Below are 133,831 nucleotides of genomic sequence, written 5' to 3' on the forward strand. Positions count from 1 at the left end.
TGAAGGAAGAACTCAGACAGAGGCTGATGGGCTGAGTTGGGCTGGTGAGACACCAGGACCGGTTGAAAGTCTGGAGCTACTTCAAGTCCCAGTGACTGTGAGAAGACAAATAGGAGAAGACTGTAAAAGAAAAACTGTGCATTTACAAAGGAACATATAAGAACACAGAAGTGGAGAGCTGAGAAAGAGAGAGGCAGAATTTAAAACTTACCCAATCTAAAGCAGAGGACATACATGGCAATTTTGTACATTAGAAAGGTTTTTGTTAGAATCATACCTGCAGGGGGATCTGGGTCATCTGTAAATCATCCATATTTGGGTTTAAGTTGTACATGTACAGCGATGGAGTTGCAGAGTCTACACAAATCAGCACCCCCTGACCAATCACTGCACAGCTGGCCACTATGTTGGACAGCCACGGAGCTTCAACTGAGATCTGAAAACATTACAAACAAGAAACTCACAAAAATCATTCTATATACTGACCACTGGTTCAGTGTTTAAGTTAGTTTGTTCTTTAACAAATTACCTATTTTATATACATTAAATTTACAGAGCATAGGCTGATTTTTTTAATACTATCATTAATAAACAGGATTACCTGCTTGATTATTTCTCCATCATCAGTGCTGTAAGCAATAATAACAATGTGGGAATGGGGAACAATTCCCAAAGCATAAACTTCACCATTTCCTCCAGAATAAACAGTCTGGTAATCCACAGTCTCACTGTGGAGAGAAACAGAAGGTGACAAATGTTTCATAATAAAACTACTGTTTTTGCAACACTGTGTAGTATTTTCTACAAAAAAAAAGCCTTTAAGGTGGTAAATGAATTCCTGTGTAGATTTATGTTCATTGAAACAGAGAACATCAGTACACAAAATTAACATTAATATAAAAACATACCTATCTGGTAGATTTTCTATCCATTTTTGATGGCCATTAGAAAGGTAATGGAGAGAGATAATGTTTTTTTCCAAAACAGCCACATGTTTCACTGTGCCTTGCTGTCCCACTAGACATGCTTTCTGGAAACTTGAACATATAAAAAGCAACGAGGTAAGATTTAATCAAATAAATGAATAAATAAAGACCATTCTTAACCTCAAGGTAATAATCACCTTCCAGAGTCGAGCACAATTTCCCAGTTCAAACCACCAACATTGACATCCCAGGATCGCAGCAGGCGGCCATTGCCAACCACTAGGATCGCATCTAGGACACAAACACAGTTTCATCAACTGGAGGAACTTTAAAAAAATCTTTAAACTTTACTGCAATTCAAATACATGATTAGAATCATTACAAAAAAATAAATCACCTTGTCCATGGTGCAAAAGAGCATCAATGTTTCCTTCGGGTCCAGACTTATCAACATGTCGCCAGACTGTAACAGACATTGATAACAAAGTGACAATAAAAGACTATACCTAATATATGAGAACTTCGTCTTTCAAAGGAACAACATACTCACAGAGTTCCCCGGTCCTTGTATTGAGTGCGGCAAAAACATTATTCTCTGTTGCTACAAGAACCTTTTTGGATGACTGTACATGTGTGTCAAAATGAGAAAAACGAACCTTGCCTACATACTGCTGCCTCCTGTGAAACATGAAGAGAAAGCACAAGCACTCAGACTGTCATCCAGCTCACCCATGATCATAGTGACACCATTGTTTTAATGACCACATGGATCCAATCCCGGTGCAAAGACATATTTCTCAAACTGAAAAGCCGAAACTACATGACACTGGTTTATTGATTATTATCAGATTGGCTACAACGTTTTCCTATTACCTTTAAATCACTTTCTATCGCGTTTCACTTGCTGAATTTAGTGGGACCAATGATTTACTTAATATATAAACCATGGAGATATGTACACCTCCTGAAATTAACTACCAAATTTACATTTGTTTGTTTGTATTCATTCTGATGTGTTTTGACCTGTTCTCTCATTCAAAGTCCACCGATTCGCAGTTAGCTGCTTTGACAGGTGCTAACATTAGCATTTCCACATTAAAACATAATCGGCACACATTTGATCGTTCGCTTGACTCCTCTTACCAATCAAATTTTCCTACTTGGTCCTCAAACACAGCATCGACAGCATTGTATAATATGATACACTTAAGCCAAAGCAAAATTAGCTTTGCCATTGCTGCAGCAGCTCTGACTTGCTCTTCAACGGAAGGAGGAAGTCGGAAGCCGAACGACTTCCTTTTTGTTCTGCGATGGAGAAGTGCTGCCCCCTAAAGGTTGTAAAGGTTACAGCGTCGGTCCTGGTAGTGACCTTTCAGATTAACAAATATTCATGGATTGAACCAAATCCTAAACTGAAAGAAAAAAAAGAAAGCAGATCACTATTGAAAAAAATAGTGTAAGACCGAGATTAATTCATGTGTGGGAAAATGTGTGATGGGATCAAGTGACAGAAACACAAATGATAAAATTTAAAAAATAATGGTACCACAGGGGATAATAACAGGATTCAGGTGGAAGACAGAGGCTGCACCCCGACACGTTAAAAAAGCGAAAAATAAAAACCAATTAAATAAAGAAAAACGAAGAAGATTTGTGTATTTAATATATTTTATCTATTTAGCAGTGCATTCTAGGCCTTGTGTGGTGCAGTCAGAAATTAGACAATAAAATATTTATTTTATTTTATTTATTATATGAATTAATATTTACTCTTTTTTTTTTACTTACTTGATGATCTTGGATAAAGTCCTGTTGGCTTTTTTGGAATCAAAAGGTGTCGTATTACTATATCTATCTATCGTTATACAAGAATATTAACATATGTGGATGAAAGTCACATAAAGTCAAAAACTTGATTATTGGTTTGTTGATGAAGTTAATATTAAAACAATAAAAAGATAAGTTAAACGCGGTAAAACAAAACAAAACAAAACAACCAATATGTAAGTTTTACTACTTGTATATGTAATTATATCACAAATGAATGAAGGGGAAAACATCGCTTTATTCGTTCCTGTAAAATGGGAACTATATTATTATACATAATTTAAAATGGGTTTAGAAACAGTAAACCAGTAAACATTTCGAGTGAAATGTTGGCAGGGCTGGTATCAGAGTGAGAGCGCCCCCAAGATTTACTTACACCACAGTTTCTTCTTCCAGTAACTAGTTTTTTCTGTTAGGATTTCAAGATGGCGTCGAGCGGAGGAGATGGGGAACACGAATGGACAGCGGCAGTTCGGCCGCTTTTATCAGCTTCGTACACTGCTTTTGAGACGAAGGAGCTACCTCAGCTTATTGGGTCTATAATCAACAGGTAACCGGTTAATTGTCAATAAATTGCAGGTTCATATTTGCTTGAATACTGCCTGTGTCCACCTAGGCGTAGGCTAGCTAGCTAAATTGCTAACCCTAGCTTGGTTAGTATAGTTGGATGGGAAACGATACCCATTTTGCTAACGTTAGCGGCTAGCAAGCTATTTAAGCTTAACTTGCACTGGCATGGAGTCAGCTCCAGACGTTAGCTGATATGCTAATGACAGCTAACTTACTCAAAATGCTATTTAGCGTTTCCTTTCTGCTGACTACAGAGTTTGAAACAACGCACGTCTTATGACTGATGGACATTTATCTTTAACGTAATGTCAGCAGCGCTGTGCAAACGTTAAACGGTGTCGCAGTGTAAGCTTTAACAAAATTGCTTCATCATTAGCTAGCTAACACAAACATTAGCCGACAGGCTAACTCGGGGGGCCTTCCAACTGGACTGGCTAACCCTCAAACGCCCCAGCCAGAGTAATATTTGACTACGTCAGCTGACTTAATTGGGCTAAATTCAGCAACACTTGCATTATGAGGCGTAATCTGGGCATGTCATTAGCCAAATCACGCATTATATGGGTGGCAAAAATAGCCAGTCTGCCTAACGTCATCTGCTTGTGGTTAGGCTGGAAGTAGGCGGGGGACCTTATCTCTCCACTCATTTTTGATCAGGTGATGGTGGGTTACCGTCAACTTGTTGTTAGTAAAATTGTTATTTAGGGTTATTGCTTCTAAGACTTGTACTTTAGGTAATGCTGAATGGTTCTGCTTAACCACAAAGATGCTGGTGCAGAATGAACTTGTTATCTCGTTACAACATTCCCACCTATTTATGTTCTCATAAAAGTAGGAATATGTGATATTAGTGCTTTGCAAGTATTGTTGAATGATTTATTTGATTCCGTAGTTTTCCCTTGATTCTCTGTTTGTGGCGTAACATAAGCTAGTACACTGAAATAAAAAGCTTCCTAGTATGTCTGTTGGTTTCGTTTTCCAGTGCAACAGGCTGTATGCAAACATAACTATTACGAGGATTGAAAGTAGTGTTGTGTAGTTGAATTATCCTATTGTGCAGTTTACTATAATAAAAAAAATTAAAATAAAATAAGACTCCATTATCTATGTAAGTATTGGATAAAATGTTTCTTTCTTTCAGTTATGTAATTGTAACAAGCCTGCTTATTAGAGGCCCCAGGTGCTTATGGAAAAGTACTTAAAAAATTCCAACCACACCAAAAGCCAGTTCCAATACCAACAGCATAAACACACCTTGTTTCCTTACATCTCAAGTCCTAAAGAACTATTTCATTCTGTGAAGACAACATTGAAGAAGTAGGCTTGAATTGCTAAAGCTTAAATGGCATACCACGAGTTTGACCACACTGAGTTTGGTAAAGCTGGGTGATAGGTTTATAAATTTTGTGTTCTCACTGTAGCACACTCTAGCACAGATACCAGAATGGCCATGCTATTGCAACTTGTCAATAGCATGTTAGCAATAGCATTCATTTTACTATTTTAATGCTTTTTTGTGAAGGTCATGATTGTTTTTTGTGAAGGTTCAATTAATTATTGATAATATTGACTATTTGTTGCATATATATTGCAATTGATTGTGGTTTGATATATGAAATTTATCTTCTTTTTTTTTTTTTTTTTTTTTTTAACTGAGACAAACTAATGCTCCTGGGAGATGTATCAGAAATGTTAATTAGTTAAGTCACTGAGGTGGTGTATACTGAAGAACAGTAATTATTTTGATGCTAACTTTTAACCAGATTATAAACCATTTAATAACCATTAAACCATTTTATTCTTTTATTTTATTAAAGGGTTGTGTTGACAAAATGTGTAAGAAATGTTAATGGATGGATGATAATAAATTATAATTATAAGAAGTCTGTTTTAAAAAGTTGAATTAATTTTTAAGACTGAATTCTTGCACAAACACATTGGACAAACTGTAGGTAAGCAAAGTTTACATAATTGCAGTGCCTCAGAGGAATCAATTTCACAATTCACAATGTAATGTCACCATAGCAACAGATGGAGCTGATTCTGTCTATATTTTAAAAGTAAGGCTGCAGTCAGCAGCTGTTTTCTTTATTGTTACTTGGACATTTAGTATGGCAGTTGATTTGATGTACATCATGAGAGGTTGCCATCTGTTTAATGTGACACAGCAGAACATGAGATTGTCCCGTGAACACTTTAACTCCCATCTTTGCACCTCTTACTCTTATTTGCGTGGAAGAATTAAGACACTAGTTGAGGAAAGGAGGAGGAGTTAGATCAAATCCACTCTGTGTCACTGTCCTATCTGTATTCTCTACCCCCTCCCCCCAAACAAACTAAAACAACCCACTATAAATGTTGTGTAAAAAGTCATATTTCCTTTGTTTGCAGTGAATCAGACATTCTTCACCACGACAAGCAGTATGAACCTTTCTACTCATCATTCGTGGCACTCTCAGCACATTACATCACCACAGTATGTGGACAAAGTATGTGTATTTCATTTTCTCCTAAGAGTAATAGACAAATTACTGCCACTCACTGACAATGAGCCAGAATCTTTCAGTGAAAACTGTTTTGTTGCTAGATGTTATTTTTGTTCTTTTCTTTGTTTCCCCAGTACCAAGAAATCAATTGCTGTCAGTTGCTGCAGCGTGCAAAGTATTGATCGAATTCTCATTGCTGCGCTTGGAGAACCCTGATGAGGCATGTGCAGTTTCACAGGTAAGTGAGACAGTCAGCAGGGTGGGTGTAGTCAATTGTAATACATTAGTGTAGTCATTTCTAGTTATCACTGATTTGCATTTTCTGGTGGTTTTCTGCTTTCTATTTGTATGGAATTATGTATTGAAATAAAAAAAAATTGTTTTTCTTTAGAAACACCTGATCCTTTTAATAAAGGGACTGTGCACTGGCTGCAGCAGACTAGATCGCACAGAAATCATTACTTTCACTGCTATGATGAAATCTGCCAAGTTGCCTCAAACCGTCAAGACACTTTCAGATGGTAAGACTCCATAAAGGACAAAACTGAAAAATGCTTCACTGTCCTGGTAGACAACATGAATAAGTTATATGGCCAAAACTGGAAATTCACTGCATTCACTGGAAGGATTTGGACATTTTTGGTCTATTAGTTTTCTATATACTATAATTATTCAATGAAGCTGTGAGTATTTATCTGCCTGGGCTGTCACAGAGGCCCTTTTGATTAACAGCCTTGACATGTGGTGAAACTCTTGTGCCATTTTTTTTTCATTTAATAGTGGAAGATCAGAAGGAGTTACCCAGTGCTGTGAACCCAGAGCTTCGACAAAAAGAAGTACAAATGAACTTCTTTAATCAGCTGACATCAGTTTTTAACCCTGACCTTACCACCATCTTGGCCTCTCCATCAGCAGCACACATGCAGGCAAGTATTAATGACCCAGCTACTCTCGATTGCTATTAGCAGAAGTTACGCAGCTTCTGCTTTTGTTCCCCTTTCCTTTTAAATTAATTTTGTTAGCTGCATTTAAAATAATATTCTGTCACTGTATTGTTGAAAATTATCTTTTGTAATCATTGCATCTCTTGTTAATTACAGGCTGAAAGTGATTGCGATGAACAAAATACAGATCAAGCTGTTCAGACCAAAATGAAAAATGCCTTTGTGTCCCAGAATGTGTCAAGCTTACAGGAACTAGGTAAGTAGTTGTTCCAAGAGACTGGACCTTTGACACTACTATATACAGGTCAGGGTTTAAAAGTTTTATCGCAGCTGTTGAAAGATGGGAGACTAGAAATCTTGGGTTGTTTTTTTTTTTTTTTTTTTTTGGAAAAATATCTGTTTAGTAAATGTCACCATTAAGTCACACTATGATGAATATACTTCAATAATTGATTTTCCATACAGGAGTGTATATATACACTGTGAGTGGCTGTAATCCAGAATTGAGTTTGTTTTTTCCCCCACACATCCATGTGGAAAATGTACATTTTTTCCCCCCTATTGATTCAAAATGTCAGATGGTCCCTTGTTTACTTTTCACTCTTGAAAGCACGCTTGAGCTCTAAATTATACGTAACCTTGTAAAAGCACTTTTTCCTTTACAAATTGCAATGAAAATTTAGTTTCTTTAGTAATCCTGCCATTAATTAATTTAAAATGAAACTTAATGAGTTATTATTTGATTAAATTTTTGATTTAATGTAATTTTTCCAGGTGGGTCTGAGAAGTTGTTACGAGTGTGCCTCAACCTGCCCTACTTTCTACGCTACATCAACCGCTTCCAGGATGCTGTATCAGCCAACTCATTCTTTATCATGCCAGCCACAGTGGCTGATGCCACTGCTGTTCGCAACGGGTATTCTTTTTTTTTTTCTTCTTTAAATCTACTGGGCTAATAAGAAATTGTGTTTAATTTTGGCATCTGGCCATTTCACCACTGGCCCCAACATTAAGTTGTTATCCTGTACTTAAAATACATAGATTTCACTCACTGGTGATAGATGTGACCATGGCTTTGGACACACTTTCCTTGCCTGTACTGGAGCCCTTGACACCAGGACGACTACTGGATATGACTGTGCTGGCTCTAAGCTGTCTCTATGCTGGTAGGTGGTTACATTTTTGGTTAAAATAAAACATACCATGTGATTCAGGCTGCTATAACATTCAAAAACCAAACTAAGGAAAAAAACAAAACATCTACAATGCGTTTTTACTTGTTTAGGTGTAAGTGTGGCCACTTGCATGGCCATTCTACAGGTGGGTAGTGGCTTGCAACTTCGCTCTGCCTCCACTGGTACCAAAGAAGAGGACTATGAAAATGATGCAGCCACAATTGTCCAGAAATGTGTAAGTATTATAACTAATCACTTTTAAAAAGTCTTTAATTACTGTCTTACTAACATGTATATTTTAACAAGATTTAAAAAGATGACATATATTTGTCTTCACAACAGCTGGAGATTTATGAAATGATCGGACAAGCCATCAGCAACTCTCGCAGAGCTGGAGGAGAGGTGAGTACCAATTTTGATTGATATATTGCGCAAATAGAAGAATAAATATATATTTATAATTGACAGTCCTAGACTGTCAGTTATAAGTTAAGTATTATGACTGATATTTTTAAAATTCTCTCTTCTCTGTTCTGCAGCATTATCAGAACTTCCAACTGCTTGGAGCCTGGTGCCTCTTAAACAGCCTGTATCTGATTCTTAACCTGAGCCCGACAGCGTTGGCAGATAAAGGAAAAGAGAAGGATCCCCTGGCTGCTTTGCGTGTCCGTGATATTGCAAGTCGCACCAAGGATGGCGCAGGGTCACCTAAACTTGGTCCTGGCAAAGGGTATTTTTAAATCTTAATAAAGACAATTTTAGTTCAGTAGGTATGCTTATGCATAAAAGGTCATTTGTGTGCATTAATGTTTTGCCTTTTTCTGTTTTGATCTTTTTTGTTTTCCCTCTCAAGACACCAAGGCTTTGGGGTTTTGTCTGTTATCCTGGCCAACCATGCAATCAAACTTTTGACTTCACTTTTCCAGGATCTGCAGGTTGAAGCTCTGCACAGAGTAAGTGAAGCAACAAAAAAACGTGGCTGCATTAAAACAAAACTGCCATTGTAGCCATACTGTACTTGCCACCGCTATCGCTGGTTTCAGATGTCACAATCGTTTGTAGGTTTAAACCCTCTACTGTAAAATTGAATTAAATACTAATGTAGCTAGTTACATTCAAGCCTTCATCTCTTGTTTGAGGAACCAAAAGAATTTTTTTTTAAATTACTGTACCTCAGTTAAATCTTCATGGCTTCATATTTAGTATAAGTTCCTTGTTGTTTTACAAGATTGCATGTTTATTTAAAATTAGACGCACAGATTTGAAAGTTGTTGTATTTTTTGTTTGTTTGTTTGGGTTTGTTTTGGTTTTTTTTTTTGGTTTTTTTGGTTTTTTTTAGCATTTTCATTCTTTGTTACCCTTTCAGGGTAGGAAATGAATTCAATTAATAAAAAATTCAAAAGCATCCAAGTATGCTTCAGTAATTACTGAAAGTATTTTGTGTTCCTTAAAAGCCGTTTCCCCCCTTCTGCCAAATCTAAAGGGTTGGGCAAGTGATGGACCACCGGCTGAGCTCAACATCATGGCACAGAGCACTTCCAGCCAGAGGGTTCAAAGACTCATTGACTCTGTTCCCTTGACAAATCTGCTCTTCACACTTCTCTCCACCTCCTACAAAAAGGTGCTGTCAGTTGTATTTGTAATTTGCATTTGCAGTTATGCTGTTTTATTGATTTGAACATTAATTGTGATATTGTGATACAAAAGAAACAAGCAACAGATTTTGTCTGGTTCATTTTTATCTTTGTAGTTTATCCTTTTTTATCCCTTACAAAATTAGTGGATGTCTAGATGATTATTTATTGAAACCAGCCATTTTAAAATGTAGGTATACTGCAGCTGACTTCTCGGGTGAATCCTGGAAACTTTCTGTGTCCCAACCAAACTTTTAAACGTTGACTTTTATTTCATTTATCTGCTGTTAGGCTTGTGTTCTCCAGCGTCAGAGAAAGGGCTCAGTCAGCAGTGATGCCAGTGCTTCTACAGATTCAAACACCTACTATGAGGATGATTTCAGCAGTACAGAGGAGGACAGCAGCCAGGGTATTTATTTTCTTTGGATTCAAACAATTGTTTGTTACATAAAGTATGCATTTACATCGCAGCTCAGTTATGCAAATAAAGAGACATACTGCTCCCTGTGTGCTGCAGACAGTTTTTTCTTAAATCCTGGGTTTAGGAATGCAGATGATACTCTCAACAATTCAGACATTGTTATGCTACTCCTGGATTGATTAATAAAAAAGCAACAACTTAAAAAATACAGACAATCCACTGAAAAACAGGGGATTACATTAGCATGACCATATGTATCTATATTGTAATTATGAAGCACTCTACTTTTGCAATTAATATATACAAAAATGCAATTTATTAAAATATATTGATAATTTAGGGTCAAACTTTCTTGCATTTATGGACAATTAAAAACAAAGATGTTGTCATCTAGCTTTAAAGGTAAAGGGGAGACACACGAACTCACCATTTAAGGACTCAATTCTGTTTTAACATAGTGACCAAGAAGTGTTGTTTCATTCCTACAAGGTATGCTTCAGGTTTCTCTGCATCACAGTGGGGATTCAATTGGTGAAAGTAAAGTCACATATATTTTTACACATTTCCATTTGATCTGAGTTTCTGTCAGTGCTGAGCTGGATAAGATAACAAATGGAGTATTTTCAGTATTTGGGAACATTTTTAAATTGGTTTAATTGAAGGAGTGAAACAAGTGTGCTGTCAGTGGTTAAGTCAGTGAGGTAATGACAGCAGTGCGAAGGGTAAACTCATACATACGCTCACAGTGATGTGATTTAAAAAAATTTTGTCCATCACAATAATACCAGTGTAGTTGACAGTGTCTACTATTTCAGCAGAGAGAAGACAGGAGAAGACAAGTGCAGCTTGTGTCTCAGGTTAGCAGTTTTCTGTCCTCAGGTCAAAGACTTGGTGTCCGCTGTCCTAAATTCATTTTTGTTATTGTATGTCTCACAATTTAGACTCTGAGCCTTGATCCTAACGGCCTAGAAAATGATAAAGCCACAGATGAAGTCTTTGACAAAATACTCCCTGTTATCAGAGTTGCTCTGCCTTATAATTCATATGAACTAAATTAAACTTGTTTTATCAAAGAGGTTCATCTGTGGCTTGTTGTTTTAAAGAATAATACCAGTGGTGTTGATATGTGGGATATTATTTAAACTATTAACTACTGAAGCTTTCATTAAAACTAGTTAATTATCTGAATAATTACACTAACAGTTACTGACAGAAGTCATAAAACATTTCTCAGTGATTTATTTTAAGAGCTTTACCTCTATTACTTTATCATCCTTTTGTCTTCCAGTTTCTGCCTCTTTCCTTTTTCAACAGCGACTCCAAAGAAAGAAGTTTGTTATAAGATAGCTGCTAATAGTAATGCTTTAAAAGTATAACATTTATTGCTGGCCTAATGACTTTTCAGGTCGTGGTTGAAATTAAAATTAAACAATTTTCAGTATGGTAGAAAATTATTTTTGAAATTGGCTGTGATACTACAAAATGATAAAATCCATTTTACCCCCGACTCTTGAATCTATTTTAACACAAATGAGGATAAAATTGTTAGAAAACTTATTTAAAAAAAAAAAAAAGTGAAAAACTCTTGATGCAAAAATAATCAAGACCCACATCAAAGCAGTGGTATCATTCTTAAATACAATAAATTCAAGTTGTGCTTAATGAGCTTAAACACGCAATGCTACATCTTGCTGTCACCTGAAAAGTTCATTTTTGTATGTTGCATGCAGATGTGAATATCAAATTATTGTGATATTCTTTTGAAACACTAAAGTTGTCTTGTTTTTGTATTTGAAAACTTTCAGTGTAGTTGAGTGATATCACCTTTTTAAAGAATATGAATGTTTTGTGCATGGTAAGTGCACAGAGCACAATGAATCAATGAAATTTGTGGCTATAAATTTAAAAACATTATGGGGAAGGATCCAGAGCTAATATAGATGGTACACCCATGTAAACTAAACCAGGCAGTACCATCTCTCTAGATTGGTGCTATTAATTTGTCTCCTAGCTAGAGCTGGTTGGTGTCAGACACCTATTAGTGTTCACTGAAACCAGCCAGGTCAATGCTGCTCTGTTAGGAATTTTTTTTTTTTTTTCCTCCATAGCTAAGCAGAAGAGTTTTACAAAGATGAATGCGTCTTATTCTATTCATGAACTAATTTTTTCCTCCAAGGCAGGGTCTAGGAGAGACTGGTCAAATTTGTAATTTGTTTTGTTAACTTAAACGCACATTCTCCAAAAAGTTGATTCTGTTCATCTGGACCTAGCGTTTTGTGGGAGAAACGTTTCGTCACTCATCCAAGTGACTTCTTCAGTCTCAGCTGACTGCAGGTTTCCCCAATCTTATAAACAGTGCATTTGCATAATGACTGAAACCAGCCCACTGAAGGAACAATGGGCTGGGAGGTCAGTTCCTTAATCTTAATTATGCAAATTCTCATAACCATTGATCAACAACCACTGACCAAAACCCACTGATCAAAGACCACTGATTAATGGCCATGAGTACCATTCACAGACAGTTGGGGAATGGCTGCAATCACAGCATTGTAAGATATACCCTTAGGCCCCCTCCTCGATTCAGAGATGGTCTTTCCCTTTTCACGTAAATGGCCTCCTTGACTCCACTCTCAAACCAGCGTTCCTCCCTGTCCAGGATGTGTACATCCTCATCATTGAAAGAGTGTCCACTGGCCTATAGGTGTAAATAGACTGCAGAGTCCTGGCCTGACGAGGTAGCTCTTCTGTGTTGTGCCATCCGCTTCGCCAGAGGTTGTGTAGGTTTACGGTAAACGTCAGCTTTTAGATGTCCCCCATTCCTGATGGAAATCTCACAGTCTATGAAGGCTAACCTGCCACTCTTCATATCCTCCCTGGTGAATTTGATGTGTCGGTCCACCGAGTTAATGTGATCCGTGAAATGTGGTACGTCTTGAGATTTGATTTTCACCCAGTTGTCATCCACATATCTGAACCAATGGCTTGGTGATGTTCCAGGGTAGGATAGCAAAGCCCTCTTTTCCACTTCTTCCATGTACAAATTGGCCACGATGGGTGAAACTGGGGAGCCCATGGCACTCCCATGTTTCTGCCTGTAGAATTGACCCTTGTATGTTAAGTAGGTGGAATGAAGACACAGTTCCAAAAGCAAACACACTTGGTCGATGCTGAGATCCTGGCCCTGAGGTTGGAGTCATCCAGTAATCTCTTACGGACTACCTCCAATGCTTCCGTGACTGGGATGCAAGTGAAGAGAGATGTAACGTCGCAGGGCGTGGCTCAAGAGTTGGGAGTTCGCCTTGTAATCGGAAGGTTGCCGGTTCGAGCCCCGGCTTGGACAGTCTCGGCCGTTGTGTCCTTGGGCAAGACACTCCACCCTGCCTACTGGTGGTGGTCAGAGGGCCCGGTGGCGCCAGTGTCCGGCAGCCTCGCCTCTGTCAGTGCGCCCCAGGGCGCACTGACAGAGGCGAGGGTGGCTGAGGCGAGGGTGGCTGAGGCGAGGGTGGCTGAGGCGAGGGTGGCTGTGGCTGTGGCTACAGTGTAGCTTACCATCACCAGTGTGTGAATGGGTGGATGACTGGATGTGTAAAGCGCTTTGGGGTCCTTAGGGACTAGTAAAGCGCTATACAAATACAGGCCATTTACCATGGTTTCATCTGCCTCCATAATGACATCTCTCACCTTCTCAACAAAATCCAGGGTGATGTGGTGTTCAGAACTGCCCACCAGCGGGTTGAGGATCGAAGCCAGAAACTTGGAGATGTTATAGGTGACCGAGTTGATCATGCAGACAATCGGTCTTAAAGGTGCACCCTGTTTATTTATTCTGAAGAAGTCACTTGGATGAGTGACGAAACGTTTCTCCCACAAAACGCTACGTCCAGATGAACAGAATCAACTTTTTGGAGATTTACTTCCCTGGATGATTGAGAATGCATCAAGACATTAAACGCACATTGACAAAGTGGAATGAAAACCCAGTGGGGACTATTATGAGCAATGCCGTGCCTATTCTGAACCTTAGTGGAACCTTGTGACATCTGTTAGTTGTGGTTTGTCCTTGACAAGCATGCTGTATCAATAAATAAGAGCCACGAACTTGACAGCAGTGCACTTAAAAAAAGAAGATTGATTGCATTTGTCATCAACAGATCACATCTGTTTACATATCCTACAAGGAATAACATAGCTGTCACCTGAGTTAAATCAGATGGCGAGTAAGGAAGCCATAGACACTCTAACTTTCTTTGTGGTTAAGCTGAAAGCGTTGGACTGAAACTATTATCAATAGGTCTTAAAAACCTGCTTTCAAAGAAATTACTCCTGTATCGTACTGCAGGCTGAGCACACAGAATCAAAATGCCTGTGAAACAATTTTTCAGTGTAGAAAATGTCATGGCTCAGCAGGTGAGGGAAGCAGTTGAGCTTGAGTTGGCGACCTATTAGAAACACAAGATTTAAATGAGTTTTTTCCCCTCATATTTAAATTCAATGTTTGTTATATAGGTGCTTTTTTTTTTCTAAATTCTTACTGTGAATTTTTATTTGGTAGAATATGAATTTTTCAAGCTATCACTGTAAATTAATGTACAGTATTATGTAGTTCTAGGCTGTGTGACAGTCAGTCTTATATTTTTGCACCAAAACATTTAAAGAGAAGTGTGCACATTTTATATTTTATCATATTTTTGACCGACTGACATGTTGATTGTAGCAGTGTTTTCTGCAGAAGGTGTAATAATGCATCCTCACGCTCTGTTCAGCACATTCAGATTCTAAGCAATCTGAGAATAACGTGTGCTTTATGTTCAGCTAATTCTAGCATTGTTTCTTATTTTTGCTAGAAACACACAAGAACGTATAAAATGTGTAAAAATTCTAATGCAGCACAACTTGGAGCTCATAATAATATAAATTAATTTAAAGGAATGATTGTGGCTTTCCTCTCCACCATCTATGGTAGCTGACAAACTGCAGCATGTCTTTTGTTACTAGCAGATTTACTTCCACTTTGGATTGCACTTGTCTTATACAAAGATAAAAATATAAATCAATACAAATTAATATGTTCATGTATTCTCAGTGACAGCAATGAAAAGTGCATGTCTTTGAAGATAAATTGTGTAACATCCTTATGTAGATATTCATCAAGAGGGAACTGGTTATTGTTTGCTTCTTACTGCAGTCTTTGGATCTTGTTCACCACCTTCACTGTGTTGTACACTCACTGGCCACTTTATTAGTTACGTCTTGCTAGTAATAAGTTGAAAATTTCCTCATTGTTTGTGACATGGAAACAGCAACTTGCTAAAAATTTTAGTCCATATTGACATGGCATCATATAATTCCACATAACTTTTTCATGCCTGGCTACACGTTTTACTGCTTCTTTGCAGGGTAGTAATGTTTTGTTTGTTTGTTTTAAAGCAACTGGCAAACAACATGACATTGTTGTCAGGCAGCATATTTTTAAGATCATGACAATTCCAAGTACACAGGGGCTCATAGTGTGGTTAAAAGAAGGCCATTATACCACCACAAAAGGACCAAATGGTCAATAAATACACTGCGAGCACACTAGCAAATTGGCCATGGGGAGAGGATGGTGTTACTCAAGTTAACCTAAAGCAGTCAACCTCGGGGTAATACTGAAATGCGTTTTAAGTTCTACCGTGTGAGCGGTTGAAGTTTGTTTAAACAAATGGTAACTGATGGCCAGTGTCCAGTGAGTGTAGTTGCCATGAACTATTGTGAAGCTTTGTTTTCCTTTTATTGGTGACACCACTGCTACATCACAAATACTTTCATGAATGTGTGAGCATTTTACCTCAAGATGTTTATGTAAATAATTAACTATTCTTTACAGATGATGACAGTGAACCTATCCTGGGGCTTTGGTTTGAAGAGACAATTTCACCAAGCAAGGACAAAGTGGCTCCTCCACCCCCTCCCCCTCCACCACCTTTGGAGACTTCTCCCAGACTGAAGAGCCCCAGCAAGCAAAATCCAAGCGAGAACGGCAACATTTTAGCTGGCCGTAAAGATCCCGAACTGGTGAAGACAACATATAGATTGTTGCTGTTACAATGCATACAATACTTCTTCTTTTTTTTCTTTTTTAATAGGGCTTATGACATTGTATCATCTCAAATCTTTGTTTCTGCAGTTCCTCAGCTTAGCATCCAGTATTCTGAATTTCATCACCACCTCGATGCTAAAATCCAGAAACAACTTTATCCGTAACTACCTGAGTGTGTCTCTCACAGAACAACACATGGCTACGCTTGCCAGTATCATCAAAGATGTGGACAAGGATATCAAAGGTATGCTTAACAAAAAACCCCCAAAACAAACAAAAAAAATTGCAGTTATTCAAATATAAGAATATTTACCTAAATTCATAATAATTTGCTTTGCAGCCCTGCAGACTTGAGTATTTTGACAACAGTGAACATCTATAGTTATGCGTTGTTGTTTCTTTTATCCCACAGGGTCTTCAGATGAAGTCTTTTCTTTAGCACTGTATCACTTCAACCACACCCTAGTGACCTCAGATCTTCCCTCCCCAGCATTGCAGGTAAGAGGTTTTGCTTTGCTTTCGTTTCTTTGCCACTATATGAAAAAATCTTTTAACAACTACTTTCTACAACAAACTTAAAATTGATTTTTTTTTTATTATCTCAATTCTCATATTGTTTCTCTTAACTATTTGCAGAGCACCCTTTTACAGCAATTAGGTGTTGCACCCTTTTCGGAGGGTCCATGGCCTCTGTACATTCACCCTCAATCATTATCAGTGCTCTCCAGACTTCTCCTCATATGGCAGCACAAAGCTACTCTGCAGGGAGAACCGGATGTTCCTGAGTGTATGAAAGTTTGGGAAAGGTAGAAAAATTCAGTTTTTCTTATCTGAATATTTATTATTATGATCAAATTGTTTAAATGCCTTGACGCTGCAATCGAACTTAGATAGTATGGTTGTTGGCATTTATGAAAAAAAATGGTGGTGGCTTGATGGGGGCGACTTGTATAAATATCCAATATTGTAGTCAATAACAATGGAATTATTGTTTGCAAAAACATCACAGTTGTAGTCTAGCTTAGTCTTCCATACATTTCTCTTTAATCTGGATTTTTTTTCCCTTTTGCTGCCTGTACTTTCTCAGATTTTTGGGAACCTTAAAGCAACACGCCATCCAGGGTTCTATTCATGGCGAAGATGACCTTAATGTGGAACACCTCCAGCTGCTGCTGCTCCTTTTCCACAATCTGTCAGAGCGTGGTCGTCGATCAGTCCTCACCTTAGTCACACAGGCTATTACAGAGGTGGCACAGAGCAGAGACTCCCAGCTGAAAGCTGTGCCCCTCAATTTGGCCCGCCTGTTGCTGGTTTTTGACTACCTGCTGCGCCACTACTCCAAGGCTCCTTTATATCTTTTTGAACAGGTTAATGCTTTCTTTCAAATTGTTATTTATATGGTAAATTGAACAATAAAGCTTTTTCTTTTTTCTTTTCTTTGTTATTTGATTTCCATTCATTAGGTAAAATATCGTCCTGCAAGTGCATTAATCTGGGTTCAGAGTAACATAAAGATGTCATTATGATTGTAATATAAGGCTAGTTTAGTATAAAACATACCAAGTCCTATACCTAGTAAATTTTTGCTAAACATTCTAATAACACAGTATTGTGTTTGGGACTCAATAACAGTGTTTACTCTGTGTGCTATAAATAGGTGCAGTACAACCTTCTTACCCCACCATCTACTGGGGCAAGTTCTGTTCAGGAAGGTGGAAAACGCAGCAACATCCCACTTTACTATGGATTCAAAGAGGTGGAGGAGAACTGGGCTAAACACTGTTCGACAGGTAAACCCAAATATTTTTTTAACTAAATTTCAGTTTAATCTGTTTGTAGTATATGAAAATTGAATTTTATCTTTGATTAAATGCAACTGTTTTAGATTCCAATGTCCAGCCCAAGTTCTACTGCGTTCTGTCTCCTGAGGTGTCTGAAGATGATATCAGCAGACTAGATAGCAAGGTGAGGCATGGACTCTGTTTTATGTGGTCTTAAATGAATTTTTGACAATACAGTTTAAATGTGTCTTAAAACATGCTTTTTATTTTATTTTTTTGTATATAAATACTAGGGGTGCAACAATACTCGTATCGGTATTGAACCGTTCGATACAGTGCTTTCGGTTCAGTACGCATATGTATCGAACAATACAAAATTTTTTATTTATTTTATCAACTTTTCTTCTGACGATGCTGTCTGTGTTGAGAACTCAGTGAATCTGCGTTCGACTACTCCTCCTAGGCTGCACTGTCGAGCGCAGATCCGCTGAGCACAGCGCAAGCTAGCAAGACAGCTAAGCTCGTTGCAACATGGCAACTGCCTCAACGCTAGCCGAATTTGAACCTCCCCCACCCTCATTCAGATCTGGCGTTTGGAACTAGTTTGGTTTTCATGTGAAGTATGACCCTGATGGTAAGCGCGTCATGGACAAAAGTAAAACAGTATGTCGGATGTGCCACGCAATGCTCAATTACATTGGTGGGAACTAGTGCGTGCGTTAGCTCGTTAACGTGTTGACGCCATCCAGCCCCACACACGGGGCGATCCGCGGTAACTCATTAATGGAGATTTGCCGCGTTATGGCGTTAATGTCATTTTAACGAGATTAACGCTGACAGCACTAGTGGGAACACAATGAATTTGACTGCACATTTGCGCCGACATCATCCTAGTGCAAAGACAAGTGGAAGCAGACAAAAACAACAAGCACGCATGCTACAAACTTTACCCGAGTCATTTAGACAGCCGTTAGCACATGATTCTCCTTATGGGGACCTGATATGTTTAATATGCTGCTGAGAATATAGCCCAGAAGAAGCGTATAGTATAGCTTTTATTTTGGAAAGAGCCATTTCTCTGTAATAAACTCTCATTTCCAAAGATGAGTGATTTCTTGATCAGATAGATTTCTTTTTTAATTATTTTGTTGATTCTGCAACAGTAAATTTAAAAACTGTACTTTTGAGTTAAAATATATATTTATAATTTTAATAAATGACAAATTAAAAAGGCATGAACATCTTTTGCATCGAAAAAACATCGAACCGTGACACCAAAGTATCGAACCGAACCGTGAATTTTGTGTATCGTTGCACCCCTAGTAAATACCAGTATTTCTGTTTTTAATCACAATATTTTATCACAATATTAAAATTATTGCCATGCCTAACTGTTAAACATGTCCTCATAGGTCTTTCCAAAGCTTTTTAATGGAGCAGTGAAATATGATGAGCTGTATATATGGCTCATCTCACTCCTGGCTGCAGGCTCTCAGTTTGACACAGCAAGAAGACAAGAGAACAAGTCCATCACTCCTATGGTGAGAGCACCAAATGAAGAAATAGAACAGCTGAAATAAGCCCACTGAGCATATGGCTTTAGTGGTTTATCTAAAAGGCATTAAACACCCACGTGCTGCAGGGCTTGTGTTTTGGTGCGTCTTTCTGGTTAACTTAGAAATTGATCTGCAAACAGAAACGTGATATAAAAACCCTTTCTATAATGATGCAGTCCTTTTTCTAATTGTTCACTGCTACTGTTGACTTCAGTGACTGGTTTAGTTGGTTCAGGTGATAGAGGAAAATGCATATTACATTTTTGAAAATAGACCAATAAGAATAAAACAAAATAAACAAGAATAAGCCACATTGGAAATGTTTATCTGCAATTCTAGAGACAAAAAAAAATGATAAACACATGCTAACAATATTGGCCAAAAACAAAGTTAATATCATCACTGCAGTAAGGCAGGACCTACAATAAATGTTATTCTAAACTGCTATATTGTTGTGTAAGTAATTTGAAGAGCTAAGCTTCAGTTTCTGAAACATTAGAGACTTGTATACATAATGATACTAGCTTAATGGCAGCAAACTGTTGGGCCCCATACAGGAGGCCTGCTCCCTTCAGTACTACTTCCTGATACTGTGGAGGATCCTTGGCGTTTTACCACCTTCCAAAGGCTTCATGGAGCAGCTAAAGACTGGCTGCAGTGACCCCAGTGAGAGCGACATCCTACACACACTGCGATGGTCATCACGTCTCCGCGTAGCTACGTATGTAAACTGGATCAAGGTCAGTTGATGCTTGAAAGTCCTACAAATGTATTATCAGTGTGATGGGTTTGTTGTTGTTGGTCAAACCTTAGAATAATGTACTTGATTAATTCATAGGGGGGGGGGGGGTCTGGAAATTGTTTGCTTTTTCAGAAAAATTTATATTTTGTATTATTTCTGCAATTTCAAGTCTTTGATGGGTGTTTTTTGTGTGTCATCACTCACAGGAACACTTGGTAAAGCAAGGAATGAAAACAGACCAAGCTGCTTCTCTGGTTGAAGTGACTGCTGCTAAATGCAGCACTGTGAAATACGATGTGGAGCTAGCAGAAGAGTACATTGCCAGACAGGTAATGGTTACGACAGATACATTAGTAACTTGTGTTGGTGGTGTTCAGAGTTTTGAAATCAATTGACACCTCCTGACAACTTTATTTTGTTGCAGATTTCCACATTCTCAAGTGTAGACCCACATGTCATCCTACCACTTCATCAGTTGCCCTCTCTACAAGCCATCTATACGCTGGATGCAGTCATCTCTAAAATTCAGGTTTCTTTAGATGAGCATTTGTCCAAGGTTGCCATTGAGGCTGACACCCACAAATCCTCTGAGATCGCAAAAAATCTGCTGCCTGCCACACTACAGCTCACTGACATTTACTCAGCTTTCACAAGGTGAGAGGGTAATGTTGTTATAAGCTCTTGTTATATCTAGTAGACTGGAATGCAATAATGTGATTGAAATGCTTGATAGATCACATGATCATGTGGCCAATCACATGGCCAGTTCTTTGGTTACAGATACTCAAAATATTGACAAAATCCAGAGGTCATAGCTTTGGTGACTTAAGTTACATTTAAATTATTACTATTATTATTATTATTATTATTTTTAATTCCACCATATTCGTCAAAGCCAACATTTTGCAAAGCACACATCTACTACATGCACGCTACATAATTCTAGTATCCATATATCTGTTACTTTATATATCTTTTACAGTTTATCAGTATTCTAACACCACTGGCATGTGGATATTTAAATGTTGAATTTATTTAGAATTGACTGTAATTGCTAATGTAAGCTGTTTTTAAAGTTTAGTTTTAGTGAAAGCTTTAGTAAAAAAAAAAAAACCCCAAAAAACAAAACCCCTCCGTTACCTTCAGAATGCATGTGTGCTTCAATTTAAGGAATACAACTTAAGGAACCTTAAATATTCCTTCTTTAATTTATATATCATAACATGTTTTTAAATATTTCTAAATCCTTTGATAGTTTTTCTAATTATTTGTTTAGATTTGGAATGTAGCCTACTTCATGTCTAAGAAATAAGACTTGTGGATGATGTTCTTTATGACAACTCATCCTGATCTAATCATTAAACGAAACTTGTCTTGAACAGATCTTACCTATTAATGAACATCCCAGAGGAAGGGGAGAACAAACTGACCGATGCCAAGCTCCAAGGTTATGCTGCAGTTCTGGCCATAGGTTCCACCCGATGCAAGGCCAACATACTTGGTATCCAAATGAAATACTGAAAAATAATATTTTACAATGCAGTGAATATGATTACTTTAATAGCTTTTATGCAGTGGTCTAACAAGACTTTAAATTTCTACAGGTCATAATATTATGCAGAACTTGCCAACAGCTGTGCAGACAGTTTGTGAGTCTTGGAATGGTGTCCACACCACTGAATTTCCCAACATTGGCTCATGGGTATGTGGTTAAAGTTGGAAATTATTAAAACATTTGTTACACATGGCATAATTTTAAAAAACATTGAAGACTTGGCTTTTGCCTGTATTTTCCCACACCATAAATAACAAAACTGGTGGTATCTTTTCAGCGCAATGCATTTGCAAATGATACCATTCCATCAGAGAGCTACATCAGTGCCATCCAAGCAGCTCACCTGGGCACACTGAGTTGTCAGTCCTTGCCTCTGGCCTCTTCTCTTAAACACATCCTTCTCTCACTGGTTCGCCTGATTGGAGACCTCATTGTGTAAGTTAAAAAAACGTCTACTGATAAACTCTTTTGCATGCATAGTTTTTACTCACGAAAAACCTGTTATTGTCTTGTGAATAATGCTGCATTATTGTCTCTTCAGTACTGAGGAGCTGAACCCCTCACAGGTTGTGAGCACCCTGCTGCCTCTGCTCTTGGAGAGCAGCACGGAGAGTGTAGCTGAGATCAGCACCACTTCACTGGAGCGCATCCTTGGCCCATCAGAGTCTGAGGCCTTTCTAGCCCGCATCTACGAGCGTTTGGTGACCGGATGTTACAACATTATTGCCAATCACTCAGATCCCAACAGGTATTTTTAATATGTATCAGATTTCATTAACCTTTAATGAACCATGTTAAATATTAAAATTCAATCAAAACATTACTTTTTATGCTTTTTTTTGTTTGTTTGTTTGTTTGTTTGTTTGTTTGTTTGTTTGTTTTGTGGGCTGCTCTTCAACATTTATCTATCCCATTTTTTTTTTTTTTTAATATTACTTAGTGGTTTGGATGAGTCCATCCTTGAGGAATGCCTTCAGTACCTTGAAAAACAACTTGAAAGCAGTCAGGTCCGAAAGGCAATGGAAGAATTCTTTTCATTCAGGTATTGTCTCTGCTGATGACACAATCTGGCTTCTCATTCATTCAGTCACCTCACATATTTTGGGTTTCTTCTTTTTCAGTGGTGAGCTTGTCCAAATTATGATGGCAACGGCCAATGAAAACCTGTCTCCAAAGTTTTGTAACAGAGTGCTGAAATTCTTCACCAAGCTTTTCCAGCTCAGTAAGTCTGTAATAATTTTAAAACTATACTGTCCAAGTTTGGTTATATTCAAGCTTTTCAAGGCAGAGCTCTTTGAGCTAAAGCTGGAGTAGATCCCTCTAAGTTTCATCATGCATTTTTCTCCAGCGGAGAAGAACCCAAACCCAAGCCTGTTAGGCCTTTGTGGCTCTTTGGCCCAGCTGGCCTGTGTGGAGCCCTCTCGTCTGCAGTCCTGGCTGACACGTATGACTGCTACCCCACCAAAGGACTCAGAACAACTGGAAATTGTGCAAGAAAACAGACAGCTTCTGCAGCTGCTAACCACTCATATTGTGCGTGACAATAGCCAGGTGGGCGAAGGAGTGTGCACTGTACTCCTCAGCACACTTATTCCCATGGCAACAGACATGCTGGCCAATGGTGATGGAACAGGTTTTCCTGAGCTCATGGTCATCATGGCCACACTTGCCAGTGCGGGACAGGGTGCAGGCCACCTCCAGCTGCACAGGGCAGCTATAGACTGGCTGACTAGATGGTAAGAAATGAATTTTACGGGCATGGAGATCTAAGTTTCAGTCGCATCACTAAAGAAATCTAAAGGGTGGAATTATATAGTTGCTACAGCCAAACTCGCTAGGAAAAAATGCTTGGTTTAAGCTCAATTTATACTTCTGCTACGAATCTATCCAGCAGCTATGACAGCAGCTACACCCTAGGGTGTGGCTTTATGTACACATCTCCACATGTCTGATTGGTTTTCCTGCTGATTGCAATGTCATCTTCTTTTTGTAACTGTATTTCTTTTTAATTATTTAAGCTTAAATCTGATGTTGTTCAATTTCCATTGGTAGGAGTATTCAAATAAATTTAGCTCAGTAGCACAGAAATCTGAGCCTCAAGTAGCATTTTGGCTGTGTTATTACATGTTATAGTGAAAGCTCTCTGTAGATTCAGTGTGGGAGTATAAATCTAGGTAGAAATTTAAATGGAGAACTTGTGACCTAAAAGCTTATTTTTTGTTTTGCAGCAAAAAGTATTTAACACAGAAGAATGTCGTGGAAAAAGTGAGCACAAACTTGTCTCATGGAAAGGTGGGTTTTTCACACACTGAAGTGAATTTTGGACATTTCCACAGAATGAGATTTTAATTATGCCACACTTGTTGTAGACCTATGATCAGCCTTGTTATTTGAGAATAATATCGTCACCTCTCTAAAGGTTAAAGACCTTACGTATTCTTTGTTTTGGGAGTGTATTGCAATCTGTGGACTTTCTCTGTGGAAAAAGAAAGGATGTCCTTCTTTGTTACATTTTATATTAAGAAAATGTAAAATCTCTTCAAGGTTAAAATCAAGTGTAAATCATACTATTCTGATTTGATTATGAATTTACTACCACATAGTTGTACATCATGTCCTCTGGTTGTCTGTGTGCTTCTCATACCCCATATTGGACAATCAGAATGAATGATAATGAAACTGGCTTTAGGCAATTAAAGGAAAACACTGTAAAAGTACCAATTTGCCAAAGTATTTTTCTGTGATATATTACATTTTGAAAAATGGCCCAAAATGTGTCCCCTGCAGTTCAGATATTAACATATCTAAATATCAACTGATATGCACTTCTTCTTTGATTTCAGCATGCCAGCATGCTGGAATGCTCATGTCACATCATCTCCTATCTAGCTGATGTGATGAACGCTTTGCGTCAAAGCAGCGGTCAAGGCAACTCAGCAGTGCTGATGGAGGGAGAGGAAAAGGCCATGGAAGTAGACTCAGACTGGGTGGAGGAACTTGTAGTAGAGGAGGATGATTCCCAGGCAGAGGACTCTGTAAGAAGTTGTTCTTTTATTCTCGTCTGTCTCTGTGTGTATGGACTTACAGACATACATCAGTGCTGTTTTTGGGCTTAGCTTTTATCTCTGTCAGTTTGCTATATGAAACAATCCTTTTTAACATGTATGTCATTGTTTGACAGGATGAAGACTCACTTTGCAACAAACTTTGCACTTTTACCATCACTCAGAAGGAATTCATGAACCAGCACTGGTAAAGAAAAGTTTGTTTATTGTGATTTTGTTCTAATCTTAAGTAGAGCTGGGCGATATGAGATTTTTTCATATCACGATATGTTTTTTTCATTTCAGGCGATAACGATATCTATCACGATATAAGCCAAATAACTATATTTGTAAGATTTAAATGTGCCGTTGCTCACAAGTAAAATGTGAAATAATCAGCAGCTTGTTTTTATTTAAATATTTATTTCCCATAATAAGTTCAACAGGGTAGATGTACTTAAGGAACATGAGACTTTTTCAGATAAATAAAGGCAAATATTGCAAACTACACAAAAGGCAGCCGCTAAAGCGTTTAAGTTTCAAAATAGAACAAACGAAACAAACTAAATTGTCAATTCCACTTAGAAACAAAATATTAATTCTAAAAATAAATCTTAGTTTGTTTTACAGAAGATCAGACAAAACTGACTAACTTTTGTCAATATCAAATAAACTGAGAACTAAAAGGAAATTCTCAATCTCTCCTTGTTGTATAGCTTAGCTTTTCAAACAGTTTTAACAGTTACTTTAGTCTGACAAAAGCCGAATGACGAATTAGCGCTTCCAGTCAGAGACTGAGGCTACGTCCACACGTACACGGGTATTTTTGAAAACGGAGATTTTCCGTTTTCGTTTTAAAAAATAATCCCGTCCACACGTAAAGGCAGAAATGAAGGAAAACGCTGCTATGAACATGCCAAAGCAGCAGGTGGCGCTAGATTCCTAACCGTGCAGAAATGTTGGCCAATCAGAAGTCTAGAAGCCTCGGTGGGAAAAAGTAAACAAAGCTGGGGCATAGAAGCAGAACCGAGTCGTATGTGTGGAGGGACAGTAACTGTGTGTATATGTAAGCATTTAAACACTGCAGAGAGTAGAATTAACAGTAACAGTATTGTAGGAATCCATTTCACCGAAACAATAACGTGGCGCACAGTGTGACGCATGCACCAGTTTATTGTATTTCCAGACTTGCTTTCGGCACAATTTACAGTGCATGCTACTCTGTTTTTTGTCAGACTTGAAATAGCCGAAATACCTTCACACTACGGAACTTCTTTGGCTCTTCCGTTCGACAATTTCTCCGGCATTGGAACCATCATCTGTTTTCTCTTCGGTCACGCTCGGTTGATTTTTCTAGTCAGCACACTCATTTCCTCCATTACCCGCTGGCTCCATTACCCGCTGGCTGCTTCCCAAACAAACACACGTGCGGCTTGGCACTTGTGCTGTACGTAACAAGTCACGCGACGTGACGCTGCGGCTGTGATTGGTTCGGCTCTGCGCTACTTAATTTGGATTGGCTGACCTTTTTTTTTTTTTTTTTTTTTTAAGAGGACAAGAGCGGCGAGGTCTATCGCGATAGCTTAATTTCTCTATCGAGTAAAAGTTATATCGCGATACATATCGTTATCGTTCTATCGCCCAGCTCTAATCTTAAGTGCAGCCTTTGGTTCCAAATACATCCGCATCCGCACCTAAAAATGGATTTGTCATACAGTACACGTTTGATTATTTCATTTGTTATTATTCATTTTTTACTAAGAATAAACAAAAAACAGAAACTCATATATTTAGTAGATTGCCTTTATGAATCAGAAAAGCTGATGGTGTTTCTCGAATCTGTGGAAACGGGAGGACTCCACACTGCTGAATTACGATGGAAGACAAAATTGCATACATTTGTAACATTTGTAATGTAATTAGTGTTATGTACCTGGAAAAAGTAACAGTGTGTTAGCAACATGTAATATTTTCTATGTGAATTTTTATTTGTTTTTTGACTTGCTGTGAATATTTAAGGATACAGAGGGCAGCTATAAAAGGTTAAAAATGCCTTAATTCATCTAGAGCCTCTGTGGTGTGTAAATCTAACCGGGCAGCAACATATTTAAAGCTTGTCTGAGCTGAGTTAATCTTCTGGAAAATAATCTCCTTGGTTAGCTCTGGAATATGAGTAATTTTTAATTAATTTATCTGGGAATATTTAGGTGGTAGCATGATCAAATAGCCTTCTCTTGTGATATATCCATTTAGACATGGAGAAATACAGTGTCATTCTTTAGTTTCTCACATGATGTGATGTGCCATGCTATATATAGTATTGCCTATACTTTTCATTCTGCAGGTACCACTGTCACACCTGTAAGATGGTGGATGGGGTAGGTGTGTGCACAGTGTGCGCCAAGGTCTGTCACAAAGACCATGAGATCTCCTATGCCAAATATGGCTCTTTCTTCTGTGACTGCGGTGCCAAAGAGGATGGCAGCTGCCAGGTGAGACCGAATACCTCAGGTCATCATGGGAAGAGAACAACAGCGGTAACTTTAGCTTGCAAGTCATTCCCCCATTGACCTCCATCCAGTCATTTCATTTGATTAGGGTTATAGCTAGCCCACACATTTGGCCAGAAAATGAGCAAAATCATGTTAGGAATGTCTTTTTGTCAACTTTTTGTGTACTGAACAGGTCAGCTTCCCTAGTTAATCTTAAAGTCCGTGTAAAGAGATAATTCAAGGTTTACTTTGTATAAATATAAAAGTCTTTGAACCATCTTTTACTGAATTTTGTAGGTGTCGTATAATATTTTTTATCTGTGTGGTTTATAAAATATTTTTTATGATGTGACAAACATGTTTGTAACCACTTTACACGGACTTTAACAAATTTTTTTTATTTTTTTATGTGCATGTGATGAGCAAGCCATCAATTACATCTTACCTTTAGTTTACGGCGTAATAAGTACGATAGGCTTTTAGCTTTTTTGTTTTGTTTTGTTAATGCGATGTTTTCCTCACTATCAGTGTTGTGATAACATTTGCTCATAACAGTTTGGTTCACTTTTTTATAAATGTTTGTTCCACTTCTGCAATTATACGTATTATCGGTTGACATTTACAATGCATAAAGGGGAGCATAAAGAATCATTTAAGTATACATTTATATTAATATCAACTTTCTCCACTTCTTACTTTGTGTGTTGCATCATTCACAGGCCCTGGTCAAACGCAGTCCCAGCAGCGGCATGGGCTCTACTCTTAAAGAGTCTTCAGCTTTCCAGAGTGAGCTGCGTATTCCTGAGAGTGCTATTCGCCACCAAAATTCCTCACCGTCTGACAAGGGCAAGGTCACCATCTGTGATGGCAAATCCAGTGATGAAGACAGACCTAAGAAGAGCAGCGTGTGCAAGAGCATTGAAGGCTGTCAAGAAGAGCTGCTAGCACAAGTGGTTAGAGAGAACATATTAATTTATTTTTATCTGTCATCTCCTAAAACCGTTAAGAGTTCTTCTTTTTTATGTGAAAAGATGTTGTGAGACTTATGTTTTTGCCCCTCTTTTATCATGCTAGATGGGGTCATCTACTGCTGCAGTCATATTGGAAATGCTCATGTTTCTCATGGAAGCTATCCAGACCAACTTCCAGCAAGCATCAGCAGTGGGAAGCAGCAGCCGGGCACAGCAAGCCCTCAATGAACTGCATACTCAGGACAAAATTGTGGAGATGACGGACCAGTTAATGGTATCATGACCCAAATAGATTGCCTGTTCCAGTAAAACACTTAATTCATTGATAAGTTATTAAAACTTAATTAAAATAGAATTCTATTATTTACCTGCTGCATTTCATTGTTAACGGCTACTTTTTCCCTTCAGGTCCCCACACTTGGCTCCCAGGAAGGAGCTTTTGAGAATGTGCGAATGAACTACAGCGGTGACCAGGGGCAAACTATACGCCAGCTCATCAGTGCACATGTCCTGCGCCGTGTTGCCATGTGTGTTCTGTCTTCCCCCCATGGACGGCGTCAGCACCTGGCAGTCAGCCATGAAAAGGGGAAGGTAAACTAAACAATTTAAGTTCCTTTGTCCAATTAGAAGGGCTTTCATTGAATTCTTATTTAAAATATATGCATTGTTATTGATTCAGACTTGCCTGTGAAACGGAGCATCATGACAAGGAAAAAAATCTACACTCAAATGAATAATAGAATAAAAAACATTCCTCTTTCTATGTTATTATGTTTTTGTGTTTTTTCTCTTTGACTTTTTTCTTTAAGTTTTCTTTAAGTTGTTTGGTATGTTATCAAGATACTTTGCAAACTATGAAATAAGAACAGATAGGGAAATCTGTGTTTTCACTGTTAAAATGTCTCAACCTGACTTTTTCTCCATTTCCTATCTGGCAGATAACAGTCCTTCAGCTGTCTACTCTCCTGAAACAAGCTGACTCAAGCAAAAGGAAGTTGACACTGACCCGTTTGGCTTCAGCCCCAGTCCCATTCACTGTCCTTAGTCTTACAGGAAATCCCTGTAATGAAGACTACCTGGCTGTGTGTGGCCTTAAGGTCAGAAACGAGCTGCTTCTTGTAAAACAACTTGTAGAGTCAAAAGAACAGTTGCTGTAGGAATTCGTTAAATTTAACTATCTTGTTTTTTTCCCTTTCATCTCTTCCCAGGACTGCCATGTACTAACTTTCAGCAGCACAGGTTCTGTGTCTGACCACCTGGTGTTGCATCCACAACTGGCCACTGGCAACTTTATCATCAAAGCTATCTGGTTACCAGGCTCACAGACTGAACTTGCCATCATCACTGCTGACTTTGTCAAGGTATATATTAAAATAATAAACATATTTTGCACTTAAAGCAACATAATTGATTTTGTTTCTGCAATTTCTTTATGAAAACAACCATAGATACTATACATATACCTTTCTGCCCTAGGAAAACAAAAGATTGCTTAATACTGCCTTTTAATGCTTGTTCCCTTTGGAAAACAGATCTATGACTTGTCAGTGGATGCCCTGAGTCCAATGTACTATTTCCTGCTCCCAAGTTCCAAGATTCGTGATGCTACATTCCTTTTCAATGAAGAGGGGAAGAACATTATTGTCATCATGTCATCAGCAGGTTACATGTACACCCAGGTCATGGATGAATCTAGCAGTGCTCAGCATGGCCCTTTTTATGTTACAAATGTATTGGAGATAACCCACGAAGACTTGAAGGTAACTAGGATTTGACATGAGTTGATGTTGTGACAAGGTTGCTGTCTTAATGGTCTCCAACAGGGGTGTCAAATGTACGACCTTCGGGCCACATTCGGCCCACAATACAATTATAATCTGGCTTGCAAGGTATTTTCATACGTCAGTTATTAATGGCTCGTCAGCATGGGGGAGCTAAATCTTCAGCCCTGCTGAGAATCCATGCAAGCAGGGGTGGGACTTTATTTTGATGGGCACACCATGCTGCTAATCACATGCAAAGACAGACTGCGATCAGACCATTATGTGAAAAAAGGAAAAGGGGGCAGAAGTTCCAAAAGCAGCAAGTTTAGTGGTGTGCCAAATCATGCCAGAGTACAAAAAATGCTTAGCTATGTCTCTAATAAAACCTCTGTAACTTTGTGAAAAGTAGAAATGTTTCTGTTTTTCACTTTCTGCTATAGAATTATCAGGGGTGGGGGCTACAGGCTAATTAAAGGCTAACTACAGGCTAATTTTGTAACTTCTTTACACTGACCAATTTCGTTGTACTCTGTACAATGACAATAAAGGCTATTCTATTCTATTCTAAAAAGGGGAGTTTCACTGGTCCGGCCTGCTTAAAGTCAAAGTGGGCTGCATGTGGCCCACGATGTAAAATGAGTTTGACACCCCTGGTCTACAGTATTTCTGTCATACTTTCCAGCTCTCATTTCTTTTGGGGGAATGTTTGGTTGATGTGTACATCATACCTTTATTCAGTGTTCAGGTGTTTTTGAAACTACATTAAAGAAAGCAGTTTTGAGGTAAATTCTTTCTTTGTAAACACAGGATAGCAATGGACAGGTAGCTGGCGGTGGTGTTTCTGTCTATTACTCCCATGTCCTTCAGATGCTTTTCTTCAGCTACAGCCAGGGGAAGTCATTCGCTGCCACAGTGAGCCGCAGCACAACTGATGTGCAGAGGCTCTTTGCCATCAATGTGAAAGGGTAACACAATAAAATAGTCTGTAAAAGCCTATCAAATATAATCGTAACTGGAAAAGAAAATTATGAACAGAAATATTTTTTTTCCCATTTTGTCTTTAAAGCTCCAATGGTGGCAGCAGTAAGATGTCTCCTGCACTGTGCCAGTGGTCTGAGGTCATGAACCATCCAGGCCTTGTGTGCTGTGTGCAACAGACAACAGGCATACCTCTGGTTATCATGGTCAAACCTGACACCTTCCTCATCCAAGAGATTAAAACCCTGCCAGCCAAAGCTAAGGTAAATACCATTTACTATTGTGACATGAAACTGGTTAGGATACCATGAAAACAGTAATTGGAGGAAAAAAAGGAAATTCCATTTTGGAGTACAGAACTGTATAAACACAAAGCTTTTCCGGTTGTCTTGTTTACTAAGCAAAGTTATTTCCCATGAGTTTACCTAATTTTACTGTTTTCTAAGGTTAACATTTATTTGTCGGTTTCTGTCAGATTCAAGATATGGTAGCTATCCGACACACTGCCAGTAATGAGCAGCAGCGCACTACCATGATTCTTCTATGTGAGGATGGCAGCTTGCGAATCTACATGGCAAATGTGGACAACACCTCCTACTGGCTCCAGCCCTCATTGCAGCCCAGCTGTGGCATAAGCATCATGAAGCCAGTCCGCAAGCGCAAGGCCGCTGCTGCCAGTAAGTTTGTGGACAAGGGTTATTTTGTAAATGCCAGTTATGTATGATGAATGAACAGCTTGTACTAACCTGTTTATTGCTTACTTAATATTTGCTGATATGTTACTGATGACACAGATTTGTAACCTTTTCCATAAATGCCCGTATGTTTTCTGATTTAAGTTTGCTTATTTTAAATTTTTCTTAAAATTCAAAGTGTAATTCATTCACATTTTCAGATCATGTTTCTTGTGTTCATTCTCCATGTAGCCAGACATACACAATAATAAAAGCAACTAATCTAAAATTTTGGGGAGCTAATTTGAATGTAATGATTTTACTTTAAGCCACCCGGACTTCCAGTCAGGTGACATTCCCAGTGGATTTCTTTGAACACAACCAGCAACTGACAGAGGTGGAGTTTGGGGGTAATGACTTGCTGCAGGTCTACAACGGACAGCAGATCAAACACAGGCTCAACTCCACAGGGATGTATGTGGCCAACACAAAGGTAGAGGCATTGTACCTTAATGTTCTGTGTTAGAAAAGGTGTAAAAACATTGCTCTGCTTCTCTCTTGTAATGCAGGTTATTGCTGCGTCAGCAGTGCTTGAGTTGATAACCATGGTGCAGCAGAGGGATCTTTGTTAATTAAATTTTATGTAAATGTAGTTTAATGTTATCTGCCATCACTTGTGTTGAGACTTTGCTGTCTTTGCCATCTACATTTGTGCAGTTTACTATACCAGAGTACATTAGTATATGTCCAGTCTAAATCCAAGTGACCCTGCTTTAAATAAAAACAGTGAAGACTAGAGCAGGGCGATATGGCCAAAAATATTTATCACGATATATATTTGAAAATTTGCGATAACGATATAACCGACGATATAATTGATGCGAGACAAAATACAACTCCACAACATTACTAGCGCAAAAAGACAACCTTCCATTTATTTTCACTTAAACAAGAAGCTGGTTTTTATGTACATTAAAGCTTTATAAAAATGTAACAGTGCAAATGCAAATTCCTTGCTGAAAGTTTAACCAAAAGGCATTTCCAGTAGAAATGGGCTGACATATCCTGAGCATAACCATGTATAATATCCACTGAAGTTAAAAAGAGGTGCTTTGCAACATTAAACTGCAGTGTGCAGTATGTATTTTTCGGACCATAAGGTGCACGGGATTATAAGGCACATTAAGCGAAACAAAGCAGTCAGATAAATCAAACTTTATTAAACTCATTCTTCTTGCTTCCTCCACTTCTGTACCATTGATTCATTAATGTTGAATTCTCTGGCAGCTGCTCTATTCCCATGTTGTTGCAGTCTATTAATGACTAACCTCATATTGTGGATGGATTATCTCAGTTGTTCTCCTGACTGAAGTTTGGTCCGTTTACAACATCCTGCCATGCGATTGCATTTGTCTCTAACCATGAAGAACCTTCACGTTAACTTTTATAAGTGGAAAAGTGTTAGTGTTCGTCCTCCAGCTTCACTGTTTATGTTATGCTAACATAGCTGTGTCGCTAGCGATCACGTAGCACATCATTATATACCAGCTAGCCCAACTTCAGTAACCCTACAAACGTCACTGCTGTTTAGTTTCCTGTCTTCATTTATGTTGGAAGTGATAGCAGAACTGTACGTTTGATTTTTTTCAGAAATCTCTCAGTCAGAACATGCTATATCATGCTTAGGTAACTAGCGAAACTAGCGAGCTAACTTCCGCTAGCTTCCTGCTAACGTCTAACTCCGTTAAATGTAATAACTTTAGTTTTCATGGATGCCTGGAAGTTAAACTTCATAGTTACACCTGGTAAAGCAGCAATGCTGATCGTTTTATTAAAGATGAAAGAATTTAGACAGTTTTTAACTCTAAGTGATGCTGCAGTGTTGTTTGACCTGAAGGATACGGAGTTTAGGACCCAGATTACTCCCAGATTTAAGAGCATCTTAGTCCGACAAATATGACAATAACAACGGCCGCTTGCATGTTCTGCAAAAAAAATGTGCTTTGTCGTGTATCTGACGGACAAACACCAAACCAGTTCCACATCACGGAAGTTGCACCATTTTTACAAACCAATTCTGGTTCATCTGTTTCACTCAACAATCGGCCATGTGCGTATGAAAACAAAGGCACTGCGCATGCGCGTTTTACTCCCATTCTATCGCGATATTTCATTTTCCTATCGTTGCCTAACATTATACCGGTATTACCGTGAACGGTATAATATGGCCCAGCCCTAGTGAAGACACCTATTCTAAACATGTTTTTCAGCTGTAGTCAAGAAAAAAAGATGTAAAATAACAAATGTCATGTTTCTTTTTGCTTTCCTTTCTCTTTTCCTTCATCCTAGCCTGGAGGGTTCACTGTAGAGGCAGTAAACAACAACAGTTCAATGGTGATGACAGGTATGCGGGTTCAGGTGGGCACCCAGGCCATTGAAAGGGCTCCTTCTTATGTGGAGGTCTTTGGACGCACCATGCAGATAAATCTGACAAGAGCTCGCTGGTTTGACTTCCCCTTCACGAGAGAGGAGGCCCTGCAGGCTGACAAGAAGCTGTCTATATTTAGTAAGATCAAGACTGTGCAGTGGTTATACGTTTTTTTTTTTTTACTACTTAATGGTTTTTCTTGTTGCCTGTATTGATATTCCAATACACGTGTTTAAATAATTTGCGCTGACCTGTTCATATTATTTGGTCATATGGTCATATGCTTCAGTCTGTTTAGATAGATCTTCTAATACACTGTCTTGCTAATTTTTAAGTTGGAGCATCTGTTGACCCAGCTGGAGTCACCATGCTTGATTCAATTAAGATCTATGGAAAAACCAAGGAGCAGTTTGGCTGGCCTGAGGATCCACCAGAAGACTTCTCATCTGCCTCAGTTAACAATGTCTGCAGTCCCAGCCTCAACCAGGGCAATGGGACCTCTGATGGAGACATAGCCACCCCAACAACAACTAGTGGCACTGTATTAGAGAGGTATGAGCTTTTCAATTTGGGCTGCGAAAAGGTCAACCCAAGTTGTTGGCATTCATTTTTTATCCCCAGGGTTGAATAAACCACTCCTAATGAACTGATGAGCAAGTTGACCATCATCTATTAAGTACCTTTTAGAGATGGCACGATACCACTTTTTTATGTCCGATACCGATATCATAAATTTGGATATCTGCCGATACCGATATGAATCCGATATAGTGTTTTTTAATCAACAAAACTGTTTTTTTAAATATCTTGCTGCATTTTGTATAAGTTCATACTCAAGTTTAAAACAACAACTACACTAAAGCTATTCTGTTATACCTGTATGCAAAAAAAAATATTTCATAGTTCAGCAATACTGATCAATCTAATAAACTCAAACCTACACCATCCTCCCTATTCTGGTATTTTAAAGAGTACTTAGCATAAATATTAAGCAACCTTACTAATAGGGTTCCAACTCCCAGCAACAAAAATAAATAAATAAAAAATAGGGAACCACCCTCCACCTCATGATGCTTAATCGACGTAATCAACCTTAATTTGATGCAGTGTGAAAAAAAAATGCACAGAAATGAATTATTTTTCAAGAAATATTAAATAGATTCAACATCTTTCTTCAACAAAATTGCAGACTGCACAGATGGTACCTTCCCAAAGGAAAAAGTACTATAGCTTACTAGGGTATATATATTAGACTTAATAGTTACTATATACAGTAATTGACTTCTATTCATTTTACATCAAATTAAAACTTTGGGTGTCAGATAATTATTTATTAAAAGCTAGACATTTTAAATGAGAATAAGAAAGAAAAGTATGTCTTTGTGCCCCCTTTTCCCTGTTAATGCCCTATCGGCCCCCCTGGCTAAACTTTGCTAGATCCGCCCCTGCACAGTTACCAGCCGTCAGCTACGTAGAAAAAGATCCTCGAGTAGAAAGTAATATTAAATAAATTCTAACAACAGCTTATCAAGCTTAAACGTGCTGCTGTTGTTCAGCCGCTGGTTTCCTCTTTCTGGTGCAAAGTGGGCCAAAAACAAACAAGAGAGACGTACTCGCGACAGAAAAGCCAACCAGCTGATCATTAAGCAGTTTCATGATTGAAGTAGCAGCAAGAAGAGGCAGTCGCTTGTTAAGCTTAATGCAGGAATGCTTTACATTCAGAGATGGACTTACACACTTGCTTTACTTCTCTCGGGGATAACTTTGTCGGAGATGAAATGCCGGGTTGCTAGCGAAGCTCCACATGCTATCCAGACCACCGACAGGTCCCGCATGTCACAGCCGCTCTATCACGTGATGCATACTGCTCCGACGTGCTAACATTCTGAGGCGAGTTACGGCGTGTTGCAAGTTTTGTGAGATGCTTTCGTGATATTTAATGGATCGGATTACATTTTTTATTTTTCTCCGATATCCGATTCAGTAATTTAGGTCAGTATCGGACTGATACCGATACGTAATATCGGATCGGTCCATCTCTAGTACCTTTATATAAAACCTCTCGGTAGATTTGTTGGGTTCAGTGTTTCATCATAACTGTTTTTTGGTCCATTCACTTGACAACGAAATGTTTTCTAAAACATTGTTTTATCTACATTTCCTCAGTTTTGTGTGAAGATGTATATTTTGTGAAAAGCGCAATACATATATTACCATAGATGTGATGTTTTTTAAAAATTATTTTAACTCGTACTACATTTTATAAGCATGTATTGAATACAGCTGTGTAGTATGGGTTGTTGGACACAATCCTGAAATTTGAGCAGTAGCAGTGAGCTCTTTAGTGTGTTTTAGTGCATGGCTCTTGTGATCATCTTTTCTTTCATGTGTCTTTTGTTCAACTGAATCATTTATTTCCACTTGTTTCTTTCCGTGATCCTCACACTTATTTTTGTTCTTTTTCTTTTGCTCCCAAAATTACAATAAAAAGTTGTGAAACTGAGTCCTTATCAACATTGGACCGGTTAGTAACTGCCTTTTCTCTGCTTGTTTGTATGGTTTTGTGCATGTGTGCCAGCTTGTTTGTCTTTGCCTGCAACCGAACATGCCATGCACCATTTCCACACCTGTGCAGCAACAGAAACATTTTTCCCCTGACATTTATTCTTGCACTCAATTTTGTTTGGCGTTTAGAGTAGCAGCAGAATAATAGTGCTTTTTCCCCCTGTATGATTGGTTATTTAAAGAATAATTCACAGGAGATGCAGAATTGATGTTCTTTCTCTATTTCAGGTTGGTGGTCAGCTCCCTTGAAGCTTTGGAAAGCTGTTTTGCAGTTGGTTCATCCAGTGAAAAGGTAAACCTGTGAAGACTTTATTTTTTTATTGACTTTTAAAAGCATAATTCTGTATAAATGAATCCCTGTTATCTACATGCTTGTGTTCAGGATGCATTTTTAATTCATGTCAACTCTATAGGAGAAAAACAAGGCTGCAGCACTGGAGTTGGCAACTTTACTTCTGTCGATGCCAACACCTGTAGGTGTGCAGCAGCAGACAAAGGGGCTTCTTGCCAGTCTGCACACAAGCCGTACTGCCTACCACAATCACAAGGTAATAAAAGAGGCCAAATTCATACAATGTTTAGCTCATTATAATCTGAAAAATGTTGTATTGATTTTCATTAACAGCCAAACACCTTAATACTCTCGCGAACCACTATCCCTCCCTCTGTTCTCCTCAGGACCAGTCCTTGCTGAGCAATGCTGTGCAGTGTCTGAATAGTTGCAGCCGGGAAGGGAAAGAGCTAGACCCTGATGTCTTCCAAAGACTTGTAATCACTGCCCGCTCCATTGCGATCATGAGACCCAACAACTTGGTGCATTTCACAGAAACAAAATCATTGCACCATGACTTGGGTAAGAAGCTTTTCTTGTTATGAAGAATGTTGGCATAGAATAGAATGTTTTATATGTATTCTTGTGTGAGCATATAACAAATAAACTTGATTTTTGTCATTTGGAGTCAAAGTCAGAAAAAGATACTTTTTACTTTTCACTTACAATGAAACAGCTTGGAAGTTAACTGACTTATAATTCTCACACTTACTGGTGTTCTTCTCTTACTAACTCAGAGGTGACAGAGGATGGACAAAAGCATGTGGATAGTGAGAACTGTAATTTTATTGCACAACTGATGAATAACTTCTGGAAACTTCATGCCCTAAAACCAAAGAATGCCTTTCTTGCTCCTGCTTGCTTGCCTGGTAAGTTCTACCCTGTGGGTCCCCAACATTTTGCAAGAACATTTATTGTTAAATGTATATGCATTTATACATATGTGTTGTGAGTAATGTTGATTCACTTAAATCTTATGTAAACAATTTACACGTATTGTAATGCCCAACAGCACGAGTACATTTGTCTTCTATTCTGAAACCCTAGTCTGGAAATGAGTTATTTATTTTAAATTTAAGGTCTAACTCATGTGGAAGCAACAGTAAATGCCTTGGTAGACATCATCCATGCATACTGCACATGTGAGCTGGATTACGTCAATGTAGCCTCCAAAATCTACATGCAGATGTTACTGTGTCCTGTAAGTATATCAGTTTTATTGATCAGTCATTTTTATTTATCTTCTTCTCCTTGAACAGCATTTTAACTACTGTAGTTTGTACCTTGTCAGTAGATTTTTTTTACATGGCTTTACAAGGGTGATAATAAGCAGCATGCCTATATTAAAGATTTTAGGCAATTAGAAGGAGCTCTTGCATGGATCACTGTCAAAGTCATGAGGTAACCAGTCTATATTTAACAATTCACAGGACACTGCTGTCAGCTTTTCTTGCAAGCAGGCTCTGATCAGAGTGCTTAGACCAAGAAACAAGCGACGCCATGTGACCCTTCCATCTCCCCCACGTTCCAACACACCTATGGGTATGTTTATTAATTAATTCAAAGTATTAATTGAATGTTACTAGATGTACATGAATATTTGATAGTTTTTTGGGGGCAATATTAAATATGATTTCTCATATTAGTTATCATTTTAACAAGGCTTTAGGGATCCTCTAAATGTTTGCGGTTGATCTCCTTTATCAGGAGACAAGGATGATGATGACGACGACGATGCAGATGACAAAATGCAGTCATCAGTGTTGACTGGTGGAGAAGAGGGTCGACAGGAGAGCCAAGAACAAAATGAAGTGGACCATGGCGACTTTGAGATGGTGGTGAGACAAAGAGCAGCAGTCTGTAGGCCAGGGGTGTCCAACTCCAGGCCTCGAGGGACAGTGTCCTGAAGGTTTTAGAAGTGTCCTTGATCCAATACAGCTGTTTTAAATGGCTAAATTACCTCCTCAACATGTCTTGAAGTTCTCTAGAGAGTAATGAACTAATCATGATTCAAGTGTGTTGACCCAGAGTGAGATCTAAAACTTGCAGAACACCGGCCCTTGAAGCCTGGAGTTGGACACCCCTGCTGTAGGCTGTTTCTGACATTGGACTAGCATTTTTTTTAGACTGTTTAGAGACACTCATCGCAAAAGTATAAATGATCTTCCTGTTCCTGAATTATTCTGGATGCAGAGTATAATGTTGTAACATCGCAAAGATATATTTAAAGTAACTAACTAGCTCTGACGATGTCAAAAAGTTTGTAATTCACTTCTGTTCATTTATATTATGACTAAATTGTTTTTCTGAGCTCACACTACATAGACAATAAATATACACTGGAGTAACATTTTTAAAAGCCACTTATATTCCTTTCTTTGGCTTGTATGACCATCTTCAAATTTAAATCTTAGTTATCTATAAATTACATATGCTTGTTAAAATTTGGTAAAACATGCCTGTTTTTGTGCTTCACAGTCCGAGTCTATGGTCCTGGAGACAGCAGAAAATGTCAACAATGGAAATCCATCTCCCCTCGAGGCTCTGCTTGCTGGAGCTGAAGGTTTCCCCCCCATGCTTGACATACCTCCTGATGCAGATGATGAAACCATGGTAGAGTTGGCAATTGCTCTAAGCCTGCAGCAGGATCAACAGGGTAAGTGACCAGAAAATCCTAAATAAAGTAATAATTTTGTGACTAGTGTGACTGTGACTTATTACTAGTCCTACTCAGCATTAGTCTTTCCTGTCTATGCTGAAACTATTCTAAATTTCTTTAAACCTTGAAATTCATAGAGCCTTACAATTTTTCTTTTACATAATTGTTTCGAAGCTTTTTTGTTGTTTGTGTGTGTGTGTATGTGTGTGTGTCTATATCAGTTGCCACCCTTCAGAGTGATTTAAACCCTCATAAGTTATTCAACAAAATACAATTTTTTTTTCTTCCACCCCCCCCAGATTACGTTATTTGAATTGTTCTGATCTGCAAAACTTAATGTTTCACCCTGACACATTTTAATGGAAGTTTGGGCACTCCTAGAAGTCCGTCCTTAAACACAATTTTTGACATTTTTAGGCAGTAGCAGCAGTGCTCTTGGGCTTCAGAGTCTAGGCCTGTCTGGCCAGGCCCCAAGCTCCTCTTCACTTGATGCTGGCACCCTGTCAGACACCACTGCATCAGGTAATAAGACCATCTTCACGCTCAACCGGAAGCTAGTTTTTAATGCTTGCAAAGTCACTGTTGCAAGTCAGTTAAACAAACCTTTTTTTTAAAGTTCCAAAAATAAAATAACTTTTTATTTTTAAATTAAATAAAAGGAAATTATTATCATTAAATAATTTTATTCTAACTTGAAGCTCATAAGCTCATCAGTGATACAGCATGTAGTTGTACTGCTCATATCTGTAAGCTGGCCAATGTCAAATTAACCCCTATAATTTAATGCCACACTGGTCACAATGGGTTCGGTAGCACTTATTTTTGATTGTACTGCATGCTCTTTGCATTGTTGGTGCACAAGTATAAACTAAGATCATGTATCCTGGCCAGATGACCGCGGTGTATTTACTGTTACAGCTATTGCTATGATTTCAGCCCCGGCATCAGATGATGAGGGCAGCACAGCTGCTACTGATGGTTCCACATTGCGGACCTCCCCAGCTGAGCACGGCGGCAGCGTGGGCTCAGAGAGTGGAGGTTCTGCTATCGACTCTGTAGCAGGGGAGCACAGTGGTGGGTGATTTAAGTAAAACAGGCCAGTTTAATATTAAAAACATTATATATGCATGCCCCGAATTAGTGGTAGTATCTCAAATATGTAGGAACTTCTATATCCAATTCTTTTCAGCCCCGTAGTAAGTATTAGACTTTAAACTTCTTTAGACATTAATTTTCTCTAATTCCCAATAACCTTCTGAGAAAGGTAGCTCTAAGTTTACAGATTATAATATAGTGTGTCACCTTTCCTATCCTTCCCTTTTCCCATGCCTCATTTTGTTGCGCTTTAAAGTCCTGAGGGGCAAACGTGACTCTTCAGTTTAAAATAAAACCTAATCCTTCCCTGTGTTACATTACCAGATTTCCATATTGCTTAGTTGCTTTCATTCATGCATTTGTATAGTGTCAGGTCGCAGCAGTGCATATGGAGACACAACAGCGGAAGGCCACCCCGCTGGTCCAGGCAGCGTGAGTTCCAGCACTGGAGCCATTAGTACCACCACAGCCCAGCAGGAATGTGAAGGCTCAGAAGGTGAAGGAGAGACTGAAGGAGACATTCATACAAGCAACAGGTCAGATTCATGAATTTGGATTATTTTAGGTTAACTTAAGGCTCCATGATAATGAACATCTGCCATGTGATGTGCTGAAGACTCATTTATACTATCTATGGATACCAACATGACCATAAGAAAGACAGATAATAATATTTACTTTTTATTACATTGTCATGAAAAGTGATTTATGCTTAATAGTTTAACCAGTAAAAAAATGTCATTATGTTTTTCATTAGGTTGCACATGGTTCGTCTTATGCTACTGGAGCGTTTGCTTCAGCACCTTTCTCAGCTCCACAATGTAGGTGGAGTCCAAGCTATCCCTTACATGCAAGTTATCCTCATGTTGACCTCTGACCTTGACGGCGAGGATGAAAAGGATAAAGGTGCTTTGGATGACCTGCTTGCACAGCTCATTGCCGAGCTTGGCATGCACAAGAAGGTAACTACTGTTTTGTCCTTTCCTCATTTTGTATCAGGCTCAGAATATTTTTGTTTTACTGAATCGTGTTATATCTCTGCAGGATGTTTCCAAGAAGAATGAGCGTAGTTCCATAAATGAAGTTCATTTGGTCATCATGAGGCTGCTTAGTGTCTTCATGTCTCGAACAAAGTCTGGATCCAAATCTTCCTCTGAGGTACAGTTGTACTATAATCACTATGTAGTGTGTAGCCAGGTTTGCACCTCTCTCAACAACTGCTCAAAATTGATTGCAGTCATTCATCACATCTCATTTTTGCTCAAGTTTCATATTATTATTAACATAACTTGTGCCATGAAGCTCACAGTTTCATGGCTATCATGCAACTTGATTATACTTTGTACATCATGAATTTTGAAGTCAGCTGTTTTCCCTCTTTTTGTCTTCTAGTCATCCTCCCTCATTTCCAATGCCACAGCAACCGCCTTGCTCAGCCTGGGTTCTATTGACTACTGCCTCCAAGTGCTCAAGTCACTCCTGGAGTTTTGGAAGAGCCAACAGGGTGAAGAAGAGCCAGTGACTGCCAGCCAGCTCCTCCGCACACACACAGCTTCCTCTCCCCCTGACATGAGTCCTTTCTTCCTTCGCCAATATGTTAAGGTAAGATAATCTCAACATAAAAAACGTAAAAGACTATTTATATCTCTCAAATTTTAACATTAACTCAATATATTGTTTTTGCAATCAGGGGCATGCTGCTGATGTGTTTGAAGCCTACTCCCAGTTGTTGACTGAAATGGTGCTTCGGCTGCCATATCAGATAAAGAAAATTGCTGACGCCAACCCACGTATCCCACCTCCTGTATTTGATCATTCCTGGTTCTACTATCTATCTGAAGTAAGCCATCATATAAATTTTTTTTTTCTTTTGTCTTTCCAAAAGAGAGAAATTGATCTCCTCATTTTCCCCCCCCCATTTTTCCCAGTATCTGATGATACAACAGACACCATTCGTCAGGAGGCAAGTCAGAAAACTGTTGTTGTTCATTTGCGGCTCAAAGGAAAAATATCGTCAGCTACGAGACCTGCACACTCTTGACTCTCATGTGCGCAGCATCAAAAAGCTTCTAGAGGAACAGGGCATCTTCCTCCGGGCTGGTGTAGTCACAGCCTCATCTGGCTCAGCCTTACAGTATGACACACTCATCAATCTGGTGAGTGTCTTGATAAGACAGTGTACCACTCCTGCATTACTCTGGATCCATTATGTATAAAACAGGTTTAGTTAGAACTTGTTTATTTGTGTTTTTATCCTTTTTTTGTGTCTTAGTAAGCTGCAGTGCTGTGTTGAATTTATTGGTTTTAGAATCTGTTTTATTTTGTGTGTGTGTGTGTGTGTGTGTGTGTGTGTACACACACACACACACACATACATATGGTTTTTTTTTTCTTTGCTATGCTTTGCTGTAAATTGCTTTATTTATTTTTGTAGATGGAACACCTGAAAGCTTGTGCTGAAATTGCCACTCAAAGGACAATCAACTGGCAGAAGTTCTGCATGAAGGATGACTGTAAGTTGTTTGTGATTACTTATTTATTTTTGAAGCAACAAATGTTTTACACAAGTACTAACTATTTATGTCTCTGTCTTTGCTTTTCTTTTTTTCCATACAGCTGTCTTGTACTTCTTGCTCCAAGTCAGTTTCTTGGTGGATGAGGGCGTTTCCCCAGTTTTGCTGCAACTCCTCTCCTGTGCTCTGTGTGGCAGCAAGGTGCTGGCCAGCTCCTCCTCTACTTCATCCTCATTCTCAGGCGGAGGGTCTGGTAGTGCTGGACAGACAGGAGCCTCTCAGTCCTCTCAGAGCAAGTCTTCTAGTAAAAAGAGCAAAAAAGAAGACAAAGAGAAAGAAAAAGATGGTGAGAAAATAAAAAATGACTAGTTGTACTTCTTCGAAAATCAACTAGCGTAGAAACACATATTGGGTACTGAACTGGGCTCCAGTGCTCCTTTGAACCTGAACAAGATGTAAAAGTGGTGTAAAATGATTGGTCGATGAGAGTATCCTGAATTTAATTGTATATTGTCAACTGACCACAGGGGATGGTGTTGGTAGCCAGGAGGATCAGCTTTGTATGGCTCTGGTCAGTCAGCTTAACAAATTTGCAGACAAGGAGACGCTCATTCAGTTCCTACGCTGTTTCTTGCTGGAGTCAAACTCATCTGCTGTGCGCTGGCAAGCCCACTGCTTGGCGCTGCATATCTACAGGTATTGTAGAAACATACACCTAGTACATTGGGTAGTTTGGTCTAAAGATTAGTCTATTTAACAAAAGCTTAGGCTTATTGCATCACTTTTTAACAATTGAATACATGTATGGACAACCTGATATTGTTTGTACTTCCGCAGGAACTCTAGTAAATCTCAGCAGGAGCTGCTGCTTGAACTGACTTGGGCCATCTGGCCAGAGCTTCCTGCATATGGCCGTAAAGCTGCCCAGTTTGTCGACCTACTTGGTTACTTCTCACTCAAAACCCCTCAAACTGAGAAAAAGGTTAGATTTTTTTCTTTTCTTTTTTTCTTTCTTTAAAATCCTTTTCTGTATTTCATGCAGTTTTTTTTTTTTTTTAATAAAATTATAGTTTGGCTATTTTCTATATCAATTCAAAGAGGAATAATTCAGTATTTACAATTAAACGTTTAGTTTTTGTTCTTAAAGTATTACACAAGGGTTCATATCCTGATGCTTGTGTTTTTATTTGTCTCCACAGACCATAGACACCACTTTCATTATGATAGAAGATGAAATTGTTTTGTTTCTCTTATTTATTTATGTATTTTTCTCCAGCTGAAGGAGTATTCCCAAAAGGCTGTGGAAATCCTGAGAGCACAGAACCATATCCTGACAAATCACCCCAACTCCAATATATACAAGTATGTTGATAGATACTGAAATCGAAACATTCAATCTTATAACAGTGAGAATGCAACTATTGGGCATCATCTACATAAAATTACATGTGTTTTTTTTCTGCAGCACACTCTCTGGATTAGTGGAGTTTGATGGCTTTTATCTGGAAAGTGACCCCTGCTTGGTGTGCAACAATCCAGAAGTTCCCTTCTCCGTGAGTGAAACACACCCTCACACAACAGGCATATTCTTTTAAAAAGTGCACAGGCAGTCAAGCTAATTAAAATAATTTTTACATACTAGTAAATTTCACAGGGGAAGGCTTAAAGAGAGATGGTATTGGTTTCAGAATTTGAAAACCCCCTGCCAAATGCAAAACTCTTAGTATTAACTGTGTAACATAGCTGGTTAGTTAAACAATGATGAAATACAGTTATGTTGATAGAAACATCCTCTAAACGTAGGTATAAACAGTTCTCAGTATTGTTTTAAGCATAGTTTTTATTTTTATTTTATTTTCATCCACCAGAATATAAAACTGTCATCCATCAAAGTAGACACCCGCTATACGACCACACAACAGGTTGTCAAGCTCATTGGTAGCCACACCATCAGCAAAGTCACAGTGAAGATTGGTGACCTCAAACGCACCAAAATGGTCCGCACCATCAATCTCTATTACAACAACAGGACAGTCCAGGCGATCGTGGAGCTGAAGAATAAGTATGTCAGCAAAGAGCTGCTGTTCTTTCTTGCTTTTAGTTTTCATATTATTATGGTAAATTTTAAGGTGCAAAGATGTAGTATCAACTTGGAAGTTTCATTTTAATTTACTTTTTTGGCATTAATTAGGAGTTCTTAACTTTACTGTCTTTTTTCTTTTCTTTTTAGGCCTGCTCGTTGGCACAAAGCCAAGAAAGTTCAGCTCACCCCGGGACAAACAGAAGTGAAGATTGACCTTCCCTTACCTATCGTCGCTTCCAACTTGATGATTGAGTTTTCCGATTTCTACGAGAACTACCAGGCTTCCACTGAGACCCTGCAGTGTCCACGCTGCAGTGCTTCCGTACCGGCCAACCCCGGTGTGTGTGGCAACTGCGGTGAGAATGTGTATCAGTGCCACAAGTGCAGGTGAGCCCTGTGTTTCCTCTGCGGTTCTTAAAGAATTGAAGACACTTTTAGATTTATTGGATTTTTACTATATGGTCGACACTTTTCAGGTCTATCAATTATGACGAAAAAGACCCCTTCCTGTGCAACGCCTGTGGTTTCTGCAAATATGCCCGATTTGACTTCATGCTGTATGCTAAACCATGCTGTGCTGTGGATCCTATTGAAAATGAGGAAGACAGGAAAAAGGTAGAAAAAAAAAAAGAAGCCTCTTCTAGGACAAGAAAAACATTTAAAGGAATTGGTTAAAAATAGGCTTACCATTCCTAAAAGTCAGACTACAAAATGTTTTGTCCCTTTTTGCATAGGCTGTGACCAACATTAACACCCTGTTGGACAAAGCTGACCGGGTCTACCACCAGCTGATGGGTCACCGGCCTCAGTTGGAGAGTCTCTTGTCTAAAGTCAATGAGGCAGCACCGGAGAAGCCCCAGGTCAGTCAAGAGGGACTGAAAGAGCACTTGACCTAAATAAGCACAGCTTGTACTAATGCAACCTGCACATGCTGCAGAGATCATTTATGTTTTTCTTCAGTCTCTATTTTAGCTCTATTTCTACAGTTTTATCTAACAGTATTTTCTCTTGTCTTTTATTTCTTTCAGGATGACACTGGAGCAGGAGCAGGACTTGGTGCATCCTCTGCTAATGTGAACAGATACATTCAGCAGCTGGCTCAGGAATACAGTGGAGATTGCAAGACCTCATTTGATGAACTCTCCAAGATTATACAGGTTAGGAAGAAAATGCAGTTAACTTTCCTGATATCTGTACCCTTGTTTTCTTCCTGCTCTCATACAATTGTGCCCCTTCCTTCTTTGTTTACAGAAAGTGCTTGCATCTCGTAAAGAGCTCTTGGAGTATGACCTACAACAGAGAGAGGCTGCCACTAAGTCATCTCGGAGCAGCAGTAGCCACCAGCCCACCTTCACCGCCAGTCAGTACCGCGCCCTCTCTGTGCTGGGCTGCGGCCATACATCCTCAACCAAGTGTTACGGCTGTGCTTCAGCTGTTACAGGTCACTGCATCACACTGCTCCGCGCACTGGCCACCAATCCAGCCCTTCGGCAGATCCTAGTCCTTCAGGGTCTCATCCGTGAGCTGTTTGAGTATAACTTGCGTCGAGGTACAGCAGCCATGAGGGAGGAGGTGCGCCAGCTGGTCTGTCTCCTCACTAGGTATGTCCTTTCCTTCACATATTTTCATGTGACAATTAATTGCCTGACTTCAGTTCCACATATAAGCAATGATAGTATTGTAAGTTGTTGGAACGATAACATTGAAATCTCAGCTTTTTGCTTTTTAACTTTCTATGTTAATACACGCTGTATATAATGGTGTTTCATTGTCATTTGGTCTCCTGTATCCTTACATGTTTGTTTTTTTTCCTTGTCTCTCTATCTTTTGCTTCAGAGATCACCCAGAAGCCACTCAGCAGATGAACGATCTGATCATTGCCAAGGTGTCAGCTGCCCTCAAAGGTCACTGGGCCAATCCTGATCTGGTAGGTCTCAGAGGTCATACTGAAAATAATTTAAACCCAACAAACATTGGTTTTTTTGTTTGTTTTTTTTGGGGGGGGGGGTGTTGTTTTTTTTCCAGAGTCGCTGTGACTATGAACTTTACTATAAAGAGCTCCGATTTTAAAATACACACACTGTTTTTTGTTTTCCCCCATCAGGTTAGTAATTTGCAGTATGAAATGCTGCTGCTAACGGACTCCATTTCAAAAGAGGGTGGATGCTGGGAATTACGGTTGCGTTGTGGTAAGCATTAATAATATACTTCAATTATGTTGTGCATTGTTTGTCTATAACAATTAATTAATAAATTAAATTAATAAAATATGCATATGATATATTCTATTGATGGATCATTTGTATGGATAAGGCAGCGGTCCCCAGCCTTTTTTGCACCACGGACCAGTTTATGTCCGACAATATTTTCACGGACTGGCGGACGGACAGGTGTCGCGGATAAATACAACAAAATATAACCAGTACCGGTACACACCCCCCCCCCCCCCCCCCCCCCCCCCCCAAAAAAAAAAAAAGATTTATTCATAACACACAGAAAAAGACCCAGGGAAACTATTTTAAAGAACTAACGCTAAAAACGGATAGAAACCCTGAAAACCATAAATTTCACACCCGAGCCTCAACTCTCGGTACCAAACGACTGGTCGATGGCCCGGGGGTTGGGGACCACTGGGCTAAGGGACTCTAAATTTATAAACAGTTCATCCAGCTCGGTCAATCCTGGCCAGGAATTTTGAGAGAACAATTTATTTATTTATTTATTTATTTATTTTGGTTATTTTTGTCTGACCAAATCAGTCTCGGTCTACATAGGGTGGTATTGATTAGACACCTGGAACTATCGCTCTTCTTCTTCTTTTTTCCTCTAATATTATTTTGAAAGAGGTTTTGTTGGATTAAAGCAGTTAAGAGTCTTCGACTAATAGTGTTGTATCTTTTGTTTTGTTTTCCCTCACTCCTTCCCCATATGTAGCCCTCAGCCTGTTCCTCATGTCTGTCAACATAAAGACACCGGTAGTGGTGGAAAACATCACACTGATGTGCCTGAGAATCCTGCAAAAGCTGATTAAGCCCCCTGCTCCCACTAGCAAGAAGAACAAGGTAAAAAAAAATTTGCTGCATGTTTAAAATAGATAAATATAAGCATATCTGTTGTGTCGGTTACCACTTGGTTGTATTATGCCACCTAACAAAGTTATGTGTGTTTTCTGTTTAAAGGATGCTGCCATTGAGTCTCTGACTACAGTCAGGCCCTACAGTAATGAAATCCACGCCCAGGCCCAACTCTGGCTCAAAAAAGATCCCAAAGCATCTTATGAGGCCTGGAAAAAGTGTCTTCCAGCAAGATGTAAGTATCGTGTCTGAACGGTTTACATTATCTGAGTATCACAGGTTTATTCATTTATTGTATTTAATGAAATAGGAGCACTCAATAAACTTCTCATTGTTGTCTATCGCAGGTCAGGAAACGATGTCAAAACCTCAGGGGAAGGCTGAGTTACGGAAACAGTATCTACTTGAGAAGTATGTGTGGAAGTGGAAACAGTTCATGAGGTCTAGAAAAGGAGAAGGCCTTTTCCCGCGCCTGCTTAAACTGAGCCACAACAACTGGCTGCGACAGGTAATAATTAAAAAATAAAAAATCAGAAAAATGTTGTTTGCTTTGTTGGTTAGTTCACAAACCGGTAAATGCAATTTCTTAAAAAATGCTAACTTTAGCTCTACTTTTGCAGGTTCTTTTCACACCTGCCACCCAGGCTGCAAGACAGGCAGCTTGCACTATTGTGGAGGCACTTACCACAATCCCTAGCCGCAAGCAACAGGTCCTGGACCTGCTCACCAGGTACGAGTCTCAACAGAAAGCTAGCAAATCATGACATGCTCTATTTTGAATTTCATATACATAAATTAGGTTGATAATTCCAATGAATTTGGATATGCTTAGCAATATAGCATAACTAGTTAAAGATGAATAGCTCTTATCATGTATTTCCATGATTTTATATTTGCTGGAAAATGAATTATCGGGCAGAAAAATATTATTTTAAATACTTTACAGATAAAGTGTTAAAGAAGAACATAATTCTGTGCTTAATAATGAAAGAAAATGCGTCTCAGGCAGCTCACTTATTGCATAGTTTCTCAAGCAAAAGGATGAAAACTGTTAAAGTGATTAAAAAACTGTCCTTTAAGTTATCTGGATGAACTGAGTGTCGCTGGAGAGTGTGCAGTGGAGTATCTGGGTCTGTACCAGAAGCTGATTAAGCCAACACACTGGAAGATTTATCTGGCTGCCCGGGGAGTCCTGCCCTACATTGGCAACCTGATCACCAAGGTATTATTTTAACGTTCAAAGAATGTAATTTTATAGTCAGATAAACACTGGTGTTTTTAAGTTAGTATCTTCATAGTCCTGTTCCTTTCCCAATTTCAAACAACTGAAGTGTCACTAGATCCATTAGAAGTGCTCCTATTTCAGTATCTTATCTTGTTTATTGCTATGATCAGGAAATAGCCAATCTGTTGGCTCTAGAGGAGGCTACACTGAGCACAGACTTGCAGCAAGGCTACGCCCTGAAGAGCTTGACTGGTATGTTAGTTTCCATCTTTAGATTTTCAGCATATATACAGATTGAGTGGTACAAATTACTTTTATATCACAAGTAAAGTTGCAGCTAATTCAGACTTTCCTGAATCTTCTTTTTTTGGTTCTGTGTGCGTTTTTTAGGTTTGCTGTCATCTTTTGTCGAAGTGGAGTCCATTAAGCGGCATTTCAAAAGTAGGTTGGTCGGCACGGTTCTTAATGGTTATCTGTGCCTGAGGAAGTTGGTGGTTCAGCGAACCAAACTCATTGATGAAACTCAGGATATGCTACTTGAGATGCTGGAAGACATGACGACAGGTGGGCATTGACAATAATTATAAATTTAATTATGTTTTTAAAAAGATAATAATATTCTTATTTGGTCAACTGAATATTGTACAAATTGTGCTTAATATTTTTTTTTATTTGTATGTCTTGTATTGTTTATAGGAACCGAGTCTGAAACCAAAGCTTTCATGGCAGTGTGCATAGAGACTGCAAAGCGGTACAACCTGGATGACTACAGAACACCTGTGTTCATTTTTGAGAGACTTTGCAGCATCATCTACCCTGTGAGTTGCCTTTACCTCGATTAGAGCTGCAACAAATAATGTCTTAAATTTTAATATAATGTTCACTAATTTTCACTAAGTCATACAAGTAATTTTCATTTGACTGAAGGCTTTCAAGTGCAACATCCTGCTGCTTTCTTGACATTTGAGATTAATGATCAAGTAATAAGAAGTAATTATATACAAATTGTTATATTATATACAAGTATTTGTATTATATACAGATATATTTAGATTGAGTGTAGTTTGTGTTTTAACGTTCATTCTTTGAGTTGTGAGTAAAGATGAAGAAGTGACGTGCTTGTGTAATTTTGGAAACAGTTTTGAAGCAGAATTTGTTTTAATCTGGAGTAGGGCTGGGCCATATCATACCGTTCAGGTAATACCAGTGTAATGTTAGGCAATGATAAGAAAATGAAATATCGCAGTAGAATACGGGTAAAACGCGCATGCGCAGTGCCTTTGTTTTCATACCCACATGGCAGAAAAAGCATGGCGGCTACGGAGAATGAGAAGGGCGAAAGCGGATCGTTGAATGACAGATGAACCAGAATTGGTTTATAGGTGCAACTTCAGTGGTGTGGAACTGGTTTGGCTTTCGTCTGTCAGATGCACACCAAAGCACTATTTTGTAGAGCATGCAAGCAGGCCGTTGTTATTAACGTGTTTTTCGGTAAATAAGTCGCTCTTAAAATCCTTTGATTTTTCTGAAAAATTGACAGTGCCCAATATAATTCTTATGTATGAATTCTGGTTGTGCTTACTGACCTCGAACTGATTTATGTGCTACACGGCGCTCGAAAACCTGTCAAAAAATGTTTTAGTACAGTTTTAGTACTAAGCTACAGAGCTGCACCGCTTGACAGATTGTCGGAGCATTACAGCTACCGTAGTCAGGAGTCTCCCGGAGTGATATGTACTGCGCTTCAACATAATATTACTGTATTGTGTGTATAACCTCTTTTTAAGTTTTGTGGATATGTCGGCCAATTTCCACTGGAAATGCCTTTTGGTTAAACTGTCAGCAAGGATTTGCATTTGCACTGTTAAATTTTTATATATAACTTTAATGCACATAAAAAAAACAGCTGCTTGTTTCAGAGCAGGGCGATATGACCAAAAATATTTATCACGATATACATTTGAAAATTTGCGATAACGATATAACTGACGATATAATTGACACTAGACAAAATACTTTACAACTCCACAACTTTATTAGTGCAAAAAAAAAAATCAATGTATTTTCACTTAAACAAACAGCTTTTTTTAAGTGCATTAAAGTTATATAAAAAATTAACAGTGCAAATGCAAATTCCTTGCTGACAGTTTAACCAAAAGGCATTTCCAGTGGAAATTGGCCGACATATCCTCAGCATAACCATGTATAATATCCACAAAACTTGAAAGAGGTTATACACACACAATACGGTAATATTATGTTGAAGCGCAGTACGTATCACTCCGCGAGGCTCCTGACTACGATAGCCGTAATGCTCCGACAATCCATCAAGTGGTGCGGCTTCGTAGCTTAGCAAAGTCGTACTGAAACATTTGACAGATTTTCGAGCGCCGTGTGCCACATAAAATCGTTTTGAGGTCAGTAAACACAACCAGAATTCATACATAAGGCACACGGGATTATAAGGGGCACTGTCGATTTTGTGCTTTGTTGTGTATCTGACGGATGAAAGCCAAACCAGTTCCACACCACTGAAGTTGCAGCATTTTTACAAACCAATTCTGGCTCATCAGTTTCATTTAACGATCCCCTTTTGCTCTTCTCATTCTGCGTTGCCGCCATGTGCGTATGTAAACAAAGGCACTGCGCATGCGCGTTTTACACGTTCTATCGCGATATTTCATTTTCCTATCGTTGCCCAACATTACACTGGTATTACCGTGAACGGTATGATATAGCCCAGCCCTCGCTTGTTTAAGTGAAAATACTTTTTTTTTTTTCTTTTTTTTTGCGCTAATAAAGTTGTGGAGTTGTAAAGTATTTTGTCTAGTGTCAATTATATCGTTATCGTTATCGCAAATTTTCAAATATATATCGTGATAAATATTTTTGGCCATATTGCCCTGCCCTAATCTGGAGCATTTGTTTCATTCACTATCTAGGAAGAGAATGAGGTGACAGAGTTCTTTGTGACGCTGGAAAAGGATCCTCAGCAAGAGGACTTCTTGCAGGGTCGCATGCCAGGAAACCCCTACAGCAGCAACGAGCCCGGCATCGGTCCTCTGATGAGGGACATCAAAAACAAGATCTGCCAAGACTGCGACCTGGTGGCTCTTCTTGAAGATGACAGTGGCATGGAGGTAAAGTAACCTTACATTTGAGTTGCTTTGAAGGTTTCCTTTTCTTGTGAAATTATAAAAGGTGACACAGTTCAAGAAAAAATTACCAGATGTGTTTTTTGTTTTGTTTTGGGTTTTTTTTGTTTTTCAGCTTCTGGTAAACAACAAAATCATTAGTTTGGATTTGTCAGTGGCAGAGGTCTATAAGAAGGTGTGGTGTCCTACAAATGAGGTGAGACTCACATTTTCTATGAATTAGTTACACTTTTACAAACATTTGGAATCATACAAATTGTCATGAAATGCTTACAGTCCTTTAAAGAATTAATGGTACTGAGAGCCCACTGACCTTGTCTCCCCACCCCCCCCAAAAAGGGTGAGCCAATGAGAATCATCTATCGTATGAGAGGACTACTTGGAGATGCTACTGAGGAGTTCATAGAGTCACTGGATTCAACTACAGGTTTGATTTGCTTTTAACTTGGTGTGTCTTCATAATTAGGGTCAAGCTTGTTCTCGTTTATGTGACATCTACCAGGTTTTGCCCTTAATATAATTATTGCTGTATGTATTCTTGGCCATCATATGTACCTGTATGCACAGAATGAGATGCAAATGTTTTAATTGACCTCGTTACAGATGAGGAGGAGGATGATGAAGAAGTGTACAAGATGGCAGGAGTGATGGCACAGTGTGGAGGACTCGAGTGTATGCTCAACCGGCTGTCTGGAATCAAAGACTTTAAACAAGGAAGACATCTGCTCACCGTAAGACAGTATTTTTGTGTCAGAAAGCGTTTTGAAATAATACCATTCTTTATTCTCCAGTCATCAATGTAAACTGTAATTTATTTGTAATTTTGAATTCTTCTTTGAATTAGTAAAAACGAATGCTGGTTATCTAGAATATATATGTCATTATTATTTAGAATTAAATTCATATAGTGCCCTAAATTAGAATTAAAACTTTTTTTTTCTCCCCCAGGTTTTGCTGAAGTTGTTCAGTTACTGTGTGAAAGTGAAGATCAATAGGCAACAGCTTGTCAAACCAGAGATGAACACACTCAATGTCATGCTGGGAACTCTAAACTTGGTGAGTCTTATGCTGATTGTTGTGATTCAGTTTCTAGATTGTATTTTTGTGTGTGTGTGTGTGTGTGTGTGTGTGTGTGTGTGTGTGTGTGTGTACACACACACTTTGGTGTCACAGTTCGATATTTTTTCGATACAAAAAATGTTCATGCCTTTTTTAATTTATAATTTTAATAAATGACAAATGTATATTTTAACTCAAAAGTACAGTTTTTAAATTTAATGTTGCCAAAACAACAAAATAATAAAAAATAAATAAATCTATCTGATTGAGAAATCACTCATCTTTGTAAAACAGTTTATTACAGAGAAATGGCTCTTTCCAAAATAAAAGCTATACTATACGCTTCTTCTGGGCTATATTCTCAGCAGCATATTAAACATATCAGGTCCCCATAAGGAGAATCATGTGCTAACGGCTGTCTAAATGACTCGGGTAAAGTTTGTAGCATGCGTGCTTGTTGTTTTTGTCTGCTTCCACTTGTCTTTGCACTAGGATGATGTCGGCGTAAATGTGCAGTCATATTCGTTGTGTTCCCACTAGTGCTGTCAGCGTTAATCTCGTTGAAATGACCTTAACGCCACAACACGGCAGATCTCCGTTAACGAGTTACCGCGGATCGCCCTGTGTGTGGGGCTGGATGGCATCAACACGTTAACAAGCTAACTGTGCTAACGCGCTAGTTCCCACCAATTGAGCATTGCGTGGCACATCCGACATACTGTTTTACTTTTGTCCATGACGCGCTTACCATCAGGGTCATACTTCACATGAAAACCAAACTAGTTCCAAACGCCAGATCTGAATGAGGGTGGGGGAGGTTCAAATTCGGCTAGCGTTGAGGCAGTTGCCATGTTGCAACGAGCTTAACTTTTGTCTTGCTAGCTTGCGCTGCGCTCAGTGGATCTGCGCTCGACAGTGCAGCCTAGGCAGAGTAGTCAAACGCAGATCCACTGAGCGCTCAACACAGACAGCATCATCAGAAGAAAAGTTGATAAAATAAATAAAAAATTTTGTATTGTTCGATACATATGCGTACTGAACCTAAAGCACTGTATCGAATGGTTCAATATCGATACAAGTATTGTTGCACCCCTAATATATAGATATAGATATATAGATATAGATGGAGAGATGGAGATGGATAGAGAGAGAGAGGGAAATATTTTTTTTATGTTATTTTTCCTTCAGGCCTTAGTGGCAGAACAAGAGAGTAAGGATAGTGGTGGAGCCTCTATAGCAGAGCAAGTCCTGAGCATCATGGAGATCATTCTGGATGAGGCCAATGCTGAGATTTCAGAGGACAAGGTAACAATCTGAAGCTAATTTTATCTTCTGCTACAATCATAAAATCATACCCTCAAAAAGACCTTTTAATTCCGTTTTTGTGTTTTGTTTAGTTTTTTTAATTAGAAACTGTCTTGTCCTTTGCAGGGTAACCTTCTCCTTACAGGAGACAAGGATCAGCTTGTCATGTTGTTAGACCAGATCAACACCCTGTTTGTGCGCTCCAACCCCAGCGTGCTCCAGGGTCTTCTGCGCATTATTCCATACCTGTCTTTTGGCGAACTAGAGAAGATGAGGATTCTGGTGGAACGCTTCAAACCGTGTTGCAACTTTGACAAGTGAGCACTCAGCTTTTACTTACTAATAAGCACATGAAGACTTTAAAGGGGCTATTATTTTACATTTTAATGGATAAATCGGGCTAATCTTTGTAGGAGAACCATGCTCCTATGGGCACTTTTATAGTTAATTTGGTGAAATTGACTCTTATTTTTGTGTTTGTGTTGTGTTTCTTTAAGGTACGACGAGGAGCATAGTGCTGATGACAAAGTGTTTTTGGACTGCTTCTGTAAAATCGCTGCTGGAATCAAAAATAACAGCAACGGCCATCAACTGAAAGATCTTATTCTGCAAATAGGAATCACACAGAGTGCACTGGACTACATGAAGAAGCATATCCCAAATGCCAAAAAGTAGGTCTCTTGTAGGTAAATATTTTGTATACAAGTACAAATGCAAGATTTTTTGTTTTTAAACCTCTTTTTTGTTTTTCTGAAATCTCTCATCAGTCTGGATGCGGATGTTTGGAAGAAATTCCTCTCTAGACCTGCTCTACCCTTTATTCTCAGACTTCTCCGTGGTTTGGCTACCCAGCATCCCCCCACACAGGTACAGAATGCTTTGAATATTAGACTAAACTGGAGTCAACTCAGACAGTTCTTTTTGTAAACACATGAACCTGTCTCCCTAATATAGCTGAGTGTCATCTTCTTTTGTCTAGGTGCTCATAGGCACAGATTCGATAACAAACTTGCACAAGCTGGAGCAGGTATCCAGTGATGAAGGCATAGGAACTCTAGCAGAGAACCTTCTAGAGGCTCTGAGGGAACACAGTGACGTCAACTTGAAGATTGAAGCAGCCCGCAGAGAAACCAGAGCTGAGAAAAAGCGTATGGCTATGGCTATGAGGCAGAAGGCTCTGGGAACTCTTGGCATGACGGTATATATTTTTTTTTTTTATTACCACAGACTTGAATTGAAATGTGGATTTTATTGTAAGCTTTATGTTTGTCTTTCAGACCAATGAAAAGGGGCAGGTGGTGACAAAGACTTCACTCTTGAAGCAAATGGAAGAGCTGATAGAGGAACCAGGCTTGACCTGCTGTATCTGTAGAGAAGGTTACAAGTTCCAGGTATAAAAGCACATACAGGATTGAGGGAAGTTTGACATTATTTAACACTGAAGACATCTGGTTTTGGAATCCTATTTAAAGTATCAGTAGCCAAATTGTAGATAATTAAAATGACACTCTTATCAGTCTGATTTGCTGGTTTTCTTGGCATGCTGAAATTTGTTGTTGTTTTCAGTTCTCATTTTCATTCTGGTTTCTCTTTCACTAGCCAACCAAAGTCCTGGGTATTTACACTTTCACAAAGCGTGTAGCCTTGGAGGAATTTGAAAACAAGCCTCGCAAGCAGCAGGGTTACAGCACTGTGTCGCACTTTAACATAGTCCACTATGACTGCCATCTGGCAGCAGTCAGGTAGCTACAAACACCAGCATTTACTCTGTGGTGATGTTTAGAGTACCCCTTACATTCTTTCTGCAGCCCCACTTTTCATTTTTTTTGTAATACATGCCTGTTATTTTTACTTATTTTAGGCTGGCTCGTGGGCGAGAGGAATGGGACAGTGCTGCTCTCCAGAATGCTAACACCAAGTGCAATGGTCTGCTTCCTGTGTGGGGGCCACATGTGCCAGAATCAGCTTTTGCTACATGCCTAGCAAGGTTAAAAGAAAAAATCAGCATAAATTAGAGAGAACATTTTCTTCATGTGGCACAATTTCTTCAACCAAACTCTTTTACTGCACAGGCACAACACATATCTTCAGGAGTGCACAGGCCAGCGAGAGCCCACATACCAACTCAACATCCACGATACCAAACTGCTGTTCCTCCGCTTTGCTACTGAGCAGTCATTCAGCGTGGACACAGGAGGTGGAGGTCGGGAGAGCAACATCCACCTCATCCCCTATATCATCCACACTGTTCTCTATGTCCTCAACACGTATGTACATTTTTGATGTGCACAGAAAACACTTGCTGACATTTACTCAATATTGATGCTGAGGTGATACATGTGTGGGACTGTTGAGGCTTAAAATAAAACACAAATCCAAAGTTTGATTTTACAGCTCATAGTTCTCATTCCCATCTCACCTTATTTCACTTTGCAAATTCTGTCACTGTAGTACAAGGGCTACGTCCCGAGAGGAGAAGAACCTGCAGAGTTTCCAGGAGCAACCATGTGAGAAATGGGTTGAAAGCTCATATGAAGTTGAAGGGCCCCACTATTACACCATCCTGGCCATGCACATCATGCCACCCGAACGGTGGAGAAGTTCTCGTCTGTACTTCCTGCGGAGACTTCTGGGCACTGCGCATGCCCGTAAAGTCTCGGCAGCCTGTGCAAACAAGTATGAGACCTTTCCTTTCCTGTCTCCATTTGTTTTACACTCAATGCAGGGCACCTTTGTCTGTGATATTAATTAAATCCTTCAAGCAGGGAGCAGGTTCAGTACCAAATTATTAATTTGTTTGCCAATAATTCCAACAGGAAACTTTTACACTAGTGTAATTTTATTTTGAATACATCTAAGACATGTGAGTATTGACCAGTGAAGCAGGTCAGAGTTATAAATTTAAAAAGAAAAAGGAATAACCATTGAATGTTGTGTCCATTATTTATCTCAGAAGGTCTTCATCCACATCTTCTCTTATCTATTCTCAGGCTCACAGATAAAACACCAAAGGAATATGCAGTGTATCGCTCACCTCTTCTTTTCTGGGGCCTGGTGGACCTGGTCTACGACATGTTCAGGGTAAAGTATTTTGCCTGTCGATACTGTAAAACGATGGTATTATGCTCTTTCAATTTTGGGGATGCTTTGTAAAAATAGGAGTCATTACCTGTAAATACAGAATTCAGAATGTTGTTTGTTTGTTTGGGGGGTGGGTGTTTAGGGACATTTTCAATCTAATGGGAACATTGACATTAGACAAATAGATAATATACTGTAATTCCCTCTTCTGCTCTTGATTTTGTTTTTACAGAAGGTACCAACCAGCAACACAGAGGGCGGCTGGTCTTTCTCACTGGCAGAATATGTCCGTCACAATGACATGCCCATCTATGAGGCCTCCGAGCGTGTGCTCAGGGCTTTCCAGGATGAACTCATGCCCGCTGAATCCCTGTCAGAGTTCTTTGATGTTGTAGGTCAGTATGCACACACACACACCTATGTTTCTGGCTGATACTATTCTGATACTACTTCTTTTTAGACAAAATAAATCATCTCAGATAGAGAAAGCCCACAAAAAAGAACATTTTGGTAGTGAAATTTCAGTGAAATCCATCTCAAATAAATGCCGTCAGTGAATAAGAGGATTTGCATTATTCAGTGCAGAAGTATAAACAAGCTTCACAGTTTATTTTCATCTTCTCTTGTGCCATTTTTCTTTTAATTTACGACACTTCTTTTCTGGTGTGAATAATAAACTGTGGTGTTGGTCGAATGTTACTATTAAACTTTGTTTTTCAGGTCTCCTCTCTGAAATTCCAGACCCGGACCTCTTCCTGCAGGATTTGTTGAACTCTTTGCCCTAATGGCCAACCTCAAACCACAACCCCTCAAACACAAAACGCCCCTGCAATTATCATCTGGACACCTACCAGCTGAACAAAAATTTACTTTTTACACACTGATATTCACACAGTGTATACACCACGCTTCCTACTTAACTCCCACTCCCATATGACATCTTCAAATGATCTTTAAGCAGAAACTATGTGTAGTTTAAAAAAAACAAAGAAAAAGAGAAAAGATCCATCTCTGTAAAGTTTAACACAGAAACACCATGCTGTCAAAGGTTGGGGAGGGCACACAAAACAGAATTTACACTTTGATTCAAACTCTTTCAGACTAGAGTTGAGATCACAACTTGTTTTGTTTCAGGAAGCTTGAGGGAAAAATGAAGCAGGGCTCTGCCGACCACCCAGCCACAACCATTCACATCTGTCACCATCAAGGCATCTGTCTCTTTATGATGCCATAGATGATCAAAAAAAGGCCAGCTGAATTTAATGATTCATGTGAAAAGAAGAAATAATAGGTTTTTTTGTTGATGGGAACAGCCTACGAATTCTGTTTTGTTGTGATCCTATCTTTTGGCTTTAAACTCCTCCCCCTCTCTTTGGGGTACAATAACTAAAATGTTTTGGGTATTTGACCCACCACCTATGAAGAGCGGCATTTGATTTTAACTCCTTTTTTTTTGTTTTTTTTTCTTTCCATTTTTGTTGTGCTTTAAGTTTTTTTTTGGTAAGGGTTTTTTAAAATGGCAGAAGGTTTCACTGTCACATGGTTGCAAGCTAACCTGTCCTTTTCTTCTGGGCTTTTGCTGTTTGATCTTCATGTAGAGTCTAACTGGAATTTGAGTGACGGACAGGGAAACAAAAAAGCAGTTTGGTTTTATTTTTTTCTTGTATCGACCTTGGAAGCAAAGAGGGGGAAAGAACAATGAAGTGTTTTATTTTCTTCCACAAAGCTATGCCTTGGTGATGAAGTAAACTTTGGATTGATGAAAACATTTCCATCTGTTGCAATGAAACACCAGACTTGTCTAAATGAATAATAAACATAGACCTACATTATATCCTTTACACTTTTTCTCTTTTGACTAATTATTTTTATTTTTTTCCCTCTTGAGCCTCTCTGCACTCTTTAATTTAGGTTTTGGTTTTCCTCAGAATTTCTGGAAACACACACGTCAGTTTCCAGAACAGATTTCTGGAAAGCAAAGTCTCACTTTTACCCTCAACAGTTGAGCAAACTTTGAACTTACAGTTATTACAGAACCCTTGTACTCAAGAGTTGAATGCATGGTGTGGAGTTCACCCAGTTTCTCGTCAATTCACCTATTCCCGCTGCTATACGATGTTTAACTGTTGCTGAATGTCTGCTTTTTGAATTTAGCCTATGATTAATAAAGCCGTAATAATTCCAAATCTGATTCAGGGTAACCTCTTCTGTTCCGGCTGGTTTCTAGATTTGGGGGGAAAAAATATTAAAACCTGCACCTTTGTTTCCTTTAATCTTTTGACAGTGCTCATAACACTGCTGTCTGTAAACATGCACAGAATACAAATGAACTCTAAATAATGTGGAAAGTGTAGTTTAAATTGGATCTCATATCTATTGGATTGATTTAGTCTTTGACGGTTTCATTAAAATTAATTTCTTCACATTTTGCTTCAAAGGCGACATTTTCTTAGAACTTCTTTAGGTGGTCTTGAGAAATAGTTCCCCAGGCTCTCTGAAGGTCTGGATCCTGGATGCTTCGAGAAGCCTGGAGAGCTGTTCCTGAAGACTACTTAAAGTATATCACAAGAATGCTCCCTAATAGTTTAGACGAAGAATAGGAAGACTGTTACAACTGCACTGTTTTTCCTCTTTATATATTTGCACATTTCAACTAACTGCTGCACCTACTTCCAAGTTTTTCAAGCATAATGTAAAGAAATGAAGGGTGGCTAGAGACCTTTTGCGCAGCACTTTACATCAATCAGTATACTTTTCATTAAAAATGCAGGCATGTGCGTAGTGGTGTAAGATGGTAAGTCCCCAGTCTGATTACTTCCTCTTTTCATGCACAGAGGGTTAAAACTCCAGAAATGTATTTAAGAACACTTTTATAAAAGTTTGCAGCTTTAAAGCAGAGCTCTGAGAATTTATGGTTGAATAATTGTGGATCACATGTGAAGTGTTGTTGCATTAATGCACACTAGAGGGTGACATTGATTATGACACTAAAGTGCAAGATATGGAAGTCGAACCTTTCGGGGCTCAACACAGAATCATAATTTAATCATTTACATTTTGAAAGTGCCGGAGCAAACAAAATAAAGAAATGTATATATTTAATCCATTTTTTTAGAAAACAAAACAAGCAGCACATGATGGGAAAACATGTCATTTTACTTAAAATTGCACAGGAAAGCACATTGCACTTTTCACTTATGGCTTTCAGCAACAAATTTTATACATGACTGACAATATCTTAAACATTTACAAAATATGCATTGGCATAAAATTAACTTTTACCCTTTATACAAAGGAATATGACTTTCAGTTTAATAAAACTGTAATAACATGATCTTAAAGTTCTAAGAAGTACTTAGATTTAAGGCATAACATGCACAGTTCTAGGGCCTGTGCAATGACCAATAGGATCACGGTGCAGGTAGTCACAGTTAATGAGAACTCCCATCTTTTCCACCATTTGTGCTTAAGAAGACATTTGGAGAAAAAAGTTTATAAAAATGCCTAGATTTTGTTTTCCTCTTCGTATTTCAACCCTCTTTCGGTGCACTTCTTACTGGCAACACAAAGGCGACACATCCTCAGAAGGTGAGGGGAACAGCCTCATGGCCTCTCTGGAGGATTTGGTGTAGCCATTATGGAAAATGAAGGCCTTCTTCACTGTGAAAAAGGAGACAGTCTTGTCCCACACGTCAGAGCTGCTCATTCCAGTGCTTAGATGGCTCTCTAACGTGGAGCGGAGCCTCACTGCTCTGTCTGTGCACTTCCTTTCCAAAATCATCATCTTACACAGGCTGTGGAAGGAGATGGAGAAACATCAAATTAATGGTAGATGCAGAGAAATGGGTTGTTTCCAGGAGAAAATACCAGCATGCTTAAATATTGACGGCACATGTAGAAATGGTTTTGGTAACATTCATTCAACATAAAAAAAAAAAAGGAAAAACTTTCAATCACTTTTGAGTCAAATTCACAGATAGTGGAAGAAACATTGCTGTGATGCCTGTTCAAAACTAGGATCAAGCCTAGGATGATCTACAATGAAGTTTCTTGTATTCGAGCTTACGTTGTGTGTTGATCCCTCATGGCGAATATGCAGTCGGATGGCGTCCCGTGAGTCCAGGCCCGTGTGGGTTACAAGAAAACGTTCAGGGTTATGATTTTACCCACAGAGACCTCCCTCATTTATATACTTATGCCAACTTTCCCACTGATTTAATGTGATGTTGGTTCTCACAGTGTTTGGCCAATCACAAAGCAGCATTATGACAATAGGATGTGAATGAATTAGTTGAATTCATTGGGGTACAATGGCCCCAATCCAAACAAACAGGTGGGAGGGGCCCATTGCTTGCCCCTTGTTGAGGGAGATTTCCTTGTTATTGTATCCACTGGGATGATATGTGGTGGGAACGTGGAGGACAACATCTGTCTGAGGACGTTCTTCCTGGAGGAGAAAGTCGTCCATTGGTGGGCAGAGTTTCCAGATAGGCAACCTAAATATTTAGATACATTTTTGGAAATGTGATCTATGTGAGGGCAACAAAAAGCATCATCACAGACTGGATCTGCATCTAAGTGTTGTTAGTACCTGTTATATTAGTCTTTAATATAGAATAATCCCTTTTCTGTTGCAACAAGCTGAGAAAGTGAAGTGGTTTTCACTTTTTTCTCAATTTCTTAAACTTTTCGTGTCAAACAGTGTAAGAGTTTTGCACCTTTTTATTCACAGATTCTTAAAAAAAGTTCATCATCCTATCCAGAAAGTTTCCCACCCTCCACACACACACTCCCTATTCTTCTTATTTAACTTTCTGTCTCTATTTCAGCCTCTCCAATTCTCACGGTAAACATCTCCCGCGCTTGATCGGCCGACAATGGCATACAATCCATCCAGATGGTGTGCCTGGAAGCCCTGTTGACAGCCCTGTTTTCCTGGGTGTGTGCGTGCATGTGTTGTTAGTGGGGCTCGAAGGGGGGGTTGGTCACTCAATCTTTGTGCAATGGGGCACACTTCCTTTGTGCAGGCGGCCTCAGAGTCATTAAACACTGAAGTGTGGGAAGCCTGGGACCACAGCGGCTCCCACGTTCCACACAGGCAGGAAGGGAGCGTGTGACTGAGACGTGGCCAGCGGCATGCAGGTCAGCCAGCTGTGTGGGTGTGTGAGTGTGTGTGTGGGGTAGGGAAAGTGAATGAGAGTGTGGCTGTCTGCATGAGTTTGTGGGGGGTTGCCTGATGTGTCAGCATGTGCTGGGAGCGTGAAAGCTTAAAGCTGAAGCACTTTACAATTCACACACAGCTCTAATCACGTTCATCAGATTAAAGCTGACAAACTGATAACCAAATGTGTCGCTAATGAGTTATAACAGGCAAATTTTGAATGGCAGTACTTTTTTGTAACTGAGAGAGTACACTTTGCATCAGCTCTACAGTCTTTAGATGTCACACAAATCTCTATGAAAATGCTTGAGATTGGTGAACGTAATGAAAATTAGCTGCGATTAATCACTAATACTTCAGCTTCATCAGGGCTGGATATTGTGAGAGTAATTTGGTCAGATTATACAGCTGTCTCTCAAGAATTGTACTAAACCTTGAATGAGGAAACACCTTATAAACATATAACAGTTTAATCAGATTATCTGAAAAAAGGGTTAAATATTCATAGTCTAAATATTCTCTTTTCTTTTTCAGCTGAATAGGTTTGAGTTGCAAATCTGTTGCTTTCTTTCTCTTTGAATCTTTGAGGAACCTCAACCTGTTGCACAGCTCTGAAAGTCTGCCATTTCACACTGGTGGAAGTGGCTGCATGTTGGTCTTTCTCTAATGCTTGGCCCTCTGTAACACCCACGTGTGCCTGGTGGCAGAGGCACTTTGTCTTCAATTACGTGGCGGTGAAGATGACATGAGACAGCGGCATGCTTCCCTCTGGGGTCACCACTTTCCCATATCAGCACAAGCACCGGGTCAGTCTCCCATCTACCCCCACTCAGCCCCCCTCCCTCTGCCCACTCCACCCCGGGCTTTCTCTTGCAGTCTATTCCTCCACCTGCTCCCCAGAGACACACTCATTGTCCCCACGGCTATAAACACTTCATTGAGCATGTGGCAGCCCTGCTTTCCTCAAAGCCCTTCCCAGCACTCCCATTGGCCCGGGGACTGTGAGAAACTCCATCAAGCCTAAGACTCACACATTCATATGGAGATTTGGGTGTATAAATACAGGGCAGTGGCAGAGGAGAGGAGAACGCAGCTCAGATCCAACCAGCTCTTCAATCCGAGTAGAGACCCTGACTCCACAGCAATGGCTCCCTCTGTTTTTGGACAAGCAAACAAGGAACACCTGACCCCTGCTCACAAGGTAAATACTTTTTTCAGAAAAGTCTCATAACTGGATTTGTGTTGGTACAAATAATTCAATTAAAAGCAATGTTCAATTTGATTAAAATACCTTTTTTTTCTCCTTCTTTTCTTCAGCTGAGAAAGCCAATGGTAGAGAAACTACGCAGAGACCGCATCAACACCAGCATCGAGCAGCTGAAATCCCTGCTGGGGCCCGAGTTCCTCAGGCAGCAGCCTGACTCCAAGCAGGAGAAGGCTGACATCCTGGAGATGGCTGTGTCATATCTGAGAAACTGGCACCAGCAGCAGAAGCAGGCCGGCTTGACCTCTAGCCCGATGGTGGCTAGCGACGGTTACTCCCACTGCGTGCAGGAGGCTGTCAGCTTCCTGTCCCACTGCCAGGTCCAGACTCAAGCCCACAGGCTGCTACTCAGCCACTTTCACGGCCTGCAGGCGTCCAGCGGGACCAGTCACAGTCCCTGCAACCTCCCCTCCCCTCCTGGCTCCCCACTCCATCAGGTCAGCTCCAGCAAGGGCGTAAGCCAGGTCAGCTGTGCTCTGTGGAGGCCCTGGTAACATGGAGGCGGGATCACCTGTGAACCGAGAGAGAACTACGTCTGTGAACGTCATGGACAGAGAGTTAAGGACTTATAGAGAAGTCTGCTTTCTTCTGCTTTAGCAGAAGATTCAATACTGTCAAGTGTTTTATTTTGTGGTGAAATCAGCACGATGTGCCGGTACCCCTTTGGAAGGACTGAAATGATTTAGTGTATTATATATGATACACGCTTTATTATTTGGAGTGCTCATTCTGTGAATGCGTTAATTGTCCCTGTGGGAAAACTGCTCCTGACTTTTTGTTTGTTTTGCAAACATCATTGAATTATATTAACCACGTTGGTTTGAAACTATTTAAGTGTCCGAGACACTGATCGATGTGTTTACTGTTTGTCCCTGATGCTGAGTGTCACTGATTGACGTGTTTCATCAGTTTGCTGTTGATGAATCAAAAACAAGCCATAGAGAGATCCCATGGATCCATCTGTACTGTAAATCTTATAACGATTATACTTTGTTCTATTTGTAACCATCATTTGGCCTGTGTATGAAGGATACTGATACTGTAACCATTACCTGTCCACTTGTAATGTTCATAATGGATTTTTAAAATCTTCATAACAATGCCTTTTATAAAGGCCTTTTGCGCTGATATCAATCTTTGTAAAAAAGAATCTGATTTATTGCTTCCTTGAGGAGTTTGATATTGAAAAAAAATAAATGAGAAACTTCTGATGAAGTTCTGCAAATATAAGTAATCGCAATGTGCTTTCTTTTAAAGAAAACTACAGTGCTAAATATGTCTTGACTTATTACTGATTGATTCATTTCTGTACACCAGAGTGAGAGACAGAGAAGGGAGCTGGTGGAGTGGGGGACTAAAAACTTAAATCCAGTCAGAACTGACAGCAGCTTTAGTTCAGTGTAAGAATTGAGCTCTGGTTCTTGTAAAGATTCATTAGGTTAGTGCTAAATATTTGGTGGTTTGATCACCATTTATGCATCTATGGCTCCAGTAATTAGTCACTTACATCACTACAAACCTTCTAAACATTGTAAAGACTTAGGAAATGGGGAAAATAAAATGGCGATATAACAGAAACTCCAACTAGACGCAAGTTTTCACCATTTAAAGAGTGATGCCGATTAAAATGTACAAGTCTGTCTTTTTTTCTTGCCATAGTGCCAGGTGTATAATACATCTGTTTGCACAGGTCTGGTGGAGCTGAATGGTGGCACTCTACAAGTGCTTAAATTAAATTATAATTCTTACAAAATGACTACATTTTCAAGTCAGTTTAAGTGACAGTAATTTGAGCAGAATGCAACTAAAGAGTTTGAATCGTTAATGTTAATTTACTGATTCAGGAGAGTGTCTTGTTTAGCTAAATTTTGATTTGAGATTTACCACAGGTATCATTAACATGTCATCTTATCCGACCTGGTAATCATCAACAGGTGCTTAAAAAAAATCAAAAATCAGTATGTAGACGCCCCAGCAGGCCACATATGCCGCTTTTCTCTGTTGTGATTGTCTTGGTATGTTGTGCAGTGCTTGAGTTATCTCTCAAGTGCCACAAAAGTCTTTCACAATTATTTGTGTGCGCTGAAGTTGTGGAGAATGTGGGACTTTCTCAGGGTCTAGTTTGCCAGGCCAGATGGTCTGGCTGAAGCTGCCCCCCCCCCCCTTCAACAGGAGATCAAACACCATAGCTAATGTGATGTGTAACAAGACACACTTCTATTGTTCCCATCTTGGGACCAGTGAATAGGCACAGAGTGTGGGAAACGGGAGATACCACACTCACAGAGAGATGGCTGACGGGAAGCAGCTCTGTGCCGCCGCAGGTCTGAGCAATGGCCGAGACTTTATGGCATGAATTCAGCGCTCTCAGGCGGCTGGTGGGAGGGGGACTCGTCTTCCCACACACTTGTAGACAAAGACCCCCGGCAGCCATGTAGTGCACACCAACTTCCAAAGGAGGAGAACTTCGCACTGACATGATGACAAAGAGAAAAAAAGAGATTTAAAAAGCGCTGGGCTCATTGAAAGTTACTGGATTTTTTTTGATTTTTCAGTAATGACAACAGTTTTAAGTAGTACTGCTGATATGGGCCACACAGATGTAAGAGGAGAAAGAGAGAGAAAAAAAACAGGGCTCCATTACAGTGAATTTTAATTATCTCATTACCTCCAGAGATCCGAGATTTCCTTTTTTACCTGCTTTAATCTCTCTCATATCAGATTTATTGTGAATTATTGTTCAATACCTGTAGCACTTTTTGAGCATTTTCTACTGTGCCGATGCTGCTTTTACATGACTTGTGGTGGGGATGCTGCCACTGACTGGACTCACTGCTGTACAAAAGTCTTGAGACTCTCCTCATTTATTTATTTTAGATTTTTCTATGAAAATGGGAAATATGGGCATTGAAAAATGTGCAAGAAAAAATGGAAATATAGTGTATAAGACAAAAACAGACAATTGTATAATCTAGTGAGTTCCAATATTTGGTGTGACAACACAGCCTGAACTTTTCTGTGTTCATAACTTCATCAGTTTTGACAAGCTCTCAAACACCACCACCTGACTGCACAGATGGCTGTATGCTCACCCAGCTTTACCCCTCTCCTTACCTCCTCTGTACACATTGATCATGACTCAAACTATAAATGTCGACTTTGAATTCATCACTCTACCAGACCTGTTGTGTCTGACTTTCAGTCCAGTTCTGGTGTAATTTTTCATACCTCAGCCTTCTCTCTGTTTCCCCTCTTTATGACCAACCTTCCACTGAGACCACTTCTGATGAGGCTTATGAATAGTAGATGAATCAACTGAAGGGACAGATACATCCATCAGATCTGGTGTTAAAGCTTTTCTTAAATTTTTCCTATTTCTTAAAGACATGACTTTCAGATACTGTACACCTGATGTAAATAGATGTAAAGACACTGCAGAGACACACTTCAAAATGGGCAGAGATATGCCAAGTTGGCTACTAAGACGTCTTTGGGAATCACCTTGTTCGTGTAAATATACTATTTTATGACTCTCAAGCTGTGTTATTTTTTAGCAATTTTCATACATTTCAATAAAGAAGTAGGTTTAAATTATATTATATTATATGTTTTTGCAACAGGCTCCTAGTAACAAAGTGCCTATGTGTTGTGCCAGTGTTGTGTCTTTTATGTGTAGACACAACACTGGTTCATCACTTGAATTAGGGGCCTTTTTATTATTGAATGACTCATAGTTTAGCTTAACAAACAAACAAGAATCAAAAACAAAATTGGTTACAAAGATGCACGTCCCAAAACCTTCAGAGAGCCTGGAGAACTATTGACACTTTGAAATATTACAAAGGAAAGGTCTGGCTCCTCGGAAGCAAAGTCTAAAGAAATCAAGGGGCGGCCCAAGACTTTTAACAGTACTGCATCTCTGCAGTTCTTCCTTTGTGATGAAACCTTTAGTTCTTCTATCAGCACTATACATGGGTAACTGAAAGCACAGACCAAAACCTCCATACAGACAGGCAGTGAAGCCAGTTGACTTGATTTTTCCCAGATGGACCAGGACACAGAGTTTCTGTTTGAGCTGCAACAAAAGATCAATTAACATTCCTCGGAGCGTGGAGGAGCGGCATGGCTTTTGGAGCCCATTTAGCCTGATGTTGGGGGCTGGTGGGAAACTGGGGAGATGGGACTACTCACACTGCGCCCACAAGGCCAGCTTCACATCTGGGGCCAGCCAATGATGGAAGCCCTCAGAGGCACACTGCCAGCCCCGCTCATAATGCCATTAACTTGACACTAATTTGACACAGTTCATTTACAGCAGAGTCTGCAGACCCTCGGGGGAAGCGAGGCAAGGACTTTTGACTAAAGGCTGCCAACAATTTTTCAAAAGAAGTCATGACCAGTAATAAAGATATCTGCAAAATATGCTAAATTTATTAGTTTCGTAATAAATTCATGACTCGGTGACTCTCTCCAGCAGGGTGGCACTTTTGGGTCTTTCTTTGTTTGTCTTTCTATATGGGGGCAAATATAAACATGGCTAATATGCGCTCCCGCCCCTGTTTGTCTTTAATAAGAGGAACAAGAGGCTGAGTAAACGCCTCACGCTGTGCGTCAACACAAGCGCAAAAAAAATCGCTTGTTGGGCATTTTGAAGCGCACGCGTTGGTCGGCCCGGCTCGGGCCAGACAACTTACGCCACTCACCTCCTTTCACACCTGGGTCGTCTGTAGCTTTGAATATGCGCGAGATACACTGCTGAAGCTTTCCCTCACTCGCGATCCCCGTGGGAAACCTTAATGTCAAGGCTTGAGTGGGGCGGAGTTGGAAAAGCAACAGGTGGTAGACGAATAAGTTTCATCTAAGACTTCTTTGATTGTCCTGTCCTCAACTTTGATGGGACTGCCTGGAGTCATACCCGAGGCCTTTATTATTCCAAAAACAACATTTTCTGTCCTCTCCACACTTTGCTATCTGAGCAGTAAAGTGCTCAAGTGTTCTTTGAAGGGGCATTTATATTGTTTTATTGCAGTAACTCATTTGGTCCTTAATTGCAGTCACCCCCCCCCCCTGGAGAGATTCTCTCTTTTGTGTATTTTACTCCCTCTGATCAGAATTAAAAAACAGAAAAAAAATCTGATCAATCCAGCTGATGTAAATTCGGAGATAGCACTTCTGATTAACTCTTAATTGCCTGTTGCTTATCTTGGGAAACATGCCCAGCAGAGATAAATGCTCTCTGAGTTATTGACATCTCCTCCATTGTTGTTGTTGGGAGTCCCACTGGTCAGAGTGTGGGAACCCCAGCCCTGCCTCAGCCACATGACTTTGTTATGCTAATCTCCCAGTATAAAATGAGGAGCGGCTCCTCCAGAGACATCACTGCTCACTTCACCTCTGCAGAGACATGGCTCCTTACTCAACAAACTACTCCTCTGTTCACCACATCAGGATCTCTGAGAAGGATAACATTAAAGTGAGTACCACAGGAGATTTTTAGATTGGCTTGTGCATTGCTGACTTGAAATGTGAACTTACTTGTCTGCCTTCTCTTTCTCAGATGAGGAAACCCATTGTGGAGAAAATGCGCAGGGATCGCATCAACAGCTGCATCGAGCAGCTGAAAGTCATTCTGGAGAAGGAGTTTCACAAGCAAGAGCCCAACTCCAAGCTAGAGAAGGCTGACATCTTGGAGATGACTGTGAGCTTCCTGAGGCAGCAGCTGCAGACAGGCCTCTGTCAGAGTGACTACAACCAGGCCTACTCTCAGTGTTGGAGGGACCCTGTGCACTTCCTTTCAGCTGGCTCAGAGGCTTCTCTCGCCCCTCTGCAGGGACTCCAGCAGCAGCAAGACCAGAAACTCCTTCAAGCCCAGACAGCCAGCAGCTCCTCCCCAGTCTGCTTCACACTCAGGCCCACCACAGTGCAGGACAGCGGGAGCAGAGGCCCCGTGTGGAGGCCTTGGTAGAGGCAGAGACTGAGACATGAGGGGTGCTGAACTCTCCCTCACTATGTAGGAAATATATTTTTCCAGCCTGCTCATTCCTGATGGGTTTCCTTAGCGTCTCATCACATTGATGGACAAGTAAAAGCACCGGCTGTCACGTAGCTGAAGATCCCGCTGTGACTCTTAATATGTACTTTCCCTTTGCGTTTAAAGCTGGAGGTTGATTTTGATTTTGAGTATTGATAGTTTTGTTGTTTACTCCAGTGGAGTTTTATCTTTGGACTACTCGATGTTACTGTATATGTGTCTGCCATACTGTGTTTATGGACAGCTGCTGTGGAGAATATTTCTCATCTGTTTTGATGTATCTATGCCAAACTCGATGTGTCAGTATGATTACAAAGCGTGTGTTTTGCGTGTAGATGGGTTTACATTTTTAACATGTTGTACTGAGATGTTTATATTGCTGTTCTGCTATTGTGTAAAGGTTCTTAAAACTCATTCCTAACATTTGTACGACAATTAAAAATAAAAAGAAACAATCATTAAAAATGCTTGCTGACTTCTTTTACATTTATATATATTTCATGAAAAAAGTCCACATTGGTACTATATATATATAAAAAAATACCACTTTATTTTTGCCTCTTTTAGTGCATTTTTATTTTAACACCTCTTTTCAACAATGAATGTAGGGATGGTCATTAATGGTTTGATCTACAAGGCAACAGATATAAGGATGTTTGGGTCTGTACATATCTAAACAGCAAACTTAAAATGGGTTTTGACAACACTGCTGTACACACATTTTCCTCGTTTGGTTTGTAGATTTCATAATCAGGAAATGTGATAGGATTTCTTTGATTTATGCTAAGCAACGTGAACAGAAAAACACATTAAAAAATCCAGCAAATTGCATCTAGTTGCTGGCATTTGCAGCCAGCATCTTGTCAGTTACACACGACAAGATGTATTTTATTTGCAATGCAAAGGCACAATAAACAATCAGCTGACCTTGGCATGTTAGAAACTAAAGCAGTCCCCCATGTTACTAAGTAAAACAATCACACATTCTCCACAGTGCCCAGATTTATGGCCTACATATTGTATTCACAATTACTCACACGTGTACACATATACTTACTTATAATCAAGTATAGACCGCAATAGCATTTTCCTAGCTTGTGTTTTACTGTAAATTCATGCTTCCAACACTCAGTATTCCTAACAGCACAGTGTAATGCTTGGAAATGAAAAATCAAAGCCACTGTTTGCTGCTACCTCTATTTTATTTTAGTATTTTATCAAATAATTTCTTCCCTAAAATAAAAAAAGGACGCTCATGTTCTTATGTGAACATTTTATGTTAACTGTGGATGATTTTTAGTCTTGGTGGTTTTGTTGTTCAAGCATTTCATTCACATCTCTCTGTTTAAATCTCAGAGGTGCTAACTTTGTTATCTCCCCTCACAGGTTGTGATGTAGTGAAAGGAGGCGTGGTTGGTGATGCATGGAGACGTGGGTGTGTAGGTGAAGCGATCAGATTCATTTTGGATGACACTATCAGCTCTGAAGCTGCTCTTCACTTTATAGCGTGTCATTAGCATGACAAAGGCACGTTAATTAAGCCGTATTGGGGTTTGTGTCAGATGAAGATGTATCAATAACTGAGAAGTGAAGCAATCAGAGGCTGGCTCAGTGGAGATAAAACCATTCCAGACTGAGAATGGAGTGCCGTCCATCTCTTATCAGGAGCTGCTGCTTATCTCAGCCTGCATTTACTCTGGGGAACGTGGGCAAAAGCTCCTGATATGCACCCAGGGAATAATTAAACAGGATGCATCATTGCACTGGTGGTGTCAGGGGAAAAGATGCTGAAAGAAAACATGTTATTATAGATTTAATTGCTAGTGTGGAAAAGGCAAATTCTTAGTTTTCACACCACAATGATTTACATAGTTTTTTTGTGCACATTTTTGTCCCTTTGACTTCATGGCAAAATATCATTAATGTGTGGATAGCCACATCCCAAATGAAACCTCGACTCTGCTGGTATTCGGGTGACTTTAATGGTTTGTTGATTTTAGTGTAACGAAAGACAAACACGGCCAAGAGCACAGTGAAACGTTGGCCACAGCAGTTTGCAGGTAGAGGTGTAAACGTGCCTTTGCATGGATTCAAACGGATAGTTTGTATGTTGGGCGATGTTGAAATGAAATTCCTGAATTTTTATTCTCGCGCCTTTTCTTTGTGTACAGACAATAAAACTCCTGCTTGTTCACCCATGGCACACTTCGATTGTTGACCGAGGGTATTAGCCTGTGAGTGGACAGAGAGACTGTGGGAAAGCCAACCTCCGACTCTACTCACACATCTACTGGTCAATAGCGCTGACCTCCCAGCCACAAAAGGCCTTTTCATCTATCCTCTCAAACAACAGCTAACAGCAGCAGTGTGTGTGTGTGTGTGTGTGTGTGTGTGTGTGTGTGTGTGTGAGAGAGAGAGAGAGAGACAAAGCAGTTAGGGATTTCTTTGACATGCAATGAGTTGTTGTATCATTCTGCAACTTGCTGTAACAAACTTTTATTCTGTAACCAGCTGCTTTTTGCTATTGACTCACTTGAAACTTGAACTTGACAATTAAATTACACTGAAATTAAATTATAGGACATCTAAGCAAAAGAATGCACAATCTAATAACACACAAATACACTCACAAGATAAACATTGTTTAAATAAAATGCATTTAAAGCTATTATTTTGCGCTGCCTTGAATATAAGTGCTGTTAATGTAATGAAATCACCACACTACTCATTTTTTCATGGTATACATTTGAATACAATTCTGGAAATGTGCAGTTGTGTTCATTTGCGGTCTCAGCACAATAATATAAATTTTGGGTACAAAGTATCCCCCGAGGAAGGCTAGGACACTGAAGAGTGTGGCAAACACTTGTGCGGCCATGGTGAACGAATCTCTGCTGATGAGGTAGAGGGTGAAGAAGCTGATCCAGGAGATCATGTACACCATGAGGCTGAAGGTCACGCACTTGGCCTCGTTGTAATTGGCTGGCAGGTCTTTGCCCATGTAACTGAAAGTGAAGCAGAGAACGCTGACCATGGACACATAAGCAAGTTCAACACCAGAGCCGACCGAGAGGGTCTTGCTGCACTCGAGCACGATGCGATCCTCGTAGAATTCAAGATCCATGGAAGGCCTGGGGGTGTCGAGGGCCACACGGAGCACGGAAATGATCAGCATGATGGCAGACACTAGGAAAATTGTGAACTCTGGCCCGTGTTTTTTTGCCCACTTGTCATAGGCTGGCGGCAGCTTGGATGCAAATTTAAAAATGCAGACAACCTGAAGGGCGCGCATAGTGATGCAGGCCAGGCACACAGTGAAGCTGTCCATGAATAGAGACTGCTTGAAGATGCAGGCCAGAGGCGATGGCTGGCCAAAGTGGCACAAAGAGCTTATGGTGGCTGCAGTCAGGGCTGCCAGCATCAGGAGGCAGGTGCGGCCCCCGGCAGACTTGGCTACGGGTGTGTTCAGGTTGAGCAGGAGGATTATTGCAGTGCCAAAGATCATGAGAAGGCAGGTGGCGAAAAAGAAGAGCAGGGCAATGGAGAGAGGGGCGTCCCATTCCAGCAGCAGGACAGTCCTGTTCAGGCACTGCTCACTGCTCGGGGGCGCCCACTGCTCTGGCAGACACGGCTGGCAAATTACAGGATCTAAGGAAGAGAAAAAGCACAGCTTGAAGAAAACCTGGGATATAAAAGCTGGACAGCAGTTGTGTCCACTGTTGGTTGAGCTCAGATTCACCAGCCCAAGTCTGAAACTTAAAGTCAAACACACAGCATTTGCTGGAAATCATATAATATGTGATTTGTTATTATTCAACATTGTGGCCCTTGTTTGGTTTTTTCAGGTCGTTTGGCTCCAGCGTCAGAATGTGCATTCAGCACCACCTATTGGACAATTTTACACACAACAATGTAATGGCGCTCTGTTGCAACGTGGATCACTTTGTTCACTGGAAGAAATCTTAAATAGCTGAACTCTATATTGAGTTCTGGAGCACAACAACTTAACTTTTATTTCTTGGATATCTTTATGATTTTGGGGGATTTGTATTTGCATTACATACAATCAGCACCTCTGACGATGCCGATAAACGACACATATTTATTACTGGCTTTTATAATAAAAAGATAGATTTTATATAATCTTTGTTATGAGATCATAAAATCTCAGATTCACTTTTCAGTCTCATTTTGCTACATAGAGATAATATGTGATCAAGGAAACCCTTTTCCACCGCCCGCCTCTCTGTTTTCTATTTATCTCTGCTCCTTTTTCCTTTTTCTTTGTTTACCACTTTTATTGAGGAATGTGGCAGCAGGACAGGCCTGGCAGTCGAAGCAGCACTTATGCTGCCCTGTCAGCAACTTCTTGTGGCCAGTTGGGCAGGGTGGTGAACAGATGGACAGTGGCACCTATACACAGTCAAAGAAAAAGACATATTATAGATTAGCTTTTATTTAAACAGGTCATCTCTAATAGATCTAGCTCTTGGTTGGAAGGGAGAGCAGAGAATAACAGAAGAAATAAATGCTATACAACAGATGCACATAAACCACAACATCAAAAGCATATTTGTTTAACCTTTTTAAATGAGAAATGAAAATGATCCTTTTTAGGGTTAGGGTTAATTTTCTGTGGGTCTTTTTGTAATATTTAATTTTTTTTAAAACTATAAAACAAACCCAAACACCATGTTGCTCTTACTGCTCTTGAACCTTCTTTTCCGCACCACTCAATTTGATCTGCATCAATTGTCAGTGTAATTGGGTCTGGGGTAAAGGAGCCCACTACTCTCAGGGACCAGTCAGTGCCCCTCCAAATCCAGGTAACAATATCATATCCTGTGGGTGGATCTCCATTTGCATCAAAGTACACAGAGGTGTTCTCCAGGGAAAATCGCACATGCTTTAGCTGCTGAAAAAGCTGGGGAGGACAGAAAATGAGAATTATGTAAAGAATAAACCCAAATCAAACCAAACCAAAACATCAGTTTAAATCAACTCACCTCCCATGGATGCACGGTTCTCTTGTTGCACTTTTCGGCATCACAACCAAGTGTAGTGTGCAGAGCATGAGCCAAAGCATACACAGCTTTATACACATTGAAGGCAGAGGCGATGTCATATTCCTCCAGAGAGTAATTATTTCTGGTGAGGCTGTACAGGTCTGTGCTCTGTAGGCAGTCATTTCCATAGCTCATGGTAACATTAGCGTTGGCGCGTTGCATTGAAGCCTCGACTATCTTTTTCTCAAACTCCTCAAATCCGGGAATGGATATAGGTTTGACGGCCACACCGATCACAGTACCGATTGTGTTGATTCCACTTATGCCTGATATAAGAGTTGCCACTGACCAGTCCTCCGTCCCGATCCACACTTTATCTGTTATGTTGCGCTCGAGTACAAATGGGAAGAAGCCACTGAGTTTCGTCTTGCTGGAGAAGACCACAATGGTATTGACGTGGGTTGTCAGTATGTCCGTTACCATGTTCCTCATGATCTGGACTGTTTCATCTGTGGCTGAGGGGATGACTCCTTGGTAGGCGATGCAGATGCCGTAGCTGGATGCTTGTTGGGACAGACTCTTCATGGCCTGAAGCCCATAGTCATTGTCACTGCCTAAGAGAGCGATCCAGGTCCAGTTGAAACGAACCAGGAGTTGGATCATAACAGCTACCTGGTTCTTGTCACTGGAAATTGTGCGGAAAAAAGATGGATAGTATATCTTGTTGCTCAGCTGCTCACTTGATGCTTCATAAGAGATCTACAATGAGCAATGAGCAATGAGTTTCTTTTAAGATGTGAATGTGGAATATAAAATAATTCATGGACACGAGCAAAGACTTCCAAATATTAACTTACCTGTGGTACAAGAGAGGTCCCCAGTAAAGCAGCAGGGGTGAAAGACTTGCTGCTGCTGTCCGGCCCAATCACAGCCACAGCTGTTTGAGCATCACTGGAATTAAGGGCTGTGTTGTTCTGTGCCCCAGGTGTAGAAATGTTCCTGTACTGTTGGTCGAGCAGGTCCAGGGTGGCCAGGATACTGGCCGGTACTGAGCAAATATCGTACATCTGGTAGCCGAGTTTCACTCCTGGTAGGAGAGAAAGCACCCCTGTTTTGCTGTTGATTTCTTCCACAGCAAATCTCATAGTTTGCAACAGATGAAAACCATGTTTGTTGGGCCTGCCTCTGGAGAAGAAGAAAAAAGAGTGTTAAGTTTGAAAAAACTGACAATATTAACTGGTCCACAAGTGAAATGCATCTATCAGGTTTCTGTCTAATAAAACAGAAACACTCACTCTCTGCATGGAACCAGAGCAGGCAAACCACTCAGCCCATTAGTGTAGAAGAGAGGAAAGAGTCCAGCGAAGGAGAAGTCCCCCTGCAGGTACATCCCCTGGCTGTGAGTGGTGTGATCTAGATTCCCATCAGCTGACTGCAGCACTAACCAGCCCAAGGAAAGCAGCACAGTAACAGACATGCTCGTATTTTAGCGTCAGCTTATGCACATCTGCATGTGGAAGCTCAGTGTGTTGTGCAAAAACAGATCAGGAACTCTTCTTAAAAGTGTGGGCTGGCAGAGGGGAGGATTTTCCATTCTTCTGAAAAATGTTTACTGAGTGAAGGTACTTTGCATGTGGAATTTGTTGGTGTCATTAGAGTTTTCCTCCCGTTGAAATGATTTGCATAAATGAAAGTCATGAAGAGGCAGTGATTTTTTCATAAATCTTTGACCACTAACATGGAGTGAGTGCAGATTCACTTTTTAACACATTTATTAGGGCTGATAGTCTTTTCCAATATAAGACTTTGCTTTCAAGGATTTTAAATCTTAATCTTATAGATGATATTGCAATTTCAGTGTGATGTACATACATTACGTACATAGATACAAAGTGAATTTATCAACAAATGAAGGCAACATTACAGGTTTTGGGAGTTAAATGTTAACCTGATGCTGCTGGATACTTTTTGTAAGTACATTTTATGATATTATTTTTGTTAAATTCCACATGATGTGTGTTTAGTAAAAAGCAGCTGCCCATAAAACAGGAAATATCTGTTAAACTTTACATAGAAATAATGTGTCTCAAAAGTGTGTCTGAGTCAGCACAAAAACTAAGAATCTACTTTGAAGAGAAAGTATTTTTCCTTAAAAAAATAGAATGAAAAATAAAGTCATCAATGTTTAATAAATATAATATAAAAACGGTTTATTGAGCAGAATCAAGTATAAGATGCTGAAAGCCAAAATTTAATGTCACCAGATGAGGATTCAGGGTCTCAGGAGGTTAGCTTGTAAAGGCATAATTTGAAAGTGATGTCCTACTCAGAAGGACATTTTAGAAAATGTAAAAGCCAATAATAATAATAATACTAACAATACTACCACTAATAATAATAATAACAACAACAACAACAGTAATACATTTTATTAATTGGCTCTTTCAAAACACTCAAGGGTGCTTTAAAAGCAAATAAAAAAAACAAATAACGAATTTCTAAATGTATATAATGTTACATGTTACACTAGTCTTATTAGCTACACTTATTTTGTAATGTGCAAATCCTTCATGAGGGCTGTACAGGTGTGCCAGAATTTGCATTTTGGTTGATATTTGACCTGTATTTTGTCAAACACACCTGTTGTACTAACATGTAATTTACTTAGATCCAGGGAAAAACCATTGTTTGAACAGGAATACGGTGCATTTTATTATCCGCTGTATTATGCAGTCAAATAGCCATGTAAATTCAAATGCCTGTACAAACACAAAGATTTGATGGCATGCACACAATATGCAGACTTTTAACAGAAAGGTATTTGTTAACATGTCCGTATGAGCCAGGAAGTTGGATAAATTCTCTTTGTTTTGTCCTTTGATGACATATTGCAGTCAGATTAATAACAGAGCTGCATGAGTAATAGATCCAAGTTAAAGCAATCATAGCTTGAAAACAGTCACAAGAAAAATCTACTCATGACAAAAGGTTTATGAGTAAGACTCTGACCTTTACCAACGTGACTCCTCTCTGTGTAATTCTTCCTCTCAGCCTTCCAAAAACGTGTAAAGCAGCCATTATTAATGTACTCTTATGCTTCTTTAATATTATAACATTACACAAAGTGAATTGCAAACAGCTAAGCATAGACTGAAGTTGGGCAACGTTTTGATTAATCATTTGGTACACAAAGAAAGAAAAGTAGTACAACATTTAACTATATTCCTATATAACAACTGTTTGTAATGTCTTTGTGTTGAACTGGAGCAATAACACATAAGTGTTCGGGTCTTACAGCTTTTAAAAGATCAGCCGGTCAAACTGCAAATTTGAAGAGAGGCATTTTGGACATAACATAGCAAAACAATGGGCTGTTTGGCCTATAACTAAAGCTCCAATCATCTTCTCCTCTTCCCGTTGTTTTTGGCCTATCAATCTAATCAAAATATTGATCTGATAGTGTAAAATTGCATGTTTTAATGCATTTGAACTGCAGTGAAAAATAAACAAAAATACAAAACTTTAGTGAATTACTTTTAGCCTTGTAGCCTTATTACATGTTCTAGTATATACATATATAGTCTAAATCATCAAAAATACTGAGATATATTTCCCAAAATTCTCGTGAAATTATAGATGATACTGACTGTCTTTAAAAAAATCTGTGTTATTTAAGCAGTGGCGATATGAACAAAATAGCCTTCATCCCCGGATAAAGATGATGATGGTGATGCCCGGTCTGCTTGCGTCACTACCATGCGACGCGAACATCGAGGTGAAAGTGCAAGCTGCCATTTTTTGAAAGAAGTCTTTTTGATGAGTTAGGCGACCAAAGCCAAAGTGTGAGTTTCGCCGTTAGCGCTTCGTCGTTGGGTTTTTTATGCTGGTGGGTTGACACGTATTAATCGGGCTTGTTACAGAAGTTCTGTGTATCCAGAGTCTGTTTGGAGAGCAGGCTAGCACAGGGCTGCACTGCTCTGCAGATGGCTGCTTAGCTCGGTTGGCTAACGTTAGCTGGTGCTGTAAACAAACACTGGACTGAGTGAAGAAGCAGCTGCTGATAAAGGAGCTCATCTTCATCGCAGGCTTGCTTTAGCGGATTTGGTCGATAATTCAGGAAGCTGTGAGCTAAGGTAACGTTTGGGAGGAGCGGGAAACAGTTTGATGCTACTTGTCAGTAAGTTAGCAGCACAACTTCAGTTTTGATGACAGTGCGAGTCTCTCCAAAATAGCTCGGGGCTCAGTCGCGTTAACGCTGGTCGGAGTCGGTCCGGTCACAAGGGAAGCGCCCACTTACTCACCGGCATGTCGTCCTTCTCTGAGTCCGCCCTGGAGAAGAAGCTGTCGGAGCTGAGCAGCTCGCAGCAGAGCGTCCAGACTCTGTCTCTGTGGATCATCCACCACCGCAAACACTCGGCCCTCATCGTCAAAGTGTGGCACAGAGAGCTGAAAAAAGGTGAGACCTGACTGCCCTCCTGAAAAACCCCCCACACATTTGTGTGTATGTTGCAGCCAAAGAGAGAGCCGGTAACTAACAAGTAAAGGACACTGTACACAGACTGTAAACTCATTTTACGCTGTGAGCCACGTACAGCACACTGCAAAGCCCCTTTCTGTCAGTGCAAAGAAGTTTAACTGTGCATTTAATCCATGACATTATTTTAGTTTCAGGAAATAAATGTGTAGGATGACTTCTGGTATCTTACAGCCCAGTCTGTCCTGTACTGTTTTGTTTTTGTTTTTTGTTTTTGTTTTTGTTAATAGGAAATAGCCTTTCTTAAAACTGTGGACCTATTGTAAAAAACAAACAAACCCAAAAACATAAACTGTTATACTGCATTGTACGGGGGAAAAAACTATTTTTCTCTCAGTTAATTGTTTATCTGTTGCTTAATTACTTTGGTGCAGTATGAACAGTCAAGGGGGAGGTCTTTCTCAGTAGGAGAAGCTGTAATCCAAAATTTATGCACCTTTCTACATTTTCCAAAGCAGTTTAGTGGGCTGAATTGGAATCTGTGCTAGGCTGATTCTGGTCCTTGGGCTTTATGTTTGACACCCCTGCCCTAAGACCTTATAGATGGTCAGCTTACATGGGTGTGAAAGAATAGAAATACTAGTAAATCCAGTTTTATTGCGACTAACAGTGTATTTTTCCTCATTCTTATGCAGTAAGTAAAGGAGATGGGCATGATGAAGGGAAAATATGCCAATTAAAACTCAAACTGCAACTCAAACTCAAAATAATTTGAATGTGAGAAACTGATAATCACTCTGTGAATTTTCCTTGTTAATTTTGTTAAAGCTAACGTTTAAAATGAGATATTTTTCATGTACGTTGCAGCTAAAAGCAGCAGGAAGCTGACATTCCTGTATCTGGCTAATGATGTCATCCAGAACAGCAAGAAGAAAGGCCCCGAGTTCACCAAAGACTTTGAGTCTGTGCTCGTCGATGCCTGCTCCCATGTTGCCAGGTATATTTTAACGGTGACCACCGTGTTCTCTAAGTCTGCTCCAAATTAGACTCTCCTGAATGTAGTAAATGTGTGTGAGTCTGTGTGGGGAAGTAGATGCATGGGAAGTCATTTGTTTGAATTTTGTTTTGTGTTTTTGCTTATCTATTAAGCACAGCAGATCCTATCTGGATGTCTGCAGCCCCCGTTATCTTTTGTTTTTTAGAAAATATGTCATAAAAACTCTGGATGTGCTTTGATCTTTTTATAGCCTTCCTGTGCGTCTTTAAATTTAAAATTTTTATGTAACTCGTTACTCCCTTATTGTCTGCTGAAATCTGTTGCTCCTCTCGTCGCCCTGCAGTGATGCAGACGAGAACTGTAAAAAGCACATGGAAAGACTGCTGAACATCTGGAAGGAGAGGAACCTCTACAGAAGCGACTTCATCCAGCAGCTCAAACTCGCCATAGAAGACTCAAACAGCCCCAGGCCTTCAGGTTAGATGACTATTACATAACATGTTGTCACAGGTGTATGTAAATGTATACGATGCGTTTGACATCACAGCATTTCACTTTAAAACCGTGGCCGGGATCACCAATACTGAAAGAAGTCACATTTTGTGGACGTTTGTTAGAGAGCTGTCATGATTTATGAGGTGACTGTATCAGTGGGCTGCGTCTGAGTAAATACACTGATTACGACTGAATAATTCTCCAAACAGGAAGCCTTTCTTTTCACTCTTTCACTGTTAACAACATGTGTGTCGACACACCTGCATTTGCAGGTAAATGGCAGGTTTTTACTGAGTTTGTATCACAGAACAACAGAAAGAGCAGCGTTCAAGTACCCAAAATGTTATCTAACAGTAAATACATTTTCGGGTTTATCCTGTCGACATCAGTATGCCATCATAGGTGTTAAAGGAAACACATTAGTGACCTCATGATGTGTTTTTTCTGTTCTGTTATCTCCAAACATCACTCTGCAGAAGAAAAAAAGCCAGTGAAAAGAAGCTATCAAAAGATCCAGGAAGATGAGGACGATGATGACAACGACTATAGAAGCCACACTTCTCCTCGCAACGCAGATTCCACGGCAACTCAGCTGGTGAAGATGCCAACGTTTAATCCAGATAATGTTAAAATGGTGGTATTTTTGACTGGCCTCCTTACTGATCTCTTATTACTGTTTCCCCCACTTCCTTTTTTTCCCTTGTCTCCTGTCTTTAAACACACTCTGGCACACGTGCAGACAGAGGAGCTGGTAAAAGCCCTGCAGGACTTAGAGAACGCTGCATCAGGTGACGCAGCTGTTCGTCAGAAGATTGCCTCGCTGCCGCAGGAAGTCCAGGATGTTTCCCTGCTGGAGAAGATCACAGGTAAGGCTTGGACAGCTCAGCTCGGTTTTGGACAAAATTGTTGGTAACCTTCTGTCAAAGAAAGAACAACCTACAGTGGTCACTAAAATAATAACTTGAAACTGAGATAAGTAATAACACTAAAACAAAAAACTTCAAGAAAATCAGACATTGCTTTTAAATTGTCGTTCAGCAGAATCCTTTTTTTAAACAACTAATGAAATTGGCCTTGCTATAAATGATGGTACCCCTAGAAAAGACTGATTCCACTAGTGCCTACTGAGCTCAATTCGACTCGGCTTTTATGGTTTTTGATAGTAGGACCTGGTACCAAGCGAGCTGAATCGATCCAAAAATGTCATGCTAACAGACGGCATGCTGCCAATTGGCAAGTCAGTGGTGTCACTCGGTGAGTCATGAGAGTGACTCCTTCACAAAATTCAAAACAGACTTTCTTTAAACCCTGCAGTTTCAGCCAAATTGCTGTAATGATCCCATCCACATTAGATGGTAGTTGATTATAATGAAAAATGAGACAAAACGAGTAGAGTTGATCCGAGTAGGTACCGGTACTAGTGGAAAAGAGCCAAGGTAAACTAGATTGTGCCCTGTAATTAGCATCACAGGTGTCTTCTATGGTGTGTACCACACTGACCACAGAAAGCTAAGGAGAGAGCAGCCTCAGGAGATCTTTTTGTAGAGCTTGAGCTTAGATTGTTTTATCTCTGCTTTCAGTGTGATAGAATTGTTCCTTCCAAAAAGACTCGCACTCAATCAATAAATGTTAGGACAGAACATATATACAGCAATCAAGCACTGCATGCAGAGGAGCGTGTTTATCTGGAGTAACCTCAGTTTAAATTAAGGCTCTGAGATTAACAACACACTTTGGCTCAACTCTAGACAAAGAAGCCGCAGACAAGCTCTCAAAAACTGTGGATGAAGCCTGCTTGCTGCTGGCAGAATATAACGGGCGTCTGGCCGCAGAGCTGGAGGACCGGCGGCAGTTAGCACGTATGCTCACTGAATACATCAGCAGCCAGAAGGAGGCACTCATGGAGAGAGAGAAGAAACTGGAGGTAAGGCACTTGACAGACGCAACAGTCATTAGAAAAGGATGTTTGAATGCTTGTGTTTGTCTCATTAATAAAGGGAGCTGTAATACCTGTAATACACTTTGTAGAGTTAAGTACAGATGTCTGAACTCATTATAGCAGTTACCATACAGCATGCCATATTATTTCACAGATAACTGCAGGAAAAATACCTAAAGGTAACAACACCCCCATCTTTTTGAGGTCATGTTCAGTGACTCAGATTAGCTGAGGAGATAAAAACAGCTGCAAACATGTTTATTTCTGCTGTTTAGAAGTTTAGAAGCAGTTTACAGCTAATGCTTCAGCCCTGAAAGCACTCATTGGCTAAAAACATGCCCACATAGCTGGGAGCATGTCTGACATGGCAAGAAATAAAAGAGGTCAGAAGGTCAGCACACTGTAAAAAGCAGATCTGGTTATCACAGTTGGCAGACGTTTATTCTTGGATGTTTAAATACAATTTTGACGTTTATTACTGACATTTTGGTGCATCTAGCTTTAGAGGTCATCTCCCTTCTTTACTGCCTTGCTCTTCTGTTTCCTGCCTCACATGTTTTCATATTAAAAAAAGATGTAATTTGCTCATACCTGTGCGTATCGTCATTTTTTCGGTAGGAGTATAAGCAGAAACTGGCGAGAGTGACTCAGGTGAGGAAGGAGCTCAAGTCCCACATCCAGAGTCTCCCTGACCTTTCGCTGCTGCCCAACGTAACTGGGGGTCTGGCCCCGCTCCCCTCAGCAGGCGACCTCTTCTCCACCGATTGAGAACCCTTTGCCTCGACGAAGTCTCCCGTATGCTCCTCCCCAGACAATCTCAGCTCCACGTTGGATTTACAGAAATACTCCCAACTGTGTCTCCAGCCAGAGGACACGTGTGGTCAATCCTCTTAACAGTCGCCAGCCTACCTGCTAACTCAAACCTGCAGGACGAGGACGAGGAAGGCTTTTGGTAAAATGAGAATGCTCTGCAGAGGAGAATAAAGACTCTGTCAGCCTGTTTATTTTGTTAGTTTTTTTCCCCCGTACCCTCTCGATCGTCAAGGATTCCACTTCACCAGCTTGGAACAAGTTTCCTGTTGCTTTTATTTTGTTTTAAATGCTGGAAGTTTCAGTGATTTAGGAAGAGGAGCTTAGACGTAAACCTGGTTATCAGGACATGTCAGTCGAAGCATCTGGCTGTAAGTTATAGTTCGGATTCAGTGAGCAAAGGCTGTCTGTCCGCTCTCTTAATTCCTAAAGGCTGTGGCTACACTGTGAAGAGGATGTACCATTCATTAGGTTTACTTTTTGACTTTTATTTGCTTGGTTTTTATCGACAAATTAGAGAGATTGTTGATTTACGGTGTGTAAGTGTGTGTTTGTATAGTTAGAAAAAATATCAGGCCACTTCAGTATGTGTTGCTTTTTTGGTTGTTTCACCGGACGCCACACACAGCGCTTTCATTAAAGTAACACTTGGTAGAGTCTGAAAAATGGGATTTGTGGGATACAATCATTCAGGCAGCAATTTTAAAGACAAGGGACTTTTTATTTTCCTGTATGTAAGGATTTTCCTTATTTTGATACAAAGGTGCACAAGGTTCAAAAGAACTGTTGTCATGCTTTCATTTGAAATATGATGAAGCTCATTATGTTCGTTAGTGGAAAAGAGGCACAGTTTGAGTTTTGCTAATGAAATCCTGCACGTTTGAAAAAAGATCATCTAAATGCTAAAACTAAAAATACTATTGCTGTATCTTTTGAAAAGGTAATTGATAAGAAGGCAAAAATAAAAATAAATGAAGACATCAGGAGGATTGAGCCGTTATTAAAAGAAGTGTCAAGATAAACGAGTCAGAAAACGACATTTGCTGATATACTGATCACAACATGTTTGGAAAAGTTAAATAAAAGGGTAGCGTAGTTGCATTAATTAGATTATATGTTATTGCGAAATGAACTGACCATTCTCTACTTTAGCAACATTAATAGACACATTGGACTGATCAAAAATAATTATTAAATATTCCACAGTTCTAACTGCCTGTATCGATTTAAGTATTCAACAGGTTCACGCCTGCATCCCCTTCATATTTGTTTTTGTTTTCTCTTTTCATGGGTGATCCATCCTGTAACAAATGTGTTTATTTAGATATTGAGGTCAGGAAAAGTTGTAATTACCAAAGTCATTATTTTGGTACGAGCCTTTTAGGAGCAGTTCTGCGAGAAGGCCATTTTGTCATTTTGCTTAACTGATATTCAATTTTCAGTTGTCTGATACACACAAAAAAAAAAACATTTATTGAAAAAGTTTATGATAAAAAGATCAGAGACGTTTAACAAACTGCTCATTTCATTAGCGTCTTCAGAAACACGTAGCGACTCCTGCTGCTACAGCTGAGGTGATTTTTTTCCTTATATAAAAGAAAGATTGTAGAAGCTGTAGCTTATCTGCTGATTCCAAACGCTCAGCTGAGACATGCTGTTCATGGAAAACCGTTGCAGTAAAATGATTGGCCTCTCCCGGAAGCCTGAAACCACGAAATCTTTCAAAGAGCAGGTGAAAATTAGCAGTTTTCTGCAGCGTTTGTTCAACCAAAGGTGTGGATGCATTCGTCAGAGTCATTACTGGGGTCATAAAACAGATGTTTGGGCTTTAACATGATCCCTAATATCAAAGTAAACCTTTGGACTTTGGATGTCGAACATTAAAGCGGAGCCATTATTTCATTAATTCATGTTCATCTGATAAAAACCAAAACCAGGAAAGATTTCAGTAAAATTTTAACCCAGATATGCTTGACTGTAGATAACACTTAGATATTTTCTTACTGACTTGCTGTGTGGTATGTGTTTCTCTATAGAATCAGTCTGTACTACCAGGACTCTGCCACTAGGGGTAATGTTTTTTCTGTAATGAAAGTGATTCAGTGGATGCCAATAAACTGGAACCATTTGAACAAATTCTGTGTGTATTTTACATAATTTCAGTATAATGCGAATATACTTACTTAAATTAAAAATGGGTTTTAATTATAATACATAATAACACAAAAATAATAATAATAATAATAAAGTCATATGTGCAAATCAGAGTTTTCCAGCCTTTCATTTAATGCAGTGAGGAAACTCGGGCCTTTTCACAATTTAGAGACCATGAATTACATTTCTGTCATAATTTTAAGTTATTTAAGTAGTGGACCTTATCCTTCTAGGATCTTTTCATTGGGTTTGGTGTATCCTCTATCTAAGAAATTCCCTACTTTAAATATTATATTACAGATATGATGGTGGATGTCAGTAAAAAATCACAGGAAGATGAAAGGGGAACAGACCCTTTCTCATGCTCCTTAGAAGCTGTAAGGGTGGAGGAAGAGTCCTGACTTCAGAAAACTGCATGTGACTCGAAGTAGAGTTCAACAAATACTCAATTTAAGGGGCAAATAAATTTTTTTATTTATTTATTTATTTCCATTAATCATGAATACTACATGAATACATATATAGATATAGCTGCGTTATAAAAACTTGACTTTTATGCACCGGTTTACAAATTGTTTACGTTTGTAAATCAGTGCATAAAAGTTTCAAGTGTTTACACCAGTTGAATCTGAAGTGTCAATTCTGACTTTCTGTGTATTGCTGCATGGTTGGAGAGACTGAAGTCTAACAAGAACAAGGAAGCTCTGAAAATGATACATAGATATTTCAAGATTTACAAGAGGAATGAAAAACTTGAAAACATTATATTTTCATGAATATTTCTATGTCTACACAATGTTTATGCTCAAAAAGAAGTAAGATGAAGTTTCACATTTTCTGTTCCTACCCTCTTATTTCAAATTCCATTGTTTACAAATCAATATTCCAAATTCGACATTAAACGATCCATACATTTTTAACTGTATACAAGTCTAAACTCATATACAATACACACATGAAACAATTTAAGCTCATAAACCAAAACAACAACAAACTACATTTTTACCTAAGCTAAACACCCTATGATGTTTGTAATTTGCTTCATATGGAATTATGCCTATGTGACAAACACCTTAATGAATACTTTAAGTTTGGGTTACGCTTTGCTTAATCAATAAAAATCAGGACAAAGCTTTATTATAACACAATAGGACATCTCAGTCACTAAGAGGAACATTTCCTATATTCATAAAATTTATTGTTTTTAAACAATTGTGTACATTTTTGTATAGATGTACCTTTCTTAACTTCATCTGTACAGGTGTTCCACACACTAATGCCTGTGGCTGTAATGTATGATATCTATGAGAACACATCACACAGGTATGCAGCTCCAGCTTTTGTTCTTCAAGTGTCTATGCTGACTGATGAATAATTTTTGTGAGTAAGTTAACTGAGAATAAAAATACATTTGTTTTTCCTTAAATAATTTTAGTTGAAAGCTGCTTGTAAGATGCAACACAAAATAATAACCAGTAAATCCTGATTACACAGACATCTTTCACATATCAGCGATCACTGTAATTATGAAAAGACTCATTGCTGAAGTATACTTTTAATGTGGCTGAAGCAGACCTGAAAAACCTGCAGTGGCAGCGTCACAAAGCCAAGGCAGCCAAGCAGCCATGCACTGAGAAATTCAAAGATATCACCAGCAGAGACGAGTAAGTTGTTTTTTTGTTTTGTTTTTTTACAGTATCAGTCAAAGGTTTGGACACACTCAGTCAAAATGGAGTACTTCTTGGATGCCGGTTTAGCTCGGCTGGATGAGCAGGTGACCATATGCCGCATGGCTGAAAGTGGCGGGCCTGGGTACTAGTCCAACCTGTGGCCCTTTGCCGCATGCCTTTCCTGTCGATCTTCACTGTTTCTGTCAAATAAAGCTGTTAAAAGGATAACAAATATATTTTTAAAAAGGAGTATTTCTTTATTTTTCATTATTTCCCATATTTTATAATGAAACACTCAACAAAAGAACATCAACCGAATTGATGCAGTAAGCTTCCTGCACTGACTTCATGTTCATTGTGTAAACAGTCAAAGAGTTTCGTGTTGGTTTTTATTATGACTTGTCTCGGATAATGAGAAACTTCCCTGCCCTCGGGTGTGTGCATATATTTGACTGGGGCTGTACCTGTTTGCCTGCTCTAGAGACATTTTACAGAGGCTGGATGATATTTTGACCCCTTACATTAAAATTCTAAATATGATAGAAACAGATTTCACATATTGAGTTAAAAACCTCGAGACCTGGCTCTGGATACGGAGAAGAAGATGGATGGATGGATGGATGGATGGATGGATGGATGGATGGATGGGTGGATGGATGGATGGATGGATGGATGGATGGATGGATGATGGATGGATGATGGATGGATGGATGGATGGAGTTAAAAACCTGTCAGTTACAGAGACTTTTGTTTTTTCATTTTTTTTTTAAATAATTTTTTTCTCAAATTTAAATGTTGGCATCTTTTGTGAATCCTTTGCTGCTTTTCTCCCTTCAGTCATAAACGGTTGATAGGGTATTGTTGTCACCCCACCAGGCGGGTGGTGGATGGCCACACGTTCGGCATGGACATCCAACTTTGTGATGACTCAAGAATGAGAAGATGTAGGATTTTCAAATTAATACCATAGGTACATCTACTAAAAATCTAAGTACAATTTGCTGACCTTGATCTCAAGGTTTAAAATCAGAGGTCAAGTTTTCTTCCAGTGAATCACGCAAGAAGGAAGACACTAAGGATTTTTAAATTCATCTACTAAGAGGCTGAACTAGCACTAGCAGTGGTCATTATTTTGTCCATTATATTTTTCTTTTAAATGCACATTTGAGTCCACCTTTCTTAATAAAATTGTCCCTCATTGTTGATTTGGTTTTCAGATCCTTGAATGGGAGAGAAGTTTGCGGAATTGAGGACTATCAGGGCAACCACACCTGACAAATCTGATAAATTTGATAACAGGAAATTTCTAAAAACTATGCAGCATACTGAAGACAAGTGTTTCAGGGTTAGTGTTGCACAGAGAATACACTTTACTGTCAGTTTCACTGTGATTTTGCCAACTTCTAAAGTAATAGATATCTGTTGTGCTTGGTATTAGGTCCCCTTGATGTTGGAATCCTTTTAAAAACAAACGCTAAGATGTTTTTTAACTTAAGGCTTGCCAGTGCTTAAATAGCCTGATAACCAGGAATGGTGAGTTGAAGGGGGAGCTGTATGCACTACTGATGGAGAAGAAACAGTTTCTACATGTGAAATCTTTGCTGGAAAATATGAGTTCAGTTTTCCAGCAGAGTTATTAAAGGGTCCAACACTGCCTGCCTCCCTTCAATATACTCAGGGTGTCTCTCTGTTATCTGGATTCACTTACCCTAACATCTGCAACAAAAAAAAGTGATCACAAAGCTAGTTAACAGCTTGTTGAGTAAATCCAGGGTTTCCCCTGCACGTTTCCATGTAAGGAGTGGCATTGGTAGCATCTGACCAATCACAAACATGAAAGAGTGTAGTGGCAGCAGAGCAGTTGATTTTTCAAAGGAAGATAAAACTATACTACCCGAAAAATCTTAAGAGATTAAACTCACAATACAGGCGGAAAACAATAAAGCTGCTGCAGACAAAGTAGTGACATGAACGTGTGTGTGAAAGGAAAAGGGCTCTACAGTAGTTTAGTAACAAAAGAGGTGTGTGAATTTCTGAATGTGTTTAAGGACTTTGGTCAGCGAGACTGGAAATACAGTGGGGCAAAAAAGTATTTAGTCAGCCACCGATTGTGTAAGTTCCCCCACCTAAAATGATGACAAAGTTGCATCTTAATCTGCAGGTGTTAAAACCCTTTTTTTTTCCTTCTGCCCTACCTTGGCTCATATCTGCAGCAGGTTTCGTGTCCTTTCACTCTGCAAAATCACACTTCAGCTGCTGCTGCTTATTGGTTAAAGACTGCACAGTGTAACAGCTCCTGAGGGATATTTGTAGCATGTGTAACTTAATCGGGACGCCCCCATCTGTCTGCTCCTCACATCAGTAACTCTGTTTTTAGTTATGAAGGTCAGAGAGACAACACTCCTTCCTTTTTTGTGAACTTTCATTCTGCATCTAGCATTGTGACAGACTCTCTTCACGACCTAAACCAGTAAATCATGTGTTAAAACAAACAGTGCTAACTCAGCAAAGTAATAGCAATTAGGCTCAGTTGATGTGAGTAAATAATTACACTACTACTTACTCACTAAATTTAAAGATAAAAACAAAAACAAGTTTTCCCCAAATCATTTACATCATATATTAATTTATTGTTGAACATAAAAGTATAAATTACATTTTACAATGTAAAACAGGAACACATCCCACTGACTTTTCAAATTAAGGGTAGGTAATTACAACACCAACTTTTGTTTGTTTGTTTTTAGCTCAGTAACATTAGGTTATATAAAAGCACTGATGAGGTTTTCCTCATGTTGCTTACAGGTCAGATGGTCAATATGAAATGGCTTTTGTAAAAACAACAAACAGACAAAACAGAAGACCACGGCTGAAACATAACATTAAAAAAAATCTAGTTTTTGCAAAATTATACTGTCATCAGAATATATCATGCACGTATGTAGGTAGCACAGTAAGTGTCTGTATCTGTGAGGATGTTGTGTGTGTAATAAGGAAGGGCTGCATTTCCTCTCTTTGCTCCTCACATGACTGAGTCGTTTAGACCTTAATTCAGGGTGGAAAGAAACAACACAACCCTACTGACCTTGAATAGGAAAAATTAAGAAACAGAACTAATTTACATCAACAAATAAAAAGTATAAAAGAAAGCAAGTCAGCACAAAGGAAAGGGATACAGATGCACAAAAGGTGAGTGCCATGAAAAACAAACATGCAAACCAAAGGCTACTGTGTTACTGCCTTAGCTTTTCCTGTCATGATTTGTATACTCTTTATATTTACATAGAATAACAAAACTTAGAAAATCATGACACTCATCACCGGTACCTTTAATGGTCGTTTTCATAAAGAGAAATTTGGTACATGGAGCAGATGTAACGCTTAGTGGACCCTAGACGGTAAGTGGTTTCTGCTTGCAAGATTAAGGCCTTATTCTATTCACTGCTTATTATGAAGTAGCTTTTCTTGCTTCCCTGCACACACACAGTCATTTAAATCAAGATATGAAAACACACGAGTGACTAGTCTCTCCGTACAGATACATCGGTGGGTGGAGGATTACTAAGAAACTTAGAGGAACACAGGTAAAAAGCATCAGTTTAAAAATACAGTGGCAGTAAAAGGACCCTCAAAAGGTTACAGTACAGAAGAAACAGAAATGTATTTACGAGTGTTATTTACTGTAGATTAATTAAATTAATTTTATATTTCAATCCATACAGTATCCACATTTCTCAGTTTATCCCCATTCATGTTAAGCCTGAGTTTCCAAGTAGTACTGGGCTCTGTGCGAGCGTATTGGCAGAACAATGTGGTTAAGCTGGCAAAAATACATGATTGCGATTTACTTCCTAAGCAATGCTTTGACTTTGACAAAAGAAAAAAAAAAAGCATTAAATACTCTAGATTGGAGTGGTTTATACATGCTGCTCTGGTGTTTGTCTCACATGAGCTGCTACCTTTCAAGACAGCCATAAATAAAACATTATCTCTATGATCCCTGTTAATCAACAATTGTACAAGCTGTACAGGATAGAAGATCATACAAATCATATTTTAAAAAGTATGCAGTCATAGAATGCCTCCTTGCTATCTGGTCACCCCAAGGGGCTCTTTTATAACACAGCCTCCAGACATCAGCAGAAAAGACAAATCACACTTTAAAATATATATTAGTTATATTTCATGACATGAGAATGTTTTTCTGGAATTTTTGGTGACCTAATGTGAGGCAGCAGGTATAATTATTCCTATTCAACTGCATATTTTTGCTATGGTTTTAATCCACCACAGCTGTAACAGCAGATACCTGGTTCTTTATAAAGGTAAAACCTGCATTGGGGGGCATTAGGACGACTCTGATGGGCAAAAAGACTAGGCACACCTCGTATCACATATCTGATTGTGTTTATTAAAAAACTCCCACTGATGGCGCTACGTTTCACACTTCATGATGAATGTGTGACATCAGCATCACAGCCTTATCTTCTTCATATGATATGAGGTATGACACATGCAAAAGCAAACCCCAAACGCCTCTAAAATGACAAAGTCTGGTTGTACATAATATTTTTCATTCTGATAGTTCATCCATCTCTGCTGGGTGACCGCAGCAGGACTGACCAGCCTGAGTTGAAGTCCAATCTGTAAAAATATTAAAAGCACATATTATTCTGAATGCTGTGCCACTGATATAACCACATCTGTCACTATTTCTTTAAGAAGTGTCCTTAGGCTTCAAAGACTATTAAATGACCAACATAAGGTTAGCTGCTGTTATTCAAATTTAAAGGTTTAACAACAGAAAGTTTTATGGTGTATGTCTTTCAAGCTAGGGCTTGGTTTCGTAATTTTTTAAGGAATTTTAAATGCTGTCCCCCCCGTGTATATGCACTACCACATACACATGAATAGTATCCTTTTTTAATATAAAAAAAACACAGAAAAATGACATAAATGTAGAATTTAACCTGCCTTTCTTCTGCTGGGGATTCAATATTAAACTTCTGTTGATTTTCCAATTATAAGTGCATCACCCTGCAAAACAAGAAACCACTCAAATATATTAGCATGTAATAAAAAAGTCAAAACATAACTGCATAACTTAAGTTCTTAATGACACTGAATCGTCATGTTGGAAAACTGCTGCATCAGACCTGCTAATGAACTGAGCTACAAAAACAACCTGAGAAACGCTGAGACCATAATTTTCAGCTCATTTACTAATTCAACAGGTTGCCTTGTTACACCTTCACCTGCACTTGAGAATTAGCCAGATGAGGAGGTTTGGGAGCTACACCTGGCTTCTTTCTGGTAGCTGTCGGTGAGCTGCTTCGCCTCAGGCTGGGTGTCCGACAGGTCTGTGGGTGGGTCTGTGAATTCTGAGATACACAGGAGGAGTCGTCCACTATTTCGCCACTGATGGCAGACAGACAGCTGTGCTCCGAGCTGCTGAAGAGATTCGTGCACTCCTCAGAAGACTCGGTGCTGTCCACTACACGGAAAGAAAACAGGTTTTTTGACATCAAACTGATATAAGTTAACATTTCATAGTGATGTTCAAGAAAAAAATAGAAACCTAGTAAAGATCGCACTGCAGTTTTTCACACTGCTGTGCCACTAGATTGGGCCAAACTAAAAGATAAACTTAAACCCTCCAGTGGATTTAAATATAACTACTGCTCTATGTTAGGATAATCACCATATGATTAGTTCTGATTTATCATTTAGTCATTTACTGTTTGAATACTAGTAAGTTAAAAAGTCAGCAGCAAACAAACACGTCTCTCTATAGGGAACAAAAAACCTTAAAATAAACTCACTCAGTGGATGGCGATCATTGCACTGCTCATAGTTAAGGTGATGTTGATGTAGGTGATGATTGTTGAGTTCATTGTCAGTCACAGCGTCAGGGGAGGAGCAGACAGCTGGATTGGCATCCACGCCCTGCGACAGGTTCCCGGGATGTCCGGCAGGGGGCAGTGAGCCACGGCCGGATGAGGAAGACGATTGGCTGAGGGTGGTGGAGGTGGTGCTGCCAGAGCCAATGGAGTGAGGTCGGGGATAGTCTAAACCCCTGTGTGAACAACACGCCACAGGGACTGACGACATACATAGATATTAATGAGACAATAATGGGCTTGATTAGTGAGCAATGAGGACTGTTGAAGTACATGCACATGAAAAAGTATTCTCTCCGTAGCTGGATTAGTGGGCTTTACCAAATGTCAGGGCAATCAATAAAATCAGTGCTATAAAAATTTGTTTATAATAATAATGGATTGCATTTATATACCGCTTTTCGAGACCCTCAAAGCGCTTTATAACACGTTTAGTACAACAAAGACCAAACTGATGCACAGCCCCCCATTCCCCAAAATTATCTGTGATGTGATAGAACAAGAAGAATGAAATGATATGCAATTGATTAAAAACAATTCATTAAAGAATTTTATAAAAATACAAAAAAGTAGTTTTTGAGAGTATTTCAGCGCTTCCTCAATTATAATAGCTTTTGTTTGATGTGCTCTTTGTAAGTGATACATGCACAGTGGAGGAAATAATCATTTGATCCACTACAAACCAGCCAGATTTGTGGTTCCCACAGATTACAATCAGTGTATTCATCAGTTAATTACAGATACTCCTGATCTCAAATTGTTATGTGTATAAAGCTCTCCCACCATGGGCGAGACCAAAGAGCTGGCAAAGGACATCAGGGACAAGATTGCAGGCCTGCTGGCTGGAATGGACTACAAGACAATCAACAAGAATCTTAGTGAGAAGATGACAACTGCTGGTGTGACTGTTTGGAAATGGAAGAAATACAAATGACAATCAGTTGCGCTTAGTCTGCAGCTCCATGCAGGATCTTGCTTCATTAGGTGGGAGTGATAATGAGAAAGGTGGTGGATTAGTCCAAACTACAATGGAGGATCTGAAGGCAGTTGGGCAGAACAAGCCCATTTTATGTAAATGACTCAATGGGCGTAAAATCTTTGACACACCCCATACCATACCCATACTGTCGGGCTAAAGAAGCATGTTAAGGTCGTGGAGTGGCCTAGCCAGTCACAGACCTCAGCCATATACAAAATCTGTTGACAGCCAAGAAAGATAAAGGATTAAGAGTTTCTGTAAAGAGGATTGGGCCAAAATCCTGATATGTGTGCAAACTTGGTGACCAACTACCATCTTACTGCTGTGGTTGCCAACAAAGGTTTCTCCAGCAAGTGCTAAAGCTTTGCTTGGGGATCAAATACTTATTTTATTCAATGACATGACATGAGACTGTTCACTTACAAATTCTTACAAATTCAGCAAGGGATCAATTAATTATTTCCCCCACTGTAAGTTAAAGTTTTTCAAATAACACGTAAAGTGCCTTTATTGTCACATTTAACTTAAATATGTTTCAGGACACAGCCCTTGATCAGATTTCCTGTATCCAGGGGATCTTTACTAGTGTAAAGATTCCAATTGGAATGTTACACTTTGGTGGTGTTACACCAATTGCAAGCATATCAGCTGTGGAAAAGGAATGATGTTTTTTGTTTTTTTTGCAATGGATTATAGTGATTTTCAACTCAATTAATTCCTAACCATCCCCAGAGCCATGACACAATAATAATTACAACCTAATGTCAACCTCAAGCCTTTTGGGAGGGTTAAATGGATGAATTAAATGTTAAACTTTTAATTAACTGAAAAAACTAAAACTATAGTACAAAGGGTGGAAATAACACCAAGACTGCAAGAGAACTCTGAATTGTTATGTTATATCTGATGAAGTGGAATTTAGTTTAAAATGTTGTATGTGCAGCTCCTTACTTCTGTCGGTAACAACACAGCTGACAGCTCGGTCACAAATTGCAGCATCACTGGGTTGAATATCCATGAATGGCTTGCGGTCCATTCCCATGAATACCCTCTCCTGCATGCGCATTTCTGGAACAAAACGTAGATTCACAATATGTTTTTAAACCTGTGAAGCACCGTGCACTGGGTCAAATGCTAAATAAAGACAGTATGTTGTCACAACCTCTACTATGAGCAGCCTGATCCCAGAGTATCCTCTCCAGGTCTGTGGTCCAGGCTTTCTTCACCTCCACGCTTGAGGCTCTCAGAGTGTAGGTGTCCTCACTTTTTCTCCTCCGGAACCAGATCTCAAAACACAGAGCGCTCATAGCAGAGTTATGAGTCATCCCAATGTCATTTGTCTGAAGAAGAAAATAGAAAGAGATGTAGAAATTTCTCATCCTGGAGGATTCAAGCAGCATTGACATGTAATTCCTTGTAAATTGTGTTTTAAGGTTCAAAAAGGGTTGACTGTTTAGGTTCTGACAACCCTTTGATGAGCAAGGACATGTGCAGACCTTGAATGACTGCTTGTAGATGTACACGTCGTTTCCGATGTCCGTCTTCTTGGTCTTGCTGAAGAGAATCAGATCTTCAAAGAGGAAGACGCGGCGGACACATTTCTTCTTCCTGAAGAAAACCGTGAACTCATCCTGGCGAATCAGCTGGCCTTGTTCTTTCAAATTCACCTGACAGAAAAAAGGGGACGCAACTGTCACTGTCATGCAACAACTGTAATTTAAGTTGACCCGGCCTCCCGTTTTAAAATCTTACATCACAATCCTGAATGGCATCCATGGTGAGTAAATCGTTGCCATGACGCATCTGAAATCGAATCAGAGCTGCGGCAGCCTGGATCTCGGCCCTCTCCCGCTCCCTCTCACTGCTCGTCAGGTCAGGCACATACACAGCTGGGCCGGACACGCTTTGCGCGCATATATTAGAAGTGCACAGTGCATCCTGGATTATATCTTTTGGCCTGTATGAGCCAGCCAAAGCTAACATGTCCTGGAGCAGAAGGCTGTACTTGCTAATTCTCTGGATAGGGCGCAGAAGGTAGGATGAAAGGTCCATCATGTCTCCCAGCTCCTGCTGCTTCTTCTGTGAAGGAACAAAAAAGGTAGAGCGTAAGTCTAAAAAGTAAAAGCATGGCACAAACACTCCTACTGTAGCTGTTGGACAATGGTGGGAGCTGTTCTTATATACCTTGGAAGGGTGCATTATTAAACATACTGCTACCCCTACGCTTCCTAGAAAATGCACTTATGGTACAAGTTTGAACATCCTAGGTGCCTAGGTTCCTTCTTGAGTTACCGCAAACACCAGATTTTCAGAAAACTCTGAAACTTTCAAAAGCCCCGATCGTGAGATCGAGGTCACACAGATTAGAATTTGTTTTTACCAGGTGCATCTATCGTATCTAGGGATGGGTACCGGTGTCCGGTGCCATGATGGCACCGGTTCTGACATAAACGGTAGTAACCAGACGGAAAAGCAGCGCACATTTCGGTGCTTTATTTCGGTGCTTTTTTTTCCTGAGCTGTGATACACTTCTAGCCAATCATTTTACGTTTCCGAGGATAGTAGGCGGGGCCAGGTACGTACGTTCTGTTAGAGCAGAGCTACAGATTAAAAATGCCCAAGGCAAAGCGGTCAAAAGTCTGGCTGTACTTCACAGCAAAATATGCAAACTCAGCAGCCTGCAACAAGTGCTTTAAGCTGATACTGTCAAAGGAGGTAACACCAAGAATCCGATTAAACAGCTGGCGACGCATAGCGTTTTTTTTTTTAAAAGCCGAGAAATGCGCGGTATTTGATAGCTTGCTGCGAGACCTCACACCGTGCACGTCGGGTGGGTTGCCAGTTATCGGACCCGGAGCAACATCCCCCAAAAACCCGAAGAATAGAGTCCTGGCCCCTAGCCCTGCCAGTGTAGCAGAAATGATGAGGATGATGATGCAGCAGCAGCCGTTCTTCTCTGCGTGAGTAGCTTAATGTTGTTCGTGTGTAATTTACGTTGAGTAGGCTAACCACGTTATTACATTAATGCATGTAAGGTGAACTAGCAAACATCATCATAGCTACATGCGGCTGTCTTCTTGTTTGATGGCAGATACTCCCTTCACCCTGCCAAAAAGGCTAAAATGACCAAAGAAAAAGTGGAAAACAGTTAAACATGAGAGGTTTTTGGACAAAGTTTGTGTTTTTTCTAGAGATGGCACGATACCACTTTTTTATGTCCGATACCGATACCGATATCATAAATTTGGATATCTGCCGATACCGATATGAATCCGATATAGTGTTTTTTAATCAACAAAACTGTTTTTTAAATATCTTGCTGCATTTTGTATAAGTTCATACTCAAGTTTAAAACAACAACTACACTAAAGCTATTCTGTTATACCTGTATGCAAAAAAAAATATTTCATAGTTCAGCAATACTGATCAATCTAATAAACTTAAACCTACACCATCCTCCCTATTCTGGTATTTTAAAGAGTACTTAGCATAAATATTAAGCAACCTAACTAATAGGGTTCCAACTCCCAGCAACAACAAAAATAAATAAATAAAAAATAGGGAACCACCCCTCACGCTCCACCTCATGATGCTTAATCAACGTAATCAACCTTAATTTGATGCAGTGTGAAAAAAAATGCACAGAAATCAATTATTTTTCAGGAAATATTAAATAGATTCAACATCTTTCTTCAACAAAATTGCAGACTGCACAGATGGTACCTTCCCAAAGGAAAAAGTACTATAGCTTACTAGGGTATATTAGACTTAATAGTTACTATATACAGTAATGGACTTCTATTCATTTTGCATCAAATTAAAACTTTGGGTGTCAGATAATTATTTATTAAAAGCTAGACATTTTAAATGAGAATAAGAAAGAAAAGTGTGTCTTTGTGCCCCTTTTCCCTGTTAATGCCCTATCGGCCCCCCTGGCTAAACTTTGCTAGATCCGCCCCTGCACAGTTACCAGCTGTCAGCTACGTAGAAAAAGATCCTCGAGTAGAAAGTAATATTAAATAAATTCTAACAACAGCTTATCAAGCTTAAACGTGCTGCTGTTGTTCAGCCGCTGGTTTCCTCTTTCTGGTGCAAAGTGTGCCAAAAACAAACAAGAGAGACGACTTGCGACAGAAAAGCCGATCAGCTGATCGTTAAGCAGTTTCATGATTGAAGTAGCAGCAAGAAGAGGCAGTCGTTTGTTAAGCTTAACGCAGGAATGCTTTACAAACATTCAGAGATGGACTTACACACTTGCTTTACTTCTCTCGGGATAACTTTGTCGGAGATGAAATGCCGGGTTGCTAGCGAAGCTCCACATGCTATCCAGACCACTGACAGGTCGGCATGCCACAGCCGCTCTATCACGTGATGCATACTGCTCCGACGTGCTAACGTTCTGAGGTGAGTTACGGCGTGTTGCAAGTTTTGTGAGGTGCTTTCGTGATATTTAATGGATCGGATTACATTTTTTTTTTCTCCGATATCCGATCCAGTAATTTAGGTCAGTATCGGACCGATACCGATACGTAATATCGGATCGGTCCATCTCTAGTTTTTTCCATTGATTAAGCACTGCTTCCAGCCAAGAGTGATACCATATATGCCACATAGCTGCAGAAAAGGCACACATTGTTATCTTTTTACAAAAAAAACCAGCTGAACATGAGAGGTTTTTGGACAAAGTTTGTGTTCTCCATTCTTTAAGCACCGGTTCGAGCACCGTTTAAGCACCGGCACCGTTTCAAAAGTACCGATTTGGCACCGGTATCGGATAAAACCTAAACGATACCCATCCCTAATCGTATCGATTTGAAAATCCTACAGTGCCTCATTCTTGATTTATCATGTTCACATAGTTGGGTCTCCACACCTCCCTTCCACCTGCCAGTAACGGGGTAAGTGGGTAACAACAATAGCCCATCAGCCCCTTCAGCTGAGGGGTAAAACGTTGTCTGTGGAATACTTTTAATCACTCAGCTCTTTTAGAGTTGTAAGTTAGAGTTATAATAAATACAGTAAATCTCCTTTACATCATTAAGTTAGAAAACTGCTTTAAAAGTTTTTCATTGATAGGAAGACGTAAATTAACCTTGAAGATGTCATGGGGACGGTGCAGGATCAGGGCATCTGATTGAGGTTTGTTCTTGCTGTACAAAGCATATAGACCAAAACTCTCACTCTGTGGAAAAATACAGTTTAATGTAAAGTGAAAATTTTTTCTGAGAAGAAGTAAAAACATTATGTAGAATAAATATTGTATGAAAAAGTATAACGCAGTCACAGAGTTGTTACTCACGTGTCTGAGAAAGCAGCGGGCCATCATCGCAGGCTCCCTTGGACAGGCCTCCAGCTCTGGCAGGAAATAGTGGCTGTGGAAATCATAAAGCTTCTCCAGGTTGCCAAAGATGACCCCTCGCTTGCCCCTGAGGTCCTGGGGGATGTCTAGTCTGTCCATTAGGGGGAGGTAGTGGGTGAGGATGTAGCCTAAGGAGCGGACATACTCCCTCTCTGTGAACACCAACTCCTCCATGACACGCTGCAGCCTCCTGGTGACAGGAGGATATAATCATACAAAATATTCTAAACAAATGTTAACATGCTCAGGTAAAAAAAAAGTGCAGACATCTTCTGATAACTACAGTACTGTGTAAAAGTCTTTGACCGGCCCTTATTTTTTTTATATTTTCCTACAAATATAGGTAAAGGTGCAGCGGTTTATTGTAATGTGCAAACATAAATGGGAATACAGTATATAAGGCAAAATCTGTGTGTACAGTTCTGAGGTTGAAAGGTTGAAAGTGTTTTCTTTTTCGGATGTTGGCTGCCTTTTGTTTTATTCTCTGTCAAGATGACCTCACACTGCTTCAATAATGTTGAGTTATCATAATGAATGATTGTGTACCAGTGTGTTAGTTATTAAAAAAATACAACAAACTTCTTTGAAGAAAAATACAAAGAAATGAGAGGTGGTCCAAGACTTTTTCACAGTACTGTACATTCTCGTTGTTACGCTTATCATCAGCTATCTTTCCCATTTCAGATAGATACATTATTATTTTGCTTCCGTCACGTATATAGTAAGAAAAAAAAAGCCAGCATTTGTGAATTATGGAAACAACCCGCTGGGCACAGATAAATATTTACACCACGAACCTACATTTTTCCCCCAACTTCTTCTGCATTGGGTTAAATGTAAATTTATTGCAAACAAAGTTTCTCAGCACAGTATTTAAGATATTTGAAATTTCCAGTGAGGTAATAGCAGCACTGATAGTCTGTGCTCAGTAAGCCCGTTCCATCAATCCATGACACAAAGATGGAAAAAACAGAGGGAAAGTGAACAGACAGTACCTGTAGCTCTTCATTGCCAGCTTAGAGACAGAAAAGAGTGCATGAAAGACTCACATGAGCCACATAAGATGAGCCAAATTAAAGTTAATCATCAAATATTACTTATTCTCTATAGGCCATAATGATTTCACCCACACACAGAAGACTTACAGGGCGCGGCTGGCACTCCCATGTGGACTCTCTAAACAACAGGTCCCCTCATTCCTCCCAGTGGGCAGGCTGGAGTGTTTGCAGCATGAAGTCCCTTTACCCCCCACAGTCCCGTGGTCGCTCATGCAGGAGTCTTCTGAGCAGAAGCTCCCATGGCGGGAGATCTGAAACTTCTGAGCTTCTTGGAGGATTCGACAAGACGGCTGACCATGGTGGGAACAAGATGATGGGGTTCGAACTCGCTGCTCTGGAGGAGTAGATGATCCTGCTTTTGCCACTCGTGTGGTACATGAGTCCTGACTCGCTGACCTCACCCCAAAACCCCGTCCCCATGAAAACCATTGGCAGCCGACAGTGTGGGATTGAGACAGAGCGGCAGTGTCTCTCTCGCTCCTAGCTCTGCTTATTTGTCTCCTCTTCACCTCTCTTTCTGTTCTCCTTTCTGACCTGTATAAAAATGACACAGAGACACTGTTACTACTTCTGTAGCACAGCCATGCTACAGAAAACCAACTCAAAACTGCCTTTAAGGTTCTTAATCATCTTAAATGTTTATTCAGATCCATAAATCTTTATTTTTTATGCCAGCGGAGATCCAAAACACTTTTTGTATTTTTTGTTTAAATTTTGTATACCATGACATAATGCACAGGGCATCTACAATTACTATAATTGGATTATAATTATTATTACACAGAGAAATTCTCCCAAATATTACAAATATTATCTAACAGAAGAGTGTGAGACTTGCTTTGGAAATCAAAGTGAGTTAAATATTTAATAAGAGGGATGGATAGACAACCAAAGAAGTTATTTTACCTATGAGGAGATTGTGGAGCGACCTTTGACCCCTGGTAAATTCCAGCCTCACTGTAATCCTCAGGTTTAACGATGATGTTACAGCAGGCTACAGCTGTTGAATTAGCGCAGTTGTTGCCCAGGATCGGTCTTCTCTTTCCTAAATCCACCGCTCCTGACATGATGCTTTCCCACTGCGGATGCCGAGGCCCAGGGGTTGATTGTACCACCAAATTATGGCTGCCGGGAGAAGCTGTCTGAACATTAGTGCTCACCACGTCAACAAAATGACCTTCACACCAGCTGCTAGAATCTGGTTGCTGGTGATAAACCTCATCCACATTCTGCATCCTCTCCTGAAGCTGTTGCCGGGCTTCCTGACTTCTCAGCCAGGCAAAGTTCCAGACACGCATCCCCCGGGAGCCCTGCAGGAAGCTGGCCTGTGCCTTTACCTCCTGGAATTTCTCCGGGCTGAACTGTTGGAACCTGTCATGGAAAGCCTGGAGGATGGAGCTGTCGGTGCATGAGGGGGAAACACCGGTGGTGGTTGGATGTGAGCCTTGCTCTGTATGGATGTCAAACTGACAAAGGGATGCAATGTTTGGACTAGAGTCTTGGTTTTGGAGCAGAGTGTCTCTTTGTTTAACCTGTGAGGCGCTTTCAAGGTCCTGCACTGCATGGATTCTGGACTGACACTGGTCCAGGTAATCAATGCATTCACTGGACAGTGCTGTAGCCTGTTTATAAAAGAAATGTCTATTTAAATAAAAGTAAATGAAAAAGACTTCTTACTACTTTTTAAAAAACGAGTAGTTCTAACCTAGAAAGTCAGATGTTAAAAAATGCAAAGTACAGGATAAAAAGTATGAAAGTTTGGGGTTCCCAAACAGGCAAAACATGCAGTATGAGAGCAACAAGCGACAAGTATCAAATACAAACCTGCTCACAAAAATCGCACACGTTGACCATGATCTGCAGCTCTCTGCCACACGCCTCTGCTCGGCATAGGAAGTCCTCCAGGCCTGACTTGAAGGTACAGACAAAATCCCTGAACGCCTCAGTCTCTGGGTAGGAGATCCCTCTCTGCTGAAGCCGCTCGGCCTCTGACACCAAAGACATGGCGTGGTGCTGTCGGTCCTGCAGGGGGACAGAAAGAGAGACTCAGAGAGCTGCACAAACAAACACAAATACAGGGAGAGTGGCAATCACAAATAAAATCTTAGACTGACATTAGCTTCAATTAGGAAACCAGTGAAGATGTTGAGGATCTGCTCCATTCTGTCTCCAGAGTCCTCCACTGACTCTGCCTCCAACAAATGGTGCTCTCCCTCCTCATTAAACCACTGCTGAATCTACATAGGGGTGGAGACACAAAAGTTATGTATTTGGTAATGTAGCATATAAGAAAACTGAATATGTGCAGACTCCAGTGTGTGCATATGCATATGCATATTCAGCTGCAACTAAACTGAATGTGCTGCTTTTCATTTCTCAGTTAAAAGCAGCACTGAGTTAATTAAAATGTTTTAGTGTCTAGTTTTTTTTTGTTGTTCATTCGCATTATAACACAAAGAGAGCAGGAATAAAATATAAACTGTTTGCATATTACCTGTTTATATAAATATATATATATGTATATATAATATGTATGCATATATACATATATATATATATATACGCACTGAGGTGTGTATATATATATATATCAACTTAGAGCATAAATAAGTTACCATCAGTGCCTGATTTAAATTTGTAATGAAGTGATATTAAAAGCCACAAACTAGAGGAAATCTTGCACAAGCCCTCGTTTTTTCTTTTTAACACTATATTCTATATGATCAATTACAGCTAAATTATACTTTCAATTTATTTACACACAAAAATCCTGAAATTCTACACTTCAATACAGCCACCTAATTCCTTGCTGAATCAGTGGCCTTTTGTGATGTCAGGATCACAGGACCTACACCAACTTTAGTCTAAAAATACCTTTTCAAATAAGAAACCTTTAACCTTAGTAAACAGAACATCAGTCAACGTACCTGTGTGAAGTGCCCCTCCATCTCTCTGAGTTGGAGCAGGTACTCCAGGTGCTCCAGCGACACGTTGGACCGCTGCACGAGGACGTGAGCCTGCTCCTCAACGTGGTTGTACAGACCTGTCACTGAGTCCACTGCATCACTGTATTGAGGAAAACGTAACATCAAAGGCTTCACAAAGAAGTTGATAAAAGTAGTGAATGTCATTTTAAACATTTCAGTGTACTCCAGCACCCCCACTGAAGATGAGACCACACTTTTAATGTAACTTACCTGAAAAGATAAAGGCCAGCACCTACTCAAAGTGTAGGAAAACACTTACTTATAAATGAATCAGTGTGTCTGGCCTCATGTTCTTTCCTGTACCTGTTGTTTCATATTCAATAAACTACGGCAAATGTGATGTTAAGATGACACTTTGCTATTCTAACAATGTTTAATTGCCAGTTATAGAAAGATACTGACACTTGTTGTTTCACAGCAAAACCTGAATCAGACTGTAGGACAACAGCTGGGATTTTCTACACTTGCAAACATAGCATTAGGATGATTCGTGGTTACCTAAAGTCCTCACAGTGGGGGTATTTGAGGTCGCTCTGCTTCCTTAGCCTAGCCAGGATAGCTCCACCCTCTCTCTGCAGGCTGACCAATCGGCTGTCCTCCAGAACATCCCTCATCAGAGTCCTCTGGTCTATCATGCACTGCTGCACACCCTGTTACATAAAGACCAAACAAAGAAGTAGTTACTGAGGAGAAGGTAACCTCAATTTCCAAGGTCCAAATAACAAAATGAAAAACCAGTCAAAGGCAAGTGTTCAAGTACCTGTACAGTATCTGTCCTGCGGGGCTCCTCGAGCTTGCTGATGGCTCTCAGGAGCAGGCTGGAGGCCACATGCAGATCGTAGACAAATGGGAAGAGTTTCTGCAGAACAAAAGATGTGGCTAAGCAGTGAAAAGGCAGACAGGCATGGACAAATGGAAACAGTTAATATCATAATGTGACGGCCTCACCTGATGTAGCTCCTTCCAGTCAACGTTACCACGAGACAGTGTCCCATCCAGGTGTGAACTCAGCTGACTCACCTCCACCAGCTTCAGCAACGATTTAACTGATGTCACTATATCAGTCTGTCAAATTACCAGGAACATATTTAAGTCATTACTCAGTATTTAACCACAGGAGATTGTTCACTTATCACCTTTAGCAGACACATTGTAGATCTTTATGTAATCTGGTTTATTAAATCCTTCAAATTCTACATTTTTTGCTTTCATTTTAACTAATTAGTGCACGGACAAAACTGGAACTTTGGACCTCTCGGTGTGTTTGCTGGTATTTGATTTAGATGATTGTCCTTATAAGATCAACAGCAGATCGTTTTGATCTATTTAGTTTTGTAATTAGTTCATCTTATACACCGCTGAAAACAAAACATCTGATAAAGAAAACTTATCTTTGATTAAAGACCTGTTCTTTCCTTCAACAGCTGATAGTCATGCAATATGACATATTTTACTCTCTTAACAAAATATTTAGCTGTTGCTAGTTGCAAACACATATAGGAGATTAGATTTCATTCACAAAAGAAAGAAATTGTCTTCTGGGGAACAGGACTGTAAATGCAAAGAGTCTCAAGATGTAAGATATTTGCATGGCTAGACACACATGCTTTTGCACTCTTAGAAATAATGCATAATATATACATATATGGCATGTAATACATACACACAGATGTTCAGTGAGCTGGATTAGCGTTTGTGCTGAGCTGATTCTGCCCCCTGGGCCTAATGTTTAACTCCCCTGCTTTACGAGGGCTTTCTTTTAAAAATGGATGTAAAGAGTGAAAAAGCTGACCTGTATCCCTGGACACCTTTCTGGTCTGAAGTTGTTCTCTTTGTCCACCAGCATAACCAAACTGCTCACTGCTTGAGGGCGCTGCTCCTGCAAGGATTTAACACTCCACTGAGCTAATCATGACAAATAAATCAACAGATGTATACTGAAAACTAATGTCATCTCTTGCTCTCTTGCAAACAAGCAGGGTGCTGATGCATTTTAGGACTTGATCTTTCACCCAGTATTTATGATCTGCAAACAGGAGCACTCAGCCAGAGATTAACACATAAAACATCAATTACCTGTGATCAGCTGTAGCAAGCTGTAATAAGGAAAGTTTGTTTGCTTCATACCTGAAGAGTCATCAAAGCTTTATAGAGGTGCGGCTGAGGATTAGTTTTCCTCGCATCGAACACTAGTGTCATCCCACTGTCTCTGATTTCTGTCCTACAAAAACAAACATTCCAACTAGCACACAGTATTTCCACAAATAAAACAGAGACAACCACATAAATGAGAAAACTCCTGCTTTCCAGCAGGTCTGTGAATGCAGAGAGGGTCTATTTTAAGTGTTTGGTTGAATGATTTATTCATTTCTTACCTGGTAATAGAGTGGAAGTAGAGCAGCATCTGGAAGATCTCCTGGCTTGTTACAGCTGTTCGCCATCCCGGGTGGTCACCATACAGTTCAACTACTGCCCTGCCCGTCCTGTCTCTGCCGCCTGGAGGGGTAAGAGAAAGGAGAGATGAGGATAAAAATAAAAATAAAATATGTTGCATACGCAGGAGGGTTTTCACAAACGAGCTGATATATTTTCAAAAGTTTAAAAGTGAGAAAAACTTTGCAAAATAATACTGCAGCTGACAAAATAGTGAGGACCAAAGTCTAGAATAATAATAATCAAAAAAGAAAGAAGCAAACAGATGGTTCAATGTTTTCTAGGTACAATGCATAGTAGTGAAGGCTTCTATTAGGAGTAATAGGTTACGCAGCAGTGTTCATATTTAAGATTTCATCATTGCATAATGACCTCTAACTACAGGTCAGTAGAGTCGCCTGCTTCACATTTACATGAGTCCAACAACACATTGCAGCAACCAAAGACAAACAAACTAGACCCGAGCAAGGTCATTCACATTTTCCTGTAGAATTCACTTGGTTGAATTCTGAAACCACACTGTTAGATGCCTCCAAGTTAAACACAACACTTTATAAGTGAATTTCACAGCAAATGTTGCAAAGCAAATGTTTTCTATGAGCGCAAAAACAATAAAATATTTATTTTCATAAATAAATAAAATCACAGATACAGACTCTCACACTGAAATAATGTCATATATTAGATAGCAGATGAGATTTTTATATTGATGCTTTTACACTGCAGCTCTGAACCTTTCTAGACTTTATCCAACAGAGGTGCAGTCAGGTCATTAAGCAGTCTGATGTGTAACTGCACCCAACAGTCTAGTAAAGCCACAGCTAGCTACTGGACTTCTGGTGTGCCGCATACTGCATGCTGTACTCAGAGAGCATACTTGCATAAGGCCAGTGGAGTATTTTTTACAGTGGTATTTGTGAGAAAGAGCAACAATGTTCCAAGATGATTCTTCAATCAGTGCACATGGATATTAATGGATAGCTTTTTATTTTATTTATTGTATATCAAATTGATTACCTGTAAGTGATGCTACTCCCAGATAGAGGGGGTGGGCTCCGGGGTCTGGAGATCCTAGAGGTAAGTGGTCAGGTCTAGGACGAACAGAGGGAGGCCGGGAGGTCTTCTGTGTCCCTGCCACTAGAGGTGTATCTGTCTGTGATGGTTTCTGTGTTTGCTGGCTGTTTCTACTAGTTATGGAAGCGCTGCCAGGCTGATCACCATCTGAACAAAGTTTGAAAACAAAATAAAATGAACCTAACAACACCAAAATGACCGCAAAGACAACTACAGAGAAGAATGACTTAAGTATGTACCTAGAACAGCCATGTTCCTCCTGTTGATCTTTGGTGAAACTAATCTGAAGGCGGTGCTGTTTTTACATTTAACCACATGCAGCTGGGGAATCTCTGCACAGGAGTTGCTATTTTCTTTCCTCCTGACATTTTTACCATCGACGATAACCAGTTCACACTTCTCTGAGGTGTCCACAACAGCAGTGGAGAGGGATGAACACCTTTTATTCGATGTGCATACTTGTGTGTTTTGTGATGCTGTGAAAGGGCTCCCCGCAGAACTTGTTCTGTTTGGCAGCTGCTCGCAGGGTTTGAGGGTCACGTGCTTCCCAGAAATTTCATTCGAACTAAATAGTAATCCGTGGTGTTTGGTGGAGACACGTGACTGTCCATTTGAGCTCGACTGAGCTTTAGCGTTAGTCATCTGTGTTTCTACTGTTGAATTTGTTCCATTCACATTGTGTGTACTGCCATAGGCAGAGTTTACATCCAGTGGTTCCCTAAATGGCACTGTGGTCCTATCATATGTCTGCTCTGGTAGCTCACCAAAGTGACAAGCATTTATTCCCCTGTAATCCATACAGGGGGTGATGTTTATATCTCCTGGTTTCCAATACGGAGCTGTGTCATATTCTCCCGACTCCTTACAAACAGCTTGAGGACGGTGGTTTTGCATCCCAGAGTCACCATACATTCTTTGAAAATTAAAACACAGATCCCTTGTTTCATTCTCAAGTGGCCCCTGTCTGTTTTTACACAGTGAGAAATCACCATCCTCCTCCACCACAGCTAATGCAGCTCCTTTCTCTTTCTCCTTTCCAAATGTGACGGGATTTTGCAGCGCAGCCTGGTAGGAGTCCCTGTATCGACACCTCAGCTCCTGAGCCCTGGAAACCTTTCCGCCCTGTTTTCTTCTCATGCATGGAGTACAGGGTTTCTCTGAGAAATGCACAGTCCGGATACACTCAGAGGGATCAGTGAAGTCAGAGTGAGGGTGGTGAGGCTGGGAAGGACTGAAAGTGGATGGAGGTCCTTTTTCTGCAGACTCATTGGGTCTAAGATGACTTTGCGTTTGAGGTTTTGCAGGTAGCTGCACTGGTGCTTGCCACTGTGTGGGAGGTGGCATCCGTGTTGCCGTCTGCCCTTGTGTTTGCCTGTGTGAATCCTGTGGCTGGATTTGTGCAGGTCTCTGCAGATATCTCTGCATTTGTCCCTGAATTTGTGCATGTGGTTGGATTTGTGCCTCTGATTTTTGTTTTTCTTCTTTAATTGACTGAGCTCTACCGAAAAGCATAGTGGCTTGAAGGATATCAATATATTCCCCTTCTGCACCAACAATGGGTGCTGGCTCACCTCTACTGGTATCTTGAAGGTTTCTATCTTTACCTTTATCTTGCGCTGTGATTTCAGCACCCTTATCTTGACCTTTGCATACAATTAGATCAGTATTCGTAGGGGTCCACGTATCTGAAACAGTGCTTGGTCTTGTGCTTGTACCTTTCCCAGTAAAGCGGCTATCCCACGTGTTAGGGGACACCCAACCTAAAGGCTTAGGCTCTGATTCAGTCTCTGTAACTCTGATCAGCCTTGACGAAGAAGCAGCACTAACATCAACCAAGCAAAGCGACACAGCAATACCGTGCTTTGCTGGACATATTCTGGTCTCCACGGAGAAGGGAGAGGGATGTGAAGAAGATGTTAAAACTGAATTTTGAATGGTTAGAGGAAGCAGTTTGAGTGCAGATTCCTTTGAAGGAATAAGTGGTAAAGATTGATTAGATGAAGAATTAGGAAGAGGTGAAAGGAGAGGAAGCGGAGATGGCAAAGCAGGATATGAGCGAGGAGCAGAGGCCATACTACTCCTAGCACTGTGTGGCCTGTCGGCAAATTCAGGCACGGCCACCCGTTCCCATGGTAACCTCACCACGCCCTGCTCTGTGGCAAGCAGGCATCGGCTGAGAGGCGTTCCCTGGCGGCCGTTGTTGAGCTCATCTAACCAGTCGAGGCTGAATATGCAAGGATAGGAAGTTTCAGGAATTGGGGTTTCCTCTACTAATTCCTCCAATAAGTCCTCGTCTTCCAGGAGGCTGCAAACCACGATGCGAGCTGATTGGTCACAGAATGGTGCCACCTGGAGATAAAAATCACCCGGCTGAAGTAGCACTGGGTCGATGGGAGCAAGATGGACGACAACTTGGTCACATAAGCACAGAGGCCAGCCCTCATAGACGAAAAGAACACCAGAGTATGGAGCCTAAAGGGGACAGGACATGGGCAACAGAAAGAAGTGTACTCAGTATTCTGCTCTATATTAACAAAAGTGCTGAATGTACATAAAAGTCTCTTTAGCTTAGCATCCCACTGGGGTTTACAAACAATGACTTACACATGCAGCCTGCTGCACGGTGTCTAAGATGTGCTTGGCTGGGACCAGAAAGTCCAGCAAGCACCGAAGGGCGTCTCCCTGATAATGATTGTCGATGACTTGGAAGAGCTGGCTGAGAAGCGTGGGGGCGGTGGCCTCAAAGGGCGGGAACAGCACAGACAGAAGGTTTTGGATGGATCCCTCGAGAGAATCAAAGTTCTGGAAACATAAGAGAGAGCAGAAAGCTACAGATGTTACTTAGCAACAAGTTTTTGAAACTTCATACCACTGATTTCCCGAATTACATCATGATGTCAGTGACAAAAAAAATAATCAAACACCTCCATCATTTTTACATATATTCATTCAGCTGCTTAGAAGTTGAACCTTAGTGCAGGCAATCAATATTTCATTCTCAATTTAAAAATAAAATTTTAAACTTTTTTGATTTTTATCATCTGAAATCATATTTAGACTAAATCTGTGCTAGCCAGTATTTCTAACCTTTGAGATGCTGGGATTCTTGCTTGATAACTGATTAATAAAATATTCTGACAGTCAACTGATCAATTTATCAGGTATCGAAACTGTGACTTCACGTTAACCGCATAAAATATTTACTTAGTGCAGTGCAAAGTAATACTAAACAGCAGTAAAGCAGGAGTCAGCTGCTTCCATCTGCCTGTTGTCCACAGTAAATTACAGAGGCCTTGTCCTCATGCTCACAGAACAGCTTCACAAACACACAAACACCTCAGGCTCATCAATGAATATCGAGGCAGCCGGCCTGACAACAAACATCCAAGCAAACATAGTGTGTGATGCCTGGTCCCGAGCTTCACAGGCCTCCTGGTTTATAGTTTCACATTCCCTTTGACCTGAACTCATGGCCCACTACCCACTTTTAGGCCCTTCTTTATTTAGACCAGCAAAGGCCACAGCACCAGACCTCTGGGGTTCACATACAGTATATACACGTACATGGGGGCTATATGGCTTAGAAGAAAAGTGATGTGTGAATCTCCATGCAGAAGTTGGATCTTATTACAGCTGGATATAGTGAGCATAGTTGTTTTGCCAGAAAGAAAAAAGCACATTTTCATACATGCCAAACCAGAATGTAAAAGTCACTGTCCACTGCATATTTTCATTAAGATTATTTACCACTCAGCTCAAAGATTCAAAGCTGGAGTGACAGACATGGATAAGCAGAGATGGAGACATAGACGTGTTTTGGTGTGATGAATTAGCGCCTCTGACACTGATACTTGCTCGCTGTCTCGTGTTCAAACCAATTCAGTTCAGTTGTATTTTTATATAGTGCCAAATCACAACAACAGTGGCCTCAAGGCCCTTTAAGTTGTAAAGTAAAGACCCTACAATAATACAGAAAATCCCCCCAAAATTAGATGACCTACCATGAGGAAGCACTTAACAACAGTGGGAAGGAAAATCTCCCTTTTAACAGGAAGAAACCTCCACCAGAATGAGGCTCGGGGATTGGCCACCATGTAAATGAGAACAGGCAAGAGATATCATGTGTTCTGTATCTTTTTCTTGCCACTTCTATGAAGGGCTGTGCGGCACTTTTGGTCTTCATTAAGCAGTTTAACGCATTCATATTTGCATTTTCTCAAAAGTGACTTTTTCAGTTCTATGCATAACGTGCCTAAAGGTTTCATCTTATTTTATTTTTTTGCTGCTGCCTGTTCTCATTTACCATGTGGCCATCTACCCTCTTCATCTCATCCCCTTACATTATCATCCAAGGAACGCTGGAATCTCCACCAGTCCATAGCGCCTACAGCTTCAGAAACAACACTGTGACTCAGAGCTGTTTAGTCAGCTTTGACACATCCTGCTGGGATACAACACAACAATGGCTACTGGGGTAAAAAGAAAGAAAAGGATAAGGGGGGTGTTTAAAAAAAGTGGTGGTGGGTGCTAAATGAGAGAAAGATATGGATGGGTACAGACTGAAGCGCTTTATGAAGTGTAAGCAAATTCAGCTCATACATTTTAAATGAAGGGTTTTCCTGTCTTAATCACCAAGAAAAGCACACCAGCTTCATCAACTCTTAAATGATGCCAGTGAAAGGGTATGCTGGTGTGGAGGTCTACATACAAGCCTCTGATTCAAGCTGTGCCTGCACTGCTGGTGATGAGTAAGCTGTGAGAAGCAGGACAAATCACCAGTTACTGCATGTGCACCAACAAAGATGCCTATTTAAGCAATTTTTAAAATGCGTGTTTTTTAACTTATGTGTTTACTGGTTAGCCTGCCACCAGTATGCGGCGTATTAGCGGACTGCGCAGGCATGTCTCTCTGCCTAGGCAGATTCACATGGCTCTATATAAACACCCGGATCTTTCTCACTCAGCCACTGAAATAAATAACGAGGTTCACATTACTGTGGATAAGATGTCCCAGTGCTGGAGCTGAGGACAGTTTGAATATTTATGTCCAGTATCATTATGAAGCAGAAATAGTCCTTGAACATTCCTGATGTCAAGGAGGTTCCTGTCTGGACAAGAAGAAGATACTTAACACTAAAGAAAGAAAAGAGTGCACAGTGACATCCCTGTAGTCCATGTGCTTCTTGGGGAATTTTTCCTTTTTCATCAGTAGTCTCTGGTGGCAAGGGACAAGAAATGAAGAACAAGGGAATACAATGCACCAAAGGTCTAGGGTTGGATTTGAACCAAGGACAATGCGATTACATGCTGTCCCTCTTTGATCCCTAAACTAGGACACCAGCATGATCCCAACTGTACCATTGTATCAAAATCCAGTTTAAAAAAGAGTGTCCAGATTGGATCATTAATATCCATTATTCCTGCTGACTGACATAAACTATTTCTTGGAATGAATGAAAACATGCAGATATTTATTCTTAGGTTCAGCGCAATGACTTTAAGGAATACAGAAATTGAAAATCAACAAGAAAATGTTGTATTTGTGAACACTGGCATCCTTGGAAAATTTATTTGAATCTTTTCTTGTTATTAACACAGTCAACCATTAACACTATTATCATTATCCACTCAAATATAAATTTTTTTGTGATACATTATAAGCAAAGAGCCTGAGAACTATGTGAATCCCAACAAGTCCGGCGTCTCTGATAGCAAAACCTCAAAGTCTCTGCAGACACTGACACGACCTCTAAATAAGCATTAAAAGAATCAATTTCCTGTGTTTATGTCTGCGGTTATTCATCGAAGCTGATATACACAGATTCTCTTCTGGATTGCACGAACTATTTAAAATGGTTTTAGTGCTGCCAGTTATAAGAAGTGCTGTGGGAGAAATGTGGATTCCTGTCTATTCCCAACAAGAAGGAGATCTTTCATTCCAATTCATTATTAGAGCTCCTGGAGATGCTGTGAAACTGTGTTTTTTAAAGAGGCGTCACCACTACAACAGATAACTAAACATATAATTTTCCAGCTGCCTAAGCAGCGGTCAGAACGAGTCATGTGTGGCTCCATTCATGGCTAAGTGTAAGTGTATCATATTTGATACATGAGTTTTTGAGACTTCTATATCATCACAGGGGATTTTTCCCCCCCTGATACAGTGGGCCACATTCATGTAATATGCCAAGAAAACATTTCTGTCACACCTTAAACTGTGTTTGAAAGTGAAAATTAAATCAAAATTTGGCAGCTCAGTTAATTATGCCTACAGGGAAAAATTAATTACTGCACAACTTCATTATTATTATTATGCTTTAATATGCAATGTTTACCTTCTGTTGCATCTTCTGCAGTACAAAGCATTGATATGCACTGAGTCCACTCTGTGGAGAAAACATTTGGGCTAGCTGAAAGTGTCCTCCTGTTATGCCTCAGCAGAGGACAAAGCTGAGAAAGCAGGAAAGCTCAGTAATGGGATCTTTAACCAGCTGGAACAATCTTAAGTGATACTAGATGCTGAATCAGTGAGAAACTGAGGTCAGTAAATTCTTATTGACACCACAGTCATATTCTCCTGTACATAGTCTGTGACTTGCTGTGGAGAATTGACAACATTTAAGCGTGTACTTGACCGACGGAAAAGGGGGGACTCTCCACTCCAGGTTAGGGACGAGTTATTGGCCCAAGTTGAGGAGTTTAAGTATTTCGGAGTCTTGTTCATGGTTGAGGAGAGAGGAGAGTGGGAGATCGACAGATGGATTGATGCCGAAATTAAATGAAAGAACAAGATTGCAGATACAAGCCCTGGAAATTAGCTTTCTGAGGGGTGGCTGGCCTCTCCCCTAGAGATAGGGTGAGGAGGTCGGCCATCCGGGAGAGACTCAGAGGCCACTACTCCAAATCGAAAGGAGTCAGTTGAGATGGTTCGGGTATCTGACGAGGATGCCTCCTGGGATCCTCTTGGGTGAGGTTTTCCAGGCATGTCCCACTGGTAGGAGGCCCCGGGGCAGACCCAGAGATTTTATCTCTCGGTTGGCCTGGGAACGCCTTGGTGTTACCCCAGACAAAACTGGAGGAGGTGGCCGGGGAGAGGGAGGTCTGGGCTTCTCTGCTTAGGCTGCTGCCCACGCAACGCAGCCCCGGATAAGCAGAAGAAGATGGATGGGTGTATTTAACAATAAACATTTACCAATGGTTCACAAAGAAAAGCTTTTCACCTCACCATTCGTAATTTTAGAAATTTCCAACTCTCCAGGCAGCTGAATCCTGTCTATCTGGTTGTCAGCTGACCGTCCATCAGGAGGGGAATTTTCTTGGATTTCTTTCTCATTGTATGTAGTTGTGTGCTTTCTGTGTGTTTCTTTACAGCAGGAAGGGCTCCCTTGCTCACGTCACGCTATGATAAAATTGTCTTCAGTCTGCAGCTCTGTTGACCCATTCACTGAAAATAACAAACCAGTGAATGATGACAAAAACACTCAGGCTGACCAACAGATGCTTTTAAAGAAAGGCAACCTGACATATTTAGTCATTTTAAGGACAATTCAATTGTGCTGTAAATAGATTAGCGCTGACGCAGAAGCTGTGCCGTGACACACCACCAGAACAATCGATGGCACACAGCAGAGGCTCAAATCAGCCATGGGACAAAATGTGAGGTCATGAATGTAAGTGTCCTTGTGAAAGCAGTTCCCTTTAAATAGAACTATTTTCTTTCTTTGTTTTTTAAATTATGATAAATTAACTTTTATCTTTCAGCAATGACCTGCAACTGAAAATCTTGCAAATCTGTGAAACTGAAATTGACTGTTGACAACGTCTCCATTTGAAATTACCGATGCACGTAAATCTGCCAAAAGTCTGAAGAGCATGTCTTTGCTTTTTAAATAATTGGATGCTCACGTTTAGACTGTAGCTGCTCTGGACTGCTGTTGTCTCGTACAAAACAGGAAGTTATTCCTGCTGCACAAAAGCATCTCTTGGTCTTTTTTAGAACATTTGTTTGCATTAATAATTTATTATCTGATGCTATTTACAGCTTGGGAATCTGAAGCAGAAAAAGAGTTTACTCAGAGAAAATGTACCAAATTCCATCCTTTGTCAGAGCAGCCTGACTTTTAGGAGTAAATGGACGTACCTAAAAGGTAAACTGTTGAACCTTTTAGTGTAAAAGCTGCACCTTGACACTAAAAGGTACAAGGAAAAGAAAAGCTAACTTTTTTATTATATATATATATATATATATATATATATATATATATATATATATATATATATATATATATATATATATATATATATATATATACACACACACACACACACAGGTTCTTTTACCTAGTGTGACATATCGTTCCTCTCTACCTCAACACACAGTGACACCTGAGCTGAAGCACAATGAGATTAATGAGAAAAACACAGCCTTAAAGGAATCACAATACACGACCACTACGGCATCGAGATGGCCAGACATCATATTTACTAGCCCTCACCGGGATCAGCAAATCGGACCTTGTGGAGGGCAAACACCAATCATGACAGCCTTGATAAGCAGGATGGCATGAAGGTGGCTGTAAAAGTAGCAGTCAGGAGGCAGCGAGACCTGTGTTTAAGTCATTAAAAACACGTCAGGGGTTTATGAATGAGCTGAGACTTTAAGCATGTCCTTAAACTCATCGCAAGTGAGTTGACGTGTCTGTGCTGTGTGCACATGAGGTGTGTTATTATATCAAAGTGTGGCTTAGCATTCACTGACACACTCGTCTCATCTGTAATTAGCTCACAGCTGCGCTTAATGTAACTCACACCAGCAGATTTCATAACAAACATCCAGAAATGACCACACAGAGAAAGAACCACCTGTCCTCAGACATCCTGGTGAACTTCTATCGCTGCACCATCGAGAGCATCCTGACCAACTGTATAACAGTCTGGTACGGGAACTGCTCTGCCTCGGACCGGAAGGCATTGCAGAGGGTTGTGAAAACTGCCCAGCGCATCGCTGGAGCACCACTTCCTGCCATAAAGGACATCTACAGGAAGCGGTGTCTGAAAAGGGCTGGGAAAATCATCAAAGACCCCAGTCACCCATCACATGGACTCTTCACCCTCCTGCCCTCTGGGAGGCGCTACAGGAGCCTCCGGACTAAGACCACCAGGTACCGGAACAGCTTCTTCCCCAAAGCTGTCAGACTCCTGAACTCTGCCTCCTGACATCTGACCCACGTTAACACATGGACTGGACATACACACACCCACACACACAATGGACAACTGTACCCTCAAACACACAATAATAACATGGACTGAACCACCACTCACAACCACTAGCACTTTATATAGCCTCTTAACTGCACTACTGTATAGTTCTGTGTAAATAATCATACGATAATTTTTAATTCTACAAGTGTTTACAACTTGCATAGTTCCCATTTCTGTATAGCTGTATATCTCATATTTCTGTATAGTTCTTTACTTCATATTCTGTATAGTTTTTCATATTTATATCCTGTTCATAGCCTGTACATAGCTTGTACTCACTACAGCCTGTACATACTTATAGTTATAGCATATTCATCACATACTTCATACCATGTACATATTACATACCATAATAGACCCATTTCTGTAATATACTTACATATCTATATTATTGCTAATATATATTGTAATATATCTATATCACTAAAGCACTTCTGGATGGATGCAAACTGCATTTTGTTGCCCTGTACCTGTGACATATGCAATGACAATAAAGTTGAATTCTATTCTATTCTATTCTGTTCTATTCTAAAACAGGTGAAAACATGGATGAACCACACTGAACATTAAAACACACAATGCCAAATTAAACCCAAAGATTTCTTTCACATATGCAGAACAAACATCTGAAGACTTAATGGGACTTAATGTGTGTGTGTGTGTGTGTGTGTGTGTGTGTGTGTGTGTGTGTGTGTGTGTGTGTGTGTGTGTGTGTGTGTGTGCAGCTCTGCCGATGTTCAGACAAATTTGGGGCAACATGCTCAGAGTTTCTGTCAGTTAGTGGTCTTTTAGTATCATCAGTAATGTTTTTGTGTTTATAGCCAAAGCAACACATACAAGTGGGCTACCCAGGTAAAGGTGTGGTGCTGATTTGTAGTTTTGCAAACAGAGTTGTTGAACTGACTGTTACGTATTTTCCATTGAGTCACCAGGACAGGACAAGACGTCTTTCAGCTGAGAGAAAAAAGATGCTCTGTGTAACCTGGTCAACACAGGAACAAATACCCAAACATTGAGGTCACTCCTTAAACAGGAATAGTCGGGTTAATGGACTCTGGCTTCAACGACATGGCAAAAATGCAGGAAAGAGGGCGGGAAAATCACAGTAGTACACACACACATATATGCAGAGGCCTGCCAAATAAAACCTACAGGAGAGCTGGGCGGGCATTTTAAAATTCAGCTCTCTGCATAACATCCGTGCTGTTGGTCTGTGCCAAACTAAATCCACTTTTGAAACTGGACACACCCTCTCTCCAGCCCAGGTAGAGACGTGACAACGCTCATTCATTTACTTCTGCTTACAAGACATGCAAGCTGAGACTCTTACATTATCCCATCGCACCTCTGAGGTTCAAAAGATCTGCTGTCTGCTCTCTCGGTGCTCGCATGACTCACATCTCACATACCAGTGAGTGGAAGGAGGCAGATACAGTGGCTGGTTTGTGAAATCTGCCTTAATGCTCAGTAACCTGAGACCTTCACCTTGAGTCGAAACACGGAGGCAGAGCGGCAGCCAGTGCATGCTATGGGAGCTATGCTATACGTTAGACACACTCAGAGCACATGCATGTTACAGCATAAAGGGCTACTTGTCAGGACATAATAAATATGTAACTTGGCGATACTACTTAAAAACGAGACATTGCTCTACCTATCTACATGTCTATCTATATGTGAGGAGAGAAAACCGTATGTGTTTCATTTCAACTCTGTTAAAAAGGAAAATATACTAGAGTTGCTACCAGCAGTCATTTAGCTGATTAAATCTTTTGATAACCAATTTATAATCCAAAGATTTACAAGTGAAAAATTGAGAAACGCAGCAAATCTTCACATATTAGACCCTGGAAACAACTCATCTTCATCAGCGCTTAGGTAGAGTACATAAAACATTTAAGATTAATTCTTCACATGTTCACTCTGGATGAGAAACAGCACAAACAGCAGACTCTCACATTACCATCTTCCTTTCTGGGTTCTGCCTTTTCTGGTTGTCACAACATCGGCAATTTCTGAGATAATCCAAAAGGAGCGGGAATCGTCTACAAAGCTGCTGCTCCCGCACGCTGTCTGCTGAACCAAAATAAAATCCATTCTGCACAGACACTCGTTCACAGCTGAGTGGCTCAGGACAACCTCAAGCAAGCTGGATGAGCATTGGTCAAGTATTCAGCTGGTCCACACGCAGCCTGTGATTTGTCCTGTTATCGCTCCCTCTCTCTCTCTCTCAGCGCAAACTGTGTTTTCTGCATCTGTTTTTCCGTCTCTGTGTTTGTTCTCTGCCTCTTGCGGCACCTCAAGTGCTGGCCGTTATGTTCCAGGTTAGTCTGCGTGAGGAAACATGGCCAAACACGAGAAGCGGTGAGAGAGCAAGAGCGAGTTGCTGTTTCCTACTTTTCCTCTGTGGTATTTGTGACACACACTCACTAACACACACAGACAGAAAGAGAGAGTGAGCAAGAGAGGGCTCAATATCACAGTCATAATTGGCTTATAATACCAAAGAGGAACTTGATCCTTGATGCCACCCAGCCACTGTCAGTCGAAACCAAAAGACACGGGACATGTGTGCATGTGTGTGTCTGTGTGCGAAATACACTTCTGTAAGTACTCACTGGGAGACTAAAAGCTGATAGTACTTTTATTACTGATATTACTTTTATTTTAAGAAGAGCAAAATCACCTAATAACTCTTGGAAACTTTACACTTGATATCATATGATTAATACTGATACAGTAACAAAAGCATTAAGATCAATTATAAGACGCTGGTGGGGCTTTCAGCTTATCTTTTGAGGAAAAATCATTCCTACCGTTCTCTGTACATCATTTTGTATTATATCTTCATGCAGCAGTGTTTCTTAGATTTATAGATTTAAAGTATGCAAATCATTTATTAATGCAGTTTTCGCTACTCTCTTATATAACGTCAGTCAGATGTACACAACGCTTTGCCTGTGGCCGCTGAATCACCACCGCCTCACTCCACATATGACAAGACCATCCTAAGGACAAACTACGAGATAAGATGTGACAATGTGAAATGAAAAATATAGGAAGATAAGAAAAATTTCAATTAGTGCAACAACGGAAGGTGACAACAATGATTGCTCTTTGAGATCAGGGAGATAAATACAACATTGTGATTAATGGATATTTAAAAACATGTCATTGCATTCAAAGGCAAATCACAACACACAGCTTAAACCACAGTTTACACTGAGACACTCATGTGGATCTTCAGACTCATATAGTACCGAGACATTTTGGCGAGGGGAGTTGAAACTAACAAGACAGAGAACAGAGAACAGTGAAGACATGAGGAGGAAAGTGGAAAAGGCAATGCTACTAGGTGACATACCATGTTGGCAGCAGCTGTCGGGAAATGGTAGCAAGAATATCTCACACGTGTATGTCTGACCTGCTTGTCAAAGCTGAGACAAAGAGTGACAGAGAGAGACGGGGACAGTGAAATCTCTCTCTCGCTGTCTCACCCAGAGTGTGAGGCAGCGCATTCCTTTTTCAGCACTTGGCTCACTTCATCAGAAGGCCACAACCTGGGTTACAATTAGTGTGCAGCACAGACAAAGGACTCACTCACTCAGTGAAATGTTGTTTGCTTCGCTATACACTTGCGGCCACTTCATTAGTTACACCTTGATAGCACCAGGTTGAACCTCCTTTAGTCTTCAGAATCATTTTCATTTTTCATGGAGCAGATTAAATAAGACATTCTCACAAATGTTGGTCCAATGGATACAACAGTATAACACAGATGTCAGCTGCACCACCACCACTCATCAGACCTGGCAATATTTTTACAACTGTCCAATTCTGATGAGCCCAGGTGGAATATCGCCTCAGTTTCCTGTTCTTAGCTGACACTGCTGTTGCCCCCCTCTGCTTCAAGGTTTGCATTTTGTGGATTTAGAGATGCTCTTCTGTAACAAGTGGTTATTTGAGATACTGTTTCCTTCCTATCAGCTCGAAGCATCAACGAGGCATATTCGCCCACAGGGATGGACTGGCAATCTGTCATACTGGACATTTTCCCTGTGGGCCGACACACTTTTGGGCTGATCGATCGGCCTGAAGAGCCGCTGTGCTCTGGCAGCAGCCCATTTGTTCATTTTCATTACTGACACTGGATTGCCCAATCAGATCTCTTAATGCGACAGGCTACACCTCTGTTTGCTCAGGCAGCTTGTAGAAAAAGTTTAGTGTGGAAGAAGTGGCAAAAAATGGAGCCGAAAAGCTGAGAGGAAACAATAGTCAAATTAACCGACATGTTAGCTGCCAGTACTGCTGCACTGTGAACAGCCACAACTCCTCACACTCACAAGAGGCTGCTGCTGCTGCTAGCACCAGCTGTGGAGCAGTGAGGAAGATTAAATTAACATGGTAAGAAAATGATGGAGGAACATAATTAAAAAGGGAGAGGTTCAACAAATCAGGTAACACAAATGACTGATTTAACTATGAGCCACTGTTAATAGCTAAAGTGTAGCTTTTAATTATTGTCACACGCTGAGGTGTAACTAAGAAATGATCCAACAACAACTGTATCAACCTGATTAAACCCTGTTTCAATATCTATAATCCAACAAAAGGAGATAAATACAGAGTATGCGTACGCTTTATATATAATCAAGAGTCAAATCATAGACGTGAAGTTTCAAAGGTGAATAGCGCTACCACAGTGCTATCCAGCAGCTAGTTTGAGTAATCATGGTGGGACGATTTTTTTTTGTCCCAGTCTTGTCCTGTTCACCCAGAGAACTGGTGCTCACTGGATATTTTGTCTTTTTTGTACATTTCCCTGTAAACATAACTAAATGCATTGAGTTGCTGCCATTTGATTGGCTAATTAAATATTTGTATTGATGAGGAGTTAAACAGGTGTACCTAAAAAAGTGGACATGAATATATATATATATATATATATATATATATATATAGTTTTTTTTTTTGTTTGTTTTTTTTAATCAGAACTCCAGCACACTGAATTCCAACATGTAGAAAGCAAAGAGAAGCAACAAATCCTCACACGTGACTTCAGTGGAACAGTTATTCATTTTATGTCAAATTAAGTGAAAAACATTTAGCACAAGCTGTACTAAAAGCAGGGCGTCATCTTCACTGTCTTAAAAATTGTCAAACCAGTCCTCATGTATGCAATGCAAGCGGATACACTGCTCAGAAGCAAAGAGTGCCAATGCGTAACCACAGGAATCTAAGAGAACATCGGCTGTATCTTAGCCTGCAACAGAACAGCTTGTTCACCATAGCTATCGGAGTGCAGCGTGCCCTGTGCTTCAGCTCCAACAGATCAAGTGTTGTGATGTTATTTTGTTTTTGTTGTCGTACATTTGAGCTATCATTGTTGTCCTCATGATCTACCCCTTGCTCTCTGTCTCGCTCCCTCTGCTGTTCCTTCCAGCTCCATTAATGCACCCACTCTACTGGGAGACAGAAGGAATGTGCAAAAGTCAAAAAAGGACACTGAAAGAAAGATAGGCAGAATGGGGGGAAGTGGCACAGAGGAGCTATGAGGGATAAAAAAAACATGCGTGTGTACATGTGTGTGTGTCAGCATGTCTGTGGCATTAGGCTTGAACAGAGTGAGCATGTCCTAGCCAGAGGAGAGAAGTCGTTGAATCAACTGGTCGCAACCAAGGCCTTGTCGCCCTTGTCCTCATCTCTCCGTCTCCCTCTCTCTCTTTTTCCTCACTCTCTCCCTCAAAATCCCCTCCGCTCATTCAGCAATGCATATTACAAACAGGACATTTTACTTAATCCTGAATCTCTCCCCCTCCTCCCGGGCTTCTTTGTCAGGGCACCATTGTGAATTAGAATAACAGAACCGGCTTTAAAATAAAATTCTACATCAAGTGCATAGCGTTTGCAACCAGGAAATGGCAGGTGAGTCTGAACTAGAGTTAGTAGATATTTTCATTTGACAGACTTTCATAGTTTATAGTGAGCTTGTAATATGTGGGCTGGATATTCAAGGTTTGATGTGTGACATCTCCCATGAGATAAGACATACCACAAAGAGCATTTGCACCTTGTACTTGGTTTAGCCTGACATCTTTCTACTCAGTCATCCTCACTGCAAATGTCTGTACAATACTAACAGCTGCACACACAAAATCAAACAAGCTTGTCACTCCAAATGTAACGCTCGTTTTCTGTACTTGGAAGCAGCGCTATCAGTGTCAGCATATTTGAAAAAAACAATTTTTTAAACGTGTGTGTGTTCAGAATGGAATGCCGTGTTTAGAGGCCGCTAATCCCAAGCAGGGACGGAAACAAATGTACCTCAAGCTTTAGCCTTCTATTTTTGCCTCCAGTATCCTCAGCACTTCAAGCATGCATCGTCCCAGGCTCTGGCTTGGGCAGCTAACACCTCATTACCATTCTGTAAAGCAGTTAACATCGCTGGACATGGATTTCCTCCAATGAGTAAGTCGGGGTCAGAGGTTCGTATAAACGGAGGATTCATGATCAGATGGCTGCTTCGGTTTCTTAAACTTTGGTGGTTTATGACACGAGCGACACGAGAGTGTGAATCCTACACAAGCAGGTGAAGTACATTTCGGTCATCTACTGAAATCTGAACAGAAGTTTATTTTTATTTTTGACAGTGAGTGCTCTTTTTGCTAAGGGGGTGTAGTGCTTTCGCTTGACAGACTGTAGTGATACATTTGATCCTGACTGATACTGCAGGAGGATTTCTCTAGGATCACTTGAACTCTTATGGCTCTAAGATATAAGGCAATGGTTCTAAACTACTAGCTAGGTGGTGACTAAAACAAACGTAAAACAAAAATAAAGTGTGTTAAGCTAAAGAGGGAGTGCATTTATAATCATCAAATGAGGTGTTTAATTTAGCAGATGTTCTTTTAGGATATAAATATATCTTGTTAATTCAGAAAAAAAGGGGAATTTTTGTCAGGTGAATACATTGAGCTTTCATATTTTAGACACTGAAGTTTTCTATTTTTTTTTCTTTTTTAAGCTATTTAAACACACTTTATTACATCTAATGATCAAAAACATATGTGCATCAGTAAAAGGCACTAAAAAAAACTATCTCTGAAGTGAAATGAAGAATCTGGAAGTTTTATTCTCACAACACAGTCTGAGCAAGCAACTGAACACCTGTCACCAAAATTACGCAAGTTATAACTTACCAGGCTCCCAATTTCTTCATGTTTCAGTTTAGCAGTATTATTGAAGATATGACGACAGAACTAAAGTACCCACAGCATCACACGAAATGCTATTATAGTCTCTCAGCTCTATGAGTAAAGCTGATATAAGAAAAGAAAAGAAAAAACATGAGACTGAAACTCACATTCAGACTGCTTTCATTCCTTGGGTGTGTTTTCATCTGTATTCTGTGGTTGGTGGAGCAGCAACAAACTGGCAAAAAACCCTATGGTTTATCGGCTGCAAAAGCTCACTTAACCACCAAAACAGATTATTGAATCCAAAGTGCAAGGGCCTTAAGATGAAGCATCCGAAACATAAACCACTGGAAACAAAAATAAAATCCCTGATCTCTTTACAAGCTGAAATCCCAATTATTTGGTTCACTTCCCTTTTGTATTGATTATTTCACTTAGATGTACCATAAATGCTTCAACAGAGGGGTATTTTGTGCTTACCTTTATATTTGCATATTTCTGAGTACTGTAGTACTTGAGGCCCATGCATTTTCTAGCTTTAGGTCAGTTCTTCTTGGTAAAACAACTCTAGAGGTGTGCTAGACAAAGATGGTGCAGAAAGGTTCAACAGGAGGACAGATTTTACTGTTATGAGGTGCTTGTATCACAAAAACTGGTCTGTTTTCTACTGGATGCTAATGTTGTAGCACCTCAACCATGTTAAAGTCTAAACCATGCAAAACACTGAGCTACAGAAAAACTGAAAAGCCTCAGAGATCTAGGTTAATTCAACAATTGCTTGCAAGAGACTGCTCTGGGCTGAGACAGATGGAGTGACCCAGTTGGGGAGAGAAAAATCTCCATCGTCTTTGTCATCCCTCTGACTGTGTGACTCCTCTCTGTGTCCTCTGGAGCCGACCCCATCAGTCACCATGAAATGACACAAATTACCACGAGCTGTTAGTGTCAGTCACAATGAACTGTGAGGACTTTTTTTTCTTATTGTTTACATAGCAGCAGAACAACCAAACAAAAAAGCCAGCATGGCATAAGAAGCTGGAAAATTAAAGAAAATAATCAACAAAGGAAAATAAAAGCAATGAAAAGGGGAAAAGGGGGTTCATATTCTTCCTATTCTGTTAGTAAATTTGTAATCTCCAAACTAAACAAGATCAGTGTACAGCCTTGACTTAGCTTTCCTGCTTGGCAACGTTTTAAGGACTTTACATCTAGTCATGCGGTACACGTCCCCCAACCTTGCTCTAATACTGACTTCCACATGATTCACATACTGTGCTGACTTTCACTGTTAAGTCACCAATGACACACAGCTGAGATGCAGATGGACACGTACCTGTTGTGCATTTTTCTGAAGCTTCACTTAAGAAACGCCTAATGGACTTGGTGCAGTCGTTTGTCATTAATGTCAAAATCAAAAGGAAAAATCATTTTCTTTCTTTGTTTCCTGCTTTCAGCAGAGCCTGCTAGTTTCCACCAAACAGCAGCTGATTACACACAAGAGGGGTACTGAGCTCGTCAAATACAGCATTTCTTTGTAAGACAGCACAGAAGTGTAAATTATACTAAAATATAGACAATGTAATTTATATAGCATCTGCGACTTCCCCAATAAGGAGCAACAAGTCAGAGTTTTGTAAAGTCATGTGCAAGTTACAGATGACTTTCTGGTCTGGGATCCTTAGAAGGAAAAAAGAACTAAAGGAAATCATTTAAAGCTTTTTTTTGTATTCTTCTTGTTTTGTCTTATTGTTGATGTGTTTTCAGCTGCACAGGTTTGTATAGAAACAACCAGCTTTTCTTTAATTGTATATAACTGTGTGATTTCATCATGATTGTTGTTCAATTCTTTCTTATTATCAAATAACTTGTATAGAGGATTATTTTTATTTTATTTTAGTAATATGCCAAAATTTAATCAATGTTAATGCAACAACTGGGAGAAAAAACAATATGAGTGACATCACTATCAGATAAAACACACATTAACTCCCAGTGATGGTATCAAGATCTCTGTGTGATTCAAAAAACAAAATAAAAATAAAAAAACAGCTGTGAATTTAGGATATTCACCTTTTCAGATCATCAAACAAATTTTAATATTAGACAAAGATGACTCAAATAAATACAAACTGCATGCAAAATGCAGTTTTTAAATGATGATTTCATTTATTAAGGGGTCACATCAGAGGGTTTTAAGGCATGAACTGCCTTTTTAAGGCCATGCCAAAGCATCTCAGATTTCTGTCAGGACTTTGACTAGACCACTCTGAAATCTTCATTTCATTCTTTTTGAGTCCTTCACAGGTGGACTTGCTGCTGTGTTTGAGATCATTGTCCTGCACCAGAACCCAACTGTGCTTGAGCTTCAGGGGATAAACTAATGAGCAGGCCATCTACTGATCGGAAGGTTGGTGGTTCAATTCCTGGCTTCTCCTAGTCTGCATGGCAAATATCCTTGGGCAGGATACCAACCCCAAGTTGCTCTCTGATGCATCCATCCATGCAGTATGAATGTGTGTGTGAATATTAGTTAGAAAGCACTAAGAAAATGTGCTGGTGTAAATGGGTGAATGCACAAGTTGTGTAAAGCGCTTTGAGTACTCAGAAGAGGCTCTTGTCTCGTCAGTCCACAGAATTTTTTGCCAAAAGTCTTGAAAATCACCAAGATGTTTTGCGCAAAGGTGAGCCGAGCTTTTGTGTTTTTTTTGGGCAGCACTGGTTTTCTCCTTGCATCTCTTCCATGGATGCCATTTTTGCCCAGTCTCTTTATTCAATCATGAACTCTGACCTAAACTGAGATAATGAGGCCTACACTTCTGTAGAGTTTGTTCAGGGTTCTTTTGTGACCTCCTGAATGAGTCGTTGATGTGTTCCTGGAGTAATTTTGGTGTATCAGCTGGGAAGGGTCACCATTGTTCCAAGTTTTCTCCATTTGTAGATAATGGCTCTTCGCTGGAGTCCCAAAGCATTAGAAATGGCTTTATAAGGCTTTCCAGACTGACAGACATCAATAACTATTTTTGTCAGCTGTTCTTGAGTTTCTTTATATTGTGACATGGTGTGATGCTTTTGCTGGCCCAGGCTTGATTACTGCTTTTGTTGCAGTAATCAAGCCAGGATGTAGATTATGAAAATAAACTCTGCTTCCAAAAAAGAATCTGGTTAATCACAGTTAATTCGGAATTTAACAAGAGTGTAATTACTTTTTCACATTGGGCCAAGTTGCACAGTTTTTGTCCCCTCAAAAAATTAATAATTTAAAAACTGCATTGTGTATTTACTTGGGCTACATTGGTCTAATATTAAAACCTGTGACAAATATGCAAACAAACTAAATAACAAAGAAATAAGGAAGGGACAAATACTTTTTCACTGCACTGTAAAAACTGTGCAAGTTGAGCTCTGTATGCAATTGTAACTGCTGGTGGTCATCCTTGTAAAGACAAGGGAAATTTCCCATGCTCCTTTTTGACTAGGCCAGCACATACATAGATGTTTATAGGGTATAATTCATCTCACATACCCAAAGATCGGAAATAGCATAAAAACCTCAAAATATGGGTTAGTATATCTGGAAATACTTTTTTACTCTGGGTCCAGCACTCACTCAGGGGAAAAACCTCCAAAACCGAGATTTCTACAAGTCATCGCAATAATAAAGGACAATTTACAACCCCAAATATCTACTATATATCAAAAGTAAAAGCAAACAAGAGTGCATCACATTTCAAGCTTTTTTCTGCTTTCCTTGGAAGCACTTAAAGGGTAAATGCCACAGAGTGGTACAAAGACACACACAGAGATTAAACACATGAGACAGGTGACGCTGACCCAACACAAACAAACTGAAACCCTTGAGGTAGGAGCCAGGTGGTAAGTGCTAGCAGGGTGGCGGAGAACCTTGAAACAGGCCCGAGAACAGCATCTAGAGGTCAGTACAGGGAGTACACCTGCACTCGGAGGAGACAAACAAACCTCCACAGCAGCTGGTTAAACAACACACGAGCACTCAAAAACCTCCGGCCTCTTATTTATAACCTCGCCCACACAGCAAAGAAGAAGACCCCGAGCAGGGAAGACGCAGCCACGCAGACAGACAGTAACAGCTGGTTACAGGCCACAGCGTTCAGGTTGGAGTTGGAGTAACACTGAGAGAGCTGGTTAGTGGTTACTGAATGTTTAACCTATAACAGGCCTATTCCACAGCAGTGATTTTAATATGAAAAGTAGATAAACACACGTGTTACTAATGATGTTAATGAAGGTTTGCACTATTTTGGTACAAATCCCTGTACCTATAATATCACTGGTAACTACTATTTTATGTGAAAATGTATGCTGTGAAAAAGTTTTCCATCGAAAAATAATGATTAGCATCCACTGCAGATTTGCAGTTCAACAAAATAATGTTCTGAATGAAAGCAAAGATCTTCTGTGCGAATGATTGCGATTTAATTTAAATTAATTCTTTGTTCAGTTCTTTAGTTCAGTTCAGCTGGCTTACACCAGATGATAAACAAATGCAGGCTGATCCAAGTAACTGAAATATTTGGTATTGATAGTGAAAAATTTCATTGGGCCCCGTTTCATCATCTTTACGTTGCTTTGACGAGTGACAAAGATGATGAAAATGCAACAAATGCATTTATTAAAATTTTAAAATAATGTGTATGTAGGAGTTCAGGCTTTTCACAAATCACTTCTTTAGTAACAAATCTGCCTAAACTTGAGTTGCAAAGGTTACTATCGAGTATCAGCCCTTTGAAGAGGAGTAGTCTTCTAAGATGCTAATTTTGATTCATGAGTGACACTCATCCTGTGTCTGTGTCATCACACCATCAGTTTTAAGCTTATGTAACTGCACCCCCAGAACAAACAGCTAGGGAGGTTATCAGTGCCTCCTGAGCTTCTGATTCAAAGAATTCAAAATAATAATAATAATAATAATAATAATAATAATAATAATAATTTGTTTAACACACTTCAGTCGGCTATATACTGATCTTGAAAGAAAGTATCGATCCTATTGCGCTAATATCGATCCATACCAAAGGCACTGTTGGTATCTATACTATCAATACTTGGATCGAGCGGTTCACCTCTAGTACTTAAGTATGTTCAAAAACAAGACGTAGCCTATGCATTTATGAGCAGTGCTTATAAGCTTAACCTGTTTCTGTGTGATTAAATTATATCCAATTATTGACTGAGCTCAAACTCAAACGTCTTCTTGGTGACCCTCGAAGAGCAACACACTGCACTCCATGCAAACATCTGCTTAGGTCAAATAAATCTTCAAACTATTTAGACGATTTTGGAATCAAAATTGTGATACGTGCAGATTTAGGTAAAGTCACCCAGACCTATAACGTAGAACATAGCTAACATTATGAATTTGAGCTCTGACTGTATCTGAAACTGAAGTTTTATTGCGCGTGTGAATGCTGCTCGCCAAAGGGTAAAATAGTATTTACTCAGCTTGACACCATCAGGCGAAAAGTCCATTAGTCACTACTGTGCTAACTTCAGAGTTCAACCAATTCATTTCATTGTGGCATTCTGTCTGCTTCTTCATTTTGAGATTAACTAAATTACTAACAGGATATATTAACCAGGCTATTAACCAGAGAAAAAAAATAACTTAACGAATGTGGTGCTTTGTACCTTGTGGGTCGGGGTCGCTCAGCTTGTCCAGCCTGCGGTGTTGAACCTGTGAGTTGTCTCTCTGTCGGTGTCTCTGCGTATCCTCCTGGAGGTGTGGAGGGTTCCTGCCGGTTCCTGTTGACCGGGTCAGTAGCGCACGGTCCTCCTGGTGCTTCAATCTCAACTGATCCACAGGGGAGCGAGAACACGCAGCGGGCACGCGCACAGGGTAGCTGGGAATGAAAAGTGGGAAGGAAAAAAAAGATTCTCTGCGCAGCACTTGTCCACAATGGCTGTGGATGGTTTTAGTCCTTATAAGGATAATCAATCGATGAAATTTAGAATTGATTTTATTTTTCATGCACACAAGCAGTCGTCAAAAAAGAGAAATGAAATGCAAAACAAGCATTTAATGAAATACCTTCAATTAACATGAGAATTTATCTTTTTATTTCACAAGGCGATTTATAGATCGTGTATAATACTAATCCCGATCTTTTCTCTCTCTCTCTCCCTTATCCCACTATGTGCTGTGGTAAGTCCCTTTCGTGATGTCATTTGAAAATTCATTTCCTCTTTAGGTCAGAGGTTGTAGAGGACCCAGCACGCATGCACACACCAACAGCAGCACTCCCCCCACAGTTTTGGTAAATGGCCTGCATTTGTATAGCGCTTTACTCAGTCCCTAAGGACCCCAAAGCGCTTTACACTACATTCAGTCATTCACCCATTAGTTTTCCCACTAAACGGTGAAAATATCACAAATGATAATAACAATAAAAAAAAACCTTTATTCCACAAACTGAAACAAGTAAAAAGCGCACTGAGTAATTGTTTACCATTGGATTTCCCAGATTAAAGTGCACTTTAATCTTATGTGATCTGGTGCAGATAAAAGTCACTTCACCATCAACTGAAGGTGTGTTATTATAAGGACATATCTCTCTCTCTCTCTCTCTCTCTCTCTCTCTCTCTCTCTCTCACGCACCCCGCAGTACAGTCTGAAGATGCTTCACATGCCACTGCTGTTTACATCACTGCTTCCTTTCTCGTGGGAAAGATGAACAGCAGCTTATTATAGGAGTCCACAAAGGAAGTTTCTCTGCACAGTGAGCTTCCATCACTTGAACAGAATTTGACAAATGTGTGTGAAGCCGGGTTCATACGGAGAATATCATCTAAACGACAATACAGTCGTTAGCGAATTGATCTATACTGACTTTACCATGACTCCACTGAGCATGGTTTTGGTGTTAGAGGATATCAGTGCTTCTCCACTTTTTTCCAACTTCCAAACGTCATTTTCATATCATTGTTTTTGGCAGAGGATCCTTCCACAGTGACTTCATTTCCTCTTCAGGTCAGAAACAACTCAAAGTCACATCAACCCATCTCAGTTTTCACACAGAACAGTGAAAAAACAAGTTGCTTTTCATTCCCCTTTAAAGATCCGTTTCCACCCACTAGGTGGCGCCATTTTCGTCTGTCAGTGTGGGACTGCCTCACACGCTTCCCAAACCCAAATGACTCGCTCCGACACACTCCTTTCTACAAGTTTATTGAACTTTTTACTACAACACATACAATATAGCATAGTAATGAGTCGATATATACAGAGATGTTTGCCCGGTGATTCTTCACATATTCATGTTGACGCTACACTATAGGCATACAGAAATAAATAAAACAAACATTTGTCTGAACAAAGAGCGTGCGCATTTCTTTTGCATCTTACTATGTCATCTGCACGCTATTGTACTTACAGGATTAACAATATATAGCACATGTATTTAGATATGTTCAAATCAGATAACAGGTAACAATATAGTACACACTCCCCTCTAAATTCTGATTTATTACACTTAAAACATGATGTCCAATAGAGGGTCCACAGTAGGGTCTGACCAGGAGATTATTACATTTTGAATGTAATGTGTGAGAAAAGAGATGTTGTATGTACAATTCTGTTATGTTAGAGTAAGATTTATCTTTTAATCCCCTTCCTTTGCTTAGCTTTCACTAGGACAAACGGATCTGATTGTTTATCAGCAGTCATATAGTTTTAAGTCTAGGGTTAGGAGGAAGACAATGGGGCTGGACCACGGTAGCTATGATTGGGAATGTGAAGCCCTGAGATGTTGTTAATGCCGGTAAAAGCATCAGGCTGAGTGGTGCTGTCACGAATGATCACAAACATGAGAAAGATTAGGGATCGCATAAATGAGAACACTCCTGCTTGGATATTTTACATTGGGAATAAATCTGGTTATATTAAAAAAAACAAAAAAAAAAACATAAATAAATTAAAATAAAATGTAGGATTAATTACCCTGTAAAGTGTGACACCAGATTCACTTTAATCCCTTTTATTCTGCTAAAAGCATAAAATCAAACTAACATTTTCAGTTTTTACTGGTTTTATTCAGCGATTCACCTTCATGCAAAAACATCCACTTGTCCGTTACACGCCAAAGCAACGCTGCTTTCTTCCATCCTGATTGGCTGGTCAGGATTTCTCACAGAAGACTAACAGCACAACCTGTCAAAGTGCTCCAGACTGGTGGCTGCTCAGCTGGAGACTCACCTGCAAAACCTCCCCAACTGCTGGATTTTTGAAACAAAAATGAACCACTAAATAGAATCCATGGATTTGCCAAATGTTGATATGTTTTCACATCACGTTTAGAGATCCGAATTCAAACAAGGCCTGTAGAACTTTAAATTAGAAGATGTAAACAGCATCTTAATCTAAATGATTTTTGCGAGCCCCTATTTTAGCCCAGCTCTGATCCTGTGACAAGATGGAGACAGAAAATGGGCATGAATGGAAGAGATAACGACAGCTCTGATCAGACATTTCAATCTACTTACAGGTGGGGTTTTCTAAAGTTGCAACTTTCTGTAGAAACTCTAAGATCCGTCCTCATTCTGCATTTGCAAGGATGATATCTTATCATAAAGTTATAAGTTTATATAATAAGCAGCTCTAGAGGTAGTAGTTACAAATGTTTGCAGAGAATGTGTGTGAGTTTGATCATGAGAAGTCAATTCATATTAAGGCTTGGTTAGAAGACTCATAAAGTTTGACGTGGGGAAGGGGCCACATTAAATGGAACGTGGGCATCATTATCCAGAATGAAAAAGTGCATCAAAAGACTCCAACCTCATTGTATCCAAGCATTTACAAAAGGATTTCTCACTACAGACGGTTTGATTGAGCTGGGTTTCCCCTCACGTATTTTTTCTCTACTCATCTCTTACCTTAAAAGAAAGGATCCAGGTATCATTTTTGCAATATAATGTGTTTAAAACACAATGACAACATCAAAAAAACGTCTTGGACTCAGATTTTGTTATCAAAAGATAACCTAAAGCTCTGAAACCACAATCAGGATTAATGGAAACCCGCTCTCTCATCTGTCGAAGTCGATCAGACTTGACTCGCAGCATACCAGCTCCCCGAATGGACTCATGACACAGGCAAAGATTGGAAAGCTAACCCGCTAAGTGACATGCACGCAGTGTGTGAGTCTTCTGTTACAAGCTGGTGTTGCATACTATACTCTTATTTATGACAGAGAAAAAGGTCATGTCTGCCTACAGTATGTCATCCATATGATGCCCTTAAGAAGATGTGTGCAGGGAGTGGGGAAGGCTGTGCATTCACACAAACAGTTGCTGGTCAAAAACCTCTACTGGAGTATACGGCACTATTATTTACAACATGTGTGTACTAACTGATC

The 133,831-nt window shown here is 39.9% G+C and overlaps 7 protein-coding genes across 16 annotated transcripts in view; 4 read left to right on the top strand and 3 right to left on the bottom strand.

Annotated features, from left to right (window-relative positions):
• The window catches only part of emc1 (ER membrane protein complex subunit 1), a 10,652-nt gene extending 8,463 nt beyond the window's left edge, over positions 1 to 2,189 (bottom strand). The window contains exons 1-8 of the mRNA XM_085343805.1: positions 2,070 to 2,189; positions 1,477 to 1,604; positions 1,324 to 1,389; positions 1,124 to 1,217; positions 909 to 1,037; positions 602 to 728; positions 278 to 436; positions 1 to 95 (exon numbers count right to left, since the gene is read on the bottom strand). The exon at positions 1 to 95 is cut by the window's left edge and continues 73 nt beyond it. Coding sequence (XP_085199931.1) covers positions 1 to 95; positions 278 to 436; positions 602 to 728; positions 909 to 1,037; positions 1,124 to 1,217; positions 1,324 to 1,389; positions 1,477 to 1,604; positions 2,070 to 2,161 — 890 coding nt within the window. The 5' untranslated portion in view covers positions 2,162 to 2,189. The remainder of the gene's footprint in view (positions 96 to 277; positions 437 to 601; positions 729 to 908; positions 1,038 to 1,123; positions 1,218 to 1,323; positions 1,390 to 1,476; positions 1,605 to 2,069) is intronic.
• A 986-nt stretch (positions 2,190 to 3,175) lies between these two features.
• On the top strand, positions 3,176 to 60,378 carry ubr4 (ubiquitin protein ligase E3 component n-recognin 4). 9 transcript variants are annotated; one of them, XM_085344804.1, is made up of 106 exons: positions 3,176 to 3,303; positions 5,715 to 5,812; positions 5,944 to 6,047; positions 6,201 to 6,330; positions 6,590 to 6,735; positions 6,910 to 7,009; positions 7,528 to 7,669; positions 7,795 to 7,919; positions 8,039 to 8,163; positions 8,271 to 8,330; positions 8,468 to 8,658; positions 8,782 to 8,881; positions 9,412 to 9,549; positions 9,854 to 9,971; positions 10,799 to 10,840; positions 15,853 to 16,040; positions 16,153 to 16,309; positions 16,478 to 16,563; positions 16,702 to 16,871; positions 17,153 to 17,432; positions 17,723 to 17,855; positions 17,951 to 18,030; positions 19,259 to 19,387; positions 19,960 to 20,142; positions 20,351 to 20,473; positions 20,569 to 20,798; positions 21,527 to 21,645; positions 21,749 to 21,846; positions 21,977 to 22,134; positions 22,241 to 22,447; positions 22,640 to 22,741; positions 22,821 to 22,921; positions 23,048 to 23,435; positions 23,928 to 23,991; positions 24,543 to 24,734; positions 24,881 to 24,951; positions 27,088 to 27,280; positions 27,955 to 28,188; positions 28,310 to 28,480; positions 28,615 to 28,797; positions 29,145 to 29,303; positions 29,415 to 29,567; positions 29,739 to 29,966; positions 30,777 to 30,934; positions 31,036 to 31,210; positions 31,423 to 31,624; positions 31,951 to 32,114; positions 33,971 to 34,187; positions 34,385 to 34,601; positions 36,541 to 36,573; positions 36,843 to 36,906; positions 37,028 to 37,162; positions 37,293 to 37,467; positions 37,683 to 37,814; positions 38,025 to 38,146; positions 38,376 to 38,487; positions 38,653 to 38,783; positions 39,424 to 39,601; positions 40,022 to 40,126; positions 40,523 to 40,678; positions 41,067 to 41,235; positions 41,457 to 41,661; positions 41,744 to 41,857; positions 42,092 to 42,301; positions 42,390 to 42,539; positions 42,628 to 42,855; positions 43,134 to 43,212; positions 43,316 to 43,558; positions 43,740 to 43,908; positions 44,050 to 44,194; positions 44,489 to 44,574; positions 44,678 to 44,765; positions 45,081 to 45,274; positions 45,443 to 45,682; positions 45,772 to 45,910; positions 46,030 to 46,155; positions 46,324 to 46,452; positions 46,547 to 46,896; positions 47,132 to 47,222; positions 47,400 to 47,484; positions 48,230 to 48,357; positions 48,475 to 48,604; positions 48,717 to 48,877; positions 48,990 to 49,099; positions 49,450 to 49,591; positions 49,765 to 49,846; positions 49,985 to 50,158; positions 50,291 to 50,412; positions 52,537 to 52,734; positions 52,865 to 52,945; positions 53,089 to 53,176; positions 53,353 to 53,480; positions 53,698 to 53,805; positions 54,997 to 55,113; positions 55,240 to 55,430; positions 55,611 to 55,784; positions 55,881 to 55,980; positions 56,093 to 56,311; positions 56,391 to 56,504; positions 56,713 to 56,855; positions 56,975 to 57,100; positions 57,186 to 57,380; positions 57,565 to 57,789; positions 58,104 to 58,194; positions 58,427 to 58,589; positions 58,915 to 60,378. In XM_085344804.1, exons 1-106 carry the CDS (start codon positions 3,179 to 3,181, stop codon positions 58,977 to 58,979), a joined length of 15,615 nt encoding a protein of 5,204 aa, XP_085200930.1. In that variant the 5' UTR covers positions 3,176 to 3,178; the 3' UTR covers positions 58,980 to 60,378. The 9 variants fall into 9 exon arrangements, with proteins under 9 accessions (XP_085200930.1, XP_085200931.1, XP_085200933.1 ...); XM_085344805.1 differs by having other exon boundaries at positions 40,541 to 40,678; XM_085344807.1 differs by having other exon boundaries at positions 27,088 to 27,235.
• Positions 60,379 to 64,394: 4,016 nt separating this feature from the next.
• Positions 64,395 to 65,113, top strand: LOC146610482 (transcription factor HES-5-like). The gene is made up of 2 exons (XM_085344642.1): positions 64,395 to 64,556; positions 64,673 to 65,113. The coding sequence occupies exons 1-2, from the start codon at positions 64,395 to 64,397 to the stop codon at positions 65,111 to 65,113; spliced, it is 603 nt and encodes a 200-aa protein (XP_085200768.1).
• A 4,910-nt stretch (positions 65,114 to 70,023) lies between these two features.
• her12 (hairy-related 12) lies at positions 70,024 to 70,584 on the top strand. Its single transcript, XM_085345128.1, has 2 exons — positions 70,024 to 70,092; positions 70,177 to 70,584. The coding sequence occupies exons 1-2, from the start codon at positions 70,024 to 70,026 to the stop codon at positions 70,582 to 70,584; spliced, it is 477 nt and encodes a 158-aa protein (XP_085201254.1).
• Positions 70,585 to 73,375: 2,791 nt separating this feature from the next.
• tas1r1 (taste receptor, type 1, member 1) lies at positions 73,376 to 77,133 on the bottom strand. Its single transcript, XM_085344928.1, has 6 exons — positions 76,952 to 77,133; positions 76,514 to 76,841; positions 75,657 to 76,415; positions 75,356 to 75,574; positions 74,943 to 75,063; positions 73,376 to 74,298 (listed from the first exon to the last, which is right to left on the bottom strand). Exons 1-6 carry the CDS (start codon positions 77,131 to 77,133, stop codon positions 73,376 to 73,378), a joined length of 2,532 nt encoding a protein of 843 aa, XP_085201054.1.
• A 2,319-nt stretch (positions 77,134 to 79,452) lies between these two features.
• Positions 79,453 to 86,476, top strand: rprd1b (regulation of nuclear pre-mRNA domain containing 1B). 2 transcript variants are annotated; one of them, XM_085344236.1, is made up of 8 exons: positions 79,453 to 79,789; positions 79,889 to 80,112; positions 80,998 to 81,127; positions 81,471 to 81,604; positions 82,099 to 82,217; positions 82,362 to 82,488; positions 83,371 to 83,546; positions 84,180 to 86,476. In XM_085344236.1, exons 2-8 carry the CDS (start codon positions 79,962 to 79,964, stop codon positions 84,327 to 84,329), a joined length of 987 nt encoding a protein of 328 aa, XP_085200362.1. In that variant the 5' UTR covers positions 79,453 to 79,789; positions 79,889 to 79,961; the 3' UTR covers positions 84,330 to 86,476. The 2 variants fall into 2 exon arrangements, with proteins under 2 accessions (XP_085200362.1, XP_085200361.1); XM_085344235.1 differs by having other exon boundaries at positions 79,453 to 80,112.
• A 6,697-nt stretch (positions 86,477 to 93,173) lies between these two features.
• LOC146610486 (pleckstrin homology domain-containing family G member 4B-like) lies at positions 93,174 to 112,364 on the bottom strand. The gene is made up of 24 exons (XM_085344993.1): positions 112,326 to 112,364; positions 110,590 to 110,787; positions 108,225 to 110,457; positions 107,929 to 108,132; positions 106,854 to 106,974; positions 106,606 to 106,699; positions 106,271 to 106,357; positions 105,427 to 105,543; positions 105,239 to 105,337; positions 104,977 to 105,128; positions 104,419 to 104,557; positions 103,606 to 103,728; positions 103,316 to 103,513; positions 102,398 to 103,113; positions 101,579 to 102,025; positions 100,374 to 100,623; positions 100,167 to 100,256; positions 96,827 to 97,153; positions 96,571 to 96,741; positions 96,237 to 96,414; positions 96,026 to 96,142; positions 94,018 to 94,296; positions 93,451 to 93,689; positions 93,174 to 93,232 (listed from the first exon to the last, which is right to left on the bottom strand). The coding sequence occupies exons 1-24, from the start codon at positions 112,362 to 112,364 to the stop codon at positions 93,194 to 93,196; spliced, it is 6,657 nt and encodes a 2,218-aa protein (XP_085201119.1). The 3' UTR covers positions 93,174 to 93,193.
• Positions 112,365 to 133,831: the final 21,467 nt, after the last annotated feature.

Source organism: Diplotaxodon limnothrissa, linkage group LG20, assembly GCF_057381915.1.
Source record: "Diplotaxodon limnothrissa isolate DT_005_m linkage group LG20, D_limnothrissa_male_GT1.1, whole genome shotgun sequence".
Classification (NCBI taxonomy): Eukaryota; Metazoa; Chordata; class Actinopteri; order Cichliformes; family Cichlidae; genus Diplotaxodon; species Diplotaxodon limnothrissa.

Excerpts from the sequence above, each read along its gene's own strand:
- ubr4 (XM_085344804.1), top strand. The coding sequence starts at position 3,179 with ATGGCGTCGAGCGGAGGAGATGGGGAACACGAATGGACAGCGGCAGTT. Across the intron at positions 43,213-43,315 it reads GTTCTGCATGAAGGATGACT|CTGTCTTGTACTTCTTGCTC; the intron begins GTAAGTTGTTTG and ends TTTTCCATACAG. Across the intron at positions 44,766-45,080 it reads ATCCAGAAGTTCCCTTCTCC|AATATAAAACTGTCATCCAT; the intron begins GTGAGTGAAACA and ends TTCATCCACCAG.
- LOC146610482 (XM_085344642.1), top strand. The coding sequence starts at position 64,395 with ATGGAGATTTGGGTGTATAAATACAGGGCAGTGGCAGAGGAGAGGAGA. Across the intron at positions 64,557-64,672 it reads ACCTGACCCCTGCTCACAAG|CTGAGAAAGCCAATGGTAGA; the intron begins GTAAATACTTTT and ends TCTTTTCTTCAG.
- her12 (XM_085345128.1), top strand. The coding sequence starts at position 70,024 with ATGGCTCCTTACTCAACAAACTACTCCTCTGTTCACCACATCAGGATC. Across the intron at positions 70,093-70,176 it reads CTGAGAAGGATAACATTAAA|ATGAGGAAACCCATTGTGGA; the intron begins GTGAGTACCACA and ends TCTCTTTCTCAG.
- tas1r1 (XM_085344928.1), bottom strand. The coding sequence starts at position 77,133 with ATGTCTGTTACTGTGCTGCTTTCCTTGGGCTGGTTAGTGCTGCAGTCA. Across the intron at positions 75,064-75,355 it reads GAAAAGAAGGTTCAAGAGCA|GTGCCACTGTCCATCTGTTC; the intron begins GTAAGAGCAACA and ends GACTGTGTATAG. Across the intron at positions 74,299-74,942 it reads CACATTCCTCAATAAAAGTG|ATCCTGTAATTTGCCAGCCG; the intron begins GTAAACAAAGAA and ends TCTCTTCCTTAG.
- rprd1b (XM_085344235.1), top strand. The coding sequence starts at position 79,962 with ATGTCGTCCTTCTCTGAGTCCGCCCTGGAGAAGAAGCTGTCGGAGCTG. Across the intron at positions 80,113-80,997 it reads GCACAGAGAGCTGAAAAAAG|CTAAAAGCAGCAGGAAGCTG; the intron begins GTGAGACCTGAC and ends TGTACGTTGCAG. Across the intron at positions 81,605-82,098 it reads AAACAGCCCCAGGCCTTCAG|AAGAAAAAAAGCCAGTGAAA; the intron begins GTTAGATGACTA and ends ATCACTCTGCAG.
- LOC146610486 (XM_085344993.1), bottom strand. The coding sequence starts at position 112,364 with ATGGACTGGTGGAGATTCCAGCGTTCCTTGGATGATAAT. Across the intron at positions 103,729-104,418 it reads TGGAGGGGCACTTCACACAG|ATTCAGCAGTGGTTTAATGA; the intron begins GTACGTTGACTG and ends ACCCCTATGTAG. Across the intron at positions 102,026-102,397 it reads GCTCCACAATCTCCTCATAG|GTCAGAAAGGAGAACAGAAA; the intron begins GTAAAATAACTT and ends ATTTTTATACAG.